Here is a 144,179-nt window from a genome sequence, read left to right as displayed (position 1 = left end):
TGGACTTTATAAATGAAAGTTAGGAGAGCTTGTTTAAGGTATTTAAATTATCAGTTAAGAGACAATGAGCTTAGTTTTTGTTAGATTTGCTGCTGTGGGATCATTGGGCTCATTGTTGTGTTACATGACCCAGTTCTGGGCAAGCTTTATCTGCCAGACAGATGGCCTCACATTTGACTCTGATATACAGAGGAGCTCATGACAGTGGGTGCTCAGGTCACGTGACTGCAAAACAAGCCAAAATCAGCACTCCACTAGCTGCGGAAGTGCTGATAACATTAAAAGAATTAAGTATAACCAAAACTATACTCCTCAGTATGGGACAAAAGATAAATATATATTTCAATATGAGTAAGAAACATAAATTAAGAAAAATAAACAACCTGTTTGTCTTTTACTAATTAAATATTACAATGATTGCTCATGGGAGATTTTAGAGTGTGGGGGGTGGGCGGTATTGACATGCTTTACAGGGTTAATACAGTGTAGCTATATAGTGCAGTAGCAAATTTAGCCACTTGACGGGGATCTAAATCTGATTTGTGCCTTTAGGATTCTCCAGACAAGATCATTCCTGAAAAACTTTCATGGCAAGAGTAAAGCTGTACCATAAAACAGCAATTAAAAAATACACAGGTACAAAAAGAGCTTTAAGGATAAAATCCAAAAGAAATAAATAAAATAAAAATAAGTAATAATACCTGATGTATTGGAATGTATCTGAAATGTAGCCACGACACATGAGCAGAATTAAGATTTGTAGAGCATTTATGGAAAGACAAACCTAAAATAATTTTTTGGTTTAGCTGCCATTTAGATTTAACAGTAGCTTTGTACTTCTTACCTCTAATAAGGATTTTTCTTTTTCTTTTTTAGCATCCAGATCTAAATGTTAAAACAGAAGATCTGCAAGACCAAGTGCAGATTAGAAATTTGATTTAAAAGAAGAACTCTGTTTATTTAGCATATGGCTATATTGATGGTTTGTTGGTGACCTTGTGCTTATTAAAAGATACTGCTACAAAATTTAGATGCTGTTTCCTCCAAAATGTTATCACATCTGTATTTAAATTAAGATCAGGAAACACCTGTACCAATCAGATGATCAGAGGCCAACTGATACAGTGCGAGTGTGTCACTCTCCTGAACAGACCCACTGACATAGACAAAGACCTAACTGTCTCCAACTGTGGGGTGGAGCCAGTGCAGGTGAGGTGCCGACAAGCAGGTGGGTGAAAAATAAGCTGCAAAACTAACCTGAGTGACAAACCAGCGAAAGACAGTGTTTCCTGATGCTATTGCGACGACTCTCGTTCAGTTACATTTAACTTGGATCCTTTTTAAAAAAAAAAAATGTTTGTTATAATTTCATGCTGTGAAATTTTATTTCACTCTGAAGAGCCTAAAACTGTTGCCACTATCAGGAAAACATCTATCAGCATATCAAGATCCTAACAATACCTCTGTTCACTGTTGTCTTGCCTCTCAGCATCCAGATAAGTAAGTCATGTAAAATCATATTAGAGTGCATCATAGGTGAACTGTTGACCCTCACTGTAGCAGTCGGCCTCTCTGATCATCTGATTGGTGCTTTTTTTCATTGTTTCCCTGATCTTAATTTAAACCTAGATGTGACCACATTTTGGAGGAAGCAGCATCTAAATTTTGCAACAACTTTCATTATTTCATAATCTTTTAACATGCACCAAGTAACTGGCAAATCACCATTTTAGCCACATTCTAAATAAACAGAGTTTTAGAAACTAGCAGATGTCTTTCTTTAAATCAAGTTTCTAATCTACAGTTCTTCTGTTTTCACATTTCAATCTGTGTGGTAAAAAAAAAGAGAAATTTCCATATGATATGATGTTTTTAGGGAAAATGTGTGTTTGTGTATGAGTGTCATTTTTTAAGTAAGGTAATGGTCAGATACTCTGCTAGGCCTCAATCTAAGATGTGTAAATATGGAAGCCTCCTTTCTGTCCAGCGCATGATGCCTGGGCGCTGTACAGTGATGGTCCCACCCACTCACAGCAGCTGGAAAAAATGCAAATGTTGCTTATGCAATAAAAAGACACTGAAAAAAGAGAATTCATGGATGGGCAGCTTTGCTTAAATCCTCCAGTTTCGACAGAATGGGACTCATGAGGTGACATAATTTAGCAGGAAGTGCAAAGTCAATTCTAATGAATCAGGAGTGATTCCTGTAAAACTGAGTGGATTAATAATGCTTCTGATAAGAATCTTTTGATTGCTTTGTGTAGAACGCATGTTCTCCTTTTTGACAGACAAATGTTTTACTGCTCTGTCAAAACACCCTAAGAAACCATAACATTTGAGATAGCATGTGACAATCAGCATATTCCTGTAAACAACAATGCACAATCTGTCACATAATTTATGGTTAAGAAGTAAATTATGGACATGGTTTAAACAACTGATTTGCATGTTAGTTACACTTTCATTACATAACACTGTCTTTTGTGCTGACATTTGAAGGAATTGCTTTTAATTGTCCTGGATTTTGCACAGTAGATTTTTCCACAACATGACGATCTCCATATACATTCTGTTCTTCGAGAGGTGAGTCATGTAACTCGAGGCTGCTGAGAAGACAATTACAAAACAGAAATTTGACTCCAGTGCACAAACTGTACAAACTGACTCAGCTCAAGTCTCAATATTACTTCAACACTCCTACTGATGTATTCATCCGATAGAGCTGAACGTGTAAACAATTAAAAAAAAGAAGTAAAAATAAACTAAAAATACAGTAGAGTAAATCCTTCCATGACTAAATTATGCTTAAATATGCTAAATGCATGTCAAAAACCTCCTATCTCCATGTAAGTTCTCAGTTATCCAGTTGAGTCATAAGAGCTTGAAAAGAAGGAAGTGGCTTCACCACTGCTAGAACAGCTGGAGTAGAGTCCCTGCTCTATACTCTGCTTTATCAACGTGGACTAATAAAGCAGTGGGTACTAGCCCACTTTTAGAAACAGTGGCTGACTCCAGTGGATGCTGGTCGGGTGCTCCAACAGGAAAATGCCCCAAACCTCGGGACTGTGGAGCATGAATAACAAAAATGAAAGCATAAAACGGCTGGAAATGTTAGGATACGTTCTGTGGATGTTGCAGGTTTCGCAAGCTTCCTCGAGCACTTGGAGAAAACGAATTGGTGGAATTTTCCTCTCTGAACACAGACCTGTGGAGTCTTAATGGAAACGTACCAGAAGTAATCATCAGACATGGTGCAACCTGTGGGCGTAGCGTCAGTAGGTGGCAGTGAATGATATAAATACGAGGCACGATGCGGTAATTACACAGCATCACAGTACACCTGTATGAGAACAACATGGAAGGACACCACAAAGGTAAGACTTTAGGAAGTTATTCTTTATTTAGATTGAGAGCTAAATTTCACAACCAGGAAGAGTGTTAAATCACCAAGCACTCTAATAATAATAATGATGATGATGATAATAACAATGCTTTCAAATTACTGTATAAAACTCATAGCAGGGTTAATGGGTTGTGGTAGCTTTGTGTTAGTGGTGAGAATCCAGCTATTTGGTTCAAATAGGTGTGCAAAAGGCAATCATGCTTAACTAATGTCTTTCTTAATGAAATTTCATGTCAAATATCATGTTGCTACAGGCAGCTTCTTCAATGTGCTCTGTAGTGTTGGACTCTTTGAGTACTCTGAGGCCAGCTATTACAGTTCTGGGTCTTTGTTGGCATTACAGATAGTAAAATTAAAGTATCAAGCCAGTGCTTTCTGCTCTCTGCTTTCTGTCTCTGATAGTTAACCCTTTAACGCCTGAACTATGAAATAAGTGCCAGGAAAGTTACTTTTTTTGATACTGGATTTTTTATTCTGACAAATGAGAGAAAAAAAAGAAAATATATGAGTTTTAATTTGTGTCATATCCACTATAGTTAAGAGATATTCTGCCAATTACTAATCTCACTTTGAGGTGCAATAATGTTCTGATCTGTTTTGGCTTTTAGTTTCCTCTTTGCCGTGTTCCAGAGAGGCGGCTTTGATTCGTCTCCTACTGGTGTCAGGGAAACAGGGTTGTTGGGAAACAGGGTTGTTGGGAGACTGTTTAGGGTGTGTTTGAAAGCGGTCAGTCTCAGCACCAGCTGACGTAGGTGACTGTTTTCTGGGACCCTTTTTGGGCTTTGGAGGGCTTTGGAATGGGGCGTGGTTTAAGAACTGGATTTAAAACTTGACTAAAAAATGTGAACACAACTCTGGCTGACCAGCAATTGTTGGTGTTTTTCTGTGTTTGCGTAAAGTCTGTCGGCAGAGTTTCTGTTGGGTGTTTACCCCAACAGCCACAGCTGTGATGACTGGGTGGACCCCATACTTCACTACCCTGCAGAGCAGTGGGCATTGAACTCTAACTGGAATTTAGAAATGTAAAAATAAAAATGTTCTCTTAACTGGATTTAGAGCTTTTATAACCTTTCCTTTAGTGTATTCACCATGTTGATGTTATAATTATGCTATTATGGTTATACCAAGGTGTCATACTGTTTTAATGTGGGCTGATACCTGACTCCTCTTTTCTGTGTTTGAAAGATAAAACACTCTTATCCAAATTTCTCTCAGTAAGTCAGTGTTGAAAGTAAAGTGCAGAAGTGAAATCAGCTTTAAGAGAGAAAAAATCTTACAGCAAAGCAGATTACAGAAGAAGGTCTGTGTCAACTGAACGAGGAAGTGTTCCACACTAAGAATAAAAAAAAATGGGAAATTGGAAGAAAAAGATGAATTGCTAAATCATTCGTTAAGCACTTTCTTGCCAAACAATCTTTTACTTCAGCCAGCTTTGAGGAAAGCTTTGGAGAGCCTCCTTTATCTTTATCTTCTGTCATGTTTGAACGTAATTTGCATCGGCTGAGCTTTTCAAAATGTATCTAGTTTTTGAGAAAGCCACTGATGTCAGAACTCATATGATTTAATTTGTCTTTATTCAGAGGAGAAAACCAGTGATGTCCAAAGCCCGGCAGATCCAGGTCATCCAGTGAAATGTTCTCCAGTCATCATTGACAATATTCCTCTGAATGGACCCACTGTGAATGTACTCGCATCAGAGAACTTCATTCACCAGTCCATGTCCATCATTGTGGAAAATGCAATAAAAAAGGCCACAGACGTCAGAGAAAAGGTAAACAATGAATGTATGGATATGTAACTATACGACAGCAAATTCTGCTCTGTTTGACTTCGACAGTGACATGTTTGTTCCTGCTGATCAGGTTTGTGAGTGGCGCTCTCCCGAGCAGCTGAAAGAGCTGCTGGACCTCGAGCTGAGAGATGGGGGAGAGTCAGAGTCTGAGATCCTGCAGCGCTTCAAAGATGCCATCAGATACAGCGTCAAGACTAGTGAGTGTTTGAAATTTAATGAACTGAGATCCGAACACAGAGACACCACTTTAGGAAAGTGGCTTCCTGAGTGTTTCTGTAGCAGTGATGTGGAGGGACATTTAATGAACCCAGGCTACCAGATGCCAAATACCCTGCAGACAATCATCAGAACTATGGGTAGATCAGGAGATAATGGCATAAACAGGCACAAACAATATGTTCTCACTCCCAAAGCGTAATATTTGATGCTAGGTGACAAATCGTCAACATATTATACCTCTGGGCACCCAACACGTCCCTAAATGACGAGATCGGAAAAATAAGGAAACGTGAGTGCCGTTTCAATCTACACATGTTCGTTCATTTTACTTAAATTTAAACTTTCGAAAACACTATTTAACGTCATTAAAGTGCTGGTTAAAGTTAGGGAGAAGGTTATGGGTATAGGGTTAGGGATAAGGATAGAGTTATGGCTGGAATACATGGCTGGAACGTGTATTACTGGGGGACCATAATTCTACTGATGTCATCCATAACACTGCGCGTTGCATAAGAAAGCGGAAGGTCACCTTTCACGCTCCTCAGGAAATCCGCGGGACGTGACAAGTCGTCGGGATGTTACGCCTCAGGCATAAGAAGCTATATGTCGTTTAGTGGTCCGTCATGCCTTTAATGTAATTTAGCACCTCTTCTACTGTTGACACCTCTTTTCTTTTATATTTCTGACATCAGTCTGCTGGAGTTTTTAATGTCTCTGTAGCTGTTTTGTGTTGGGCGAGGTTTTTTATTTCACTGGATTTTTTTGTAGTTTCTTTGGTTGTCTTTGTAGTAATTTTGCTTGTTCTTTAGTCTCTTTAAAACTCATTTTTTTTGTAATTTTTTTTTTAACTCCCTTTGTGTCTCTTTATACTGTTATTCCATTTTTGAGTCAACTTAAAAAAGATGCAGAGTTGTGTTGAACTCTTGAAGATGTAAATTCTGAATGAAGAAATGACACTTTGATGTATTTTACTTACTTACTTCAGGATGTTTGATTAGCCCTCATCTGATTCTTACCTGGCCTGATTCAGCTTTTAATATTTTTTAGCTCATCCTCGTTTCTTCAACCAACTGTATGCTGGGATGGAGCCCTACTCTATGGTGGCAAGCTTCATTATTGAGGCTCTCAAGCCCAGTCTGTGAGTACTGCACTTATTTACAGCTAAATACTTTGTAGAGAAATCTTACAGGATCATTCAATATTCAGTACTGTTGTAAGATTTGGTTTGGTTTTTAATCAGGTACACATACGAGGTGGCTCCAGTCTTCACGCTGGCGGAGGAAGCTGTGTTGAAGAAGATGATGGAGTTGATTGGCTGGAAGGATGGCGGAGATGGAATCTTCAATGCAGGTATAATCGCCGACAGATAATAACAGCAGGTATACCAGAGTTGGAGAAAGAACGTCAACATATCAAGTCATGAAACTGAAAAAAAAATGAGACTATGACATCACCTCTTCTTTTAACAACACCTTGCACATTTTTTAGAAGATAGCCAATTATTGTAGTGATGAAAACCAAATGCTTATACTATACTGGCTGATACAGGAATTTAACTGCTCAACAGCTTAAAAGCTGCATGATAATGCATCCGGGGAGGGTGACAGGTTCGTATTACAGAAAAGCCAGTTTAGCAACTTCTTGTAATGAGTCAATCAGTTGTGTTATATTACGATTCTTTGAGAAATAAGGATAATCTTGGTGGTAGTATATGTCTCTGATTATGCTGCCTCTACAATTGTTAAGGTTGCCCATGCCGTGTACACAAAAGCTTCCACACCGCCACAGATTATGTGTTTTGAACTGTGTGCACCATATTTCAGTAAAATAAAGGCTTTGATTTGTGCATCATTGCACTTTGTCACAACCTTTTTGGACACACAGTAGAATGTTAATATCTTTTTCTTAAGAAAATAAACATCTCCTACGTTTTTCCCTTCCAGGCGGTTCAATGTCCAACATGTATGCTGTGAACTTAGCCAGGTACCGTTGCTGCCCTGACATAAAGGAGAACGGCCTCTCTGCAGCTCCACGCTTGGTCATGTTCACGTCACAGGAGGTACGTTTTCTAAAAGTCATTACAAAAAAAATTCTTTGACCGATTGTTTTTTTTGGCCACATTTTCTTACTTCCTAAAAGTAAATCCTAAATATAATTTGTCTCAGAAGAAGCTCTTCTCTGTCTTTTGTCTAACCCTCTTAATAAGCAAAACATTCTTTTCTGGCCTCTTTAACACAAATGAATGTTGGCATGAATGTTTTACTTGCTTGATTAAGCAGACAAATCTTGCATCTCTTGAGGGGATGCTCGCCTTGCAAATCTACCAGATTCTTTGAAGAACGGGTCGCGCGGTGAAATTAGATCTGCTTTGTACGACCGTAATTGTTGCATAATTCTTCCTTTATCTCTTTCAGTGTCATTACTCCATTTCCAAAGCAGCAGCTTTGCTGGGGATTGGCACAAAGAATGTTTACGCGATACCATCTGATGAGAGGTAAAGAGCCACTCGCACACTCCCGTCTGTTTACACCTACAGAGGGACCTGGCATTGCACGGTCCAGACTTGGTGTGGGAATACCTCATTGTGTTTCAGTGAAAATGACGCTTAGTCTGCTGGGGTAAAAATGAGTTAGTAAGCTGACTGAATGATGAGTTGCTGTGTGTGTTTTTCAGAGGGAAGATGATTCCTTCTGCTCTGGAGGAGCAAATACTGTCTGCCAAAAGTGAGGTGAGCGAGCAGTCGCTGGCTGTTGTGATGGGCTTTAATTAAAGTTACAGAATTATTGAACAAAATGTTCATGTGCGTGTGTTCAGGGTGCAGTTCCCTTCATGGTAAACGCCACCGCAGGAACCACAGTGCTCGGAGCGTTTGATCCCATCGATGTAATTGCCGACATCTGTGAGAAGCACAACCTGTGGCTGCATGTGGATGTGAGCCCTATGATTAATTAATCAATTTATTTATTTCCTGTAACCATGTCTGACAATCAGCTCTTCTTATTATAATATTCTCTTTTTTCCTCAGGCATGTTGGGGAGGAGCAGCTCTGGTGTCCAGCAAGCATAAACACCTGTTAAAGGGCATCCACAGGTAAACAGGCAGCTGTACGGATGAAGGCATCATTGCCTCTTAGTAAAGTGAAATGCTGATCGTTTCCTGTTGTAACCTCTCCTCCTGCTTTGTGGTTTTTCATCAGAGCCGACTCTGTTGCCTGGAACCCTCATAAGATGCTGATGGCATGTCTGCAGTGCTCGGCTTTCATGGTCAGAGACAAAACGGTAAGCATGAATAATCCTCATCAACAGACTCCTCATCTGTGGTCCAGAAACAGCACATGTGACTGTGGCTTCTTACATTTTCAGCCTCTTTACGGCTCCATATAGTCAGGCTAAATGTTTGACAGGAAAAAAGTTATAAATTATAACAAGCTTGTCACTACTTGTGTGTTAGCTACACAAGTTAGAAAGAAAACTTTAACATTCAACTACACAAAAGGTCAGTTGAATGTTAGGTTTGGCTCCCACTCACTTCTCTCAAGGCCTGCAAATTCACACCATTGTTAATCTCTCACTGGGCTCTTGTGCTCTTTCTGTTAACAGAAATTCAAACTGGAAATGTAGAGTTTACCATTCTAGACAATAATTGTACTCTTTATGTGTCCGGACCCATCTTCATTTTTACATAAGCCATACACCCTATATACATACATACGTATATATTGGTTGTTGTTGTTGTTGTTTTAACTGAGTTATGTTTGGACATTGCTTCATATATAATTATATCTATGTGACAAATACCTTAATGAATACTTTAAGGTTAACATAAAGGTGAGGCCTGTTTTATGTCGGTCCATCAGTGGTTGTTGAAATTCTTGCTGAAAAGTTTAGTGTTACAGTCCAGCTCACACAACTCAGCAGACATGACTGGAATATGAATGTACATCAGAGAAATATGACCAGCCACATGCGCTTAATTAACAAGTTGGGGCTAGGACAAGTTGTATTTTTGAGGAATAATTTTATTATTGAACAACAACAATGTTCTCAATGAACCCAAAAAACTCATTAATATCAAAGCTGAATGTTTTTGGAAGTAGTTTTTAGTTTGTTTTTAGTTTTAGCTATTTTAGGGGGATATCTGTGTGTGCAGGTGACTATTACTGTGCATAATTATTAGGCAACTTAACAAAAAACAAATATATACCCATTTCAATTATTTATTTTTACCAGTGAAACCAATATAACATCTCCACATTCACAAATATACATTTCTGACATTCAAAAACAAAACAAAAACAAATCAGCGACCAATATAGCCACCTTTCTTTGCAAGGACACTCAAAAGCCTGCCATCCATGGATTCTGTCAGTGTTTTGATCTGTTCACCATCAACATTGCGTGCAGCAGCAACCACAGCCTCCCAGACACTGTTCAGAGAGGTGTACTGTTTTCCCTCCTTGTAAATCTCACATTTGATGATGGACCACAGGTTCTCAATGGGGTTCAGATCAGGTGAACAAGGTGGCCATGTCATTAGTTTTTCTTCTTTTATACCCTTTCTTGCCAGCCACGCTGTGGAGTACTTGGATGCGTGTGATGGAGCATTGTCCTGCATGAAAATCATGTTTTTCTTGCAGGATGCAGACTTCTTCCTGTACCACTGCTTGAAGAAGGTGTCTTCCAGAAACTGGCAGTAGGACTGGGAGTTGAGCTTGACTCCATCCTCAACCCGAAAAGGCCCCACAAGCTCATCTTTGATGATTCCAGCCCAAACCAGTACTCCACCTCCACCTTGCTGGCGTCTGAGTCGGACTGGAGCTCTCTGCCCTTTACCAATCCAGCCACGGGCCCATCCATCTGGCCCATCAAGACTCACTCTCATTTCATCAGTCCATAAAACCTTAGAAAAACCAGTCTTGAGATATTTCTTGGCCCAGTCTTGACGTTTCAGCTTGTGTGTCTTGTTCAGTGGTGGTCGTCTTTCAGCCTTTCTTACCTTGGCCATGTCTCTGAGTATTGCACACCTTGTGCTTTTGGGCACTCCAGTGATGTTGCAGCTCTGAAATATGGCCAAACTGGTGGCAAGTGGCATCTTGGCAGCTGCACGCTTGACTTTTCTCAGTTCATGGGCAGTTATTTTGCGCCTTGGTTTTTCCACACGCTTCTTGTGACCCTGTTGACTGTTTTGAATGAAACGCTTGATTGTTCGATGATCACGCTTCAGAAGCTTTGCAATTTTGAGACTGCTGCATCCCTCTGCAAGATATCTCACTATTTTTGACTTTTCTGAGCCTGTCAAGTCCTTCTTTTGACCCATTTTGCCAAAGGAAAGGACGTTGCCTAATAATTATGCACACCTGATATAGGGTGTTGATGTCATTAGACCACACCCCTTCTCATTACAGAGATGCACATCACCTAATATGCTTAATTGGTAGTAGGCTTTCGAGCCTATACAGCTTGGAGTAAGACAACATGCATGAAGAGGATGATGTGGACAAAATACTCATTTGCCTAATAATTCTGCACTCCCTGTATATAAACAGTGGAGCATTAGACAGCTATGTGCTTCAGCACAGTCATTCAGCAGAGCTTTGGGCCTGGGGTGGACCTGCCAGTACAGTTCACTGCAGACTAGTTCTCTTGTAGTTCCACATTTTGGATTTATATATAATGCTAAATGCTCGCATAAAGGCCTAGTTGCATTATGGTGTCAACATGTGTAGGTTTACACTTTTTCCAAACTGATTAAGAATCACTGAAGGAAAAACAACTATAAACAGAGTAAAAGGTAACATTCAGTACAGTGCGAAATACCCATCATTATCTAGCCTTGTGCAGACTACAAGTCCTGGTTTCCTGTGTTTCTTGTGCTGACATAAATAAAAAAAGGTTCTCCGACTGATATACCAGAGTCTATTACCTCCTGTTAAAATATAAAATCACTCTATATAACTCATCTGTGTCCTTGTGCTCCCTCAGAGTCTCCTGCAGCACTGCCACTCTGCACGGGCCTCTTATCTCTTCCAGCAGGACAAGTTCTACGATGTCAGCTACGACACGGGGGACAAGTCGGTGCAGTGCAGCAGGAAGCCAGATGCTTTCAAAATCTGGCTCATGTGGAAGGCTTTGGGAAGCAAAGAGCTGGAGCAGAGGGTGGACAGAGCCCTCGCCATGGCAAGGTCAGTCTGAGGAACCATGGGCTGCAGATAAATATCACAGTGACCGCATGGCAATATTTACTAAATCAGAAATAGGAACCAAAAATTTATGTAGTGGTCCTTCACACCACAGAAGTATTGCTCATTCATGGAATACAGGCTTTGCAGCATAAATTACAGAAGAATAGACCCAGCAGTGCTTCATGCACAGAGACTGAGGACTGCTGTGAACTAACTGCTCTAACTTTAACTGACAATATGAAACTATGTGCACGACTGTGGGGACTAAGCTGGTGCACAGTGCACTCTAGTGGCCATTTCTGTGAATGACCTCAGTAATAAGCAAAAATGTGGAATGGCATTATTATCATTTATGTTTAATTTCAATAAAATAAAAATAATAAAAATGCAAAATATGCAGTAACATTATAATAAATTACTTAATTAATGAAAAATATTACTCTTTTTAAAATGATTGGCTAGCACACTATACAACCCCTAGGCTATATAGTGCATTCTCAATGCATTTTACAGATATATTTGCTTTAATAAATCAAAAATATCTAGTTAATTATCCATATGAAAGACTAATGATTGAATTAAAAAAACAGTTATTTTATTATTAACCCCAATTCTGAAAATATTGTGATAAATGCAAAGACTTTCCCTATGACAGCTGGGACGGGCTCCACTCCTAAGACTAAGTATTATTATGGCTTGTATGTTGAGCGGTGGAAATGATGATATAAATCTGTGCTGCGATCTGAAGCTAAATTTTCTTCATCACAGATATCTGGCAGAAGAGATCAAGAAAAGAGAAGGATTCCGTCTGCTGATGGAAGTAAGTTAATTCACACTAAACCACTAAATTTCATGTCATTACGAACTATGAAAAGAAGCATTTCATTCATGTTTTTATTTATTTATAGAAGTGCATACATCTCAATTTTATATCTCTACAGCCTGAATATGCAAATATTTGCTTCTGGTACATTCCACCCAGCTTGCAAACCCTTCCAGATGGCCCTGAGCTCTGGGAAAAGCTCCACAAAGTAAGTCGTTAACCACCTAAAAGTGACATTCTAAAATTTGACGATGACCAAATCCTCCCGTGTGTTTTGTGCCAGTCATTGCAGTGTTTCCTCCCTCCTCCTGCAGGTGGCACCTGTGATCAAAGAGCGCATGATGAAGAAGGGCAGCATGATGGTGGGCTACCAGCCACACGGAGAAAAGGCCAACTTCTTCAGGATGATCATCATCAGTCCTCAGATCAGCAGGCAGGACATGGACTTTGTCCTGGATGAGATCAACAATCTGGGAAAGGACTTGTGATGACTCCCCAGCTTTGCACATCAGGGGCAGGCTTGTTGAGAACAGGGCCGGTTTTACCACCACCATTATGGAGCCCCCTCCACCTTTCAGTTTTCACTTCCTTTTGTTGTTTACAATAAATTTATTTAATCTATTTAAATGTAAGTAAGGCAGGGAAGTGATGTAACGACAGGGGCAGAGATGTATGTTTGTTTGCCTGCTACCTGATTTCCTCTTGATTTATTTTTATGCCACAGTTTTTATATGTGAGAGTGACATGCTGTTTGTCTTTTTATTAAAGTCCCAAAACTGATTTCACTGATCAATTTGTGAATGGCTCATTAATCCGCTAGCTTGCACTAAGAGTGCTCACATAATCCAACAAAGATGTGTTAATGTTTTACCAGAACACAGCAGCTGGTCAGCAGAGGCCCCACACAATCACTGTGGCTTGACAGCCACAGCATGCATTCATGTTTATCTCGCTAAGTGAGCATATCTTTGTAGATGCCAGTGACCTAAAATCCTTTGTGACTCTGCAGAAGTTCATAATGGAAGCAGCAGCTGGCAGCAGGGTATTTAAGTCAACATCAGAGAAATACCCCAGCGAACTTGAAATAAAGTATCTTAGCTGGCTTCTTTTCACAAATAAATGAGGGCCCAGAATGAAAGGAAGACAAAAGCAAACAGAGATAGCAGACAAAATATATCTACACATATATGTATGTATTGTATGTAGAATTTATGACATGCTGGTGGTGGTGTGTGAAAAACATCCACAAACAAATGCAACCAAAGCCACAAAAACGACAGATAATAGAATAATTATTAAAAGAAAACTTCAGTCTCTGTGGTAATGTGCCACTAACAACTGGTCAAGTATCACATCCATGCCTTTTCCAGACTCTTACAGTAAATGCATCACACACATTGATGTAACCAGATTCTTACTGTGGATGGCATTACCTTGGCCTCCAGTAACACTGCGAGGAACCTTGGAGTCATTTTTGACCAGGATATCTCCTTCAATGCACAAGTTAAACAAATATGTAGGACTACTTTCTTCCATTTGTGCAACATCTCTAAAGTTAGAAATATTCTGTCTCAGAGTGACGCTGAAAAACTAGTTCATGCATTTATTACTTCCAGGCTGGACGACTGTAATTCATTATTATCAGGATGTCCTCAAAACTCCCTGAAGCCTTCAGTTGATCCAAAATGCTGCAGCAAGAGTCCTGACAGGGACTAGAATAGAGAGCATATTTCTCCTATACTGGCTTCCCTTCATTGGCTTCCTGTTAAATCCAGAATTGAATTCAAAATCTTGCTCCTCACATACAAGGTCTTGAATAATCAGGCCGCATCTTATCTTGATGGCCTTATAGTACCATATCACCCCATTAGAGCACTTCGCTCTCGCACTGCAGGCTTACTTGTTTCCCCCGTCCCCCCAGAGTATTTAAAAGTAGAATGGGAGGCAGAGCCTTCAGTTTTCAGGCCCCTCTTCTGTGGAACCAGCTTCCAGTTTGAATTCAGGAGACAGACACTATCTCTACTTTCAAGATTAGGCTTAAAACTTTCCTTTTCGCTAAAGCATATAGTTAGGGCTGGACCAGGTGACCCTGAATCCTCCCTTAGTTATGCTGCAATAGGTGTGAGCTGCTGGGGGATTCCCATGATGCACTGAGTGTTTCTTCTTCAGTCGCCTTTCTCACTCACTATGACCTCTCTGCAATGAATTACACTTGTTATTAATCTCCGGCTCTCTTCCACAGCCATGTCTTTTATTCTGTCTTCCTTTCTTTCTAACTTAACCCTAACCGGTCGCAGCAGATGGCCCCGCCCCTCCCTGAGCCTGGTTCTGCTGGAGGTTTCTTCCTGTTAAAAGGGAGTTTTTCCTTCCCACTGTTGCCAAAGTGCTTGTTCATAGGGGGTCATATAATTGTTGTTTTTTTCTCTGTATGCATTATTGTAGGGTCTACCTTACAATATAAAGCACCTTGAGGCAACTGCTGTTGTGATTTGGTGCCGTATAAATAAAATTGAATTGAATTAAATTCACATTGACTTTTCACCTTCTAAGAAATATCAGTGTTTCCTCATTTTATTCTACTAAATATTTGTGTGAATAATTACTACGTAGGTTGATCTTGTTTTATGACCAAAGCTGCACTTTGTGGGTTTACAGTGACCCTGATGTTTCATGCTAAAATTGAAGAAATTTCCCTCAAAGTATCTTTGACACCATGTCATGTTTACAAGAATGGGATGGAAAACATGAAGACCGGTTTGGCTGTTACTGGCCTGCATAACAATGCATAACATAATTATTCAGGGAGCGAAAACACATGGGCATTGCTGAAAGACAAATATATATTTAGATAAAACAAAACAAAACACAAATGTTATACAGCGTGTGGAATTCTGACATTTATTTTAGTTGTCTGGTTGGTATTTACAGATGAAATATTTACAGATAATCAGACATCTTTGTTATTAAGTTGCATCATTTGTCTGATAGTGCTGTGAAAATTCCTGACAGATCCATCTGTGTCATAGGAAGGCTCTTTGCATACGCCGATCATTAATCACAAGTCCTTTCCCAGATTATGGATCTCATCCAGGACAAAGTCCAGGTCCTGCCTGCTGACCTGAGGACTGATCACAACCATCCTGAAGAAGTTGGCTTTTTCTCCAAGAGGCTGGTAGCCTGTCATCATGCTGCCTGTCTTCATCATTCGCTGTTTCACCACTGGGGCCACCTAGAGGAGCAGGGTAGAAACTGCAGTGACTTTTTACTCCATATTAATGTACCAAAAGCCGGCAGCAGTGTGTGAGAGGGTCACACTTTTCTTGTTTATCATAATAGAATTCATGCATTTGCCAAACTAAAACTGAATAATCTCTTCATGTCAGCATTAGAATACATTAAAATAACCCTCTGCAGTGATGAACTCCTTACAGTGTGGATCTTCTTCCAGAGCTCAGGACTCTCGGGAAGGTTCCTCAGGCTTGGCGGAAGGTACCAGAAGCAAACGTTTGCAAATTCAGGCTGCAGAGAAAAACAGTTTAAATAATACTGCCTTAAAGATGGAAATGAAGGTTAGCTTTAGGGGTTTAGTTTCAAGTCATGTATGAATATGCAAGTACGTACTTCCAGCACAAGACGGAATCCTTCTCTTTTCTTGATCTCCTCTGCAAGATACCTACAATTGCATCACGTCAGGTTTCAGTGTTCAGTTTAAAAAAGAGACAGAAATCAAAATGTCTTCTTGATTGATCTGAAATTTTAATATTACAATGAAACGTGGTTGCACTGCCTTCTACATTAAGGAAACTGGGAAAACTGTACTTGTTATCAGCAGTCATGGCTGTGAGACAGTAAACGTAAAAGTTAAATATAACTTTACTGTGAAGGACAACTGATAATTTCTATTTGCCCACACTGACCTTGCCATGGCGAGGGCTCTGTCCACCCTCTGCTCCAGCTCTCTGCTTCCCAAAGCCTTCCACATGAGCCAGAACTTGAAGGCGTCTGGCTTCCTGCTGCACTGCACCGACTTGTCCCCCGTGTCGTAGCTGACATCGTAGAACTTGTCCTGCTGGAAGAGATAGGAGGCCCGAGCAGAGTGGCAGCGCTGCAGGAGACTCTGAGGGAGCAGAGTGAGGAAGACTTAACAAGAAAAAAGAAATTTAATCTCTTATGATTATACTGAAATGAAAACACAGGATAGAGGATGTAAAGGGCATCTGTCCCAGCTGAACACCTGACTCACATTCTGTTGATGTGGCACATCATTGTGGATCATTGTGACATTGCTGTCACTCTTGCTGGTTTTACTGGTGGTATTCGTTTTTTCATTCAGCAAATATGACTTATCAGACTTATCAGACTCACCGTTTTGTCTCTGACCAGGAAAGCAGAGCACTGCAGAGAGGCCATCAGCATCTTGTGAGGGTTCCAAGCAACAGAGTCAACTCTTTATCAAACAAATGAAAGATGACAGAGCGAGGTTACATTCCACCTCAGCAGGATGCAGTTCTACAAGTTTACGTTCTTCTTTGAAGCCCAAATTTACCAGTAACAGAAAAGTTGGTTTGCAGATGTATAGATAGTATGTCTTGATCTTTTGATAAAGAATGAAAATCACAAGATAAAATTATAGGGACTACAATAAAAATCTGCACGATTAAATGACAACGCTTACTTGTAGAAATTAAAATATATTTCTATGTATTATACAGAGAGTTGCAGTTGTGTGTCACGCTGAAAAAAATCAGCTACTACATTGTATGCTTAGGGGGATTTGTACGTAGTGTTTACCTGTGGATGCCCTTTAACAAGTGTTTATGCTTCTTAGACATGATAGCTGCTCCTCCCCAACATGCCTGAGCACAGACAGACAGAAGAGGAAAGTACTGATGAGCAACGCTGAGCGACAGGAGGGATTAAATGAACGACTTGATTAAATAATGAGCTCACATCCACATGTAGCCACAAGTTGTGCTTCTCACAGATGTCAGCAATTTCGTCGATGGGATCGAAGGCTCCGAGCACCGTGGTTCCTGCGGTGGCGTTTACCATGAAGGGAACTGCACCCTGTGCACACAGAATGAGATATTATCCTTTGGCTCATTTCCCATTTCAAGACTCTTTGTATGGTAGCTCAGGAAAATAAGATGGTTGACTAACCTCACTTTTTGCCAACTTTATTTTCTCCTCAAGGGCTGAGGGAATCATCCTTCCTCTGAAAAAGACACGAGACAACCTCAATTCAGTCACTCTACTCTGTCTCTCTGCATTCATAGATTATCAGGAATTTTAAAGAAAAAAGGAAAGTGCGTGAAACAGACAGTGCACCTCTCATCAGTTGGGACAGTATAAACATTCTTCGTGCCGATCCCCATTAAAGCTGCTCCTTTGGAAATGGAGTAATGACACTGAAAGAGATTAAGCAAGAGTTTGTCAGTAAATATGCATGCCTGTGCTGGTTGCCGGCTTCCACAACCACACCAAATACTTCCAGATAACTCATGGGTTTTATTTTAATGTTTCCTAATGAATTACTCTTTAATCTTGAATGAAGCAAGGAAACCGTTTACTTCAGTTAATATTTGTATGAAACAGGCTACAGTATCACTGCTTTCCAGCATTAAACTTGTGCATTCAGCTCAGTTCGTTTGTATTTCTAAAGGACCGAATCACAATAGTTGCTTCAAGGTGCTTTACATGTACATTCTAAGGTAAAGTCCCTACAATATTTCAGAGAAAACCCCAACAATCATATGACCCCCTATGAGCAAGGCAAAGAAAAACTCCCTTTTAACAGGAAGAAACCTCAGAAAGAACCAGGTTCAGGTTAAGGGAGGGGTGGTCATCTATGTGATCTATGTGTTGGAGGTAAGTTATACTGAGTATTATTATATTGCTTGTTTGTAGTGAATCTTATGCAGGCAGTGACATCTTTTCTGGAAAACCAGCTAATAACACTCTAGGCTTACCCTAATTCTTATCCACACTTACCTCCTGGGACGTTAATATGACCAGTCGCGGAGCAGAAAACATGCCAACCTCTTTGAAATCTGGGCAGTAGCGGTACCTGGCCAAGTTCACAGCATATATGTTGGACAATGAGCCACCTGAAAGGTAATTGTCCCAAGATGACTTTACTTGTTAAGATAAAGATCTTTCTTGATTTCAAACATCCCATTTATTGATGTCCAGTTGGACACACAAGTATAAAGTTGAGTGTACCTGGGTTAAAGATTCCATCACCTCCTTCTTCCCAGCCAATCACCTTGATCATCTTTCTGAGCACAGCATCCTCCATTAAGGTAAACACTGGAGCCACCTCATATGTGTACCTGACGGAAACCACATATGCGTATGATTTAATGTGTAGTGTAGTTCCTGACAGAGCAGTGGACAGCATAAATATCTCCATGTGTGACTTACAGGTTTACAGTAAGTTGTATGACTCACAGATTGGTTTTGACTGCTTCAGCAATGAAGCTTGCCACCATAGAGTAGGGCTCCATCCCTGCGTACAGCTGATTGAAGAAACGGGGATGACCTACAGAGATGGGACAGAAATACAGTACACAGCTAGGATCATATACTAACTATTAGTGTGGCTTTCCTTTTAATTTGATAACATTTGTGCTGAATCATACACTTCATATTGGTGCAATGCAAATTTGTGTCACAGTCACTCAGTATGCAAGCACATCGATGAACAATTATGTATCTGGCTGTCAGGAGACCTACTTAGAGGCTCCTCTGATCTTGAAATTTGGGAAGTCGTCAAATTTGTCAGATCTTAACACTTTCTCCTCTTAAATTTTAAATCCAAGAGCATTGCATATAGACAGCTTACATCAAATCTGTCTGTAGAGCCCAGAGATATTCATTTTGTCTTCAGTTACTGACTGATTGTGCTTTTTCATGTCCTGTAAACTGGGGCATTGAACAGATTGCTTCATTGAGCACTGATGCTTATTATTACACAATCAGGTATATATTGCATGGCATATGGCTTGTGGGAAACAGAAGAAGCACCAAAAGTGAAGCTGTCATCATTAGAAATCAGTATGACAAATTGTAAAGGCAAGAAAATGTTTAGTTCAAATTTATGTTCAGTTTAAGTTTACAATAAGAGTTCTGGTTTGTTTCTTTTTGGTTTGGGCACATCATGTTAGTTGTTTTTCCTCCAAAGCAGGTGCTTAAAAATGCACATAACATAAATACACACCGTTATATACTGTAGGCAGTCGCTGAAAGTTATGAACACTCACTGGTCTTGACACTATATCTGATGGCATCTCTGCATCTCTGCAAGATCTCAGACTCCGGCTCTCCTCTGTCTCTCAGCTCGAGGTCCAGCAGCTTCTTCAGCTGCTCGGGGGAGTGCCACTCACAAACCTGGAAAACAGGCACAGAGGTGTCACTGTCAAGGTCAACCAATAACCATACTTGAAGCATATTTTACACTATCCACCATCTAAAGAGACAAAACAAAAAAAAAGCATGTTAAATATAAATTAAATATAAATATATATACATATAATTTGATTACTTTAGACAGAAACAAACAATATAATTATAACTTTAAGATTCAGTTCTGTTGTTAATGTTTTTTAAATGCTGCTGATTTTAAATGCAACCACTAACCAGTGCTTTTCCTTATTGTTGGTCATTTACATACTGTTACAGTGATGGATGTTTATATTAAATATAACTACAGTGTCAGCTCACAGCTTTGTCTTTGTTCTGTATGACGGGTCGATGTCTTTAAAATGTGAGAACACCAACCTTTGTTAGGGAGGGCCAGCCAATCACAGGTAAGTTGGTCTATAATATATATGGTTTAACAAGTAAACAAAAACAAGCTAATACAGCTCAAACTTAAGGGCTGTGCCAAAGCACGGTGTAAGATAAAATAATCAAGGATTTTATAATCCCCTGCAATTAAATGGAATTTGAATGAATAATTAAAATGTAATTATATTTTCATGCAAATTCGCAAATACTTAAATGTAGGTACACTATAATAAATATGTCAGGTTGCTACACGAAACAAAGAATATTTAAACTGTAAGTAAGTGTATGTAGTCTTTAAATAGTCATAATTAATTTTAGGTGGTGCATGTGTAATTTTAAGTCTTGCATAACTTCAGGTGTGTTACAGCAAGTGTAACAAATTATTATAATCGTTTTAAGTACTGCCAAGCTAATTTCTTGGTAATTTTTTGGAATAACATCATGCATTGTAAGTGCGCTGCACTTTCCTGTAAACTCCTTTTGAAATTCAAATGTTTGCTGTGAGACAACAGTGCTAATCACCACACCACCGTGCTGCCATCTGTGTAAAATTACTTACACTATAACTGTTTCTTGTAAAAAACAAACTTGTTATCCCCTTATTCTAGAGTGCCAACTTTTAAATATTTATAGGTAAATATAATTGCACTGTACTTTCAAAGAAAGTAGTTGGAATTCCATGTTTTAAATCCATTTTAAATACCCTGGATTTCAAATAATAAATAAATACAACAATGCGTTACCTTCTCTTGGACGTTAGTGGCCTTCTTCACTGCCTCGTCCACAATGATTTCCATTGCTTGTCTGATAAAGGACTCTGCTATTTGTTCATCTGCAGTGGAGCTGCTCACATCAAAGCTGCCAGCTGGAGAACATTTTTCAGGTTGTGTCACAGGGGCCTGGCTTTCGCAGGACTTCACACCTTAAAAGAAAAAAGAAAAAAATGGGCCTTACTCTGTCTCATAAGTACAACATTTTTTTGTCCCCTTGTTGCATAAAATAAAAGAAAGGAACAACACATGTCACTTCATTACCCAGTCCTGCTTCTAGTTTCTTAATTTTCCCTCTGATTCCAACGATTTCTTGATTCACTTCAAATTCATTTCGAGGCATTAAGATCATGAATGAAAGAAACAGCTTTCATGTGATGGCAGCTTTATACATTTGTGATTTTACACAAATGTTACTTCCAGTTTAATGTTGCATAATTATCATAAAAAAATAAAGCAGCTGCATAAATGCACATATTTGGCAGGATCCATCTGCTCTGCCCTTCTAAATGCACATGTGGGGAACCAAAAAGGCAGAGAGAGCACAGAAAACATGAAAAGAAGGAACAGTGGAGGGAGGTGGGTTTGCAAAGCAGCATGTCGAGGCAGCAGCGACTCCATGCAGGTTGGAGCAGCATAAATAGCACACACCATATCTAATTTGCCAATAGGATGCACATAACATATCAGCCGAGTCATCAGATAATGTGGGCTGGCACTGAGATGAGCTGATAGGCTGATTGCAGCCCTTCCTGACTCTGCGGATTGCTTGAACTAACCCTGTGCTCAAGCGTCACCTGCCACTTAACTGTACTTTACGTTACCTTTTCCCTGTGTAAGTGTAACTTTAAAATCTCACTGTGCTATGCCCTCTCATGTCTTGTCATATCTTTCTTGCACTCTTTTGGCATGATTGTCCAAGTTGTCACCTGACCTCTGAGCTGACTGACCTCTGGCCTTGTCAGTTATGGCAACAGTCCAAATTGTAGGACTTAATGAACTCAGTCACCCTCAAAACAAACTGCTGCTTATCTTTTGAACTCCATTCCAGTAATTCAATTAAAGACAAATGTTACTTTTCAATTTGAAAAGAACAATTTCAAATTCAGTTTTTTTCCTTTTAGCGTTATCTCAAGGCCGGGCTATTTCCAGCAGATACAGAGCAGTGCAGAGAGATAACAAATAGAATATTTAAAGGTCTTTAAAGCGACAAGTTTAGATGTGTGGAAGGCTTTCTGAGGAACTGAGTTAAAGAATTCAAAATCCTTTTTTACTTTTTAAAATGTTTTTCCTTCCCTCTGAGTGTTGTTCCAAAATTTGATGAGGTTATCAAGCTCAAAACATCATTTTTAGTTGTTATTCTTGCAGGAATACTGATTGATTTCTACTGTGCATGAATAAAATATAAAGAATAAAAATACAAAATGACTTTAAACATATCAGAGCATTACATTTATGAAAGAATATAATTTATAGCGCCTAAAAAGATGCAGCATGTGCTAGTTTGTGCTAAGTGAAGTGCATATAACATAAGTGTTATAAGTGATCTTTTGCAAACTAAACTAAAAGTTCCACTGAAAAAGTCTTACCATTAATGTGTCTCTCCATATTTGATGAAATTTCCCAGCTGTGATGCTGCCTTATTTTGTGCCTCTTCTTTATTGCACATTACCACTAAGCCGTCCTATTTATACACAGAAGGACGGACTCTTCTGATGTCATGGAATTTCCCAGATCTGGGTTTGGATGTACAGTAATCAGTAACATCTGCACCACTACACAAACTTACCAGCTAATACCACTGATAGTTATGCTGACTTATGTTTTTACTGTACCTTACTGTTCTTTGATTGGAGGTTAAAAAAGAAACCCTGCACAATGCAGCTGTACAGTTATGGCCGTGAAACACAGAAATAGACGTGCAAAAGTGCATCAAAGAGAAGTGCAATTGATCTCAAGGTTGTGTAACAAACGTTTAGGTAGCTGCATGCAGCTGAGCACCACCAAACTGCTGGACTGAACATTGTCCTTTTACCCCTGTTGTGGAAAATTACTGAAACTGCCCTTACTGTGGAAAGTTACAGAATCTCTCAATTTCGGTTATGTGGTGTATTTTATTGATAGCTAAAAAAAAACCAAAAAACATAATTAAATGCATGAGCTTCAGCAATTAGCAACAGCAAAAAAAGCAAAATGATGTGCACAAAAAGTCCTAGACAGGACATGAGAAGGAGTATTTTTTGTGTGTGTTGGAAAAGGACTCCAAGTGGTTAATCTTTAGCTTAAAATATAATGAAAACACATTTCTGGCCAAGGTGGCGTGTGCATTACAAGGATGCTCAGAAGTGGCAGAAACAGCGATGATTATAACTAGGATGATAATGACAGTTACAGAATGCATTCGCTTCAACTGGGTTGACAAATGAAGCCAAAAACTGCACTTCCTCAAGCTGCCACTTGAGGATTGCTCCAATGAGTGTGGACTCACACAATGGCCAACTTTACAGCATTAAACAGCACGTTTACAGCGTGTATGGACAACCTCTCCTTCATAGAAACTGTAAGGCGGGTGAAAAGAAATCATCACAGAGTTATACTGATAAGGCCTTCAGTTAAGCCTGCGGCTCCTTTGATTGACAGGTGTTCCAGCACTGGCAGTTGTAACCCATGGTGTTTCACTCCTTCTAAATCAAGTCACTGATGTGGACGTCTCAACCATGTTTGTGGCGTTGGCGCCTTTTGGATAATTTTTAATGGGAGTTTTGGTGAGCAGCATTCTAGTATTTTATTAGTCTGTTACTTAGCATTATATCCTGCCGGGCATGCATTGAGTTGGATCCATGCATAGCAAAAGTCCAGTAGCAGTTTTTTTCCCTTTAACTTCTTGCCTTTATCAGACAGCTGATTTGGGGAAAAAAATCATTAAAGAATGATAAAGTTCATACAGTTTGTAACCCTTACCCATTATTGAACCTACATGCAACGTGGAGCAGTTGAGCAATAAAGCCCTGCAGCTTTAGTACAGCACTGTAACAGGTTTATGCTGCTGCAGACCCACAACCATCCTGAATCCTCTGCTACTGATTTATTGCCTTCCTAGAGAGAAGGAGGGGCTTCTTAGAAACTGGAGCCTTCATCTTAGAGATAAGATAAGAAATAAGCGGAATCAATATCCCTTAACGCAATCCAGAGACAAAGTTTTAAATGGAAAAGATTGATTTATCATTAACTATTAATTATAGTCCTGGGAGCTCATGCAAAAATGTAAAATGCCATTTACTTTTAACCCTCTCATGCACAACCAAGTCCTGCAGTGGTACTTCTGAGTAAAAAAACTCATAAAATATGTATGTGGGGTAGTCAGGTTGTTAGTTTTTAATTGTTGCAAATCTGCAACGCCTGCCTTGAGAGGGTTAAAAAATGTTTCCAAACACACTGATCCTGTTAAAAAAGTGTCCACAGCTGTTTTGCCACTTTGTTGGCTGCAGTCTCATCTATTTTTCATCTTTTTTCGTTTTGCACTTCTTTGTCTTCATGACTGTTAGGACCTCCAAGCCTGTAGTTATGTCTTTAAGTCTGACATCATTAGCCATGTCTGGGCCCAAACTCCGCTGCAGGTCCCTAAGTCAAATGATCATTGCAGCATTACTGAGAGTTGAAAAACTGTCTAAATTCTTTCATCTGTAACAAAATGATCAGTGTGGCTGCTCTACCAGGTGTAACAATCCGGTCGTAAAGTCTGACGTCACTAGCCGCGTCTGGGCCTAAACTCCGCTGCAGGTCCATATATCAAACGATCACTATGGCATTACTGAGAGTTGAAAAACTGTCTAAAGTCTTCCATCTTTAATAAAATGATCAGCGTTCTGCTCTACCAGGTGTAACAATTGAGTTTAACATCCAGGCATCCATGAAAACGGAATTTATGACATTTAACGGAGTTAGAAGTTAGCTCGCTAGCTTCTATCTAAATACAATATAGCATGTCCTGACTGCGGGGTTTTGGAAATTAAAACGTACAGCTCTGTTATCACTTCCAACATAAATGAAAACAGAAAGCTAAACAGCAGTGACGTTTGTAGGGTTACTGAAGTTTGGGTAGCTGATATATAATGATGTGCTACGTGACCGCTAGTGACACAGCTATGTTAGCATAATATAAACAAGCTAACTGTTTTTCCACTCGATAAAAGTTAACGTGAGTGTTCTCGGTGGTCAGGAACAAATGTAATCGCATGGCAGGATGCTGTAAAAGGACCAAACTTCAGCCAGGAGAACAACTGAGATAATCCATCCACAATACGAGGTTAGTCATTCATATACTGCTGCATGGGCTGGGCTGTAGTTACATCCTAAGGTTTTAAAAACTGAGCTTAAATAAATGATTAGCGGTAATAAAAGCCGAGGGAGGTCAACAGTGATCACTGACTGTTTTAGGAGCTTTTTGAGATCAAATAGAAGAAAATACAAAACATTAAACATGTTAACAACACAAAAGCCATATTAAACGCAGACTACTTTAGGCCCGGAAGTAGGATTCCTCACGTCATCACTTAACGACCGGATTAAATTTAACATCCAGGCATCCATGAAAACTGAATTTATGACATTTAACGGAGTTAGAAGTTAGCAGGGAGTTAGCTCGCTAGCTTCCATCTAAATATAATATACCATGTTCTGACTGAGGGATTCTGAAAAAATTTAAACGTACAGCTCTGCTATCACTTCCAACATAAATGAAGACAGGAAAGTAAACAGCAGCGACGTTTGTAGGGTTACTGAAGTTGGGCTAGCTGGTTTAAAATGATGTGCTACATGATCGCTAGCGTGACAAAGCTATGTTAGCATAACATAAACAGTAAAGCTGAAGGACAAACACTAATGAACGGAGGACTTTTTTCCACTCGTTAAAAGTTAATGTGAGGGTTCCCAATGGTTAGGGGCAAATGCAGGATGCTGTAAACAGACCAAATGTCAGTCAGGAGAACCACAGAGATAATCCATCCACAATACGAGGTTAGTCATTAATATACTGCTGCATGGGCTGGGTTGTAGTTACATATAAGGGTTTAAAAACTGAGCTTTAAAATGATTAGTGGTAATAAAAACCGAGAGAAGCCGACAGTGATCACTGACTGTTTTTAGGGGCTTGTTGAGATTAAATAGAACAAGATACAAAGCATTAAAACATGTTAAAAACACAACACACAACATGCAGACTACTTTGGGCCCGGAAGCAGGATTCATCAGGTCATCACTTAAAGACCGGATTCATTATCAGTTAGAGCTCCTCCTCATCTTTTTTTCTTCTTCTTCTTCTTCTTCTTCTTCTTCTTCGGTGCAACCATATAAATACAGTGTACCCCTTTGGCCCTTTTCTACAATTCCCCTGTAGGAGAGGTTGGTGTCATTTCTTTCCCAACACTGTAAAATGCTCATATAATGTATATTTATCCACCCTGTTTCTGATTGTGATTTTAGTTCAGTTATTGTCATCATTGTGCCTGTTTTTGTTAGATGCTAGAAATGTGCAGTATGTGTGTGCCACAAATGTGTTTTAGGGGCCATTAATGCTAGGATGAATATATAATTCTGGCTAGCTTGGAAGCTGTGATGGGTTGAGCTAACCCTCTTCCCCACTGTTTGTATTTGGTCGTAGGAGCTGGAGCGAGCAAGTTATTTATTTGGAGGTCTTTCTTTCTTTTACCTTTCTTTGTCAGGTATGTCGGATTTGTGTTGGTGTTTTTCTTTTAATCTTATGTCAAATATGTTCCATGTAAGTTCATCCTTTATGTTTAATGTAAAAATAAATGCAGCCCTTTTCCTGTGGGAGAGGAGCTGGAGCGGCAAGTTATTTACTTGGAGGTCTTTCTTTCTTTTACCTTTCTTTGTCAGACACAACGCAAGAACTGCTATGTTTATTGCTATTTTCTGTTATTACTTGCACATCATTAAGGTAATAATACTTCCTTGCTTTTACTTAGAATTATGACTGCAGGTCATATGTGCATATGGGCCAGTCGGGTAAACCAGCTTTCTCACCGAGACAGACTCATGAACTAGCCACTGTGAAGCCACTCTCTAGAATACCACTTTCACAGGGACTCAAGTAAGCTAGGGGCTAAGGCGTCCCCCAAAGTTCACATTTAAACGTTGTCATTTTTTGTCTAGATGCTAGTGTTAATAATTATTTTAGTTGTTTTTCTCAGCTTACTCCTACAGGATTATCCTGTGAGCAACCTCTGTGCCGTGCAATGGTATAAATAGGAATTTGAACGTGTCTCCTTTAATTGACTCTGGTGGAACGCATTTTAAGGTTTCAGTGTTTGATCACTGCCATGTTGGTATTTAGAGCCACAGGTGACAAGCTTTGACAAAGAGGGTGGAGTTTCATTGGCAATCTTGGATAACGAGGTGTATCCACAGATCTGGGTACATCCCAAAAGCACAGCTAGTTGCTAGTTATGCTGAGCAATAGACAGATTAAAGGGCAGAATTTTACTCACTAAAACTGGAGCACAAACCTTTCTATCTGTCACACAATCCATTTGCATCACCATCATCATAAGTGTCTCAAAATAATATAGTTAAAGCCTAGAAGACAACTGCTGGCTATAGCAGGCATCCACCTGTATATCAGCGTGCTTATGTTCCTAAAATTAAGCCTTAATGAAGTTTAAGTAAGTCATTAGATTTCACCCACTGTAAATTTGTTTAAAGAGGAAAATAGCTATTTTTGTATGAGGCTGCAAATACTCTTGGTTCTGCTGGATATTTAAAGTGTGGGAATCCATGGAGATGACTCTTTCAGAGGTAATGCAGTTCTTGCATTTCTGCTGCAGAGGATGCAGCTTGGATAAACTGTAGCTGCAGGTTTGACTGTTGCAGTGGGATGAAACTATCTATCAAATTGTTGCTTGCGGATCTGCAAGATTTCAACCCATTACGGTGTAGTGTGTTAGCAATGGTGTTCCTACTGACTGTGGCCCCAGATACCTTGATATTAATAACATGCTCCTCCCATTTTGAGCTGACCCACCAGCTTTCTTGTGACCGTTTGCACCTCATCGCTGTAGCGGTGGTTTGATCCCTGTGTGCTCCAGTCTCCATTCCAAACATCCTTGGGCGAGATACTAACCCTAAGTTGCTCTCCAATGGATTAATTGAAATATGAATGTGTGTGACAGAAAGCTGTTTGAGTGCTCCGGAAGTGTAGTAAAGTGCTGTATAAGAACCAGTTCTTTCATCATTTACCCATGAGGCATGGAGTTCTAGACAGACAACGACTGATATTTCTTCCATTTCTGAATAACTGCCCCAACAGTTGTCACCTTCTCACCAAGCTTCTTGCTGATGCAGCCTTGTGCAGGTCTACAGTCTTGTCCCAGACATGCCACCTTTGTCATGTTTCGGCTGTGTGGCAGGCAGGGATTGGACCCAAACGCAAACTCACGGGGACAGAACTTGAACTCAAAAGCACAGCTTTATTGCTGGAAAATAGAACACAAGCAATACAAAACTAAACTGGGAAAAGCTAATTATAACACATACAAGAAGACACGGGGAGAATCTCACACACAGCATGAGGGACGACACAACACTGACTCAGAGAAACACAGGGTTTAAATACACTGGGGAGTAACGAGGGGAATGAGACACAGAAGGAGGGCACAGCTGGGAGAAATCAGGACTGACGAGACAAGCAAAGCAGGACACATTCACATAAGACACGGACCTTCAAAGTAAAACAGGAAGGATCACACAGAGACGCGAACTTGACACAGTGGAGACAGCAACTAAGAAACAGAGACATAAACCATAAGGCAGAGGACTCTAAGAACCGAGAGACACAGAGGGGAACTCAAACATGCAGACACAGACTTACACAGAACAGAGGGGACACAGAGAAACATGAAGGGCAAGGGATCGAAACTAGAATCCATAGAATAACTCACACAAGTACAATAATACAAACATCACAAAGAACTAAAAACGCTGGGTCAGGAGACCCAGGACCGTGACAACCTTAGGACACAGCCAATCTGTCTGAGCCAGAATTCTGGCTGGGTTGTAAGGGATCAAATACTCAATTCATAACTTTGAGTTTTTTTGTGGAATTTTGGTTTATCTCCTCCCATTAAAATGAACACTGAGAGAGACTGTTCTTTTCTTTGTAACTAAGCAGACTTACAAATTCAACATACTTATTTCTCCAACTGTATGTATCTGTAAATGATGAGTTCTGTTGTGCACATTCATGCCATACACACATGTATACAGCATAAACTCCAACTGCACAATCTGACTACAGTTGGTATTATGATGACACTTAATGCATGTTTGGCTCTTTATTCTCTTTATATCCTCTTGATATATCTCATTAATCCCACTTTCTGTAGATGAGTTGGCATTTCGACATTTAAGCCCAAAGCTTAGAGATGCAGTGTGACAGAAGTTAATGGATGATGTTTGGATCAGACTCAAAGAGTCGTGATTATGTTCAGGCTGATTACAGGGTCATGCATTAGTCACCCAAACGGTGGACCATTGAGAGGAGAGAGAGGGAGGAAAAGATAAACAGATGGATCATCTGGGACGGCTTTGTTCATTCTGGGTTTGAGCTTCTCTTACACTTGAGACGTGTAAGAATTAATGACAAATTTCCCTGCAGTAATTGGACATTACTTTTTATGAAATTCAGTGCTAAATGTTTCACACACAGCAGCAATATTTGGAATATTTAGAGGCATTTTGAACGGACTGGTATCACAACACAGATTTAAGGTAAGTTTCGTATCCTATCATGACTAAAGTGGTGGATTTACCAGAAAACGTGTTGTGCTTTTGCTAAGAGATGTTGGTTAAGCAAATTGTAGTTATGTGAGAAAAAAACCCAAGTGTTTGAATGATATTTAAGTAGGGAAAATAACTGCAGGCACAGAGCCAAAGAGAGGCCAATAGTGGCCATCCTACATACACCCTTCTTAGAACTGGTTATACCCAGTAAAAGCTATTTTTCTAGCAGATTTTCTAAAAATAATTTCTTTATTATTTAAACAACACAACCACCTGTTGGAATTTGTATGGGCTACAACAAAAACTGTCCACATAATTAAATTTGACAGTAGTGTATGATCTGAAACACCTTCCTTGTAGCAGACTTCTATAAGGGACGGTTTTCAAGATGTAAAGTTTAAGTGAGTAATGGAAAAAAAAAATGTCTGACTTGGCTACTTAATGTCTGTCACCATTGTTGTGCGTCTGATGTTAGAATGATTACCAGCTACATCAATAGCTACATCAAACTCAAAGTCAAAAAGAGAAAGAAAATAACAGAAATAAATAGATTTTAAATCTGCATGCATTTATTATTATTATTATTATTATTATTATTAAAAACAGAATAAAAATAAGCCTATACAAAATAACAGCAGATTAACCTGGTTAACCGGAAAAGATTTAAACAGTTTTTTTTCCAACAACTCCACAGATTCAGCTAAAAGGAGCTAAACTGTTCCAAAACATTGGAGCCACAGACTGAAAAGCTCCCCTGTCTCCCCTGGTCTTCAGTCTTATGAGGGACAGCTAATAGATTTTGAGCTTGTGAGCGAAGACAGTAAACAGCATTGTGTTTAACAAGAAGTTGAGTCATGTAGTCTGGAGGTTGTCCATGCAAGGGTGAGAATATTAAAATTAATTCTAAAATAAACTGGGAGTCAATAAAGAGAATAAAATGTCAGCTTGCTTGCTAGAGTCTGTTAAGAGTCTGACCGTAGCATTTTGTGTTGCTTGGAGACATGGCTGAGATTTATCTGCTATAATCTAGGTGCAGTGACACAAAAGCCTTAACATTTCAGAAGAGTAGACTATAATTCACAATTTTGAAATATTCCTTAAATAAAAGAAACAGAAAAGTGAAAACTCACTGGTTCGGGATAAACAGTCAACTAGGGTGTATAGCCTATGCAGCTGGTGAGGCTTAAAAGACACATACAGTTGAATGTCATTAGCATAGAAATGCTAAAAAACGGCAGGCACAAAGATTAAATGATACCTACTTAAGGAAGCATGTAAAATCAGAATAACGGTGGACCCAGGATTGAACCTTGTGGAGGTTAAACAAGCAATCTAAGAGGAGAAGGTGTACGCGCGAACAAAATGTCCTTCTAGAGCAGGGGTGGGGAACTCCAGGCCTAAAGGGCCGATGTCCTGCAGGTTTTAGATGTGTCCTTGATCCACCACAGCTGATTTAAATAGCTAAATTACCTCCTCAACATGTGTTGAAGTTCTCCAGAGCCCTGTCATTTAATTCAGATGTGTTGACCCAGGGTGATATCTAAAACCTGCAGGACACCAACCCTTGAGGCCTGGAGTTCCCCATCCCTGATCTAGAAGAAAAGGAGGATGATGAATCTACTGATTATTCAGAGATAGAAGCCAAAATCTTGAATAGTAATCAATAGTATCAAAGACAGCACTAAATTCAAGCGGTATGAGTACAGAACAATTTCCTACATTAGGCGCCATTAGAAGATCATTGTAGACCTTTAAAAGAGCAGTTTCAGTTACATACTGGCATTGAAGTGTATGATGGTTAATATACAGCTAATATAAGAGGGTAGGCCACTCATCGATCACCATGTATGAATTTTTAATGTAATCAATCTTTTCAGACTTTACCATAACTACAGTCCAGCTCTTCAGCCAAATACCCACGTACCACCATGGCTATCATCGGCGCTGGCTTTGATGACCATTCCTTTAGCAGTGATGAGAGTTACAACCACCTCTTCATAGATACAGAGAACACTGAAGTCAAAGGCTTGTACTTCCAGCGTGGTCAGCTGCTCCGTGGACGTGATGCCTCTTGGTTTGTGGATCCTTCCTTGCGGGCCCTCATCAATGTGGGAGGTATCCGGTATGCTTTTCCCTGGAGTACTTTGGAAGATTTCCCCCAGAGTCGCCTGAGTCACCTCCACTCCTGCACCACCCTGAGAGAGATAGCAGAGTTTTGTGATGACTACGACCCCTTGTGTCATGAATTCTTCTTTGATCGAGACCCTTTAGCCTTTCAGATGATCTTCAACTTCCTGGGCCGTGGGAAGCTCCGCGTGCTGCAGGATGTCTGCAATGTAGCTCTGCATACTGAGCTGCTGTACTGGGGCATTGATGTAGGACAGATGGCACCCTGCTGCCACCACCGCATGATGTGCTCAGTGGATGAGGTGGTGCAGCACCAGCGCAAGGAGGAAGAGTGGAGGGAGAGGAGAAGAGTGATGAGAGCAAATGCAGAGCAGGGAAGCTTCTTCCACAAGCTGGGAGAAGCAGTGGAGAACCCCCACTCTGGTTTTGCAGGCAAAGTGTTTGCCTTCATGTCTGTCATGATGGTTGTGGTCACTGTAGTCAGCCTGTGCATCAGCACCATGCCAGACCAGCAGCAGCAAGAATCTATGGTATGTACCAACCAAAGCAATGGTGTGCACGACCATGTTTTTTTTTAACTCCAAATATGAAATGAGAGTTTGCACTGTGGCACAGTTTATGATAAATAAGGGTCATTTTGAACTGTGAATCATGCAAAGCTACTCTTTAAAGTCCCATTTAAAGCTCACAGTACGTATTGGTATTATCTGCATTTTACCAGCCCTGGTACACTAGATATTAAGTTTGAACTGCAATATTCTAGTGTATTGCTTGTATTGCAATACTATAGCTTAATGCTTCAGTCGGAGTGGAAGCATATTTTTTTGTTAGTATTGGCCACTTTGGCCAGTGGGGTCATTTTAAGGGAAAATGTCTTAATGTGCAGCTGTGACTCAGGACGTAGTTTGAATTGTCTACAAATTGGGATGTTGGTAGTGGTGTGCAGATCGATATTGAAATATCGATTCTTCTGATACTAGTAATTTATGTTCTAGAATTGATTCTCATATTAAAATATCAATATTTTAGTACTTTCTGGTAAATTTGTAGTTTATCATTAACAGGAACACAGTGTAGTGCCATATCACCCTATTAGAGCACTTCGCTCTCGCTCTGCAGGCTTACTTGTTGTTCCTAGAGTATTTAAAAGTAGAATGGGAGGCAGAGCCTTCAATTTTCAGGCCCCTCTTCTGTGGAACCAGCTTCCAGTTTGGATTAATCTCTGGCTCTCTTCCACAGCATGTCTTTCTGCCGGAGGTTTCTTCCTGTTAAAAGGGAGTTTTTCCTTCCCACTGTCACCAAAGTGCTTGCTCATAGGGGGTCATATGATTGTTGGGTTTTTCTCTGTATCTATGAAGCGCCTCGAGGCGACTTTTGTTGTGATTTGGCGCTATATAAATAAAATTGAATTGAATTGAATTGGAAAGAAACTATATCATTCAGGTCGTCTAAATTGGATGGAACTACTTCCGCTTACGCCTTTCATGGTCATATGCGAAATATGCCTGTATAAATGTGTCGCGGCCCCTGGCGTGCACACTCACAACAATGGCTGAGTGTAAACGGAGTCATGTGTGGACGTATTTTACCTCCACATAAAGCCAAGACACAGTTTGCCATACATGTGGCAAGACAGTGAGGTGTTGTTAAACACCTCAGGGTAAATCCTATCACAGAATATGATGAGCTTATGTTGAGGCGAACTGAAGAGGAGGAGAGGGACAGGTGCAGCTGGGGCAAGACAGACATCTCTCGCAGAGTCCTTTAGTGCTGCAGGCAGGCAACGTGTTCAAATAGCGCACAACTTCAGTTTTTTTTATTTCTATATGATAATTCTGCATTATTAAGCAATAAAAACAAGTAGTCTGATGTCCTGTAATCATTATGAAGCTATATTATTACAATTACATAATACAATTATATATTGTATTATGAAATACTGTACAATGAAACATTAAGTTTTTGTACACAGCATCAGTATCATCGATACCATGAATTTTACTTGGTATCTGATCAGAAAGCAAATCAGTGGTATCGCACATCACTAGATGTTGGTGGTTTACTCTGTCTTCTCCAGCCAGAATGTCAAAGTATCCAAGAGCAAAATACTGAACCTACCGCCCCCGGTGCATCCATCAGACTGCGATGGTGCTTAGGTATAAAAAAAATCGCTTACATGAATAGATGTATGATTGTGTGAATGAGGCTTTGAGTAAAAAGTGCTTTGATTGATCAGTCAGAGTAGAAAAGTGCTATTTAACCACCAGTCAATTTAATGTGACTTTAAAATTTGGAACAACCTTTAGAGAGTTGGTAAATAAATTCAGTTAGACCTCTTTGATCAGTCAGTACTTACTGTACTTTCGTTATGTTTCTAAGTTGAACCATGTGTGGAACTTCAAATTTGACCCAATGAATTAGATTCTGTAGTTTCTGACAGTATTTATAAGTTTTTAGTTTTATCCTTGTTTAGTTGCTCATGTATTTATTTGTTGCTACTAGGTAGATATAAAAAGAATTTATAGCTGCAATCTGCCACGTGCATGGCACCACAAAATTGCTCGGCTCACAGTTGGAACCACTGGCATCAGCAATTTTGTGGCAATTTTTTACAGATGGAAATTACCTTGACCAACACTATGTAACAATTAGCTCTCAAACCGGTCAAAATGTGGTCTGGTTTTCAAAGGGAAAACAGGCTACATATTAGCACAACCATCATCATAACCTTGGTGGAAGAAAGGTACTAAACTAGTGTTTTGCACCAATGCTGGTTATCAGCCTACAAGATAATTATTAAATTGTGTACATTTAGATCAATTAAATTTACCAATGGATTTCTGTCTTTTGTTACTCTTGCAGGGTGAATGCTCTCAGAAGTGCCGAAACATGTTCTTGGTAGAGTCGATTTGCGTGGCTTGGTTCACTTTGGAGTTTCTGGTGCGATTTTTCCATGCACAGAGCAAGCTGGAGTTCATTCAGGGACCACTCAACATCACTGATATAGCCGCCATCTTGCCCTACTATGTTTCCCTGTTTCTTGAGTTTAAGGACGAAACAGTGCACGATATTGTTGCTGGTGCAGGGAAGAGCACTCTAGATAAACTGGGTCTAATCCTGCGTGTGATGAGGGCCTTGCGTATCATGTATGTCATGAAGCTGGCCCGTCACTCTATGGGTCTGCAGACTCTGGGGCTGACCATGCAGCGAAGCGTGACTGACTTTGGCCTGCTGCTGCTCTTCATCTGTGTCGCCGTGGCCCTCTTTTCTCCACTTGTCCACCTTGCTGAAAGTGAGCTGGCTCCAAATGCTGCTAGAACCCCCCAGCTAATGTTCAGCAGCATCCCAGCATCATACTGGTGGTCCATCATCTCCGTGACCACCGTGGGGTATGGAGACATGGTGCCACGCAGCATTCCTGGCCAAGTGGGGGCGCTAATCATCATCTTAGCAGGGATCCTCATCCTGTCCTTCCCTTCCACATCTATCTTCCACACTTTTAACCGCACTTACAATGAACTTAACTTAAAGAAGAGCACAAGAGGCTGTGGAAGGAAGAGAGGGGTGCTGAGCTTGCCACTGGGGCTGAAGAAAGCATGAAAGAAAGAGAAACATGGCCTGATAATTGGCCTGAAACTGATTTTCTGCCTGATCTAGATGATCATTATTACCTCTCCATGAAAGACATTCAAATGCTGGATAAGAACACAAGCCATCAACCACTTATTGCTCCTGCTACATTTTGATTATATGAAAATACATTCCTGATGGGACTTGGTGTACACTCAGAAAAGCTGTAGGAGGTAGAAAATATGGATATGTATTTTTATTTTTATTCCTATTTATTCTATTTATCCCCTTCGTATATTTTATTTATATTGTCTCTGTATTTATATATATGTGTGTGTGTATAACTCTGTAACTTCTGTCGGTGCTGTGCTTTTTTGGAAATCGAATTTCCCAGAGGAACCCACCCGAGGGATTAATAAAGTTCTATCTTATCTTATTATTTTTGTGATGATTGTGATAGCAAACTGGAAACTGCACCTAGAACAGAAACAGCTGCATTATACTGATAACAAAACTTCCGTTCTCAGGAAGCATCTGCACAGACAGATGCTAACACAAAGCTAGCCAAGAACCGAAACTAATGTTAAGGCAGTGATGAGCAGTAAGGGTTGTTGCAATGCAGCCTTTATTTTTTTCTCTTCAAGTTCCTACAGTAGTGTTCATATGTAAATGGTACAAAAAAAATCATGTGTCCTAAGTAGGACAGGGATTTGTGTTGGTGTGTGGGACTGTAGCTTAAGGTTTATATTAACAGTGTGTAATACATTACTTTTTGAGTAATCATCCCAACATTGTTCACCTACCTTTGTCGCATCTGCTTAAATGTAAATGTAGTGTATAACTGATTTATTATTTGAGTACTGTGAACATTTACTGTAATATACATTACCTAAACTTATATAGACTTTGGGTATGCATATTTATATGTGCTGTGAAACATGTCACGGTCCGGGGAAGTGTTATGTTAAACCTTGAATTTCTGTGAAACTTCCTATCTGTTCAATCTGTGTTTGGGTGCGCCTTTTCGCTTCGGCCTTTCAGCCTTCTGACAAAACGATCCACAAATTCATTAGTTTCTTGGTCAAAAAGGGGATAGACCTACATTTGATAGTGGGAAGTAGAGGCAGACAACTCCTTTAACAATAGTTACTGACAAAATGCTGATGCAACACTGTTTGTTGAAAATCAGTGTGTTTTAATGCTTTAATGCTATTAACCAGAAACCACTTTTTGTCCAACAAAGGGCAGACATGTTCATTAAACAAGCCCTGAAGAAAACTACAGCATGTCACTGTGGAAAGGATTTTCTCTGCTGCAGACTGCAGTACAATAATTACATAGTAATTGTTTCAGTGATTATACCCTGAAGGGAGACATATAAATCTAAGATATGCCCACATTACTTTATAGTCTTAATACAAGGTGGACTCTTGAAGCTGTTATCACTAAAGTCTGTGCCACGCAGGTGCATCACGCCTGGAAATGATCTGACAGCGACTGATCCGGTCTGGTGATTTGAGTGCAACAGGAAGGCAGAGTTGGGCTTCTGGGATATGCACAAAACCCTGGATTACTACAGAGGCCTGTAAAAGAATGGAAAAAAGTTAATTCTGGATGCAGAATGTTTGCCTCTGATGAGAGACAGGGATGCCAGGAGTTCACCAACAAAGAGTGGCATGAGGTTTAAGATGGAGAGAACAGGAGTGAGCCAGGGAGAAGGAGGGGAAACAGAGGCGGAGGAGGGAATGAAGGCCAGTTGGATTTAAAAGTTTGGCCAACCTTGAACAAATAAAACTAACTTTGCTTTTTTTTTTTTCTTTCAGAATAGTTTGGCCTGCAGAGTATCATTGCATTGAAACAGACAATGAATGGCTACCAAGGACTCTTGATCATTGGGAATGGTTCTGGGGCAGCTGTCTAGTCATAGTACTTCCAGGTCAACATTCGCACCGACTAAAATGTCAGTAATAAATGTCATTAAAAAAAAATCATGATCAAAAAGCTTGAAGATCAAACTGCATGTCTGCAAGGTGGAAAAGCATGGCAACCTAACCTGACTGCAGAGGAGCTGCAGGAAGTAGTTGCTGACACTTGAGTAGTTGTCCACTCCAATGAGCAGCAGTTTTGCACAAACAGAAACCACATCTCATTACCAAAAGAGATCAAAAGGACCTTTTTTAATCACAAAGGCCTAAAGTCTGTGGAGCAACATTTGGATGACTCAGATTGCTTTAAAATAAGCCATAATCAGTAACGGTATGTTGGGTTTAAAATGGGGGTAAAAAAAACAAAAAACAATTAATAACACCTCACCAGCTGTTAAACATGGAAGTTGACCTATTGTCTTCTCAGGTTTCTCAGGTTGTGTATCAATGAGTAGCTTGGAAGCTGTCCAGACAGATATTATATAGTGAGGCAAAAATACACTAAAGCTTCTCGGCTGAGCCACTGGAACGTGAATGAAAACCCAAACTTTTTCCTTCATAAAGGTGACATTTGACGATCTCCCCTGTATACTTAATGATGAGATCTGACACCTCAGTATATATCAGTAGAGATCACCTCCACTAATGTCTGATGCAAATACATGCTTCAAGAGGCAAAGAGTTAAAGATATAGGAACCTGTAAGACAGATTAATGCCATTATTTTATGCAAGTTATAATTTTAAAATATTTAATAACCCCAGGTTACCCGAATTTTTGTAGGCATGTACATGTGTTTCTTTGTACACTTGTCGCCTCAACATGAATCTGTTTACATAGCATTATATTGAGGGCAAAAAGAAAATCGTAAATGACGTAATCTTTGGGGGCTTAGAAGATTTATGTTTAGGTTGGGGTGACGTTTTGGTTAGGTCCTTTGGAGGGACAGAAACATGTAAGCACGTGTGTTTATATGACTACTTGTGATGTGGTACCCTCTGTTCTCTGGTTCATGGGAATCGCAAGCCTGTCATTACTTTTTTTCCTGATATAAAATAACCAGAGGAATGTCTGCACCACACTTAAACACTTTGTGTCTGACATCCCACTAAAACCATTTCCACACTGCCCCCAAAAGCCTCTTGCACTAAAAACAGCTTGTCTGCTCAACTGACCCTCAACCCTCGGCTGCTTGGAAGCTGCTGACTGCTCTCAGTCACTGTAACTGTATATTTAAAGGTAAAGCAGGGCTTGCACTACAAAAAACAAAGTTCCAGTAACAGCAACAGCAGCTGTGCTCCAAATCAGAGTGTGCTATTTAAAATAATCACAAAATAGATCTTAAGCTACAGCTCTGGGGCCTGAATTCAAGTCAAACGTAAAAAAACAGAACCTGAACCACTACTTATTCTAATTTTATAATAAAAATGGATCAAATGAGTAGTTTAAATGTAAATAGGAAAAGGAAATGATCACACAGCTCTTTAGTTTGAATTAAGTTTGCAGAACTTGATAGCATCTTTCAGTTCATTCATTTTGTGTTCTGGGAAGTATATTTTGCTGTTTTTCCATCCAAAATTCTTTGATTCTTTCACCTGTTTTCAGTGAAAGCCTCTAATAAGCAAACATACAGACATAGTTAGATTCTACTAGATGGATCTAGTGGAGCATTTAGAAGTTAAAGAGTCAAATAAGACGGGGTGAAGATCAAAACTAGAGCTAAAAGTGGATTAACACTGGACCTACTCTGCATTTGCATGTGAAAACTGCTTTTTTCTCAGCTCCTGACACCTTGTCAGGAGCAGTAACCACAGCAGCATTACAGCACAAAAAAATGAAATGTAGTACAGCTACGAATAGTCTGGAAAGGGACATTATAAAGTCTTATGAAGTGAATGGAAAAGAATTCTTAGCATGCAATTTTAAATGATGCTTGATTTCTTTTCACACAAATTTCTCTCAAGAATAGAAAACAGAGTGACACAAAAACAAGATGTGACTAAGTGACAAAGACAGATTAGGTGATGAAAACTTCTATACAAGTCACAATAATTTCTACTGTGAGCTCCAGGATGTTTTCTTTGTATACAAGGCTGACCAGTGTGCTGCTGCTCTTTGTGGATTTAGCAAACCAAATTCAATCGATGTTACAAGAGCTATCGTGGCGATTCTCCAAGCCCTACAGATGACAAAGTGTATATAAAGGTGGAATTTAATGACTCTGTGACACTGACATGAACACCGCTGCTGCTCAGCACTAGTCCAATATATTACATCACTGTTAACGTTACCACAGTAATACAAACTAAACACTTTAGCGGTACACTTCCTGGTAATTTGATGTAACCTTTGAATAACACAAAATTGTAAGACATCTGTTTGTTCTGCAGGTTGTTTCACTAAATTAAAAAACACAACTTCAGAACAATATCATATGTAGGCCCATTGTGTGATTAAAAATCCTGAAATAAATGAGGAAATTTAATATAGCCTGTTAAATTCCTATGGAATTTTTCCCAACAGTGTTTCTATCCTATTCAATTCAATTCAATGTTATTTTTACAGTGCCACATCACAACAACAGTCGCCTCAAAGTGCTTTATATCAGCTAGACCCTACAATAATACAGTACATACAGAGAAAAACCCAACAATCATATGACCCCCTACGAGCAAACACTTTGGCGACAGTGGGAAGGAAAAACTCCCTTTTAACAGGATGAAACCTCTGGCAGAACCAGGCTCAGGGAGGGGCGGGGCCATCTGCCAGGACCAGCTGGGGAGAGAGAAGGAAGACTGGATAAAATACTTATGCATCATGGGAATCTGTTGCTCCAACGGAACTTATTGTTTCGGACGAAAACACGAACACAGCGTACAGTCGAGTCTTAATAGCTTACTTACAACTGGACTCGTCAGGCACTCTTTTTGGCTGCAGTGGTTATTATTTACATGCTTCCAGCTCCCGTTTCTGCTTGATGACAGCTCGTACTTTTCCTTTTTCTCCCTCCCTCGCTCACAGACACATAACAGGTATGGCAGTCCATTCTCCCTGCAGCACGGACTACACTGCCCATCAGGCTACATTTTTTAGCGCTATGCCTGTAGCATTCTGCCTATTAGCTTAGCACAACAACAACAACAACAACAACAAAAAGGCGCTCTCTCACCCAGGAAACACACAGTAGCGCGCGTCATCCTGTAACCATGGTAACCGTAACGCTGCTGCCTGGAACAACAGAACATAGCTGTCAAACAAAACCCAAACAGTCCTGACCTGCGACAATGTGAAACAGGAAAATACCGCCGTGTAATCCATTTATTTCAACAAAGTAACTGTATTCTAAATACCACCTTTTTAAATGGTAACTGTAACGGAATACAGTTTTTGTATTTTAAATACGTAACGTCAGTACATGTATTCCGTTACTCCCCAACACTGACCACTGTTAATCCATTTGTTTATACTGATGCATCTGCAGTGGATTAGATTTCTTTATAGTATATGAAAGGGAATCCTTGTATTGTCAATTGCAGAAAACCTCAACATCTCGGCATTGCATGCATATATAAATGATAAAGCTTTGCAGCCTTTGCAGTTAGCAACTAAAGAGCAGATATTTCCTCAGTTGTGGAGGACAAAGTCAAGCTGAAAGTGAAACAAACAGATAAGTAGCTCTGCATCTAAATAGGTCAGCTGATAACTAATGTAGTTACCATAACTTTGTGAGGTGGGGATTGCTCTGCTGCCTCTAACTGGTCAAACATGAATAAATCCAGCTTTCACTTTTAAATCATTTTAGTTTCACTTACCTGATCCAAATATATTAAAGCCTAAACCACTAAAATTACATTTATTGTACTTCTGACCCCAAAAAATTTAACATAAATTTACATATTTGATTTATAGTTTTTTGCTACATCTGGCATGTTTTGTGTAGTTTATTGCTTACAGCTTTTGATCTTAAGCAAACAAAAACATATAAGTGTGTTATGGCCAGAGAAAGGACACTGATGATGTAGAAGTCTCATAAACTAATGATACAGTTGGAGTTAGATGTGAACAAAACAGTCATAAAAAGGAAACATGACACAGTTTTAATTAACAGTTTTGAAAAAAAAAAATCAGTGTCAACAGAATCAGCATACAGATATATTTAATTCTTAAAAGATTTACAATATCTTACATATGGTACATATTGAAAAGCGGGATAAACGATCTTTGGCACACTCAGTTTCCTGGTGATACAGACAGAAAACATACACAGTTGTAAAAAATGCATCTTTATATAGTCTTTTGATCTCTGCATAAGCGCTGTAGAAGGAAGACTTTCCCTTTTAGCTTTGATTTGTCATCTGTATTACAGTTTATGTCTCTGTGTACAACGTGCTTGCTTATCTGGAAAACAAAGTTAAGGCATAGCTTGGTAGAAAGAAAAAGAACACACACATACATTCACACACCCACAGACACGTATTCCTTTAATTTCCTGCTGGTGAGGATGGAATCTGTAGCATCATTAGTGTTAAGGCGCTGCTGACAGTTTGGCTCAAAGTTGAACACACAAAGGCACTTTCAGGCAAAAGGCACGTTAGAGTACATAAAAACATCTGTAATAAGTAGTAGGTGGTAAAGTGCACACTGAATATCTTTGGTATAGGATGTATTGCCCAGTTTGTTTCTCGTGGAGAGACCTTGAAGAGAAGCCCGTCAGACTCGCCACGCTCAGCGTATCTCGAGAAGCTTCCAGTTATCTTTTTTGGTACTGTAGCTACCAGCTGATTATGTCGAGCCACATCTTAAATGTGGCGAAGACCAAAAGCATCCAAAAGTTGATCTTTGCTGGGCTACAATGACAGATGACGCTGCGACTCACACTCGGCTTGGCTCAAAGTCCTACAAGAGCTGAGCTCCAGGACACTATTCAGAGTTTAGTCCTCAGTCCCATCCCAGGAAGTGGCATTTTTCTCACTTCTTGTCGCTAATGGAGCAGTCCACAGCTATGATGTTTTGTATTTCTGTAATTTTCACTTCCTCCTCTGGGATCTCCACCTCTACTGGGATCTTTAGTTCCTCTACAATCTTCTCCGCCGAGGAGCTCCGGCTGGACAGCTTGCCCATCTCGTCTTCCAGCTCAGAGATGCGTTCGGCAATGCAGTGTGCAGTGAGGCGGGCCTCGGGATCGTGGTCCCAGCATTCCTTAATGGTGGCGCACATCACTGCCATGCCCTGTAGAGGGAGGCAGAGAGCATGTGTTATCAGATAGAAACTTTTTAAAAGAGAGAGAGTGCTAGGAGAATTCTACAAAAGCAAAGATGAGTGCAGAAATAAAACTATTCTATATATGTAGTTTTTATATCCCAGTGACCACTGAAATAAAAGTCAGATAATTCCAAGATAGTCACGGAATGCTGAGACTTGGTTAGTTTAGTTAAAACTTCTTACATATGAAATCAAACCGGTTATAGTGGTTCTAAGAGAAGTTATAAATGTACAAGCACTGAAGTTAAAAAGCAAATTAAAAGCAACACTTTCATTATTTGGAAGCAGTGAACTCAGTCGGTTTTAGATGTTACAAATGCATAAGGCAGCTTTCACCTCATTAAACCAAAGTTTAGCTAATTGCCATTTTACAGTGAGCAGAGTAAAGTTGGAGGCACCTCTACTGAGACTAAACTGTTATTAAAACCAAACCTGTCTCCGTATTTAGAAGGTGGCTGACTGTAGCACAGTCAGCAAAGAGGCTGCCTGGAACCGCTGTGACTAAAAAGGTTGTAGTATTTATTGTACTTCAACTTTAATGCATCACATTTGTTAGAGAGCAATGCTCTTTTTTTCCTTCTCTCACCCCAACCGGTCACAGCAGATGGCCCCGCCCCTCCCTGCGCCTGATTCTGCCGGAGGTTTCTTCCTGTTAAAAGGGAGTTTTTCCTTCCAACTGTCGCCAAAGTGTTTGCTCACAGGGGTCATATGATTGTTGGATTTTTCCCTGTATGTATTATTGTAGGGTCTACCTTACAATATAAAGATCCTGTGGCAACTGTTATTGTGATTTGGCGCTGAATTGAATCTTCCACTTATGTGACTGGCATTTATGTCAGCATTAACATGTCTCTCTGTCTCTGCTGTCTTCACACAAACAAGCAAAGCAATTTATGATTAGGATTTACCAAAAAGATTGATTGAATATAGGGAAAGTGTTAAATGCAAAACTGTTTAAAGAGCAAAGAGACGAGCCACAGCCTATGCTGAAAAATGTTTTCAAGTGTCAAAGGCCGGCTTTTACTCTTTTACTGCAAAAATTAGTTATTTAAACTTGTTCTCACTCCATTGTGCTTATTAGCTATGAGTCCATCACACAGGTAAACTAACTAAACTAAACCAAAGAAAAATAATAATAAGCATAGAAAAATAAATAAACTACAACAAGTACAATGTACAAAAGGGGATACATTATCGTATAAATTAGTTAAACATACTATTACATTCAAAATGTACACTTGTATTATATAAAATTATGTGTGCAAAAAATCGTGACAATAGATACATATTTACTAATGTAAAATATGAAACTTATTTGAGTGTTCACACTCAATTGATTGATTGTGTTATTTTAATTTTCATCCTAACTTTTGTTCTACATTGTAGAAAGCTGCATCTACAATTTTGATTAGTACTGCAGTCTAATGCACTCACCTGGTGCCTGAGCCAGCTGTCGGGGATCTCAGGCCTCCCTCTGTCTCTCAGCACATTATCCTTCATGCTCTCCACACAGGGGTGCTCTCGCACTTTAGAGCCGTACGCCGGCTCGTAATCCTTTACTTCTGCAAAACACAAGCACAACTCACAGATCAGACATGGACTGCAGACCCTAAACTGAGCTGCAAGTAAACCACATCCTTCTTTACAGCCACTTGTATGTACCAGTATTTGTCATTTTCAAAATCTTGAAAGGTGCGTATGATGATATGTGAAAATTTTAAGATAAAGAAGAAAAGGAAAGAGAGGGAGAGGGAGACTGAGTGTGACAGGTGGCTGAGTTAACCTTACTAGAAAGTGCAAAAGCATCCTGGTATGAGGTCATTACACCCCAAAACCACTGAGCTTGAATTTCCACCCGAGCTTTGAGCCTTGTACGCTGGCAACAATAATGCTGACAGTGGGAAAGAATTGCTTTTATGAAGCCTTGGCGGGAGGAAAAATGCCCACTTTGGCACTCAAATGACGATCGTGTCTAAAAACAAACAAATCAGCTTCCGCTAACAAGCCATTATTTGCAACCTCAGAGCAAAGAACACCAAAATAACAATCGGTTATTTTTTTTACTCTTTTATGCTCAAAAAATAGCTGGGGTGCAGGGGGTGGAAGGGCATCATGTTGAAACCATGAAAAATGAAAAACAAGGCTCTGGGATTGGGTCCAAACCTCATGAAACCGAACTCACAACAGCTGCAGTCTGCCTCCAACCCCGGAAAGGAAGGCTCCCAGGATCTCACAGTTGCTGTGTAATGAGATACTAATCACTGCAAACTCATTTCTGTTTGCCCATCTGACACCGGAAATGATGCACAAATAATTAGCAAATAATCTATCCCTGGACGTCAGTGTTCTTATGCTTAATAACAAAGTGTTCTTCCCAACCTGTCAAACACTGGGTATTATTCTCTAATAAACTGTCATTTGTGCTACATTTTGCTGCAGTTTGCTTTTCTCTGTTCTGCTGCCTCCAAACCAATGGTCTTTGGAAGTCCATTTGATTCTAAAGGGAACTAAATCCTGACCTGGTGAGTCACACAGGTCACACTCAGTCCAGTGTCTGGGTGGATCTCTGGGTGTTTTAGTCAGTTGAGGCTGACCACATTTTAGACCAGGTCTAAATATCCTTGACTCTATTTGGGCTAAGTACTCGGTTTCCCTTTACATTCGGTCTCTCGTTTTCCAAAATATTAGTCATGTTTGGTTAAGTTTCACTAGTTTGGTTTGCAATTCTTAAACGCCTGCTGCTCAATGTTCGTTCGTGAACTTTCAACAGCCTCACAACCATTTAACTGGCACCTCTGAACCTTCAAATCATCTCACATTGTCTGCAACAGCACTTTAAGAACTTGGAAATTTTTCTAAACTTAAAGTGTATTTACCACCTTTGACCAAAGATGCAGTCATTGGTATGTCACTACCTATAGTAAAATCCTAAATTTCCAAACTCAATATCCTTTATGAGATACAGAAGTCATTTCTCAATATTTACCATCTACATACATTTTTCTATATTTTCACTACCTAAACATTTTTGGTACAGTATAAATTATGCTATACTATAATTTGCTATTACCGTTAAAACTACAGCTACAAATGTTACTCCCTTGTTTGTTTAAAATGACACTAGAAATGATGGGAGATTACATTGGAAGTCAAGGGCTGCATTATGAAGCACTACCAGAGCAAGCTAGGCTAACACACAGCTGTCACTCAAGCTAACCAGTGTTTTTTTCTGCATGTATCTTTAATAAAGGACCTATTATCTGAATAAGCTTTAGGTGATGAGTGTCAATTCCCCATTTTAAATTTATTTATGTACAGTGAGAGAGTGGAAACACGAATTCAGAAAGACCAGAGTTGAAGAAAGCGGCACTTGTAGCTGTTCAAATTCCCATTTAATCTCAAAGCACTTAGTAAATGTCTACATAGCTATGTATATTTCCATATCAACTAGATGCTTTGATGTAGTGGTTAGCAGAATGATGCGGTGAAATATATGATAAGTGATGCAGTCTCATATAACCACGTGCAGCCCTGCTGCTTATCCTCAAATACAGGAAGTTAGGAGGTTGGGGTAAAATCCCGCAGACAGGAAACTGGAGGGCTAGGATTGGGACTATGTGCAGAAACGCTGACTCTACAGACCCACACTTCCTGTTTTGACATGTGGAAGTTCCCTCAGTTTTAGTATTTTAAAACAGGACCCAGCCGGGCATGGCCCATTCCCTGCAGGGCTATTTATGCCAGGCCTGGTATTGTCCTCAGCTTTCTGCTGTTTAGATCTCCTGCTGTGGAGCTGGTATAAATACCACACATTTTCCTGGACTGCATACAGCTGAAGCACAGAGTTGAAAACAGAAATAAAAAGAGGTGGAGTACCTTCTAAACATCAAGACATCACAGAGTGGAAAAGGTCCTATTTCATGCTCCATTACTGATTTGGCTCTTGTACACTTGTCCTTTTTCTGTGAATGATACATGGGGACTACACATGCGGTCTACATGAGGCGGGGCCTGTTTTCCTTCTCTGGACCTTTGAAAAGCTATGAGAAGAATTTCATCTGAGAGGAGATTTCAAAAGAGACTGCAACCAGAGCTTCAGTCTCACTTTCCTCTATATATTCAATCTAAGTGCTGGAAAGTGGTTTACGACAGTTTCCTTTTCAGATTATCTGTCTGAAACCTTTGTGGCCTGAAGGTTAGCAGAAACCCCGTGGCTGGCTACGCTGTCTGGGATCTGCTATCTCCAGACAAACATCTCCATGTTTGGCGTTTGAGAGATTTCAGACTCTCGAGAGAAGTATAACATGAAACTGATCCCACACTGATGCAAAACAAACTACATTGCAAGAAATGAACCTGCGTAAACTCTAATGAACCACACTGTCATCGAAACAAAATCTCCTCTCCACAGAAACAAAGAATCCGCCCATCTCTAGAGAAAGTTGTGGGCTGAATTCCTGTGGCAGGTTTGTGGCTAGCACTTGGGGTGCTGTGAAGTTTAATGTCAGTGCTGTTAGTAGTACTTTGATTGGGGGGGGGGGGGGGGGGGTTACAAGTTGAAATAGCAGATTCCCTCCAAATGAATACCTGAAACTTAAAAGAAAGAAGCAGTCAGTCCTATCTTCATGTCTGTTCTCATTTGATTGGTTTGTTTGGAATTACTGTATTCTTCAGCTCTTTGTCTGTTTAGTCTTATTTGACTTGTCTTTTACTGTTATTGCTCTTTATCTGCGTTATTTTTATTTTAATGGGTAATTTAGTATCTGACCGGAGATGACACACTTAGTTATCTTGAAATGTTTACACTCAGCTGCCAGTTTATGTAAGATACACTTAGCTAAAAATAACTAAAAGCTATTTAGAGAATTTAGAGAAAAACAAAAGAAAAAAAGCCACCAACAGAGATGTTATAGTAATATAAAATAGTATATTGCACAGCTATGACATCAAAATTATGTGGCGCATGGACCTGGGTCCTTTGAGGGTGTCCTGTGGGAGTCTGTTGGTTGTAAGACTTAAGTGGGTCAAGCTCATTCTCCTGCACCTGGTGCATTTATTGTTCACCCAACCATCCATTTCCTACTGATTATACATCCGTTTAAAATGAGATTCCAATGCAAGGATGCTTCATTGAATTAAACACCTGTTGCTTCAACTCTTCTCTTCTTGTGTGTCTCTCTCCCCCTCCTTACTTTGCATCTCTGATAAGAGGGAGTAAGACATGAGAAGAGGATGAGAGGAAAGGGAGGACGTGCAAACTAAGAAATGAGAAAAGGGGTATATCTTAAGAGTTCCACTTCCTGTGGAAATGTTGAAGAAAATATCCTGCTAGGGAACATGGCGTACCCCTGTTGTTGCCAGAGGTACAGCAACAGTTAGAGGGGTGTTAACTGTTAAAGAAAGCAGCACACATGTACCCAAGATTTCCCAGTAGAAAATTGCATTGTAATAAAATTGTAAATATTCTTCACCGTACATGTAATAATAATTTTAAAATTAGTCACAAACTAAGTCCTACACACTCAGTGTCGAGAAATTCTTCAATCTAAACATCATCAGGGCAGGATTGTTCTTAAGGGCTAACCACGTTACTTTTAGCTAAACGGGTCGAATGAACTGGCAACTGAGATTACAATAACCCTACAGTAATTACAGAGAGTGGTCTCAGTCTTGTCTAAGGTAAAAAGTGAGCGTATTTCCAAAATGTTGATCATTAACTTCTGTGTTCTTTTAGCTTTTTATCAACCCCTCACCAGCTGCTGCTAATGGCAGTGTCCCTACATGGCCCACAAGGCTTTTGCTTGGCATGGTGCAAACCTTTCTCCCTGCTCCATTTACTCTGCATAACCCTCAGCTCAGACTGAACATGCGGGCCCTGCTGCGCCCTGCAGGCTAATTCAGGATAAGTAAATAAAATGCTCAGAGACCCACGGAGAATGTACTATAAGTGACCACAACAACAATGCCAGAGCAGGGTAGTATTTCGATCCACCATTCTGACCCCTGTTGTTGCGGTGGAGACAGAGGAAATACACACACACACACACACACACACACACACACGCTCACACACACACTCCCAGATTGAGACATGGAAACAGGATGAGATGAGGGCATCTGTCTAAGACCTCCATTTCTGTTCCACTGTCTCCAGGTGACTCTCTTTACTCTGAAGAAACACACACACTCTGTGTAGACAGAGGAAATAAACACACACACACACACACACACATACACACACTCTGTGTAGACAGAGGAAATAAACACACACACACACACTGGAATGTGACTGTCTCATTCTAAATATCTCAGACTGTCTAGAAAAGCCCAAGAGACAGAGGGAACAACATAAACCACAGAGAGTCCCTCTCTACTCTAAGGAGACTGGAATAAAACACACAAAAACAAATTTGTGTGAGCTGTACTTCATTAAAAGGTCCTCTCTAAGATTTAAAGTCTATAGTACAATCTAATTTTGCAAGGTGAGAATTACTGATAGAAAGATTTTTGATCAAAGTGGCATTAATACCGGACTCACACACCCTCATGTGCATAAGAGCGAAATGATTCCCTTCCAGCACTGAAACAAAACTGGTGGTATCAAAACTCCCTTTCCTAATTGTGTGCGTGTTTAGCTACTGTAAGGTAGTAGTGTGTTGTTGTGTTGTTGCCCTACAGATTGTTCCTTGTCCTCGATTCTCGTGATCTTCCACTGACATTTGAATTGGTGGCTTAAGAATTGCCTTTCTGTTCTTTACTGATGATTTGGTACTATTCATTATACAGCATGCAGCCAAATGTGAAACAGCTCGGTTGTGTGTCACCGGTTCCCTGTTTAGGCCACGAATATCTGATTGCTTGGACTGCAGTTCATTGCTTGGTGGATTAGGAGTTTCTATTTCTATTTTTTTCAACTGGCAGAAAAAGCAAGACAAGACCAGAACAAGTTTCAGGGATCTAACTGTAACCCTTACACTAAAACCAATAAAAACACACACACACACACACACACACACACACACACACACACACACACACACACACACAGCTGAAGCAGGTACAGTAACCACTCCAGCTCTCTCCCCCTGATTTCCTGCCCAAAGAAGGGCAACCGCACGGTTCAGATTGTCTCCCTCACACATCAGACATTCCTCAAATTTCTGCTGCTAAAGCTGAAGGTTGAGGTGCAGTGCAACAGATGAGGCCATCAGCCTCCTTGCTGCCTCCATCAAAAACAAAAGCCTAACAGTAAACAGTAGTCCTGAAACTACTGTCTACACTATGTAGGTCTCACACACACACGGTAGCAGTTTCAAGCAGCTTTCAACACATTGGCCTTCAAACGTATTGCGTGAAGTCAGCTGATTAAAGTGACCTTTTCCTTTTCTTTTAGTAATTGTGACGTATAGGAAATAGCCAAATACTTCCAGTTGTTTCATGACTGAAGGGACATGACCGGAAAGAAAGGAAGGTAGAAGATAAGCAGTCATTTTTATGACATTGCATTACACATGGCACAAACTGAGTTAGACCTCACACACACCTTCATTATGTGACATGTTAACATCATTCTGCCCAACTGCTTCTCCTGCTGAGCTTGATCTGACAGGCCAAAACTCACAGAGCATGCTGTCACTGTAGAGTCATCTCAGTTGCTGAGACACTTCACCTGAGCAGATTTGTTTTATTCTGAGAGTGAGTGTGCGCTTATGTGTTACATTACATCATACTTCCCACAGCTTGGTAATTACTGAACACGTTTGTGTGTTTACATGTGTGTGCAGTGTGCACTGTGTGCACTGACCTCCAATAGCTTCACACCTTGACGTCATCTCCCACAGGACCAGAGCCATGGAGTAAATGTCAGTCTGCTTGAAAGACTCGATGTTCTCCAGATTTAGTCGGGCCTCCAGCACCTCTGGTGCCATATAGCGCGCAGTGCCCACCTGCCGAACAGAGGCAGCAAACAGGGGTTAACACACAAAAGGCACACCCAAGCATTAAACAGATTATCACCTTATCACTACACTGTCTCTCAAAGCCTGATTAATGGTGCTGGTGCAATAAATCAAAGCACTGGCTCAGTGGCAGAAGACCTGACTCACTCCTCGCTTCATTCAGAAACAGGTAAGAAAAAGAAATGACATTTGACATCATAAAACAGAGAGATTCTAGTCTAGCCATTCATCTGTTTGATGTGCGCTGTTAAATTACACATAGTAGCTACTGCACTGTTTGCTCCAGACAACTTTCAATGTTGCTGTTATGCTGCAGTGTTTCTGTATACTCCAGATGCATTTCTTCACAGCCAGACATGGAACAATATATATTTTTTGCAAGTCTGCAGAGTCCTACATTTAATAGTCAACCTCCAAGCCAAGATCAACAAGTTGTCAAAGTTTTAACTAAAAGCAGATATAGAAAATTAAGTCTCAGCTGAAGACAAACTCAATTCAAGGTCACGTCCAAAATAAAGATCTTTAGCCTCACGTTAAATCACAAGTCAAGACAATCAATGACTTCCAAGTCAAAATCACAAATTCCTGTCAGGAGAAATCAGTTTGAGTTCAAACCAAACAAGATTAAAGTCCAATGTTGAATTATTTAAGTATTATTTCAAGTCTCAGCTTAAACTCAGTGGCTTAGGTGAATATTTAGAACATACTCTCTCCCAGTTTTTACTGAAAGTAGAGGGATACCATTCTCATCAAGTCGCTGCACGTCAAATCTAATAGTTTGCACGTCTTTGCAACTGTATGCTTGCAAATCTTGGGACTCTTTTGATTTTGTAAAGTAGAGTTTGGAGTCATCATGGACTGTAATGGAAACGTATAAGCTGAAAGTGAAAGTGGAACAGTTTTCTGCCTTTAAAAGTGACGTTTGTGCGTCAATCAAAGTCAATTAGCATAACCGTTTTGCATTCCATCTACTTTCCCACGAGTAAAACGGTGGCTTGTACTGTTCCACAGTAACCCAAGCAGTAATCCAAATGGCTTTGAGTTTAGATGTGCAAACTGGTCAAATAAGCTAGCTGACTGTATATGCAAATTCATTCTTGCAATGCTAATGCAAGACTTATGTCCTTTCCACCACAGGTACTCTGTCAGTTCAACAGCTTTGTAGTGCATTTACATGCATTTGTTCCATTAGTGCTTACCATGAGCATTTTCCAAATCTGTCTTTTCACTGCTGCTTTAATAACCATAAAACATCTGAGATTTACATAACATCAAATTTCCCATGTGCTGTATATGCAAAAATACTGCTGACATGGTTTTGCGAGTGGTTGCACGAGTTGCATTTTTATGCAAAGAAAAGTTCGACCACACGCGCACACATGATTGAAAAGAATTTACACCGAAACCTAAGCTCAGGATAATATCTGACAGAGACACACACACACAGTCACGGAAGTTATAATTACAACCTACTAGCTGGGAATTTCCAACTTTTAATTGTGAGTGGAACCAATAGTGACATTGAACAATCATACTTCGGCCTACGCATGAGCTGAGGTTAAAACCCCCCCAAAAAGGAAGAAAAGATTGAACAGCCAGGATTTTGTTGTGGTTGCACTCACTGCACCTCTTCCTTCATCACTTGATTACTGATCAGTCTGTCAGTTTTCTTTTGTCAGCAAACAATCAAACACATTCTCAGGAGAAGTAGGAGGAAGGCAAAACAAACACAACCCGCTCATATCTCATCAGATATGGTGAGATATGACAGCTACAAATCTATTACCGCAGATATTTGCAGGTTATGCTTTTGATATCTCTTGGCAGTTGTGTTTAAAGACCATTTGTTAAAAAGAGGAATCCATAATGATATTTAACCTGTCCACTGTTGGCAAGTTCATCCACTGACAGGCTGCTGTCCAGACAGAGTCCCAGGCCAAAGTCACAAACACAGCACGTCCCGTCGTTTTTCACCAGGATGTTGGAGCTCTTCAGGTCTCGGTGGACTATCGGCACCTAGGAGAATAACAGACACTTGATCGTCCAAATGAATAAAAATAATAAGCATGAAAGCAGAGATCAAAATGGTAAAGAGATAATACGATGTATGTAGCCTGAGTTACAGGATGTTGATCTGTTGACTTTTCCCCTAGTGTCACCAGGCATTAAGCATTGTGTCCTGTGTCTTTTAGAAAACCTTAATCTAGCTGTAATTTGATGCTGAGAAAGTCCCTCTTGGCTTTACATTTGACATTTTTACTTAATTCTAAGAGTGCTACAGGTTTGGGCTGCTGTGAGGACCTCCCTTCATCTCACTCCCTGCATGTTATTCACTGTTATTTGCTCCCTCCTGTACTTTGTATTTTTTTTCTGTTTGTTTAAAGGGAGTTCTTCCTGTCAGAGATTATGAGTTTTTTTTGTACCGTGTAGGATCTGTACTTTCTACACTGCATAAACTAAATTTAACTGAACTGAATTAATGCCATCGTCTCACTATAACAATTCGATGTATCCAGTTAATATTTGCTAAAAACTTGATGGACAGCAGTACTCATAACAGGTGAAGAAAGGCTGAAGTGTTTTTATTGGAACAAGTGTCATCTGAATGCTGCTAACGTGGCTAATAGCAGTCACATGGATGGATTGCTGCCCTACTGCTAAATATGACTTGTGATCTTTAACCTTAGGGCTTCCACAGGGGAGGCGATCACTGTGGAGGTGGGCAACACCCCGTGCCAGAGAGCTGCTGAACACCTGCAGCTCCTGCCAGCTGATCACGTGATGTGTCAGGTACTCCTAGAAGACAGAGATGTGACAGTGTATTAGCATTTTGAGAAGTTACAAACTAAAGTAATACCACTTTCATATTCCGGACACTTGTGCACTCACCTGTAGGTTTCCTTTGGGGTGGAAGGCCGTGATCAGCCAGTACTGTTTCTCCACCTTCCGCTCCTCAGCTGTCAGGAAGTGGAGGATATTCTCATGTCGGAGGTCTGTGTTGGAGAAAATGTCCTTCTCGTTCTTCCAGGAGGCGTACTCTTCGTAGGGGAAGATCTTTACAGCTACTGTTTCAAACTGATTCCACGTAGTCTGCTTCAATTTAGCCTTGTATACCTGAGCAAAGCGACCCTTTCCCACCTGGGACACAAGCAAAAGTTAAGATTAGAGTTTGAAGCAGCACAGCTCCACATATGTATCAAATATGTTTGCATACCAGCAGATCCAGCTCTATAGGCAGCGGCTCTGTGTTGTGGTTCAGACTGTTGGCATGAGTCGAGCTGCTGTCGGACTTATCGTCATCTGTCATGATGGCGCAGGCGTCACTGCAGTCCAGCCCACCGGCTATTGGCTTACGCTTAAAGTTAAAGCTGCTCTCCCATTGGCGGTTGGGACGCCTCTGCCGATGGATTCTGCACCAGTAGAACATTCCAAAAAACGCGATCACCATCACCAGCAGGGGCAGCATGCTCACCAGAACTGCAGATATCAAAGAGTGGTTGGACTCCAGTGGATCTGGAGTTGGATCCACAGCTGGGGAGAGAAGATGAAAAACATGAAAAAAGTGTGAGCATGAGATGCGTAAGCTAATGAGTCCCAACTGAGAAAGAAGACGCACAACGATAACATAAGGTTGTGTGACATCAGAAATGGAAATGTATCGAGATAGTAGCAGAACGCAAAAATTCCCCATGTAAGAGCTAAACTGCTCGTGGGTGGACTTTGAACTGAATCATGAAAGTCAGCTATGAGGATACGTTAAGAATATTGTTAAAAAATGACTCACCATCATTTGCTGTCATGTTATTAAAACAAAAAAAAATTCTCCCTGCTGCACAAAACGCCTTCAGGTTTGCTCAGAGTTTTCCTTAGCTATCTGAAGCTAAGGTGGGAAGATGTAGATATTTTTGAAACCGCCAACGTGAGTCAGAGCTCTGTTAAAGAATGAGCATAATAGTCTTCTCGGGACTGTCATGAAGCTATTAATGCAAAGTCAGTTTTTCAGTAGACTGTTTTATGATGCTGATGTGATTCTAGTTGGTATTGTTGATTTGGTGAGATGCATTAACAACCTACAGTGATCAGTGGATTCTGGAAAAGTAACTTTTGCATTTGAACAGCTTGTACTTACAGCTCGTGTTAGTTTCACACAACTTTTTCGGCACCTATTACTAATTAGTAGATCTTTCTTTAAAATGAAGCCGGGGTCGACCTTTGCTGAAAAGGACACGCAGGCTAGTTTCTGTGCTCTGTGCGGTGGATGCAACAGCAGCACACGTCAGTTTCCTCCCACTGCCACCACACTGAGGACACCACAGGGAAATCATTCTTAAACCCTGCACTATAAAAACATCATTGTGTTCCCCACTCCACAGACAGCTTGAAATCTTTTACTGTCCATCATAACAAGAAGTGCAAGTTTTAACCTTTTGGTTTCTGATCTTTTCAGGGACCTAACTGTGCAGTCAGAAGGTTCACAGTTTGAGCAGGCTTTATAGCTTTGTGAGCTATAACATTAACTCCATCCACTGACTCTGACTGCCAGCTGGGACAGAATGGCAGCCAAGCCTCGGAGCTCCAGCGGCAGTGAAAGAACAGTCAAACGCTTGTCTGTCTTGCGTTGGCCTGGCCTGGACTGATCTGCTCTAGCCGGGCACCTTTTCAAAGAGTGTCTCACTCATAGTCCCAAGGGAACATTACCCTCCTGAGCAAAGCTGCCACATTGGCGAGCTGAAGGAGGTCAGGCCAAGGACTGACCATTGAAGAAAATGCTCCACCCTACATCTACTTTGCAGTAAGATTTTCCACTTACAGTACATGTATTAGTGAGCACTATAGAGGCTCAAAGTATACAAAGCAAACATCAGCATATAGAGCAAAAATAAAAACTTCGAGCTTTGATACTCTGTGAATTCTTCTGTATATCATAGACTGAATGTAATCACTGACTATGTATAAAATGTAGACTCAGCCACACATGACTGAATCTAACTGTTGTGAAGTCTGCTCAGTGTTTTGTCTGACAACCAAGATTTCGAAGATACTGCATGTCCATCTAAGCATAAACTTTATTGCCCTTTTAGGCTCTACTGGGGACCATCATTTACACACAGAACGCACTGTTGTGTTCAGTAATACTTGAAACTGGGTAATAAACTTATCAGGAAAGTATGTACTGAGGTCATAGAACAAGGGAGCTGAAACTTCTGTTAAACCAGACACTAACTGACTACCCCTACTGGCCATGAATAAGAATGGTTCCACATCTGGAAAGCAGAGAACTGTTGTCCATTTAAATACAGTTAAATGCACTATGCAATGGCCTTTTTAGCAAGCTACCTAGCTACAACTATTGTTTATTACAATCCAAATTCCAAAAAAGTTGGGATGCTGTATAAATGTAAATAGAAAGAAAATGCAATTATTTGAAAACATTTATTCACATATCAAATGTTCAAAATGAGAAAATTAACCATTTTTTTTTACTAATGTCTCAAAAAAGTTAGGAATTGCCCATGTTGACCACTCTGTAGCATCCCGTCTTGTTTGGCTGCACCTCACTGAGCCTGGTTCTGCTGGAAGTTTCTTCAAAGTATGTTTTTTTTCCCTCACTGTCGCCATGTTGTCTGATTCTTGGGGTTTCCTCTATCTCTATAAAGTGCCCTGAAGTGACTGGCATTGTGATTTTGTGACATATAAATAGAAATGTATTGAATTGAACCAGTTGCTGGACTTTTGAGCATTTAGTGATGTCTATGGGTTCTAGACTTTAGGCTCCAAACATTTTCCATTCAAGTTTCTTTAAATTTATGTTATGAATGTTGAAACTCTAAAAATGCTAGCCTTAAGGAGTTTATGTAATTTTTTGTAATTAACTGAATTAAAGCCAAGTGCACAAAGCCACTTCAATCACACATTAATAGTTTGACCTAAGAGCCACTGTGGTGGTGCACAAAGGCAAAACTACACTGTTCCAAAAAATAGTAATGTCAAAGTACTTTACTGTGTAGTTTACAGTTGTGTACTGTTTTTCTAGAATATCATTACATTTACATAAGTAGACTGTGATCTGACACGTCAAATGTAAAATAACATAACATCACTGTAAATGTAATAAAACACAATTTACTTGTTTGTTAAATATATTTTGTTGTACATATGCATATTTAGATCGTAAAAATACATCCAGGAATGTCTCCCATCATGCCTTGGGACATGTGCTGCTGTTTAGATGTTCTTGTTCTATTGTTTATGGTTACGTTACTTTTAACTGTTATCTTGAATGTTGTGTTTACGTCGTGGTGCAGCGTCACTGACAGTTGTTGTTTTGTAGAGAGAGTGCTGTACCATGAGTGACTTCTGTTGTGCTGTTGTTGATCCTTGAGGCACATTGTAGCACAGCAAGTGTTTTAATAAGGAGCTCCCCCTACCAGCTTGGGGTTAAATAACAAGCTCAATCTCTCTCTGTGAGCTTCTTTGTTAAGATTTCTCTGCATACCACAATGTAAAACATTGCACGGACACGCTGTGCTAATTATATATTTTGAAAAAGAAATGTAGAGGTAGGAATTGCAATTAATATAAATAACATGACGCTAAGCATCGGCCAATGAATGTGAACTAACAAGGTCGCGGGTAACGCTGCGACCAGAGGAAAAAACCCTAATATGAAGGTATTTTACTGCATTTTACAGTAATGTTCTGTTCTTCTAGAATATCATTAAAGTTACGTAAATAGACTTTGACTTCACATTTTGAATGTAAAATGTTAAATCACTGTAATGTAATACAACATGATTGTCATGATTATTAAATGTATCTGTCTGTACATATGCATATTTAGATTGTTAAAATACATTCACAAATGTATCATGATCTCACAAATATCTGTCCGTTATTTGAAAGATTGAACTGTTGAATTCAAATGTAATGCTATGGAAAAGTATATAACATGAGCCCTATAAGCTTGTGTTACATCACATAAGTATTATTATCGCTGCTAGTTAGGCCGTTCGTGGCTCAAGAGTTGGCAGTTCTCCTTCTGATCAGAAGGTTGCCGGTTCGCGCCCCGGCTCGGACACTCTCCGTCGTTGTGTCCGTGGTCAAGACTCTTCACCTACCGCCTACTAGTGATGGCCAAAGGGGCCGATGGTGCGATATGGCAGCCTCGCCTCTGTCCCAGGGCATGCAATCAATTATTATTTAAACCAACTGTTAACTGTATATTTCTGTACATTTACGTATTATGATTCATATTTCCACATTCATTCACCTTGTTTATAGGTAATTTCATCGTTTGATCGCGTAAAAATGTTCCTAATCTAATGTCTAAAAGCACTTGGAAAAGGCAGAATCCCATGTCAAATTAGCTCAACAAACTCTATTTTCATTACTGAAAATAACCGTATTTTTATGGGACAGTTATTTTCTGTTATTTTACGGTCATATTTTGGCGCCCCAGCTGCCGGAATATTACCGTTTTTTTTAAGATGTTTTTTTTTCCTATTTATAGATGATTTCATTGTTTAATCACATTAACATGTTCCTGATTTAATGTTTAGCGGCACTTGAAAAAGGCGAGATCCCATGTCAAATTAGCGCAACTAATTGTATTTTCATTACTGGAAATAACCGTATTTTTATGGGACAGTTATTTTCTGTTATTTCACGGTCATATTTTGGCGCCCCAGCTGCCGGAAGATTACTGTTGTTTTACGATGTTTTTTGTAACAGTGTATAAAACACTTGTCTTTGTCCCAAGCATTGAAGAGGGAACTTGCCAAAGAAGACAAAGACAATAATAATGCTACAAAAATGCAAGCTTGCCATCTGTGAACCTGTAGTTAGTCTTAACGAGCTCACTTTGTTAGCTACAGATAGTAGATTTAGGACTGGCTACAGCTGTCTGCTGGAATGTCTGGTTTGGTTTCAGTTCAGTTCAGACAGACACTGATCTGATAGCCTACACTTCTGTATTTTGTCAGCTTTAGAGCTGCATAAACACACATATTATTTGTGATGTCGCCTAGCAAAAATGAAACCATTACATTAGATAAAAATGTAAGACTGTATTTGTCATGTCAACGCTCACTCTGATCTTTGTGACTTACGAACTGCTGGGCCCACATCACAGAGCGTCATTAACTGTCCGATTTAAACTGCCTGATGTGCTTTCTCTTCAGCAAAGTAAAAGAGGAACGAGTATTGTGTTCATTTTTGTGGTTGTGAGCATGTAGGTGTGTATTTGTGTATGTGGGCATACAGCACTAAAACTTTTTGAGATCACTTCGGGCAAAACCGCAGATGCAGTGAATCAAAAATACCCAACACAAGCTCATGCAGTGGTTTTTTTTTAGGCTTGAGACAACTTCAAAAGACCAGTAGTAAAGTTAGTTGCAAAATAAGCCAACCAGCCAGTCAGACATGGCATTTCTACTCAAATTCCTAGTGTCTGTACATGTGTGTATGCTTTAAGGGTTTTAAGACTGCTTAGAGGTTTTTGGGGTTTTAAGTTTATTTCCTTGTTGTCTTGCAGCCATGTTTGGAGTGTGTAAGGGTGTGTGTTTCAGGTAGAAACAGCCAATCACGCAGTGCCAAGACAAACTGGCAATTACAATCATGTTGCCTTTTCCAATCAGGATGCCAAAGTGTTCTCAGGCGGCGTTTAAAGAGGTTTGACACATAATTTGGCCAAATGCAGGCATCCCTGCCTCCGGCCTGTAATTACTCACATCATCAGTGTGTATTCATGTGTCAGGAAGTGAATTCTGGGATTACTGAACCTGCCATCTCTGAATCACACTTTTAATGCTTTGACCAATTGCTAATTACTTACTTGCTTACTACGCTTAGTGAAGTTACGAGCTGGATTTTAAAGAGGAACTATTTTCACTGGAAAAAAGACAGAGCCAGACATGATTTCATGTTTAAAACAGGTGATGGGTGGATAGATGGCAGCCATTATAAACAGAGTGTAAGCAGAAGCACACTTCCAACAGGGCTTCCACTGTGCCAGATTGTTTACTGTGCCAGCAAAACACTTTAAATATCAGTATTCATCCTGATTTGTTTGAACATTTCCATTCATAGCCCCTGATTTTGGTAATTATCTGGTCACGTAATGGAAAGCTGAGGGTTCAGATTTAAAAGTAAATGTGGTGTAAATTCTCCTCACCGCTCTCTGAAAGAAAGCTCCCAGCTTTGCCTGTTCCTAATGCATTTGCTGAACCAAGCATAACACAGGTATGGAGCCTATAACAGGTATCGAGTGAGGGATGATGTAATGTTTAACAAGTGATAGCTTTATGATGTCTAGACAAGGGAGTTTTGGCCGGAAACTGATAAGAGAGTGCTCCAGTAGGTTTATGATTGATACTGTAGCACCAGTGTTGGGGAGTAACTGAATACATGTACCGGTGTGACGTATTTAAAATACAAAATATGAGTAACCGTATAATAATAATGAACACTTTTATTGATCCCCGTGGGGAAATTCTTCGCTGCATTTAACCCATTCACTCAGTGAAGCAGTGGGCAGCCACCAGTGCAGCGCCCGGGGAGCAGCGTGTGGGGATGGTACCTTGCTCAAGGGTACCTCAGGGTAGCCGTTCAGGGGATTCGAACCCCTGACCTTCCTAACATGGGGCAACCGCTTTACCTACTGAGCTATCCCTGCCCGCTGTATACCATTACAGTTAATGCTTAAATAGGTGATAATTAGAATACAGTTGCTTTGTTGAAATTAATGGATTACATGGTGGTTTTTTCATATGTTAGGCTATCCCCTCTCTCATGTTGGCATTTCCACTCATTGCTGGAAACCGTAACAAAACACGAAATAAGAGGCTCTAATGTAAGCGTCCTGTCAAATGTTGGTGGAGTCAGCTACACAATGGACCCGGAGCCAGCACAACAGAACCACCAGTGCACGGAAAGGAATACATTTCTTACTTGGAAATTCTGACACTACTTCTTATTTAAAGAAGTAAGGGATGGACGAAATCTGACCGTGCAATGCAAACCAAGCTGCTCTCAGCGTCAAACAATTCCACCTCCAACTGAAAGAAACATAAGGAAGTAAGTTCTTTTTTAAAATCTAGCGTTAGCCTACTGCAACTACCTTGTTTTAGGTAGTTACCCACTTAACTGCCAACCATTTTCGCATCTTTTAATTCCAGGACTAGGTTTACAATGCTCAGCGTTGCTGTTTTGCTCTACCTCATTAGGCAGAGTTTGTCTGGGTCAGCATTAAGCCACAATATCTGTGTTATGTCATTATATCATACGAAAATCTATTTTCATTATTGTTTGGTTGAGTGCTTTGTAACATTAAGTTTTTTGTTATTATTAAAGAGTTGATGCTATTATGTGAATAATGAGTATATATATATATATATATGTTGTGTTAAAATGTCAAAAGGTAAGATGCTAGTTACAAATCCTTATGAAATGCTTATTAACAAAGTATTATTCTGTCTTATTTAACCCTTGTGTGGTGTTCGTATTTTTGTTACTCAGCCAGTGTTCATGGGTCTGGTGGACCCGCTAGAGTTTTGGCTTTCCAAATTAACACTATCAAACAATTTTATGTTAAATTACTCAACAGATGTTTACTTCATCCCAATTACAAGCCATATGAACAGCAAACATGATTATTTTTTTCCCTTTACCTTTGTTAGATCACATTTATGAATTAATGTGCTTCTCGTTTTTTTTTTTTTTTTTTAAATAAAATGTTATAAAAAAAATAAATCAGTTATAATCAAGTGGAGTGAGTGGAAAGACACAACACATTTACACGTGAAGCAATATGTTTCACAACTAAATGGGATCAGCCGCTCATCAATGGTGATATTAGGCCCAGGGTTGTAAAACGGGGAGGTGGTGCACACACTTATCCCACACTGTCTTGATGGCAGCTAGCTTGTCTCTCTGCCGTTGAGCTGGTCTGTTGTCTCGGTTATCAAAACGAATAATCCTGGAAATTTTGTGGAAGTTTTCCAGAGACATTGATGCATGGAAAGGTTCGTGCCGGTTTCTGCATCCCACAGGGATTCTGTGGATTCCCCTTTGGACCTGAAAACTCCTGCAAGGATGAGAACCCCAAAGTAGGCCTTTGGGGTTCTTAGATGAATTTGGTCCATCTCCTTCCACCTCTCTCCAAAAACACACCTTCCTTCTAGATTACTGCAATCCAGAATAATTTTCTGGATGGAATCTGGGATGAAAAGCTCAAATGAAGACTTGATGTCCTGCACATGAGTAACTGTCAGCCGTGTTGGCCCTGGCTTATCACAGTAACAGCTCTGCAGGGTGGCTCATTTCTTGGGCAAGAAGACCATTCAATTTCACCAGTTATTGACATCCATATTTCTTCACTTGCTGTCTGGTGGGCTTTTTTTGGTCCTGGAGCTGTCTGCTGATGGGGTACTCGTCTTCGTTTTGTTACTAAATGATGCTCAACCTCCTCTTCTTCAAAGTCACTGTCAGACTCTGAATTTTCAGAAATGTGAAATATTCTGAAACCTCTTTGTCAACATCATCATCCGAAGCCCCTCTCTCTTCCAAAATCAATTGGATGGCCCTCGCAGCAGATAATCTTTTGCCATCTTGATCAGTTGTGATAAAGAACCACACTGGCAAAGTCTTATTTATAGTATTATGCCCCTAATTTGCAGGTGGGACAGGGTATGAGAAAATAAAATTTGGATCCCTCAAGAAAGAGGGTAAAATGTGCGGGAATGTAAGAGCAGACGGTGTTGATAGTTGAATTTTCAACAATGTTGCAACTTTGTGCGGGAGCAGGAGGGGAAGAAAACACTATCAGCAGCACCAGAAAGGAGGAAGACAGAGTGTGGGAACACAGGACCTACACTTTCAACACTTTTATTAGACCTGGGTCCAGTGGACCCGAACACCTTGTATGTAATGTAAATGCGTGGGGGGGAGGTACAGTATGAGGTCATTGAAAATTAGTTCGGATTTATGTTCTTCACAGAAAATAAGCCAAAGCCAATGAATTTCAGGTTGAAAAAATAATTAATTGTTTAATTTTTCTTTTGAAAAAAACTGAAAACAGGTCTCACAGACCCGAACACCATACAAGGGTTAAAGGGTTAACTTTAAAGCCAGTGGGAGCAGGGACGCTCCGTTTTGCGTAACTATTTTTAAATCCCGGTAGCACTGCAACCACATGAGCTAGCGCAATAATTTTTTTGCATATGAAACCAAGCCATTAGCTTGTCCTAGGTCATGGTTTCCTTCCACATATAGCTTTGCAAAAATTGCATAAAAAGCGCTTGCAGCAACAAAAACATAATATTCCAGAAACACACTTTGCCGATCTGATCAGCTGTTCATAACACTTCCTACGTTGGAATCCGGTCGTTAAGTCTGACGTCACTAGCCGTGTCTGGGCCTAAACTCCGCTGCAGGTCCATATATCAAACGATCACTATGGCATTACTGAGAGTAATGAGAACGCTGATCATTTTATTATCATCTTTAATAAAATGATCAGCGTTCTGCTCTACCAGGTGTAACAATTGAGTTTAACATCCAGGCATCCATGAAAAGGGAATTTATGACATTTAACAGAGTTAGAAGTTAGCAGGAAGTTAGGTCGCTAGCTTCTATCTAAATACAATATAGCATGTCCTGACTGCGGGGTTTTGGAAACAAATTAAAATGTACAGCTCTGTTATCACTTCCGACATAAATGAAGACAGAAAACTAAACAGCAGTGACGTTTGTAGGGTTACTGAAGTTTGGCTAGCTGGTATATAATGATGTGCTACATGACTGCTAGTGACACAGCTAAGTTAGCATAATATAAACAAGCTAACTTTTTTTCCACTCGATAAAAGTTAACGTGAATGTTCTCGGTGGTCAGGAACAAATGTAATCGCATGGCAGGATGCTGTAAAAGGACCAAACTTCAGCCAGGAGAACAACTGAGATAATCCATCCACAATACGAGGTTAGTCATTCATATACTGCTGCATGGGCTGGGCTGTAGTTACATTCTAAGGTTTTAAAAACTGAGCTTATATAAATGATTAGCGGTAATAAAAGCCGAGGGAGGTCAACAGTGATCACCGACTGTTTTAGGAGCTTTTTGAGATTAAATAGAAAATACAAAACATTAAACATGTTAACAACACAAAAGCCATATTAAACGCAGACTACTTTAGGACCGGAAGTAGGATTCGTCACGTCATCACTTAACAACCGGATAGGGCTTTGGAGTTGACGTCACGCCGCAATGCATTGTTGGAGCGCGGCACCATTTTCGGGGTCTACGAATCAAAACAAACACACTGTGTTGGAACGACGATTACAAGATGCTTAAAAGCAACTCAGAAGAGAATGGACTGTATAGAGACCGATTTCGTTCAGAGGTGAAGCAGCAGTACTTGCAAAAAATAGTGTGCATTGGAAATGTGGACCCGTATGAAATACGGCCGTGGAGTAGAAACCCTGAAGACCAACCGCTATTGACGTAGCCTGACATATTTTCGTACCTTATCTGTGGAATCAGCGCGTACAAGTCGTCATTTAAACAAAGGTAAGTCAGCTCGAGTACTGCGTGTGAAATGCGTTTGATTTCCCTGCAAACATTCACATTAGTGCAGCATAAATTCATTCATGAGGGGAAATTACAGTGAGAACATGTGGAGACTGTTAGGTGGATAACATAGTGAGTTCAGTGCATTGATGTGACATTGTCCTGAAGGATTTAGTTATTCTTTATGTTAAAGAAATTGCAATGATTTATTCATATTTATTATAAATAATTCTAATTATACATCTTGCTTCCATATTTGTATCTTGTGTCACTAAAAATACATTTTATTTTAGTTTTATACATTGATTAATGACCTGCAGAATCTCCTTATCATATTAAGTGATTCATAATTGTCACTTTATTTTCGTCAGCGCTACGTCAGCGCGAACTATCACATGTCCGCCATTACCCGTCCGAAACCGGAAGTGACGTCATTTTCACGGAAATGTAGTTCTTTTGTTTTTTTTTTACCTCCAGGGCCGATACAAGCATATACTAGTGTTATTTACTAGTAGTGTTACTACTAGTGTTTTTAAAGGTTGTGTTTGACTTTATGACTTTCTGTGTCGTTTCTGGGATGCTTAGAAGTCAAATTGCACTGCTGGAAGTAGTTTATTTTGATGCAAATGCTGTTTTTTGCAAATTTGCATTATAATATTTATTTTCGTTTTTTCTGCAGTATATAAAAATTGGTGTATTTCAAAAATAAAACTATGAAGGCACTCAAAATAAATTTCCTGTGGTGGGAAACTATTTTGTGCAACTTTTTTGTATTTACAGTTTTGAGGGATAAGCCTCTTAAATTTCTCTAACTAGAAATATATGTTAAAAAGACAAAACTATTTTCAATTTTTTTGTAGTTTATTTCACTTTTTTGCAATTTATGTAATTACTATGCACTTAATGCATACATATTATTAAAATTTGGGCTATAGTGGTTGTATTGATGTATAGCAATTTGAAATGCTCCCAAAAATGGCACTACAACATGTAAAAATATAATATAAGCTCTGGCGGACTTGGTTCTATGGTAGGTCTTAAAGGGTTAAAAAGAAAATATGGTTGATATCCTGAAATGATACAATGTCATTAGTCAAATATTTATAACACATTATAATATAGTTGAAGGCAGATAAAGGCCAAAAGAGAACAACATTTCCAGCTGTATGCAATATTTATCAGATTAAAAATACTCAATATTACAATACACTTGCATTGTGTTATAAGGGTGGGCCATTTATATGGATACACCGCAATAAAATGGGAATGGTTGGTGATATTAAAGTCCTGTTTGTGGCACATTAGTATATGTGAGGGGGCAAACTCCTCAAGATTGGTGGTGACCATGGTGGCCATTTAGAAGTCGGCCATCTTGGATACAACTTTTGTTTTTTCAATAGGAAGAGGACCATGTGACACATCAAACTTATTGGTAATGTCACAAGAAAAACAATGGTGTGCTTGGTTTCAACGTAACTTTATTCTTTCATGAGTTATTTACAAGTTTCTGACCACTTATAAAATGTGTTTATTGTGCTGCCCATTGTGTTGGATTGTCAGTGCAACCCTCTTCTCCCACTCTTCACACAGGAGAAATGCCAGCACAGGCATCCAGTATCCGTAGTTTCAGGTGCTGCACATTTCGTATCTTCACACCATAGACAATTGCCTTCAGATGATCTCAAAGATAAAAGTCTAAGGGGGTCAGATTGGGAGACCTTGTGGGCCATTCAACTGGCCGACGAAGACCAATCCACTTTCCAGGAAACTGTTTATCTAGGAATGCTCGGACCTGGCATCCATAATGTGGCGGTGCACCATCTTGCTGGAAAAACTCAGGGAATGTGCCAGCTTCAGTGCATAAAGAGGGAAACACATCATCATGTAGCAATTTCAAATATCCAGTGGCCTTGAGGTTTCCATTGATGAAGAATGGACCCACTATCGTTGTACCGATAGTGGGTCCATTAGTTGTACCGACTAATGCCACTCTCCAGTGACATGCAGCGAGTTCTACGCTGTGGGCTCTTGCTGAATGAAGCTAGGACAGCCACTGATGTTTCTTAATTAGTGACAGTTTTCTTGCGTCCACATTTTGGCAAATCCAAAACTGAACCAGTTTCACGAAACTTAGCAAGCAGTTTGCTAACTGTAGCATGGGAGATGGGTGGTCTCGTAGGGTGTCTTGCATTGAAATCTGCTGCAATGACCCGGTTACTGCGTTCACCAGATATCAACACAATTTCGATCCGCTCCTCACGTGTTAACCTCTTCGACATGCCAATGGCTGTGAACAAAGAGAAACTTGTAAATAACTCATGAAAGAATAAAGTTACGTTGAAACCACACCATTGTTTTTCTTGTGACATTACCAATAAGTTTGATGTGTCACATGGCCCTCTTCCTATTGAAAAAACAAAAGTTGTATCCAAGATGGCCGACTTCTAAATGCCCACCATGGTCATCACCCATCTTGAGGAGTTTGCCCCCTCACATATATTAATGTGCCACAAACAGGACTTTAATATCAACAACCATTCCCATTTTATTACGGTGTATCCATATAAATGGCTCAGCCTGTACAGTGATAATTTGTCTTTTGATATGGACGTCTGCTTCCTCAACAGAATAAAACAAACAAACCAAAAAAAGAAGTAACTGTAGCTTTGGCGTTAGAGTCACATGTCCATTTAATAAATAAATATTCACGTCAGAATATTTGATTTGAGACTTAAACTGTTGGTGGAGTCTGAATCCTCCCAAATGTGTAAAAATAACCTGGCTTTATCCAGGCTGGTATCATATTATGTGTGTGTGTGATTGTGGCCATGCTTCACCAGCCGCAGACAGGCTGGTAACACCAACTAAAACCGAGTATCATACTTACTATTTACTTGTTATGGTAACAGCAGGCTCCAAAGCTCAGACTACACCATAAACATGGTTCATATCTCTTTAGCTCCAACATCCCCTTCCTCCAACTTGCTCTGTTTCCATCTCATCTTCCCATCTCAGTGTCTGTTCTGGCTACCATTCTTTTAGTCTCACACTGTCCTTCCCATTTCCTTCTTTTTATGGGTCTAAGAGTTGGCCTGCTTGAGTCATTTCTCTATAAAGCGCTCTGCTGTGTAACTGAATGACTGATGTACTCACTGATGACAAGCCAAGATTCCATAGTTAAGGAGGAAGGATTTAAAAAAGTACATCTTGGAAAAAAGGTCAGTTTTATATGTCGTCTTCTCTTTCCTTTTTTTTTCAAGCTGGATAAAGAAGCCGTTGTAATTATCATTATTTTTTCCATTTCCCACTGTTATCTATTGTTATTCGTTGTCATCAAAATAGAGACCTCACTGGCACCAAAAATCCCCTCTCCATGTCATGAGGAAATAGCGTTTATCATGAGCGATGCCAAAATAAAGGAAGAGATTACTTGGAAGAGACCAGGCGACATCTGTGCAAAAATATACCGTAAGTAAAAAAATCAATTGATTGTAGCTTCACAAGAACACAGCTGTGAATACAGCATAAAAAATAGCACGTTATTATGGCAAGGCAGTATTTACTATCCTCGCCTCTCACTCAAAAGAATCCACAAGCGTCAAAACACATGTGCAGCTGATACTGACTGGAGGGCGGCGTTAGTCCGTGCCGAATCGTTTTTACAAGGCTCCTAATTAAAAGCAACTGTCACTTCAGATAAAGAAGTTCAGCCTTGTCAGGGTGCAAGGGATCATCTCTGACCACTTTTTATGCTCTTGACACAGTGACTGAGAAAATGCAGGGAGTCAAAATGAGGATTCAAAAGTGAGATTTGGTACGATTTGCAATAGCTTTGGGCCAATTCCTGAAACAACTGATGCGTTTTTTTTGTTGTTGTTGTTGTTGTTTTTTTACCAGACTACTACAGGTCAATAAAATGCACCAGACATAAGGCTATTGTTTTCTGGAAGCCAGTCTTTAATATACACTTATTAATAACCAATTAAACTGAGTTGGTTTTAAATAGGCTTTCTCTCTGGGCTTTGTTAAAAACAGTCAGACTTATTGGATGGTAGAGTGTGATCAGTCATGCTCAAACCACTGTTGCTGTAACACTGAATCTGAGGAGACACTGTCATTTAAATCTGTTTGAAAATTGTGACATCTACCCCACACGTAAATGTTAAAAATGGTGTAATGTGGCTGATTTATTTAAAAAAAAATGAGTGGGTGAAATTATTACAGAAATGTTAATGCGAAGAATAGAAAAGTTGTAAACGTGCTTTAAGATTTACCAAAGAGGACAGTTACCTACTATGTGTCTTTTTTCCCAAGTGCTATTGAATCATAGAAATCAAAGAGGGTGGTGGTGTGGTGGTTAGCACTACTGCTTTACAGGAAGAAGAACCTGGATTCAAATCCACCGTCCAGCCAGGGATTTTGTGTGTGTCGTTTGCATGGTCTCCTCTCTCTCACACACATATATATATATACACACATTATATATATATGTATATGTATGTGTGTGTGAGAGAGAGGAGACCATGAATCCTCCCTTAGTTATGCTGCAATAGGTGTGAGCTGCTGGGAGATTTCCGTGATGCATTGAGTGTTTCTTTTTCAGTCACCTTTCTCACTCACTCAGCACTGAATCATATCTGTTATTAATCTCTGTCTCTCTTCCACAGCATGTCTTTATCCTGTTTTCCTTCTCTCACCCCAACCGGTCGCAGCAGATGGCCCCGCCCCTCCCTGAGCCTAGTTCTGCCGGAGGTTTCTTCCTGTTAAAAGCGAGTTTTTCCTTCCCACTGTCGCCACAGTGCTTGCTCATAAGGGGTTATATTATTGTTCGGTTTTTCTTTGTTGTATTATTGTAGGGTCTACCTTACAATATAAAGCACCTTGAGGCGACTGTTGTTGTGATTTGGCGCTGTATAAATAAAATTGAGTTGAATTGAATTGAATATGTCATGTTTTGTATTTATACTTATAGCTGCCTTAAGGCACTTTATATTGTGAGGTAAATACCCTACAATAATACAGTGTTATGGTTGCATAATGACAATAAGAAGTCTTGAATCTTAAATCCTGTTTGGTGTCCGACCAAAGTGCTACATTTCTGTTTGGTTTGTTGGTTGTACAGTGGGTGGCCAATGACACAGGACACAGGATATGTCCATTTATCTATATTAGGACTTGTGTCTGGTTTGTTTGAACTTAGGTACTCTAATATCTGCTCTCCTTTTAGTGTTTTGATTCAAGGATTTAAGGGGCTTTATTGTTAGAGCAGAGCGATGTGACCAAAAGTATTTATCACAATATACATTTGAAAATTTGCAATAACGATATAACTGACGATATAATTGACACTAGACAAAATACTTTACAACTCCACAACTTTATTAGTGCAAAAAACCCCATCAATGTATTTTCACTTAAACAAGCAGCTGTTTTTCATGTGCATTAAAGTTCTATAAAAATGTAACAGTGCAAATTCCTTGCTGACAGTTTAACCAAAAGGTATTTCCAGCGGAAATTGGCCGACATATCCTCAGCATAACCATGTATAATATCCACAAAACTTAAAAAGAGGTTATACACACACAATACGGTAATATTATGTTGAAGCACAGTACGTATCACTCCGCGAGGCTCCTGCCTACGATGCCGTAATGCTCCGACAATCCATCAAGCGGTGCGGCTTCGTAGCTTAGCAAAGTCGCACTAAAACATTTGACAGATTGCTGAGCGCCGTGTACCACATAAAATCGTTTCGAGGTCAGTAAACACAACCAGAGTTCATACATAAGGCACACGGGATTATAAGGGGCGCTGTCGATTTTCAGAAAATCAAAGGATTGATTTTAAGTGTGCCGTATTTTCCAAAAAACACGGTAATAACGACGGCCCGCTAGCATGCTCTACCAAAAATAGTGCTTTGTTGTGCATCTGACGGACAAAAGCTAAACCAGTCCCACTGAAGTTGCAGCATTTTTACAAACCAATTCTGGTTCATCCGTTTCATTTAACGATCCACTTTCGCTCTTCTCATTCTGCGTCGCCGCCATGTGCGTATGTAAACAAAGGCACTGCGCATGCGCGTTTTACCCATATTCTATCGCGATATGTCATTTTCCTATCGTTGCCCAAAATTACACCGGTATTATCGTGAATGGTATGATATAGCCCAGCCCTATTTATTGTCATTTGCATCACGTTTACATGAAGTGGAAGGAAATGACAATAAAGCTCCTTGAATCCTCACCATCAGCAGCAAAATATCTGCCTCTAAATGCTTCCCTTTGTCAGTGTTGGGTAGATTTTGGCATTCGCATACATCTTTATGCTGTTTCAGCTGGGTGTTGAATGTGGACACAAGGTTAGCGAGAATGCAGAGAAGTGTAAAAATATGAGCCCTCCAAAAAAATACAATCATGAGGAATATAAAATTCTGCAGAATCGAGAAATTAAGTAACCTTAGGTGATAATTTTCTGTGGCTTCCTTATTATAGGCAATACCTCTCAGTATAGCTATGTGAGCCATTATTATTATAAAAATAATGATTAGTGGAGCGTTAAAGCTTTATTTAGCCAACATGAAAGAGTAGCAGGGCTAATACCCCGTGGCTAAATCTCTAAAGTGGACACAGCTGTGGATCTCGCTGTAAGTGGCTTTGATGAACAGCAGCACTGATCTATTTTGTCATCTTACCACACTGTGTCAGTGACAACACAGCAAACACTTCCCCATCTGATTTATTCCTAACAGGCCTCTCGCTGAACACAATGGGCCCTGTTTGCGTTCGCTGCTGTGGGATCACAATGTTCACTCCCTCACTGTGACACAAATACGCTCACTCTCACTCGGGAGAATCCACATGTGTTGCTCTCAAGCAATAAACCAGATGCACAAATGCTGTTGCAAGCATGTCACAAGAATGTAACGCAGGGGCAGAACAATGTGAGGTATTTGGAGGGGAGGAAGCCATGGCAGCGGTCCAGCAAACAAACAAGGACTTCCTGCTGCATGCATCCTCAATGGGAGGAAGGAACCACAACCCTTACCCTATGGGAACTCAGTGTGTGTGTGTGTATGTGTGCGGGTGTGTTTCAGAAAGATTGATTACGATTTACACAAAGTGCTGTATACATCCTTGACAGAACACTTGAACTTGCCAAAATCAGAAGGAGGAGCTGATGAATTCAGATATCAGACTTCAGACAGCTTTATAACCCACACAGACCGCACACAAGAAGAAAACATTCTCACTTACTAAAGAGAAAATGAGGATCTCAGCATGTTTATGAAACGTGTGCAGTGAGTGAAAAATGAGAGCTCATTTTGTCCCCGGGGAATTGCTGTTTGTTGAGGAGGCCGTGAACGTCATGTTTTGCTCGAGTAGAAACAAAAACCCACTAAATCATGGCAACAAGTATGTTTTTGCTGGATTTGTGAAGCTCATCATCACAGGCCCAGGTAGAAGGTACTTATGGTTGATGTACTGTAAGGGACCAAAACATAAACTTGCATGTTTTACTGAAATTATCTAAGCATGAGAAAATTCCAGCATAACACTTCCCAGAGTCATTTCTTTTCCTATCATGAGCCAATCCACCAGGACATTTAATAAACTTTAGTAGAAAGTCTACTTTACCTAGCTGTAGACTGTAGCTAGGTTTACTTTCAAATGCAGCACACATTTTAACTTCTTTTTTCCCCTGTTTTTATCCACTTGTGTTGTTTAAAAATCAATAAATGGTCTAACATGGTTATATAACTAACAGTATACCTGCCAAACCTCAAATGTTGAGATGAAAGTAAAAAACATGGATTGATCAAAGTATCATTGGGCACAAGTTGGTCTCCAACCTTTTCATGAGAGTGTGAATCTCAGATCGAAAGCACTTAGGTACAGATGTTGTACAGCACTTTTCAAGTCTTACCTAATGAAGATGGCATGTGTAGCCTGTCTAAGCTGTGATTTTGAAAGTGACTAGATACAGACACAATGCAACAAAGGTAGACAACTGAATGTCAGGAGGCTGAGACTTGTCAAAGCTCATGAATCCAAAAGCCTCTGCATGGTATTGCTACATGTTAGGGACACAAATGAAGCGAGAATTTAAAGGAAACAAAGCAGCAGCTCAGGCTTAGCAAATGCAGCTCGCAGGTGTTTTGATGTGTTTCAGTTTGTAACCATCCTGCCCACATTAGCTGAAGCATGTGCACAAAGCAACTTAAAGATACGGTTTAGTCAATAAGGTGGGAAGAAGAAGACTGACGCAGGAGAACAGTAAACAGCTGTACTTCATCACAGAGGTGCTGCAAGTCTACGCAGCCTTTCACCATGTGCAAGAGATGTTTCTGATTCGAGTTAAACACAGACAGGAAACCATATGTCTGAGCTCTACAGTGCGGCTGGCCTACACGACAATGCGCGCGCGCACACACACACTGAGAAAGACCCACTTTTTCCTCTCAGCACTGTGAGAGGCACACAGAACCCAGCTGTGTTTCTATGACCACACTGAGGATTCCCCAAACATCATTACGTGTGAGTACTGCGTTTCCACTTCCTGTTTGCGGTGACGGTGGACTCTCAAATCATTCCACAAGACAGTAGCAACCGTAATGAGACCCTAAAAAAAGTAGGCCCACAACATTTTGAACTTCGCAAGCAGCTTTACTGTACATGCCAAGGTACGCACAGCAGTTTCCTTGTCAGTGGTTGGAAACAAGCTTAGCGTAGGAGGAGAAGAAGGTGGGGGTGATAAGATGACAGAATGAACGGGTATCAATAAATGAAAGTACCAGGGATGGGCGAATGACTGAACAAATAATGTGGAGAATCAAAGAGCTACTGACACACTTGACAAAGGAATACAGATGTGCTGTTCTAACAGCCGGTCTATTTTAGAACTGGCCAAGCATGTCAGCAGGAAGGGCTGTGCAGCCACTATAAAATAATCTATCTGCTAAATGCGTCTTTTTCTCTTAACTGTGTCACACTTAACTGCATTTGGTTAGCTGAAAGCTGGTGTTTTTTCCTGTGTAGTCAAATACTGAGACCAGAATATAAAACACCGCATTTTTCAAAGAATGTACTTTTGTACTTTGTACTTTTTTGCTGTCCAAAAAAAGAAGTCCAAGAGAAGGAACCAAACTTTTTTGTGACAGCACTACACAACAGTTTCCAACAAGTTACGAATTGACGGATGATGATGTTATCGAAGGAAACAGAATAAATGAATGAATGAATGAATTGGCAGTGAACAAGACATTGCCATAAGCCAATGAGTGATGAAAACAGGACCAGAGGAGACGGTCAGCAGAAAATACCTGAGCCCTACTTACCCTCTCCATCCTCAATGATCCTATCACCTGTTGAGCAACCAGGTAAATAAGGTGAAACCACACCCATTGTAGCAACTACTAGAAACTGATATCACCATCGTGACAAATGTGAGTCAGAACAATAATGAAAAAATACATTTTGGTCCCTACAGCTGCTGAGCCTGCATGTCTGTAAACAGTTTTTGGTGATCTTTTTGCAGGTATAACTGCGCGCGGGGATAAGTGTCACAGACCAGGTAAGGAAGGCATTGCAGGGTTGGATCATTAAGAAGTAGTATCAGACTTGAAAGCAGCAGTAATTAGGTTTTGGGCCTCAGGAAAGAGCTGAGGTAGCTGTAAACACTGTCACACACAGAGTTCAGTCCCAATTCTCAACAACAACTGTCTCAAGGCACATGTTGTGAAATTAATGGTGTTAGCAAACAGTTACCGGAAGCTACAGTCCTTTGGAATTTTCTGATAAATGGAAGTGCAAACCACTACTTTTAACAGTTACTGGCTAGCATTTTGCAAGAAGTAGATGTGAGCACTGAAGCTGGAGTTTGTGAAACCAAAGCAAAGAGCTGAAACATTCTAAACTGTGGAACTCCAGGAATTATTCTCCTTGGCTTCAGGAAAATCTAATTACAGCTTTAAGCTTCTTCAAAATTTTAGGTACTCACTTTGGGAGAATATTAGCTCTTCGTTGCACTCTGCTCCTTTACAGGAGCAGAAATGAGCCAACCCCGTTGTTGTGTTCTTTTCCTTCATCACACAGGTGGTGCTGTTGTAGTCATCCAGGGTAATGCCGTACAATGGCTCTGCTGGGTTGTGGCAGAGAGTTTCGATGGACAAGTTTGTCTCGTTTCTTCTCCTTAAACACACATTGAGGTATAATGTTTAACAGTGTATACCTTAAGAACTATCAGGATACCATCCACTTAGTTAATCACATCTAAGAGATGAAGATTGCTTACTTCTCTTGGATACCTACCAGATAGAAACACAGACCTCAGTTGGTTTTTCACATATGGATGAGATGCTGCAGTTGGTCTTGCAGATACCTGTGCCATTGCAGGAGGTAAGCTCCACATCACAGAACTTACAAAGTTCATGTAGTTGAAAAACAAGACCTGCAAATAACACACACAACAACACGCATTAGTTTCATGTTTCATCAAGTGCTGCTGTCCCATACAGCAAGTCACAATTTTTTTTGCCTGTACAAGAAACACAAGCACTATCACAAATTTGATATATTGTTTTATATATATTACAACAAAATCACATTGTGGGCTTTATGTTCAGAGCATTGACATTGTTATGACTGCTGGAGCAAATTCCTGGAATTGTACTCTCCAAACATTACCAAAGTTCTGCCTAAAGACCTAAAGTTTCAGCCAAACTTTTTTGAAAAATCGATTCACAAAAAAAAATGTTTGATGTGCTGTAAGCACAGTGTAAGGACAATAATGATATACTGAAACAAAATGCACCACATAACCAAGCTACACGTGAACCAAAACTAAACAAGAGCTCATGATTAACAAATGAGAAAAGTAGGTATAGAATAAGACTGCAGTTTAAAAAGTCAAGACAAAACAAATTAATATATTAGTAACAAGAAGCACTGAGAGAGTGCAAACCTCTGCCAAGGCAGCTCATTGTCTGAGCAGTACTGAAAAGTACTTTAAGGAGTTTGTAGTTCAGTAAAAACAATCGCAGAGTGCAGGTTTTTGTTATTTGACCTGTTGAAACCAATTTTGATAAAACTAATATGTATATATTGTACATGTGCAGTTTATCCTGTCTTCCAAAAAATTAATACTCATTTATTAACATTGTACACGTATTCTAATTAGAGTAACAGGTTATAACCTGTTACTCTAATTTACACAGCAAGGTCTTAAAATAAGGTGGTATTGAGAATTCCCCATATCATTCCCCTTATATGCCTGTATGTTGTAATTACAAACAATGGTAGTAAGACACATTGTTTTAAATAGCTCTTTCTAGGATTATTATCACTTTGACCAGATATATCTATTGACATTGAAGTAGAGGTCACAGGTCAAACGTGACACGATTTTAAATCTTTATACAGTACTTTCTATACGTTCACAATACACATGACACACAAGTCTTTTTGTCAGTTTTTGACCAATAATTCATTAAGTCAACCTTGAAGACCTTGGTAGCAAAGTTTACTGTGTTGTTAACAAAGTTTTATGAGAATTCATTCAAAACTTTTTAAGCTATCGTGTTTTTACTAACACCTACGCATACATGAAAGCAAATGCTACGACAAAAATGGAGGTAATGAGAGTATATTCACTCTCTATCATGGTTGAAATAAGGTGGTTTTGAAGGCAAAGGGGGACCAGTGTGTTCTTAGTAAAGTTGAGTGCATTCCCTAGGTTAGCAGGTCTGAGTATAAAGGAAAAACAATATACATAAATGGCACACAGAAGATGTGCTCAGAATCTTTGATACAATCTAAATCAGGGGTAGGGGAACTCCAGGCCTCAAGGCTGATGTCCTGCAGGTTTTAGATATCACCCTGGGTCAACACGCCTGAGTGATTAGTTCATTACCAGGCCTCTGGAGAACTTCAACACATGTTGAGGATGTAATTTAGCCATTTAAATCAGCTGTATTGGATCAAGGACACATCGAAAGCCTGTAGGACACCGGCCCTTGAGGCCTGGGGTTCCCCCACCCCTGATCTAAATGAATAACTACAGCTGAAAATTTTTAAATATCATGAGTACTGAAACAGAATTCGGTAATATTGTTCTTTAGTAGTATTTGACTGGTAATTTTTTGTCTCAGGCATAAAAAAAGAATAGTTCACATTAGGGAAATGTTAGCAAGCTATTTCATATTATTATTTTTCCTGCTACTTAAACTATTCACTCCTCTTTCATGTTTGTAATGGTCTCTGCACTGCTAATATTGTGGGTTCCTCAATGGAGCTTTTCACATATCAGAGGCTGGTGAATAAACACCTTTACACACTGAATGTTTGTGAAAAAACGACACGCATTTCCAAATTTTTTGAGCACGAACTTGGCATGTAATATATTTACACACTGGTGACTGACCCGGAGCAGCAACTAGTAGTAGTATAGTTTGACAACTTCAGTAGTGGTGGACGTTTTTATTTACATTTGTCCTGTGACACTAGTACTACATTAAGAATAGGTGAGTCTGAAAAACATTTGTAACGCATAAAATAATTGCACAGATTTTATGCATCTGGTATGTAAGGTCTTTATTCTTTTTTTTTTTTAAAGTTTAGTTACACAAACAGTAGGGCGGAGCAACATGAAAGCATCATCTGCCTGACCTAAATGAGGTTTGAACCATGAAGTGTCAACATAGACAGCCACTAGCAGGGAAACATCTCCGTCTCACAGCCACACTCTGTACCTGGATCAGCCACCACAAATGAGCTAAATGAGTCCTACAGAAACCAGGAAGCTATACAGAAACAGGTCAAAACCACACTTAAGCACCAATACAGACAACCACAACTAAATGAAAAGTCAGCCTTTATCAAGCGACAGCATTTTCTTTCCTCTAGATGCTTCAGATACATAACCATAAACTTGCATGTGAGCATTTTTGTTGCCAGGTACATGTGACACTGTACACTAAAAGAAAGGCACTCAAAAGTGATAAATCAAAGTCTTTTTTAAATTATAATCCATGAATGAAAAACAGTTTGTACTTTTATGTTGTAAACGGTTAAGTTTTATAGGAAGTTAGAGATAAAAGAATCAATTTGTGACTAAAAACTGTGCAAGTGACTCACGAGGTTTTCAAAGAATCTGACGCATGATGTAGCGACATTAGAAACAGGGCCACAGACTTAGAAGTGGTAATGATGTCACGTGATGTCGTTTGTCATTTAATAGATGTGTTTTTCATGTTTACAAAGTTTGAGCTGAGATCGGTTTTCATGTTCCGTCTTGACAAACGTCCACAGCAGCCTCTTCTGTCTTCATTTCTTCTTCACAAAAAAACCCAATCAGCTTTCAGATATTGTTTGATCTAATCTCTGTATGATTGTTATCTGAGAAGTATTGCATGTGGTACGGTGGCTCGTGTAATCAGCACAGTCTGCCGTTCTCCTTTGCGTGGCTCGACCCGCCTACGCCTCTCTGATCTTTCCCTGCTTCGTGACATGAACAGACCTGTCTGCTCCAAGCTGCCAAACTGCTGGCCTAGGAGAAAATGTAAAAAACAAAGCTAAGCCACGATGTCATATGACAGTTCCTGAGACGACATAGGGCTTTTTAGGCTTTATGGCTGTATTTTGAAATCTGGGAAGGGCAGGAAGAGTTCTCTGTGTGGCTTCGTGTTCAAATAATCTTTAGATTCTGGGTGGGACAGAAGCTCTGTGTATAGTGTGCAGGTGTTGTGGTACACATGGATGGTTTTAGTGTTGTTGAAAGCCTTCCTCTGCTGGGAGGTCTGCTCCTAAGGCTGTCATGGTTCAGCTTCACTGAGCAGAACTTTGAACTTTTAATCTTTTCCTACACCTCAGGTTAAAACCAAGATTTGGGGCTGAAAAATGAACTCATGAGCAGAAGTACCAAAAACTGCAGTGGAGCCGCTTGAATCTGACTCGTAATAAAATACCCAATACCCATTATTTATTTTCTAAAATTCAAAAAAACCCAAGTTACTGCAGCCTGGACCCTTTCTGATGTTTCTAATTTGAATATGTTTTCTTTATCACTAAAAACTTTGTGGGCAATGTAGCTAGTATTGATCATAGTGAAACTAGACTTCAAACTACAGACACGTCAAAGGCATTTTGCCTTTGGCAAAAGTCTTATGGATTCTCAAAAAAGCTTTATCATAGTAAACAAACAGTGTGCAGAAAATCCAGATCATGCCTCAGCATGGGGGAATGTAGCAATCGTCAAAAACTGATAATATTTCAAACCTCAGAGGATTCAGCACAAGATACTTGGTATGCTCCTTGGTAAGCTTTTAGTGGCTCTCCTACACTTGTCCTTATTTTGCCATTTAAACTTATAATGAATCCACAGCTCTTTGGGTTATCTCAGGTACACACTGCTGCTGAGATTGGCTGCTAATGAGGGGCAACTAATCGGCTTTGAACAAAGGTGCCCTTCTTTTGAATTATCAGTCAATTTTCAATTCAATTCAGTTTTATTTGGGTTTTTTTTTTAATTGGGGGGGGGGGTTCTTCCCTCTTTTTTCTACCTTTTTTGCTTTATACTCTAACCTCCTAAGACCCGAACTCTTCCACGGCATGCATTTTTAATTTCTCTTTGATATTTGGGCTGATTGGGGCCCGATGAATGTAAAAACAAAGAATTACCAGATTTTTTTTTTACCTAATTTTTGTTTCTAAGAAAAATGAGAGCCACATATGAGGATATTCGTTTAAAATTTCGAGAGAACAGTAGCAGTATAATGTCCTCGTAAGTGGATATCGGGGCGCTTGTAGAGTAAAATTGAGTATTTTGTGATGTCCACATATGTGGACGCCAGGTCCTAGGAGGCTAAGGTAAAGACCCTATAATAATGCAAAGAAAACAGAGAAAGTCCTAACAATCATATGACCTCCAATGAGCAAGTGCTTTGGTAACAGTGAGAAAGAAAAACTCTTATGGGAGTGATGCTGAAAAACTAGTTCATGCATTCATTACTTCTAGGCTGGACTAATGTAATTCATTAATATCAGGATCAAGCCTGCAGTTGATCCAAAATGCTGCAGCAAGAGTACTGACAGGGACTAGAAAGAGAGAGCATATTTCTCCTATATTGGCTTCCCTTCACTGGGTCCCTGTTAAATTCAGAATTGAATTCAAAATCCTGCTCCTCACATACAAGGTCTTAAATAATCAGGCCCCATCTTATCTTGATGACCTTATAGTACCATATAACCCCATTAGAGCACTTCACTCTTAGACTGCGGGCTTACTTGTTGAGTATTTGATTAGACATAAATTATCTGAATTTCAGGAGTGGGACCACACCTCCAAACATTCCCCTTCTGGTTCTTGTCTATATATGACACCTGTTCTCGTTTTCGTGCCGCGCCGTCCTGAGGTTGTGAGCCCAGCTAGTGAAAAGGGTGGCTGTGGCTCATGTGGTAGAGCAGATCAGCTACTGACTGGAAGGTTGATGGTTTGATCCTTGGCTTCCCCAGTCTGTATGCCAAGTATCCTTGGGCAAGATACTAACCCCAAGTTGCTCTCTGATGCGTCCATTGGAGTTTGACTGTGTGTGAATGCATAGATTGCACTTAAGTATAGAAGAAAGTGCTTGTATGAGTGGGTATGAATGGGTGGCATGTTGTATACAGCGCTTTGAGTACTCCGGGAGAGTAGAAAAGCGCTATATAAGAATGAGTCCAATGACCAAAAGTAGAATGGGAGGCAGAGTCTTCATCTTTCAGGTGCTCAGCTTGAGTTTTTCTTCTTCAATCACCTTTGTAACTCACTATGTCTTTAAACACCTCTCTGCATTTAATTATTTGTTATTATTAATCTCTGGCTCTCTTCCACAGCATGTCTTTGTCCTGTCTTCATCAATTCACCTCCAACTGGTCGCAGCAGATGGCTACACCTCCCTCAGTCTGGTTCGGCTGGAGGTTTCTTCCTGTTAAAAGGGAGTTTTTCTTTCCCACTGTTGCCAAAGAGCTTGCTTATATGATTGTTGGGGTTTTCTCTCTATTATTGTAGGGTCTGCCTTACAATATAAAGGACCTTGAGGCAACTGTTGTTGTGATTTGGTGCTGTATAAATAAAATTGAATTGAAAATGTAATTGAATTACTGGTGGAAATGGGTTGCTCTCCAGCAGGTCAAAGATGTAAAATATATATCTCAATAGCAGGTTTCAGGGAGGAAGAGCTCGAAAATCTGACCACCAGATGAGGTAGTCAGTCTTCTGAACTCAGTGCAGTCTGCTTACCGAGAAACAGACTAAAAGCAGATGGATGCTACAACAGGATGGCACGAGAGTGGTCGCAGCGGGAGAGCATCATGATTTACTTTGACATCATGTGTATTTGTCCAATTACTTCTGAGTCAATCATTCACAATCACTGACTCAGAAGTGCAAATAAAGCAGTTTATGCCGGTCATGAGATTCCACTTAAGCTCTCTACCTGAGCTAATGATCCACACTGCTGTAAAGAATTCCTAGATTACTTCCTTTACTTACTTTTCAGATAAACACATCCTTAAAAGACTCCTTCACAGAGTGAGTAAAGAAAGATGACGACTGATATGATAGATAACCAATTCCATCTGATGAAAGGGGCCCCCAGCTCCAAACAACAACAGCCCTCACAGGCCTGAAATCTCAGGTACAGACAAAACAACTGCAGTCTGCACTATCGTCAGATCAACTCTGCAAAGTCAAAGTGTAAAACCCGACCAGACCAGAGTAGGGATTTGGCTTCCAGATGCACAGATGCTCGCTACCTTCCCTATGCAGTACCAACTGCAAGGCCTCAACTCGCAGTGTGTGTTCACATGGGTGGGTGACACTCGATCATAGTCTGCACAGACTGGGTTATTCATTTAACAGGAAGCACAGTTAATATATTTTCAAGGCACATTCCATCACACTGAGCCTAGTTTGGAACAGGACAGAGAGCGTGAAATAGCAGAGCGCTCACACCCACACACAACCTCAGAGACAAATAAAAGTGGCTGATTTAGTGCAGCAAAGTGCCACCGAGACTACATCAATCCGAATAAGTAACACAGCTAGAGTTACACGCTGAGCACAAATATTTTACGATGGTGATGGATCTTTATTGTGCTCTTGTGCAATACTGACTACACATCAAGAGCTCATTAACAGTGACTTTAGGTCTATTTTTGCACAGGGTATAACAGAATCCTTAACAAAGATTAGGAAAGAAAAATCACTTTAAATTCTGAATTTAGGTTACCAGCACTTCTGATCTTCGATGGGTGGTGTTGGCAGCCTTAGAGCTTTAACTTTGAAGTTTCAGCAGACTGGTGCAGCAAGTTAAAGGGTAACTGTGCATGAAGGTCTGCATTGTGATTTGGGTCATTGTTCCAGCTGCTAAAGCTCTTCTAAAGCGTCTTTTTTTAATTACTGCTGCACTCTTTCCCTGCTGCGAGTCCTTGTGCAAGGATTATAGTATGAAAACACAAGTGACCTCAGTGCGTCTCGAGAAAGTGGAGGGGAAAAGTGTGGGCTGTCATTAACTATGCTCTTGATGGCTTCTGAAGGAGCGGTAATTGAAATGTAATATCTCTCTGTGCTGCAGGAGGGAAATCATGCTACTGTGACTGACTTCCATCTGGCAGTCAGACCAATGAATAACCACAATAAATACCTACTCGTTAGTGGCAGAGAAAGTAAAGACTGAGAAGTATCTACTATCCAGATGGAGTATGCTTAAGTACACATTTTTTAATAAGAGTGTTATAAAATTCTGGATGCTAAACAGTTTTTCTAGCAGCAACTGTGCTTAATGATTTAGAAGGGCATAAATGATATGGTGTTTAAAATCCATTTCAATCAGCCAACACAATGCGGCCACTAACTGACCTGAGCAACTTCAATGGCCTAATGGCAGGACTGGCGTACTACGTACTGAGACGAGCTAACCATCAATTGGTGGCGGAAGGCTCCACCTATAATCTTAGACTGCATTTCCAAAAATGCACTGTCCCTGTCAGTGCCTGCACTGGTGCTAGTGAGGAGCCACTTCATCACTGTTCACTTTTGGCAAACAATTTGACATGTTAAAGATTTGCATGTTAAATAGTGTTATGTTGCAGAAGAAAATGTTAGCACTAAGAATCAATGAGCTTCATCTGTAAAATTGTTAGTGGCTGAGTCAGTGGTTATTAACTTCTGTTAATAATTGCTATTTGTGTGATGATGTTCGTGTAAGGTTTCATCCAGACTGGCATATACAGGATATGTCTTCTTGTGAGCCTTGGCAGGAATACTAACAAGTCATGAACATTTTTAAACATATTTGTACACTGGTGTGATGGACGTAAATCATTTTAACTACTTTATAGTACTGATATTTCTTCTTTGCTTAGAGCAAGAACATCCAGCATCCCATAACATCCAGTGGTCTCTAACATTATCTGGACAACAGTAAATCTGTGTATGGAGGCTGTGTCATCACACAGAGTAAAACAGAAACTCCTTTAAGAAGTACCACCATGTTCAAGTCCTTGTTCATAGGGGATGGTCTGATTGTTGGGGGGTTTTCTCCATATCATTCTAGGGTCTTTACCCTTAAAGTGACTGTTGATGCAATTCGGCACTATATAAATAAAACTGAAATAATTTGAATTGAATATATATAGAAACAGAAATGCTAACTTAAAGGGTATAGAGCACATTATCACATCAGCTAAACTGTTTCCTCCCTGCTTCTCTTCCTCTTTCCCCATTTTTCCAAAGCACTGAGGACGTTAGTGTGGATAGGAGGACAGGCAGGAAACCTGACTGCAGTTCATCACCGTTATACAGGAAGGACTGCTGGAAAAAGGGAAAAATCTGCAAACCAGGCAAACATTTAATAGGTTTGTATCACTTCAAGGCTCTGAATTAATTTGTTCCAAATTAAATGCATTCTTACTGTGAGTAGAAGTGAAAGATTTCTGTGCTCAAACACTCACTCATGAATGTTTCATGTGTAAAAAATTGTAAAATAATTAATAAAAAACAACATTTTAAGACATTTAGTATAATGACATTAGAACTATGCTTTCAGGTATGACAGCATTGCTTGGCCTAATGAGCTCACATTTCAATGTGAAGCTACAGCGCTTTCAGAAGTAATCCTATAAAAAAAACCCTGAAAGAGATTTTACTGCTGACACTTTTCTGGAGCAACACAGGAAATAAAAATGTGAAATAATCTGAGTTGAAACAAGAACCCTTCTTCTTTTCCCTGCAGCGCTGTCACTGAAATGTGCAAAGACAACTGGCAGAAGGCAGCTCGGGGCCACATAACTGCCACAGCAGGCGGCTGGGCTCTCCCCCTTTGCTCCTGAAAGTTATCCTCCCACCTCTTTTAATCCACCCCTCACTCCACTTTGGCCCTAATCCTCTCATTCCTCCCTGTCTTTATCTTCCTCCTGTTTAACTCCCTCTCTCGGCCTCCCCTCTTCCTCCATCCCTCCTTCGTCTCTAAGAATCCGAACGCTCCAGTGAAGCGTATTGAGAATGAAGACTTGACAAATATGGTTAAAAGGAATCAAAGGAGCATAACTCAGGCAGCTTAAAGTTATATTTTCCATGCTTAAACGTAGTACTGTGCACAAGAAATAGGAAATGCACAGCGACATTTGCCTCAACACAATGAAGATTCCCTGGAAATGAAGGAAAACGAAACCTTGTGAAATCCTGCTGAGCGGATTGTTATTGACATCAGTCGGAAGCAAAAAAAAGTAGGAGAAGATAAAAAACAGTCCAGCTCTGCTGTTTGGATAACCAAAAATGTCAAGCTGGTCCAGTAGTGGAAGAGCAGCGAGGAGCTTCCTGCAGCTTAAGGAGCTCTGGAGGAATGGCATGGAATAAGTTTATGTGTGAGCTTGTGTCTTCATGTGGGTACAAGTTTGTATGTCTTCTTGCTCTTGTGTGCATGTGTGTCTATTTGTGACACGTAATGCAGCAGGACCACACAGTCCTTGTGGTATGCGGGATTTCCAGGTTCAAAATAGGCTCCTGCTGTGGGAGGAGGGCAGGAACAAACAGGAGAGAGGGGGAGAAGGGAAGGAGAAGTGTAATGAGGACAACAAAATACACGACTCCAGTTTTCATCTTCTTGTCAACATTGTTACAGTTGAGCTAACCGCTTGTCAACAAGGGGAAGTTTCTGTGGTTTACTAACATGACAACTGTCATGGTGTCACAGATGGAAAGTGGCCAGATCTATTTAATTGGCATGTTGGGAGGGAAAGAAGCACTACTGCATTGCAAACAGCTAAAGAGAAAAGTCAAACTCCTAATGGATGAAAACATTTCTTCACTCTGATCAAAGCGAGGAACCGGAACACCTCAGAAGATGCACACATTTTTTTGCCTTTTAGCACTAACAGGTCTCCAGCTGACAGATTCCATAATGCTATTATAACTATTTAGTGCGTTTTACAAGAAACGTTAAACCTGTTCAGGCTGTATGCAAGCCTAAAATAGGTGGAGTGACCCTTTTAAGTAAAAGTCTTGACGTTATGGATGCGCAAGAGGCAGAAATGTGATTCTGTACAACGCAGCTTACTTTTGCACCATTATTTTCACACAGACACACACACACACACACACCTTTTATCATTGTTCCTAATCCTGTTTAAAATAATCGTTCGGTCTGCTAAAACCTGTGATCCTCAGCAGTGAAAGGTCTGACAGCGAGAGGGAAAGTTTTCTGAGGCGCTCTGTGGGTACGCTTCAGGCTGCACGGGCAGCAGAGCTGAGAAGCGTCTCTGCCCGCTCTGAGTCACCTGTTACACCTCGCTGTTCGCGGCTCTGCGGAGAGCCACGCGAACAGCGCCAGAGAGAAAGCTTTCCCCCGGCCCCCTTCAGCTCCAGAACTCCGAGTTCGCGTTAAATACGTTATATAGTGACACCAGAGCGCGTGACAGCGAACAAGCAGAAAGTTTGTTAAACTTCGGTGTTTGTGTAACTCACCGGCAGCCCCGGGCTCCAGCAGCACAGATATGAGAAAGGCTGATACAACTCCGCGGAAAGTTAGAGAGCAGCGCCGTGCCTTCATGATTCTGTGTCCCCCTGCCCGAGATTCTCAGTCACACGAGCCGCGGAGTACGAGAGAGTCCAGGGAGTTGGCTTTGTGCGTCCGCTACGCTGTGCGCTCCACTCCGCTCAGCAGCTGGAGAGTCACTGCTGAACCATCCACACACACATACACACACTCTCTCTCTCACACCGTTTATAAGCAAGCACACTCACTTTGCTCTGACAGGAAACCGGAGGAGGCAGGAGGGGCTCTCTCTCTCTCTTTCTCTCTCTCTCTCTGTGTGTGTGTGTGTGTGTGTGTGTGTGTGTGTGTGTGTGTGCGTGTAACCGCCTACCCAAATACTGGAAATCGGAACAGTAAACAAGTCATTATATATTTAAATAGTGTGTGATCTGTGAAACTTCGCCAGGAAATGTTCTGGAATTATACAGAACTGCCAGAAAGTTTACATTTAAAGATTGCAGGACACAGTAAATTACATATTTTACATTCACAAATAAATGTTTTTATTCTTTCTTACAACATACAAAAAATACAGACCTCTCTTTTTGGATCGCTATTTTGTAAGGGACACCATTTATATTATATGAGCATATGAGAATATTTAAATCAGTCACTCTTTATGCCACCTTATGATAAGACTAAAGGAACATATTTCATTTTAAAGTAAGTTACAGGGCTTTCCCTGCCTTTCTAGATGGGTTCTATTTTACTAAAAACTATCTAATATCCACATAGTTACAGATTTGCATAATTACAATATTAAAAAATACACACACTGTATTTTAAAAGAAAATACATTAAGAAACAGATTATAGTAATTTATATTTCAAAAATGACAAAAATGCTCATTTAACAGCAGCAAAAAGGTCGGTGGTTCGATCCCAGGCTGCATGTCAAATATCCTTGGGCAAGATACTAACCCCATGTTGCCTACTGGTGGTGGTCAGAGGGCCCGGTGGCGCCAGTGTCCAGCAGCCTCGCCTCTGTCAGTGCGCCCCAGGGCAGCTGTGGCTACAATATAGCTTGCCACTGCCAGTGTGTGGGTGAATGACTGAATGTAGTGTAAAGTGCTATACAAATGCAGGCCATTTTACCTTTTTTTTTTTTTTACATGGTGGAGGCTGTGTCATCACACAGAGTAAAACAGAAACTCCTTTAAGAAGTACCACCATGTTCATCGGGAAAGGTCAACACTGCACCAGGAAGGTACATCAGCTATCACATTATCTACACCACTCGTATGTATGCTGTCTAGATTGTATTCTTGCAGAAAGAGTGGTCTTTTTTTTTAGCTAGAAAGTTGTGTTTTGTTTGTTGTTTTGGCTTCAGAGACTCTGACGCTTCCCTGTGTTTTATTTGTATCCTAATTGGTTGGTTTGCCTTAATCTTAAAATAAATGGCGTTTTACTGACGTTAACTATGCGGTGATTAATAGGGTTTTTTTTTCACTTTGTGTTACACCCCATCCCAGATTACACCTTTGCATTAGTGGTGTTGAAAATCTTGGAATTATGAATACAGAATAGTATTTCTTATCAGTGTCTGATTTTGATCACCTGGAAATAATCTGATTAGCATTTTTTTTGCAAGGGATTCAGTAAGAAATTCTATAATATACATAACAATTCTGTGTCTTCTGAAGTGAAAAGTGTACCTTACCTTAGATATTTCCTGTCGGCTGAGGTTTTTCACTTCAATCAGCATTTCAGTGCATTTTTTATGCAGCTATTAAAAGGGACAGCATTGACACTGTTGTGCACTGACTGTTATAAAAAGACTAAACCGGCTGTAAGACCCACAGTAGGAGGTAATAGTTACTAAACAGAGACTTCCTGTTGTAATCTCTGTTGCAGATGTTTATGTTGTCCATTCTCATCAGGGCTGGAGTGTGTATGCATAAGTTCAATAAAAAAATAAGTTTTTGGAGTCTCTATCTTCTGCTATGGAGCTTCAACAGAATCTAGTCATCAAATAGTGTATCACTCAAACTCTGTATTTCATGTCATCCCATAAATCGTGTTCAGTTACTTCAAATGATCTCACCTTTTTGAAACAAGTGACTGTGTAGTTGCCATTTCCAGTAAAGAATGAGATTCTCTTTTGGTGGTTAGGTTTACACTTTGCCTTTCGACCCTTCACTCTAGCCTGTGGAGGAGGTGGTAACACCTTGCATGGTTTCAGAGCACCAGGTTCTGAAACCATTGCTGAGAGCTAAAACAACTTGTTTCAGACAGTGTTTATCAGCTGAGCAGCTGCAACAAGGCCCAGCATAATACAAACAAGGAGTATTTGGTACTGTGAGTCATGCAGACCTTTTCTAGAGTCCATAAGCAAAACTATGGAACTGGAAACGAGCATTTTAAACTCATTATAAGCACAATAATTGAGAAGATGTTCTGAGATTATTTCACAACTGCATGTCTGTATGTCCAACTCATGCTATTAGATGAAAGATTAACACACACACACACACACACACACACACACACACACACACACACACACACACACACACACACACACACACACACACACACACACACACACACGCACGCGCGCTCACACGCACACACTTCACAATTTTTCAGTTAAGTAACCAAAAGTGACTGACTATGAAACTTTAAAATGAATGTATTCATATGGCAATACCGGAACACTGAGCTGTCTGTGCGTGTGTGTTTGTGTGTGTGTGTGTGAGACTGATGAGCTTGCTGACAGACGTGTGGCACTGTTTGCAGCACAAACACTGAGCCCAGTGACAGAGAGGTAATGAAGCTGAGCCCATCTGTCTGCTCAATTGATGCTGCAAGTCTGAACATGCTGCTCTCTACCAACATTGGAACCGAGCCTTACAGTCTCCAGAGTCTCACAGCCCGCCTCTCGACCCCTCTTCTCTACCAGTGCTCCAGAGTCTTGCTCCTAAAGCCACAGGTCAGGGCCCAGCGAGCCTTTGGTTTTGAGATCCCACGAGACAGCAATAGTAGAATATGTTTTATAGGCAGAAGGTACAAATACAGTGAGTTTCCCTTAATGTCTAAAAATAGATTTTTTTCCTCTCTTTTTTTTAGTTAGTGGGAATTTTCTGGGTTTTTAACCAGAATCCTATTTTGGTATGATAATTCTGGCCAGCAGTCTTTTCTCTTGTATTGCTGTTTATTACACTATACTATTGTTTCATGTGTTTTAGACATTGGTATCTACTCCAAAACTGCAGTTGTTTGTGTTTTACGCATTCCTTTGTAAAAAGTCCGAAAATATGTTATATGACCTTTGGACTCAATTTTTCTTTATGACCTCGTTCCAAAAATATCAATATTTTCCATAGTTTAAGTAATCATAGAAAGGCTTGATGCAGACCCAAACAATATTAAGCAAACTTTCTCGATTGGGGGGGAATCTTTTGATTTATACTAACTCTGTATATATTCTAGACAAATATCAATTAGGATATCTGATTTTTCATTCTAAAGAATCTACAACAAACACTGAGAACACATAAAGTGCATGTGCAAGTACATGTTTGTCCTGAGCAGAGTCCCAACAGGCCACTGACAACCACACCGGACATCCCATTCCATTATGCATAAACTGGTAAAGGATTGATGGTGGTGAATTTTATTGATCATTAATTGCTGGCAAGTAGGTGGGCATTATTATGCCACTTTAAATTAATTCACTTCAGCTTCACAACATTTACCTCAAGGTGCTTTACATTGTAAGGTTAAGACTCAATAATATTAGAAAGAGACCATCACTTTCTAGACTTTTAAATGGAAAATCTAGAATAACAATAGTCTAGACTAGAAAGAATAAATGCATGAACTAGCTTTTTAGCATCACTCTGAGACAGGATGTTTTCTAATTTTAGAGATACTGCACAAATACATGAAGATGGTCCTACATTTGTAGGACCTGTACACTGAAGGACATATCCTGGTCAAAAACAACACCAAAATTCCTCTGTGTTTACTGGAGGCTAAGGTAGTGCTATCTAAAGTAAATACCTGTTTAGACACACTATTCTTAAGATTTTTAGGACCAATTGCAATAACCTAAGTTTGGTCTGAATTTAGAAACAGGACATTAGAGATCATCCAAGCCTTTATGTCTTTGGGGCAAGCTTTTTATTTATACTAACTCTGTATCCTCCTGAGAACCAGACTATTCATTTATGTCCTGTGTAATGGACATTTGTTCTTATTTTAGCTACCCTAAATCCTGATGTGCTAAATGGAGGACATCCTGAGCTTTCCATTAATATCTCATGTGTTTGGGTGGCCTCTTTTATCTCAGAAGAGGCAGGAAATCACAAAAAGTTAAATGGGAAGATTCTTTTTTTCCTCTGTTCTCAGCAAGGTGTGTATTCTAGATGCAAATCAATCAATAACCTGACTTTTCATTCTAAAAGATCTACAACTAACACTAAGAACACAAGAGTGGACAAAAGTCTGATTATGTGCAGACACCTCTTTAAGACATGCCTATAGTTTAACTAGTTGATGTATATCATCTGGTTTCATGGATAAATAAAGCTGAGTGTCGTCTACATAGCAATTAAAATGTATCCAGTGTTTGGTAATAATACTGTCCAAGGTATTGATCCTAGCATGGATGCCTGTAGGCCTCTGATTAACCTTTGTCTGCAGGGAAGACTCCCCATTTACATGCACAAATTCAAGTATATTAAGTAGATATGCTTCCAGTTATTGTAGAGCAATTCCTTTAACAACAATGATGTTTACTAATATCTGTAATAAAATCAGTGCTATCCAGTCCTTCACTGGGATCTAGCAGAGCAAGAACAGAAATGAGCCCACTGTCAGAGCCAGATCATTTGTAGCTTGCAAAAAAAATCCTAAAACCTGACTGAAATACTTGAAATGAACCATTCCTCTGCAAATGATTAGTTAACTGTTTTAAAAACTACCCCCATGTTGTAGACAACGGCAAATTGATGGTTTAGAGGAAAACCTTATTAAAGTTAACTCAGAAAGATTGAAAGAATAAAAGAGTTTAATTTTTTCTCCAGTGGTTAAAATTTCATCTGTCAAGAAATTCATGAAGTCAATGCTAGTTAACGTTAAATGAATACTCTGCTCGACACAGCTCTGAAGAGAAACTTGGGGCTGTTCCTGTTTTTCCTGATTAATGAGAAATAGTCCTAGCTTTACAGGGGGCTTAAAAAGACGTAACACACTACTTTTCCAGATCAAACAAATATTTTTTAAATGAGTCTAAATTACACGTTATCTGCTTTGCCCTCTTTTTTTTAGAGGAACCACAGTAAGACTATTAATGTGATAATTGACATCTGTGGGAGTAGCGTTGAGTTAGCTGTTCTGCATTGTGTTGGCACATGGCATTGAGAAATCACTTTCTTAAACCTGGTTACAGCACTTCCAGAAATGCATCTTGTTCTGACCACCACAAGAGAAAGACCCAAATCCAGATGCCAATGTGCAAATAGCGATCAGATTCACAATTCTTTATTCTACACACTATTTTAAACAAAGAATACCACACAATTTTGCGAGGGAAATCACTGGGGTGACATTTGGCTAATCACCGTTTTTACAAAGCAGTGTGGGGAACACTGGGGCTACAGGTGAACACAGGTGACTGGCTTGTCACAGTGCTGGGGCAGAGAGTCACTGAAGCAGTGGGTTTGCACCACAGGAGAATTTCATTGATAATGACCATGAAGAAAAGAATTTGTAACTGCTGGACCAAATTTAGCAGGAACAATCACTGATCCTGGGAAAGCAGAGGAAAGACTGGATACCTCAATAGACAGAAATCCTTATTTAGTGTTCCTCACAGCTGTTGATGAAAATAGAAGCTTTTGAAATTGTTAAACAAAAAATAAATGTAAAAGTGAGAAATCCTTGGATTGTAAAGATGTTGATATGATAGTGGTTAAAAACATCATTGAGGCTATTTAAAACCATCTATAATCCATATCATTTCAAACTGTTCTATTTCCAGACAGAATGAAAATAGCAAACGTTGTACCTCCATACAAGTCTGGCAACAAACACCATTTCACAAACTACAGGCCTGCTTCTTTGCGACCTCAGTTCTCAAAAATTCTTGAAAAACTGTTTAAGAACCGACTGGAAAAATGTACAGATAAACATAAACCACTCACAGAGAGTCAGTACGGGTTCATATCAAGCAGATCAACATCACTGGCACTACTAGATTCAATACGATATATCACAAATTCCATAGACAAGCATATCACGGGAAAACATAGCTGCCCCAGAGATACGGCCTCCGCTCACTCGGATCATGACACTAGTATAATATCTAAAATTCAGTTATCAGTCAGAGAGTCTGAAAACAAGGAAAAATGTATTTCCATGGAAACTAACTGTAGATAAGGCAAACCTGTCCTCTGAGATCACAGGAGTGCATTCAGGCGAAGAGGTTATTTGTGGTAAATTGATTCCCAAGAACTACAGTGATGTGTAGGATGAGTCAGTATGTGTAGGTGTTGGTGTGTTTAATCTCTTCAGTATTAATTCCAACTGTCATGTACAACAGGCCCAAAAAGCTCAATACCAAGCTGTACGTGATACTAAATGACAACACATTAAAACCTTATGTGGTTTCCAACAGAACAGATTCATCATGTTTTCCCGGTTTTCTGGACTGGGGAATTTTTGCAACAATGGAAACTTGGATGCAGATGGGACAGACTTTTTGGAGCGCTATTAAAAGAATATTTTGATTCATGTGGTATCTGTTTAGTTTCTTTTGCCGCAGGAGACTTATAAGCAGATACGCTATGTTTAAGGACCTGGCACTGGGACAAAATCTAGCCCTGTAGTTCATTTGGATCCAGATCTGAATGCTAATTTTGCTTTACTCAGTAAAATTACACAAAAGCAATCAAAATGTTGAACTCCACACAGTCCGGTATGTACTGTACTGTTTTCTGAAGATCTATATATTTATATGAGTTGACTGGCATAATTACACTATTAATGAAAATATCAGAAACACAGTCTTCCCATGTTTTTGTAATACAGCCATGTTTTAACACGTTCCCTGTTCGAGTTCATGTTTTGACAACCCCGTTCTAATAAAACAAATAAGAAAGACTCTGGTCTTACAGTCAAATACAATCAAAATACATAGAAAGGGGTTTAAGCGGGCACAAAGAGCAAGGAACTATCAAGAAATTGGTATGTTCCTATGAGCAGGCAAGTACCTTTCAACTTTCACCTTTGGCCATGCTGGAACTGGATTGACTCATGGTGGTACATCTGGTAAGAGGAGTAGAAACCACATCCCAGTAGTCAAGGTGAAAACAGACAACCTCTTATCAAAGCGTGAAATACACATGCTGGTCCATCGTGTCCATTTGATGCTTTGCCTCTCGAAAGCGTGCATGCAGGACATGTATGCAGAAGTAGTGTTAAGTTGGAGTAATCTGCTGTAACAGCAGAGGGAGATTAAGGACTCAGTTTAATTATTTGGTAGCAGTAATTAAATTGTTTCTGATGATTAAGCACTCTGGAATGCAATTCATGTAATTTTTGCTCACTACCAACTTCATGGCTTTAAATATATAATTTCCCCTTGCTGGTGATGCAACTTCTGCATATGTATCCAGTTCGTGTTTTGGAGAGACAAAGCATGAAATGGACACAGTTGACCATCGTGTCTATTACATATTTGGTTGTAACACTGAGTTGAAATAAATCTGGCCTACTCTGTTTCTCTGTATCAGAAACTAAAATGTTTGAAATATCACACCATAATGTGACAGCTTGGTAATCAACAGATTTCAGGAACAAATTGTAAGTTTACCAAAGTTTGGATAACATAATATACACTAGTAGTAGAATGGGCAAAACAAAAATTGGAACAGGATCCTCAGTTCACGCAGAAGATTTTGTTCAGTGATGAAGCAAACTATATTGTGAATGGTGAAGTTAACAAACAAAACCACCGCTATTGGTCTGACACTAACCCACATTGGATGGATCCCTCCAAGACTGTTGGAACAACAAAAGTGATGGTTTGGTGTGGTATATGGGGTACAACGATAGTGGGTCCATTCTTCATCAATGGAAACCTCAAGGCCACTGGATATTTGATGATGATGTGTTTCCGTCTTTGTGCACTGAAGCTGGCACGTTCCCTGAGTTTTTCCAGCAAGATGGTGCACCACCACATTATGGGTGCCAGGTCCGAGCATTCCTAGATGAACAGTTTCCTGGAAAGTGGATTGGTCGTCATGGGCCAGTTGAATGGCCCCCAAGGTCTCCCGATCTGACCCCCTTAGACTTTTATCTTTGGGGTCATCTGAAGGCAATTGTCTATGGTGTGAAGATACGAGATGTGCAGCACAGGGTTGCATTGACAATCCAACACAACGGGCAGCACATTGAACACATTTTATAAGTGGTCAGAAACTTGTAAATAACTCATGAAAGAATAAAGTTACATTGAAACCAAGCACACCATTGTTTTTCTTGTGACATTACCAATAAGTCTGATGTGTCACATGACCCTCTTCCTATTGAAAAAACAAAAGTTGTATCCAAAATGGCCAACTTCTAAATGGCCACCATGGTCACCACCCATCTTGAGGAGTTTGCCCCCTCACATATACTAATGTGCCACAAACAGGACTTTAATATCACCAACCATTCCCATGTTATTACGGTGTATCCATATAAATGGCCCACCCTGTACAGTGTAATAGAGGCCAGAATTGTTGGTCCCAGCTACTCTCCCTTATCAGACTGTTGAGCAACCATAAGTGCATGCTTGCCAAGCAAGCTTTCAGAACAATTTTGAGCACACTTTTTTATTTATACTAAATGTCAACATTGATTTAGATCCTTGTAACCCAATCCAGCCATTCTTTGCTCACATATGAATGTGTTCGAAATGCTTTCATGGTGACATTATGAGAGGAGGCCTTTTTCTTAAATATGGATTAGGTGAAATCGACCGGGAAAGGGATTTCCCAGTGAAGGCAGAATAGAAAAAACATTGTGTATGTATGTTTCAGCTTATCTGAAAGATTCGGGCTTACATATTTATATTTTTAGGATCTGGTTTGTTTCTGCTTTGTTTTATGCTACATGTTCTGTTGTAGTGCAGACCTTGCAGGAAGTATTCACCCCCTACCTCTCTGCCTGTGTGGGAGTTTGGTTTCTTACCACAGTGAGGGCATGCAGTGTGTACTTTCACAGGAGAGAATGTGAATATTAAAAGGTTCTTTCCTGGTTAATTAAAATTTGTCTTCTTGTGTTTTCTAGACCTTTGCATATTTGGGAGAGTTTTTCCTTAAACTAGTCAAATCTCTAAGGATAGGGATTGTTACTTGCACTTCAAATTGCACTACATTTTAGCAACTTACATTAAAATATATAATATTTTACTTGATTTGAAATGTACTTAAATCCAGGATTTCCATGCTTTCACAACCAGCTGCTGCCACTTTGAGGCCTCCAATCATGTAAATAAGTGCAAGTTTGACATTTTAACACTGAGCTTTCTTCCAAGCAGTGTCCAATTTCACTGGCACAAGACTTGAAAGTACTCCTGACATTTGGTTTTGAATGAAGGAGAAAACAATATTGTTGCTTTTCTAGGTTGGTTCCAGTTTGGATTATCAAGAATTTGAAACTTGACCATTTATTAAACAGCTTTTGTGGATGTCATCCTATTTGAGCAGCACATCATCAAGACCTGTAATTTGTGAGTACAAGAAAACAATTATTAGAATACAATGTGTTAAATTTGCTTAGAGAAGAGGGTCCAGCAGTAGATGAGAGGAATAGGGAAGGATTTGTCTGCGTGTTTTAGTTTGGCGTGTGTGTGTAATTGTTTAGAGGGAAAGGAATTTTATGGACACTGGGGGTCTGCCTGTCATAAAAGGACACAGGAAGCTACAGTTGGGGATTGCTGATGCTGATGCTTGTACCTTTAATAAAAGCTCATAATTGTTATAAACTTAGAAGTAGGTTTGCAGGAGACTTTCCACCTTAAATGTAAATGTAAGACAACAAGAGGCCCAGTGGATGCAGAGTGGGGGTCTCAGTGTTTGTAATATGTTAACTCTGTTGTGTAAAGGAATTTGGTGTAGATTGAGTACACAGAGACACACACACAGTGCTTTGACTGTTACGACGCACCCACACGTACATGCACACTCACTCACGTGCACTCACACATACACACAGGCACACGCATACAGTCACTCACGTGTACTCACATAGACATACGGGTACGCGCACATACAGGCACTCACGTGCTCGTGCATACACACACAGACACAGAGTTTGCAGCACACCATGGGGGTTTAATGATAGGGTCGCTCGACAAAACTGTGTTTCACAGACAAAGGAGTGAAGATCTGCAGAGGAACACCGGCCTTGCACGTCTCCCCTTCTAGAAGATGCATGCGTAAATGAAGATGAATAAAGATGAATAAAGGTTTTGTGAAAATGACTACTGAGTCCGGTCCGTTTCTGGATGCCAGAGGAATAAAAAGAACCAGGGTGAAACTGATTTCGTAACAATTTCTAGAAGCTGAAACCAGGTTGTGCATTATTGATTTAGGTCCAAGTTTGGACAGATGGCAATGGACCCAGAGTAGGCAAGAGCCAAGTATGCTCACCTATAACATAGCATTCTGAAGTTTGTCCGTAATGCATCATCAGCCCCTCCAAGTCGCACAGTTGTAGCCTAGAGTCACTCCCCAGCAGAGACACCACCAGCAAGCCAAGCACATCGTTCACTCTGTTGTTACAAACACAAATCTATCTTTGTATCTTTGGTAGCATTTGCATCATTCTTTCATTCTAAATAAAATAGCTTGAAAAGTTCAGAATGAATTCTCATAAAAAGTTGCCGGGGTCTAGAGTGGGGTTATGTTAACAATCCATTAAAATCTGGCTTACATCCACAAAGGTCTTCAAGGTCGAAAACTTACACAAAGCCTTGTAACTTAGAAACTCTGATTCTTACAGGTGTGGTGTGTATTGTCAACATATTGAAAGGAGAGTATAACGAAATATGTTATTTTGGACCTCTGACCTCTTTTTCAAGGTAAAATATTTGTAGCAAGCATGTACTTGCATTTTTTCTGCAGTGTTGTCACACCACAAGCATATGATCTGTTTCCACTCTCTTACCAGACACTTACAGAAAATCTAAAAACATTTTTGTTCTCTCTGGTGGAGATCTAGTGATCTTAAACAGGGCAGGTTTCTCTCGGAAGAAATGTTTGGTTCGCTCCATTTACCCAGCCTCTGCTGACAGATGATGTACTCGGGCCGAAGACTGGCAGCATCTGTGGTTCAGCTGAAGCCAAAACAGGTAGCTTTTCTAACAGACTTTAGTGACAGTTCTTTGTTTTTCTGTAGGTGGTGTTTGTGGTTTGCTTTGCACAAAAAAGTGATCGAATGATCAGATAACCTAACATGCATGTCTTTGGACTGTGGGAGGAAGCTGGAGTATCTGGAGGCACAAACAGAAAATTTGGACTCTCTTTACTTGTATATGGTAATATAGTAAGCAGCTGTCATTGTCAAATGTCAAATTCCACAGTTTATCTGTACTTGCTTCATGGCATACCAGTTTGCCTTGGAACACCATTTGCAAACCAGTGATATGACACTATACTATATAATAGATACCTATGGTGATTAACTTGTTTTCAGAGAAGCCAAAAGAGTTTGTAGAGTTGAGCAACATTTCAAAGAAAAACCCGCCCACAGGAAACTGCAGCTTATGTATTCATGTTGCCTGAAATGTGCTACAAAAGCGTTTTTTAATCTCATACTAAATGTGAGGTGTGATGTGGGTGCCTTCAAATTGATTTGTAAAGTCCCTATTTGTGCTACTCATTATGCTACAACCATCACACTTGCACTCACTGACAGTTTCACAGCTACAATCCAATACTCACACACATTTGTTGCTCATTACAGAAGCGACTGTAAATGAGTCAGATCCACCAGCCCCCCCTTTGTGTTAGTCTCTATCAACACACTTACATTCCTTGAGGTCGTTATCGTTTGTCACCTAGGCAACCTACTCAACAAGTAGTGCCTTACTGACCCCTGGTTTTGAATAATGTCCTGTATGTGCTAGCTGTGGCTGTAATCCCTCAGAGCATAGGCGCTCAGTGTTTCACTGCTCGCTCAAAAGGCAGCACACACTTACAATAATTCATAGCATTAACACTACTTTAACTAAAGCTATCAAAGAACACAGATGACCTTTGTTCACAGTAGCATGATGCAGAAATGTGTTTGTGTGTATGTGCATGTGAGCTCCAGGAAGTCCACCAGACTCTAGTTTGGAATGTTGAGAACAGCTGTGGACATGATCGAAAGAATTTACATAGAAACCTAAGCTCACAACGGTATCTGACACACACACACACACACACACACACACACACACACACACACACACACACACACACACACACACACACACACACACACACACACACACACACACATAGACAGACAGACTGAAAACAACTGTTTAAATATTTAAAAGGAACAACCATCTGTCTATTTGTTGCTTATCTACGTCTAACATGAAGCAGAAAATTATCTGTCTATAAACTGATGTTGCACCCTGTGCCCTAGAGAGGGAAGAATTATGGACCGAAATACAGACACAATGAGGCAATTCAATTCATTTTAATTCACTGAGAACTATATCTAAAGGAAGCAGATGAATGATCTTAACATGGGGAGTTGGGAACGCAGGAGGACTCCTCGAAGTCCTAGGTTGGTTCTCAAACTCATTTTACATGATGATCCAAATATATAAATATGAAATCTATGCACTCCTTCAAATTTTCGAAAGTTTCCAGTGGGCCAAATTTTAATCTTTGCTGCTCTAATTCTGGTGCCTGGGCCTTATATTTGACAAACCTTATGAAGGTAAATAATTTTTGCAAATGATTACTTTGCTGCGTTTCACTCATTTTGTGTTTTGTGTGTTTAGCTGACCATTTTCAGATGAATAGTTTGTTATTTTTCAAACCACTTAACATCGACCTATGAATAGGGATGGGTACTGGTATCCGGTGCCATTCTGATATAAACGGTAGAAACCAGACCGAAAAGCAGCGCACATTTCAGTGCTTTATTTTGGGGTTTTTTTCTTGAGATGTCATACACTTCTATGTCATTGGATTCTAGCCAATCATTTTACCTTTCCAAGGATAGTAGGCGGGCCCAGGTACGTACGTTCTGTTAGAGCAGAGCTACAGATTAAAAATGCCCAAAGCGAAGCGGTCAAAAGTCTGGCTGTACTTCATAGCAAAAGATGCAAACTCAGCAGCCTGCAACTGCTGAGTGGGATAATCACATGTTCATCCCAAATATTGACTTTCAGTCTTATTATAATCAGTGCTGCTATTTCACATTTTACTAGCAAAGAGTGGTGGATTGAGATTGTGTTTTACTTTGCAACAACCTCTTTATCTCAGATTGTTTTATTATCTAAATTATTATCGAAACAACATATGTAGAATGTGCAATGGAAAAAATGCATTTGTCTGATTATTGGATTCAATATGTTCACACAAAGAGATTCATCATTTCTAATTACTTTGGGGGCTACTAGCAAATTACCAAAAGCTTCACAGGAAACAGAAATAAAAATACCAAAACAACTTAAAGCACAGCTCTTTCTTACCTAGTTTGACTCTTTGACATGTACATACATGCCATTGTGTCTTGCAGTGCAGTGTCCCATCTCACTCTGAACTGGATTTAGGATAGTTTTGAAGGAATTTAACTATCAGCTTAAAGACATAGAAAATCTCATTACCAGTGTTGGGTAAGTTACTTTAAATTAGTAACTTAGTTACATTACTAGTTACTTCCATCAAAAGTAACTCAGTTACTTCAAGTTACTCGTTACTTTCAAAGTAACTAGTTACTAGGGAAAGTAACTTTGGTTTTACTCAGACTTCTCTTGTTAATGTGTTGCTAAATGGACACCCAGCAAGAGTGCCAGTCTTCTAACTTGCTTACTTGCCACAAGTGCACTGTGCCACCTACCAAAGGAAAACATAATGTGCATATTTCCACGAGAGAAATCCCACGCCTGGACCGTCGTTGACCGCCGCCATGATTCTAGCCTACGTTACAGCGTCATGTGCGCTTTTTACATCCGACACAAAAACTGCAGTCGTGGTGCTTTCGATTGTACTCAGAACTCAGAAATTCTGCCTTCTGAATAGGAAGATGTGGGTAACACCAGACTGCAGATGAGCTGCATACAGGGCTGGACTGGGACAAAAAATCAGCCCGGGCATTTTGACTAGAGACCGGCCCACCATTATAGCTAATATCATAAAGCCTTTGAATGAAAACAAACGCTGTTGTGACAGTGATGTACACTGTCTTGATGGTATATATGTATCAATCTATCAATCGTTTGTTGTAAGACTCAGATAATTATTTATTAAAAGTTAGACATTTGAAATGAGAATAAGAAAGTATTTCTTTGTGCCCCCCTTTCCCTGTTAATGCCCTACCTGGCCCCCTGGCAAAACTTTGCTAGATCCACCCCTGCACAGTTACCAGCTGTCAGCTACATAGAAAAGGATCCAGGTGTTATTTATCTCTCAGAAACAGTTCATAACTTCCCTTCAACTCATTCATGTCACCTAAAAGGTAAACCTGTTTCTCCATCACCTGTTCAGCTCTGATGATTCAGTAAGGACATCTCCTGGTTTCATCTTCATGTTTCCCTCTCACCACATATCCAAACCCACATCATGACCAGCAGGTTTACAGCTGTGGCTCCAGCAAACATCAGCTGATACTAGAAAGTGATATTAAATAAATTCTAACAACAGCTGATCAAGCTTAAAAGTGCTGCTGTTGTTTACTGTGACATCCGGTGGTTTCCTCTTTCTGGCGCAAAGTGGACGATAAATAAACAAGAGGGAAAAGCCGATCAGCTGATCATTGATCAGTTTCATGATTAAAGTAGCAACAGGAGAGGGAGGGTGAGAGAATGAAAGGAGAAGATGCAGAATAACTCCAGCTTTGTGTCTTTTTTATTGTAGCTGAAGTCCGGGACAAACTGTTCCTTTTCACCTAAATACGAAACACGTAATAATTTCTCTGAATACGAGACGATTCCGTTTTTTAGGGAATGGTTGGCAACTCTAATAATTAACCGTATGAACAAAATAAAGTTCAACATCAGTAACATAGCACCCACCCAGCTGTATAGAAACCCCGTCATGCTAGCTAGCACGCAGTACGAAAAAGTCAGCACAACGAAAATAAACTCCACCTAAACTTGGTTCATATCTGACCCAGATAGACTGCAGGTCATAACTTCTTACCTGAAGTTCAGTTCACCTGACACTCAGACGGGCGGCCGCTTCGGGTCTCTCCTCTTGCCTCCCCTTTCTCTCATCCACCTGCTGGCCTCCACCACTTGCTAATGTTACTGAATCTGTGGAAGCTCCGCGATAGCCACCACAAGAAGTAACGAATAACGACCCTATCTAAATCCCAGTAACGAGTAACGCGTTCCTGATTTTGGCATAATAACTAGTTACCGTGCTCGTTACCACAATAATAACGTAGTTACCACAATAATAACGTAGTTACTGTAACGCGTTAGTCCCAACACTACTCATTACCAAACAGTGAAAAGTGAACACGCTCAGGTTCATTCATGAACGTTCTCCTAACTCAGTGGGATCGTGTAAAAAGACTCTAGAGCTCTGTTTCCACCAGAATTTCCTACCGCGGCTCCATTACTCATCCAGACACATACACACAAAAACACTCACACACCAATATCCACTACACACACACACACACACACACACGCACACACACACACACTTCTGTCACTCTTTGACGTTTACATCCCGAGCTGATTATTTTGACACGAGATTATGAAAATAGGAGTGTACACAAGTCCTGGTCTGCGTTCGCTTATGCACGCACGCATGCACCCACCAACACAACCACACACACACATGCATAATACTAATTGAAAACAGCTCTTTGCAGATAAACGTGCATGTGTGCATGTACACCTGTTCTCCTCTGGACTGAGAGGGAGCTAATGTTTCAGCATATGGCTCTGTGCTGAGATGTTCATTAAATTAACCACAACACAAGGTGCTAAGAAAAGAATGAATGACTGATAAAGATGTAGACACAGCTCATCCACAGACATATTTTCAACCTTTTAACCCTTTCTGCTGACTTTAAGGAACGATGTTATGAAGGAGAACACCATAATCGAAGGTCATTATCATCCAATTACATTCAGCTGACACTGGCCATCACAGGCTTGCTGCTCTGTTCCCCCATGTTTTGCTTCTCTATCCATTGTTTATACCAGTGCTTTCAGTCCAGAAAGGAGTCATTCTCCATAAGGATATAGAGGTCATTCACTTCACATTGGCCTCAGTGGAAACTCAAGACCCTTTCATTATACCCTCATTCAGCAGCTCTTAGAGCTTTGGGAAGTACCCTTCACCCCCACACCTAAATCCTCTCCTATCCAGCAGTATTCTCCAGCCAGCAGGGTTGAGGACGAAGCATTGTACAAGTTAAATGACTCTTCTCATAAGGCACCCCACACCCCACAAGAGCTGCAGTTTGGAAGATGCTCTGACCCAGTCATCTAGCCATCACAGTTTGGCCTGTTTTCAAACTTGCTTAAATCCTTACACTTGCCCATTTGAGGACAAAATGTTCTTTATTTCTTTATTAATTTATTGTTATTAACATGATGAATGCAGGTAGATGATCTGTCTGTGGCAGTAACATGACAAATCATGTTGGTCTAATCTCATGGAGCGAATTAAGGTCAGTCATAACACTAAGTCTTCTTTGGGGAGGTGGTGCTTGGACAAAGGCCAGGAGAGCAAGCACATGTCAATACACAACGTTTCAGAATGAGAAAATGGCATAGGTCAAAGGTCAAGGATGTCCCCTCTGACTTTACCTCTTTCAATTCAGAAAAACTACAAGCTAGCTATGCTATTCCTACCATCATGTTTTGGTACAATTCCATGTTCACACACATTCTCTTGCTTTATTTCCATTCAGAGGGGAAAACAGATTTTTGTTTGTAATCTGACCCCATTTTGCTGGAAGTGTTTGTTCAGGGAAGAAAGTTGTTTCTCTTCACAAAAACCATAATATGCAGGAGGAATACTCAGTATGAAATTCTGCTGGGAAGGGCAAGACCTAGAGCAAAGAAACAAAAGACTGAAGAGGAAGAAGGTAAAGAGGAAAAGAAATAAGGAAAATATTAACAGTCAGAGAATACTTTCTCTGATTTAGTTTGTTTATAGAAAAACTTATCTACAACTTATTTAGTCCCGTAAAGGAAAAAAGATGGTTTAATCCCATTTTCTAGTTCTGGGTAAAACATGGTGAACTGTTACACTGCAGCTGTCTCCACAGAAGCCCTGAAAAGTAATCCAGGGATCGTCTTTCCTTCCTCTGTTGCTTTTTTGATGGGATTAGAGCACCATAGTAATTACCAGAAAACAGGAACTCGTGAGCATTTGTCAGGATGTGTTTTTGTGCTTTCTGAGACACACAGACAAACCTGCAGTTCTGTTAATCAACCAAAAAAATAATACTTGCTCGAAGGACCATTCCTAGGATTGCATGTGTTTAAGCCAAATAATTGCCATGGCCTTGCATAATTTCCCAAAACATGCAGCAATAGTTTGGCTTTTTTACTTGATGCATCCACTTTCAAATATGTTAAGAACATATATAAAAATTGCAGTAATTTAAATTAAACTTATAAAACTGCATTTTGGTCTGGGCCTTCCTCAGCCTCTTCCTGTTGTGCTGTTCAGTGTTGGATCAGTAAGATGGGCAGATGTCCAGGCCACCCTCCAGAGACAGAATAAAAATAGTTCTTTTAGCGTACTGAGTCACTAAAATTGGTCTAGTTCAATATATATTTCATGTCACAAAAAGTGTAGAAAAAGTGGGGAAATGTCACCATGGCAACCAGAAAAGCAAAGTTTTAAAAGAGTAGCCCCTAATATATTTCTCCAAACCTAATCAAGAAGTTTTTCATGGCCAAATAATGACTTTAACTCACCACTTGACTTTGTGGTGTGAAAGTCAACATCAGTTACTCCTCCACCACACACAAGGTGCAGACACACTGGTGGTCCTGTGCTGGCCCATGTGTGGACTACGTCTGACAAACCTGATCTCGGCCACCAAAGGGCCGTCATTCTTTGTGGTATGTGGGCCGTGTGTAATTTGTGTGCAGCCACGGACCAGTTGTAGACACACTGCTGGTCCTGTGCTGGCCCAGAACAGTTTCAGCTCTGGCCCCAGATGTCAGCCTAATGTGTACCTTAATCAAGCTATGTAATAACAACATGTGCCAGAACATCAAAAGTAACATGACGACACTCTATTCAGACAGTGAAAAGACTGACTCTTACATAATGCTTTTCTAGTCTCCCGGATTATTCAAAGTGCTCTATAGAACATGCCACATTCACCCAATCACAGACTTTCTCTAAACTGAGTGCTTCCTAGCAACATTCATACTTTTGACGTGCAGACTGGAGGAGCCAGGGATCAAACCACTAAACTTCCGATCAGTAAGTGACCTGCTCTACCTCCTGAGCTACAGCCACTCACTGGCAAAGACGAGTAAACCGTCTTTAGGTTTTGGATAAAGTGTGCACTCACAAACCTGTCAAACCTGCCTTTGAAACGTTGGCTACCATAGCAGTATAGTATTGCAACATTGCATTTGGGTCTTCTAACTAAAATAGGAAAATAGGAACATAAATAGTGCCATCATTGCCAGACCTGGCCCACATCTGGTTGACATGCACCCTGCCATGACAGTGGTCAGTCAGAAGTACCAGCTTGATGCTAGATCCGGACTAGACCTGTTTTCTATGGGCTTGGGCCACATAAACCAAACCACAATCGAGCCAGATATGGCATGCCATCACATCTATGCCAGGTCCGGCCCAAATCTGGATGACATACATCTTATCATGCCAGAAGTCAGCCAGCAGTGCCGGCTTGATACCAGATCCGGGCCAGACCTGCTTGCTATGTGGGTATGAGAGCGTACTGTTGACAACTCATTTTCAGGGACACAAAACAATGTTGGGAAATTTGTATTGAGGAACATAAAAAAGAACGGGTAAATATTTGTGTCTGTCCGTGTGAATCAATAACTTAAAGGTCATGACTATTTCACAAACTGCTTCGAGACTGGGTTGGTAAATCATGTCTAATGAGTCTAGACTGTCACAGCCATCGCGTCTCTGCCTTGTAATATCATCATTATAAACTGTGATGTGTAATCATCAGTCCAGTATGTTTAGAAATATGCTCCAAAACCCTCAACTATATTACTCCATTGCATCATGCTATGTTTTTTCTTTGATGTTCCTAGTGTTCAGAGTATTTTGCTTAATTTATTTAGAATATGACAGAAAATATAAGATAACAGTTCTTGAATTCAAACCTTCTCTTGCTAGGAAGTCAAACAAACATGCATGCAAGCATCCAAGCATGGTTTAAGTATATTAAACAATTCTAAACTCAACAGCTCGTGAGCAGGAATTTAGCTCATGCTCATGTGGCTTTCTAACTACAAGGGGTAAAAGGGTGATTTGGAAGGTGAAGGAACCCTAAGACTGGGTGTAGGCGTAGGGAAAATAACCACTTAGAAAGAAATTGCTCAATAATTTGTACTGTGAGCTCCAATGAGATGTAAGTGGATATTTCACAAGCTATAATAGCTTATTTCCAACAGCCAGACATTAGTAAGAAAGATAGTAAGAAAATGAAAGTGAATCTAATCAGCATCATCTCTTTAAGTTGTCTGTTAACCTTAATGCAACCTTACACCAGTCTGCTCTGTACCAGCCCAACATGCATTATGTTAGACTTCCCCACAATAGTGCAAACTACTTCTTCTAGCAAACTGCAAACTACTTCTTCTAGAAAACTGCACAAAATTGCCTAGCTGTTCATTTAATCTGTGAATAACACAAAGTTATTACACTTCAGTTTGTTTCAAAATATGAAGAAAACAAAAAAACATGACTGCCAGGATATGATTTCAAAATAAAAGCTCTAAAATAAAATAGAACATTACAAGTAAGCTTTAAATTTCCAGTCCTTGGCTTTGAAAACACTGTCTTATCTTCCTCTGTTTCTTACAATGTTCTCCTTCTCTGAGAGCTTATTAATACACTATGATTTTTTTCTTCGTGAGAAATACACCATGTGTTGGTTTAGCTTCCGAGACATGTGTGGCATTCCCACATATGTTTATGCAAACATGTTTTTCTTTTGTGCTTTCAATCTAAAATTCATAGTCCAATGACAACAACTTGGTATCTTGCCCAAAAATTCATAGGCATACAGACTGGAGCAGCCAGGGATTGAACCAGCAACCAGCAATTTTCTGATTAGTTGATAATCTATTGCCACCCCTGAAGGACAAAGGAGTGTATTGAGGGAGCAGGATGTGATGTCATAATTTTATACTTGCTGGAAGCAACACTAATTCACTCAACAGTACTAATGAAGTAATCTGCCTATCAGATTTAATTACTTATTTACTGAAGATGCAATTTTTAAATCCTCCCTGGTAGTGCTGTTCTGACCATATGTAAGTGCACATCAGCTTTGCATGCAGGCTGAGCCATCCTCTGCTGAGCCAAAATAGTGTCTCACAGAAGCTTTTGATCCCATCTTTTTTGTCAGCAAAGATAGTTTGGTCTTGGTGATATGTGATGACTTTTAAAGAAAGGCAAGCAGAGGAGATTGCCCTGACTCGGTACCAGTGTTTGGTACATGTTACACTGTCATCAACAGCTATTCTCAGACCCCCATGTTGTGGTTGATCTATCAGGATAGCATCAGTGTCTCCGTCAGGGTGCAAAAGCATACATCAAACCCCAGTTAAGTATTCGCATACGCAAAAAAAATTTAATTCAAATGATTATTGGATCATAAATGATGATAATTTATTTTTACTAAATTTACTTTCCAAATATTGACAGCCTAAAAACAATATTATGTATACAAAACACATAAATGAGTCAAACTGTATTAAATGTAATTATTGCCAAAAATCAGATATAGGCCTTGGCTTTTTACACCATGCCATAAAAAACGTCCTTAGCTTTAATAATTGGATTATAAAAACTACTAAGAAATAACTTAATAATTAGATAGATAGACATGATTTTATGTATATTTCCATGCTGTCTTGATGCTTGCTCAGTCATCCAGGTAAGTAAATCCCAAAAGGTTGAAAATGGAAATGCTACATGGTCCGGAAAACCTGTGGTCAGCTGACACTGAAGAAGTCACTTGAATGAGTGACGAAACGTATCTCTCATTGAAAATGCTACATCCAGGTGGACAGCATCAACCTTTTGGTACTTGCATGCATGTTACTTAGTCCAGGTTAAAGATACAGAGGATGCCATTGGAGTTTCTTATGGGTCTTTTGGGTCAAACTAATTAGTTTTCAGCAGTTTCTTTCTAAATATGTGTGGACTTGCCTGATCAAGCAAGCTTTATTTTAGTGTGTGTGATTGCCAAGACCGTGCAGCAGACTCTGTCATTTTACTGATGTCCATTGCAAAATCTTTCCCAAACTAAATCATGAATCCCGCCTTTCATCTGTGCCAACAATGCTGTAAAATGAGCTTTTCTCTGGAACTCATATGAGAAGTAAAGGCCTTTTCTCTTTATTGACCAGTTTACAGTAAAGACAGTGTCATGGTCCTGGGCCATGTGGGCCCAGTATTCTTAGTTTTCGTGTATTTTTGTATTTTGTCCTTTATTTAGGCCATGCTTCCTGGGTTGATCTGTTACGTTGTTCCTTATGTGTTTTCCCTTCGTGACTCTTACCCCCTGTGTGCCCCTCTGTGTATTTATGAGCCCTCGTCTCTCTTTGTGCTTTATTCTATGTTTTCCCCAGCCCGTTATGTCTGCGTTCTCCCCGTGCTCTCTCTCCTCCTGTTTGAACCTCTGTGTACTTCCTGCTTTACTTTGCCCATCTCCCATCAGTGTTACGTTCACTCCTGCCGTGTCTTGTTATGATTATCAGTGTCACCTGTGTTCCCCGTGTGCATCCACTTCCCCTGATCATCCCTCATGTGTATTTAGTCTCTGTGTTTCGTACAGTCTGTGTCGCGTCGTCTGTGTTCTCACCTCCATGTTTTCACGGTCAGTCCTTGCAGTGATCATCATAGTCTGAGTTTTCTTAGTTTGTCGCAGTATTAGTTTTCCCAGTTTAGTTATAGTCTAGTCACGCCATCCCTGCTTTGTTTGTGCACTTTGCCTTCAGCCATAATAAAGGCTCGCTTTCTGTTAAGTCCACTCCCGTCTACTAACTTGTGTATGCACCTGGGTCCATCACACACACCACCGCACGGCCTGTCTCTGCAGACCGTGACAGTACGACGCGACCATGTCGGACCCAGCGACACAAGAGAGGGAGATCCTCCAGACGGTGGAGTCGCTATGTGGTAGATGGCTGCGGTGCTCCGGAGAGGAGGAACGGGAGGAGTTGGCCCGCCAAGTGGGAGTATGCGTGTCTGTGTTTCCCTGGCTATGGGAGGCACTACACCCGCTGATCACCGACCTTCTCGTCACCGCTCTCCAACTCCGTCCGCAGCCACGGCTGCCTAGTGTGCAGGCTATGCCGCCAGAGCCCTGCTGTTGTCCCGTTTCCCCGCTGCTTCGCGAGCCAGAAGCAGTTGCAGTTGGAACGGTGAGGCTCGCCACCGACACACCTTCCGCTCGCGCCCCGTCGGCTTCCGCGTCTTCACCGCGGTCTGGCCGCACGGCGTGGCGCACGGAGACGACGGAGGCCATGGACTTTGGCGAGGAAGAGCGGCAGCAGGTGTTACGGGCTTATCGGGAGGACGAGCTCCGGTGGAAGCCCTGGCTCATCTCGGAGCAGGACCTCTCACCTGCTGCACAGCCTACCAGCCGCTCGCCGTCTCCAATCCGCTTAGACTTTACTTCGCCTGCCTCATTTCTGGCAAGGATGTGGGCGGACGACCGGGAGATCGCCGCTACATCACCCCCTGCATTGGTGCCATCAGCGCCCATCGCGCCAGCTACCAGAAGGGGGCGGCGCCGGCGCCGCCGTGGCACCGCATTAACTCCGGTGAGTGACTGCGTTTTCGTGCCTCACGTCCCCTCTATGAAGCAGAGTGAGATGAGCATTGATTTGCCGGGGCCGGACACTATGACTGAATCGTGTTCGGAGACTGACAGTACAGTGTTTAGTTGTTTAGAAAGACCTACTAAGGAAATCATGGAGCCCGGTCTCTGTGAGCAGCAGCAAGCAGCTTGCACCCACGTAGAGGAGGAGCTCCGGGGAAAGCCGTGGCCTACCCCCGATTGTCAGCACATCTTTCGGGGAACACGCCTGGCTCTCGGGGGCCCTCGGAGCCGCCAGGGTCTGCAGCCTCTCACAACTCAGTTAGCTCCCTCGCAGCCACCCTCAGTTCAGTTAGCTCCCTCGCAGCCACCCTCAGTTCAGTTAGCTCCCTCGCAGCCACCCTCAGTTCAGTTAGCTCCCTCGCAGCCACCCTCAGTTCAGTTAGCTCCCTCGCAGCCACCCTCAGTTCAGTTAGCTCCCTCGCAGCCACCCTCAGTTCAGTCTCCAGTGCCGCCTGTAGCGCAGGCCCCAGTAGCTCCAGTGCCGCCTGTAGCGCAGGCCCCAGTAGCTCCAGTGCCGCCTGTAGCGCAGGCCCCAGTAGCTCCTGTAGCCCAGTCCCCGATAGCAGTACGGTCCGCTGGTCAGCTTAACATTCAGCCAGGGGTCTCAAATCTCTCTGGCTCTGCATCAGCTCCTGCTGGGAGCTCGGATGAGCTCATCCAGGACTCCGCGGCTCCCACGCCGCCACCTACCTCGTCAGCTGGAGGGTCCGAGGGGCCCGTTCAGCCTCCTGTCTCCGCTGGAGGGTCCGAGGGGCCCGTTCAGCAACCTTCCTCGTCAGCTGGGGGTTCTGGAGAACCGCACCAGCCTCATGCCACGTCAGCTGGAGGGTCCGAGGGGCCCGTTCAGCCTTCTGTCTCCGCTGGAGGGTCCAAGGGGCCCGTTCAGCCTCCTGTCTCAGCTGGAGGGCCCGAGGAGCCCGTCCGGCCTCACGCCTCGTCTGCTGGAGGGCCCGAGGAGCCCGTCCAGCACCATGCCACATCAGCTGGAGGGCCCGAGGAGCCCATCCAGCCACCTTCTGCTACGCCTGGTCCAGCCTGTGCTTCGTCTGCTGCAGCTCCGGCCTGTGCTTCGTCTGCTGCAGCTCCGGCCTGTGCTTCGTCAGCTGCAGCTCCGGCCTGTGCTTCGTCAGCTGCAGCTCCGGCCTGTGCTTCGTCAGCTGCAGCCTCAGAGCCGTCATCCTCGCCTGGTCCGGCTCCGGCTTCAGCCTCAGAGTCTTCGTCTTCGTCTGCTGCAGCCTCAGAGTCTTCGTCTGCTGCAGCCTCAGAGTCTTCGTCTGCTGCAGCCTCAGCCTGTGCTTCGCCTGGTCCCGCTTTGACTGGTCCCGCCTCGACTGGTCCCGTGCCCACCGGGCCTCGGCCAGTACGCCTGACACTGGAGAGCCGCCGCTGCCTTGCGCACTGCCGGCCCCCTGAACTGCTTCGCCGCCGCCGCTGCCTTGCGCACTGCCGGCCCCCTGAACTGCTTCGCCTCCGCCGCTGCCTTCCGCGCGGCCGGCCCCCTGAACTGCTTCGCCGCCGCCGCTGCCTTCCGCGCGGCCGGCCCCCTGAACTGCTTCGCCGCCGGATCTGTTCTGTCACCGTGGCCACCTTTCCCGTGGCCGGCCTCCGGAACGGTTGGACTGGACTTTTGTGTTGTCGCCTCTCGGGTTGGCCTTCGGGCCTCTTTGGACATTTGCCTTCCTGTTCTGGACTCTTTTGTGTATTTGTGGACTCAGTTTTGTTCTCGTGCTCCTTGTTTTTGGTTCGTTTTGTTCCCTCCGTCCTGGTCCCCCGCCTCCCGCCCTGGGTGGGGTGTTTTCTGTTTCGCTTGTGTTTTGTTTCTCGGGTTTGGGCTGTCGGGAGCCAGCCCTTTAGGGGGGGGTGGTGTCATGGTCCTGGGCCATGTGGGCCCAGTATTCTTAGTTTTCGTGTATTTTTGTATTTTGTCCTTTATTTAGGCCATGCTTCCTGGGTTGATCTGTTACGTTGTTCCTTATGTGTTTTCCCTTCGTGACTCTTACCCCCTGTGTGCCCCTCTGTGTATTTATGAGCCCTCGTCTCTCTTTGTGCTTTATTCTATGTTTTCCCCAGCCCGTTATGTCTGCGTTCTCCCCGTGCTCTCTCTCCTCCTGTTTGAACCTCTGTGTACTTCCTGCTTTACTTTGCCCATCTCCCATCAGTGTTACGTTCACTCCTGCCGTGTCTTGTTATGATTATCAGTGTCACCTGTGTTCCCCGTGTGCATCCACTTCCCCTGATCATCCCTCATGTGTATTTAGTCTCTGTGTTTCGTACAGTCTGTGTCGCGTCGTCTGTGTTCTCACCTCCATGTTTTCACGGTCAGTCCTTGCAGTGATCATCATAGTCTGAGTTTTCTTAGTTTGTCGCAGTATTAGTTTTCCCAGTTTAGTTATAGTCTAGTCACGCCATCCCTGCTTTGTTTGTGCACTTTGCCTTCAGCCATAATAAAGGCTCGCTTTCTGTTAAGTCCACTCCCGTCTACTAACTTGTGTATGCACCTGGGTCCATCACACACACCACCGCACGGCCTGTCTCTGCAGACCGTGACAGACAGAAAAGAAAGAAGGAAGTCTGATATGAATAGAATAGAATAGCCCTTTATTGTCATTGTACATGCACAACAGAATTATGGCACCAACTGGGCCAAAATGAAAAATAAATAGTACACAGCAGGAATAAATAACAAACAAGATAAAAAAAATATACAATCAAGATGGCTATATACACAAGCAGAGAAATACATGCAAAACTAAGAGGAAGGCACACAATAGAGAGCAAGTTGCAAAGTGCTTGGAAGTAGTGCAAACAAAAAGACTGAATACAGTCGGTGTGTGAGTGGCCTGAGTGGTTAAGATTATTCAGACCATGGCTCAGATTGGTGAGGTGAATGGACAAGGGTGGGGTGTAGGGCAATAGTGTTTGTTAAGAGTCTGAATGGCCTGGTGGAAGAAGCTGTTTGTCAGTCTGACCTGAGGTGCTGACCAGAGGGCAGCAGGTCAAACAGGTGGGTAGGGTTCAATGGGTCACCCGCCTGGATTTCCTGAGACAGGAGAATCTGTCCATGGCCTCCAGGGGTGGCAGAGGGCAGCTAATGATTTTTTTGGGCGCTGTCAATTACCACCTGTGCACTTCTTGTTCTGAGTTGTGGCCCCTGTATACCAAGCACCCAGGCAGTGGAAGAGCACCCTCTCCACTGAGGAGCAGTAGAAGGCCAGCAGCAGCTTCTGGTCCAGATTATTCTTCCTCAGGGTACGGTCAGTGCAGCTGCTGCTAGGTCAGTGGGTCCACTGTAAGGTGGAGACAGATTCTAAGAGTTCTCCATTTATAATGAGAGGGGTGTTGACCAGAGATGGGCAACGCGTTACTTGTAATGCGTTACTGTAATCCGATTACTTTTTTCAAGTAATGAGTAAAGTAAGGGATTACTATTGCAAAAAAGGTAATTAGATTACTGTTACTTTCCTGCAAGCACACTGTGTTACTGCATTACTAAAACCGTGATTTTTTTTGTGAGAATGTCTCATGACAATGATGTAAGCGAGTGCGACGTTCGTGGCAACAGCTGTGTGCAGATCAACAATGGATCACATATCGAGTGCGGCAGAGAGTATGACCGTGCAGCGTTTAAAGCGTGGAAGTACTGACCTTTGAGTTTGATTCCGTAAAAAGTGACAAAAACATTAGCGTCTGCTGTACTGTGCGTGGGAAGAAAACTTCTTTTTACAGCGAAAAAACCCCCCTAAACCTCTGAGCAAGCACCGAGTACGCTTCCACGGAATGAGAAATTCACAGAGAAACTCGCGGATTCTTCCACTGACCGCTGCAGCACACCTGCACCAGGGCAAACATCCGCCTGCACCACTCCTGCTATACAGGTGAAAATAGAGCAACAGGACCGCTGAGTCTTTGGTTTTATTTATTTTCTGCTGTGTTTTACTTGCATTTATTTGAAAGACTTTGTGTAAACACAAAACCTATTTTATTTTATGTGCCGGAATGTTCAGAAAATAAGTTTAAATGTTAAACAAATTTCTTCCAGTCAGAGAATGTTGCATATAATTTAATTTTTGCTTGATGCATAAAGTTAAAAGATTAAAACTAATAAAACAAGTTTTAAAAAGAGACTTTTCCATTTGATTACATTTTGTATGATGGATTATGCAGAAAAAGTAGAATTGGGCTGAAAAATGTATTGCTTTATTACCTATTCAGGTTGTAAATCATGTTTTTAAAAAGTAACTAATTACTTTTGAAAATAAGTTATCAGTAAAGTAACAGGATTACTTTTTGGGGAAGTAATCAGTAATTAGTTACTGACTACTTTTTTCAAGTAACTTGACCAACACTGGTGTTGACCTGTCTGTGCCTCCTGAAGTCCACAATAAGTTCTTTGGTTTTAAGGGTTAGGGATGAGAACCTCTCAGTATCTGGTGCTGAGAGACTGTGGAGGGGAGAGGTGGGGGCTGAGTCAGACTGTTCAACGTCAGTTGGTTAGGAAATCTTAGCAATGGATGCACCAAAAAAAAAAAAAAAATGTAATAAAAAATCCACACAGTCCTTTATTTTCTCTTAGTTTATCAAACTTGTGATCCCATGTTGTGATTCCGTGGCCAGCATATATGGTGTGTGTCAAACTGTTTTATCTCAGTAACAGATGTGGGAGGCCAGGAGAAATCTGAGTAAGGGAACAAATAACAGCTGATAAGAGTGGGTGGAGGAGCATGTGGTGTGTGTGTGTGTGTGTGTGTGTGTGTGTGTGTGTGTGTGTGTGTACGTGTTTGCGCGCGCGTGTGTGTGTGTGTGTGTGTGTCAGTTTAACCCTTTAGAGCCGATCGGAGCGGGACGCCCTGTTTTGCGTAACTATTTTTAAATCCCGGTAGCTCTGCAACCACGTAAGCTAGCACAATAATTTTTTTTGCATATGAAACCGGAGGAGTTGTACTTACATCTCATGCCATCAGCTTGTCCTAGGTCACAGTTTCCTTCCATATATAGCTTTGCAAAAACTGCATAAAAAGCACTTGCAGCAACAAAAACAAAATATTTCAGAAACACGCTTTGCCGATCCGATCAGCTGTTCATAACACTTCCTACGTTGGAATAGACGTCAGCGTGAACTTTTGCATGTCCGCTATTACCTGCTCGAAACCGGAAGTGACGTCATTTTCGCGGAAATGTTTTTTACCATCAGGGCCTCAGGGCCTATACTGGTGTTTTTAAAAGTTATGTTTGACTTTATGACTTTCTGTGTCTTTTCTGGGATGCTTAGGACTCATATTGCACTGCTGGAAATAGTTTATTTTGATGCAGATGCTGCTTTTTTGCAAATTTGCAGTATAATATTTATTTTCGTTTTTCCTGCAGTATATAAAAAATTGGTGTATGTCAAAAATAAAACTATGAAGACACTCAAAATAAATTTCCTGTGGTGGGAAACTATTTTGTGCAACTTTTTTGTATTTACAGTTTTGAGGGATAAGCCTCTTAAATTTCTCTAACTAGAAATATATGTTATATGCTGATTCACTGATTACTTTTAAAAAACAGCTAAAAACACATCTTTTTAAAATTGCATTTTGTTAACTTTTGATTGTACTTCGTCTTTTTAATCTGTGTCTATACCTTGTAAAGCACTTTGTGATCCCTTATCTAGAAATGTGCTATATAAATAAAATTTTACTTACTTACTTACTTAAAAAAGCAAAAACGATTTTAAATTTTTTTGTGGTTTATTGCACTTTTTTGCAATTTATGTAATTACTATGCACTTAATGCATACATATTATTAAAATCTGGGCTATAATTGTTTTATTGATGTATAGCAACTTGAAATGCTCCCAAAAATGGCACTACAGCATGTAAAAATATAATATAAGCTCTGGCGGACATGGTTCTATGGTAGGTCTTAAAGGGTTAAAGGGCAACCACTTGTTCTTGCAGGAATTATCAAGAATGCACTTCCATGTCCTGCAATGCACGTACCATAAACTTACATTAATAAACACACACACATTTTTTCTAACCCATTAGAAGGTGTCACAGTTCTGGGTCAGTTTGACCCAGTATTTTGAGTTGTTATGTTTTGGTGTGTTTTTGCATTTTGGATTATTTTCTTATGATGATGATGATTATGAATCTATGTTTCAGTTATTCTTGTTTAGGGATTAGTTCGTAGGTTTTGTGTTCTCATGTTTATTGCAGGTTTAGTTCTAGTTCCATGTGTCATTTTCTGTCTGTCTCTCAGTGTTGTGTTTGCGTCCTTGTGTAGTGTTTTCTTGTTTCCTGTTTTATTGTGAAGGTCTGCGTCTCATTTGAGTGTGTTCAGTTTTACCGCCCTTGTCTCGTCTTGTTAATTACTCCCAGCTGTGTCCACCACCTGTGTTTCTATGTGTGTATTTAAGTTGCGTCTTCTGTCATTGTAGTTGCTGGTCTGTCTGTGTATCCACCGTGCTCCTTCTGTGGGTTATCCCTGCTGTCATCCGTCGTCATTCTCCGCTGCTCATCCTCCTTCATGTTCATGTCCTGGTTTGTGTTCACTAGTTTAGTTGTTCTCAGTTTAGATAACCTTCTGTTCCTTTTTGCCGTTTGCCCATTTTTATTTTGTGTTTAATAAACCTCCCTCACACCTTTACAAGTACCTGTGTTTGGATCCTCCTTTTCTTTCTTCCACATGGCTCACTCAACTCGCCGTGACAGAAGGAGCCTGAGTTAGTGCTTGAGGGTGAGAGGTACCAACTAGATATAGTCGGGCTCGCCTCAAAGCACCACTTGGGCTCCAGAACCAGTCTCCTGGAGAGGGTCTGGACAAATGTTCCCTCTAAGCTGCGTAACGTAATTGCGCACTGCTGGCATGGTCTCTGCGCACAGAAAATCTGAGTTGCACACAAAAAAAAAATCTAACCTGAATTGAAATTAAAATAAATACTTTAAGATGGCGCCGCCATTGCATGCAATAGGTCGGCAGCCTTATGAAATTTCCCCTTGTGGGACTAATAAAGGTATATCAAAAATAATTCTGTTTTGCAGTGTTAGTCAGTAAGTGACTGGCTGCTCCCGTATGGGATTAGAACAATGCCACCTTATCCCTTAGTCCAGCCAATGATGGGATTCACATTTGTATATACGCAGCTAATCAACGTCGTTGACAGGCTATGACAGCGTCCTTATGTGCCGACACCGGTGTTTTAGCTAGCAAAGTGGCGTGGCTGATGTGGAGTGAAGCCAACCATTGGAGATGTGAGCAGGACAGACGGAACAATTGATGGGAAAAGTGTGGACTTTATACCAGTTTTTAAATTGTGTTGATAGGCCACGTAAAACCAGAGTTGTGATAAAAATATCTGCAGTGTTTGTTTTTCTTCCTGAATCCTATCGTTGTTTATATTTACTGCGGGAAGAAACGGTAAAAACAGCGTTTTATAAGGAAAACGCTCCAAAACACTCTCCGCCTGTGAGCAAAACCAAAACCAAAAAACCCCAGCCTTTCCTATTGGTCGAAAAATGTACCATGTCGACCAATCAATACTTCCAATAGTGTTAACATACTACACAGGTCATGAACAAGATTTTTTTTTTAATTTTCGTTGTAAGTGGTCTGGACTCTGTCTCAGTCTGGAGTTGCCCTTAGCGGCGGACTGGGGTGGGTATCTTAGTATCCCCTCGGGTTTCTACCTATATGTTGAGGTTTTCCCCTTGGACTAGAGGGTTTTTGTCCATTACATGGAATTTCAAACAGATTCATCTGAAATTACTAGAAAATTAAATGCACCTACAGACACATTGGGACACTAGAATAAGAGGATAACAAGTCAGGTTTTTTTAAAGGAAACAAAAATAAATATAGTGTAAGGACATTTAATTACTTAATTAAGTACCAATTACCTATGTATCTAGTGAGTAATTACTTAATCAGTTACTTTCCAAATAAGTAACAGAGTAAAGGAATTTTGCAAAAAAAAAATGAAACAAGCAATATTTCCCCATCATGAATACACTGTACTTTTCAATGTGTGGCTGTATTATGGAGTTGTCCTGAATATATGTGATAGAGATTGTTCTCCCTGAGCAACTTACAATAAACTATTCTATACTATTAATATTTCCATCCCTATGCGACCCTATAATGATGAAGCCAGGTTTAACTTAACTTTACTTTTTCTTTCACAATTACTGTTAAGACCAAACTTTCAAGAGGAGTGTACAGAAAGTACCCAGAGGTTAGGCAAGGTTAAGCCACTCCATAATATGACCCACAACCCCAAAAATACAGCATACTTACAATGTAAGATGGAGAAATATTGTTTTTCCAGAAAATGACCAAGAAATCTTTTAAAAGCGCAGCACTTATTATGGAGTGCCCAAAATTACTTACAGTATAATTTGTGTCTCCTTTCCTGTAAAATACCTGGAATTTACAGCACTACTTAAAATTAGTTATGTATCACCTACTTTCCTGTAAAAGCCTGACTTATTAGACCCTTATTTAACTGTACCAACCTTTAAGTATTTATTGATAAAAATGATTACATTTTAATGAACAAAAACAGGATATTATAGCACAAATACCATTAAGGACAACAACAGTCTGACAAAAGGTTGTCGAAAATGGCCAAGAGCCAAGAGGCCCAGCATTATTGGTGAGAAGTGTGCACAGTGTAGTTAGTACATCATCTGGGTTCTCATGGTGCACTGGAGCCATATTCCTCAATGTGAGTGCTCTTAAAATAGCAAGTTTAAATACAGGCATATTAAAATTGATGCAATGACACAGCAAAGTCTTTGTTATTGTTGGTTAAAGGTTGTTGTTGGTTGTAGTGTTTTCTTTTAATACTGGAGGTTTGAAGCATGAGAACCAGTACATCTGTAGATGAAGAAGTAGCTGAAGCTATGATTGATGAAGAAAATTCAAAGTTATTCATTATTCTTTAAGATCATATAAATACTACTGCAATAAGACACCCAGCAAACATTGTGATGCTGAATGACCATCACATGACTTTCTTTTATGGACATCAAGTCTTGTTTGAAAAATACTTTCAAAATAAAGGTATTGTGGACAATGGAAACGCAACCTGGAACCTTCTGCTGGATGTCTTCCGTGATCATTGGACTTTCTACCAAAAGGGAAGTTTGTGTACAATTCTTTCTTTTATGATTTAGGAAAAAGAAGAAACAAAACATTATTGCATGCCATGAAATACCAACATGTAACTAGTTCCCATAAGCTGATGTGGTCACATCTAGAACACAGCAGCATCACATCTTACAAACGTTTTTTTTAATTGTTTGTTCATATTCAGAACCACTTTAGTTTTAAATCTGTTACAAAAATTCCAGAGATTCCTAAACTGTCCATCAGCACTCAACCACAAAGCAGTGGAGTGGAGTGCACTGTGCAATAACCACAAACACATGACTGTGATTAGTGGTCACTGTGGGGACTCACTGAGAATTTACAGCTAATGTGATAAGACAGTATAAACATATATAACTCTAAAAAGGAAGAAAAGGACTCATTTGTCTGACATGCACAAATGATTGGAAAACTACATATGATATTCTGAAAATGCCAAAGCTATTCTGAAGCTATTATGACAGATAATTAATAGAAGTGGAAGGATGGAATCAAGCCCTAAATCATTAGAATATTTAATTTCAAGTTTGAATAAATAATATTGCAAAAGCAGGTAGCTCTTGGTCTCATTCTGTCAGGGCTCTGTGTGCGGGCAGGCGGAGAGGAGGATCCAAACGCAGGACTCAGACACTAACGTGAAACTCAAAAACCTCAGCTTTATTGCTGGCAAGAAAACAAAACATGAAGTGACCACTGAAACCGGCGAACAGGAACACACAGGCATAATTTGAGGGTACAACGCAACACCAAGCATGGGAAAACACAGGGCTTATATACACAGGGTAGTAACGGGGGAATCGGCAACAGGAGGGAGACACAGCTGGGAGAGATCAGGGTAACACCACCTGGGTCTGGGTGCAATTCCCCCCTCCAGGGGCAAGGGTACCTAGACCCGGTTTGTAGAGTACGCTTGGGGAGTGTGATTGTGTGTACAGCGTCTCTTTATGTCTGTCTCCACGTTGGTTGAGTGTGGAGTGAGTGCATATGAGAGTATGAGGGTGGGAATGGATGTTTGTGTCTGTGTGTGCCCGTATGTCTGTGTCTATATGTCAGGTTGGGTATCAGACGCCACCTCTCTGGGGACACCTCAGGCCCTCCAAGGTTTGGAGGCCTATCTCCACCCACCACCACTTCCCCTGCCGGTGGCGGACTCCCTCAGGTGTCGGTGTGTTGGTGGTTCTTTGTGTCTGGGGGTGGGCGTCCGGGTACACACCGGCTCACTCCTTGGCGGCCGCTTGTCGGGGCCTGGGGCCTGGGGCTCGCTCGGGCCCCTTTGGAGGTGGGGTGCCCCCGGCCTCTCGGCCTGGGGCTCGGTCACTCAGGCACAGCTGGGGGCCGGCGGAGCTCACGGGCGCGTCACTGCAACTCCCCCTGACTTCTGCTCCGCGGCTGCTGGGCGAGCCCTCATCTGGGACTCTCCTCAGCTCTTACTGGAACAGTGGCGCGGCTGCCCCTCTGTTGGTCTTCCATGGTCTCTTGTGTTCTGGGGGCCTCTGGATGTCTGGAGTTTTGATCTCCTCCATACCCACTTCACACCCTGGAGGACGGGGCTGTGGCCCCCCCACACTCCCTAGCAGATCATTACATGGAGAAACCTTTGGAATGCAAGCATGCTGATCCACACAGGTATGCACACATGGGTATTCACAGACGCGGACTAAAGCTTTCTTGGCTGCTGCCTCAAAGCACACTGTGCGCTGTCTATCTTGCGTGCTGCACAATATCGTTTATTATTTAGTAAATATTGATATCTATGACTAGCTAGTTTATTGTGATGGTGCTTTGTTTTCTCTATTATTATGTTGCTCTTTGTTGTTTGCTGTCTCCTCTGTTTGTTTTTTTTGTTTGTTTGTTTTTTTTCTCCATACAGGTGACCCAGGAGTTCTTTTTTTTTTCCTCTCTCTTCCCCCCCCTTCTCACCGTCTCTTCTCCCCTTTGGTTTTCTTTCTTTCTCTCCCCCTCTTTCTCTCATTCATTCCCCCTGTCCTATTTATTAAAAAAAAAAAAAAAAAAAAAAAAAAAAAATTTAGAATAACAGTAAAAAGTTCACTATTATGTCTGCACTTAGTTGAGTAACTGAACAGTGGCTTGGAACGCCCTCTGGTACCAACACTAACTGTGTCCCTACCTACCTACCGTTAAGATTGTTCTATTTAAAGTCTTCACAGCCATGTAACAATGTAAACCTCTTCTATAAAATGAACATTTGTCATCAATGAATAACTGCCTTGATGACATCACATAATAACATATTCTTACAAAATGTAACTTATTTTTAACATTGGATGTCTTATTTATACTATTATTAGTTAGTCTGCATTTTATATTTTTGCATTATATATTTTTCTTTTTCACATTTCCAACTATTTGCAGGAACAGGATTGTACTTTTGATGTACCATCACTTTCCTTCAAACTTAGTCACTGAAAATACATTTGACTGAAAATAAAAACATAATAAGTTTAAAAAAAAAAAAAAAGAAACTCAAAAACCTCAGCTTTATTGCTGGCAAGAAAACAAAACATGAAGTGACCACTGAAACCGGCGAACAGGAACACACAGGCATAATCTAAGGGTACAACACAACACCAAGCATGGGAAAACACAGGGCTTATATACACAGGGTAGTAACGGGGGAATCGGCAACAGGAGGGAGACACAGCTGGGAGAGATCAGGGCTAACGAGACAGGGGGAACAAAGCTGCACACACTAACATAAGACAGACTTTCACAATAAAACAGGAAACATGAATCACAACTCAGAGACACGGACTCAACACAGAGACAGAAAATGACACATGGAACTGAACTATACATGATACCACAATTCCTAAAACATGGATAACAGAAACATGAAACTCTAATAATAATCATCATCACAACCACAAGAAAACAAGAAAACAATCCATGATGCAAAATTACACCAAAACATAATAAACTCAAAATACTGGGTCCAACGGACTCAGAACCGTGACACATTCAGTACATGTAATCACAATTAAAGAGAAGCCCATTGCACTCACAGTTGACCAGATGACAACTGTTGACATTCTCCACAAGCAAGGTAAGTCACAGAAGGTGGTCGCTGTTCACACAGTGCTGTATCAAAGCCCGTTAAAGAAAACTTGACTGGAAGCGAAGTGTGGTAAGGTGCAGATGCAGGAGGAATGACCACAGCCTGAGAAGATTGTCAAGGCAAGTTTGCTCAAGAACTCGTGAGACCTTCACAAGGAGTGGATTTAGGATAGTGAGAGTACAACATGGCCCATCATGCACAGATGTCTTCGGGGCTACAGGCTTTTGGATTTCGTAAAATCAAACCGTTCCTGAACCAGAAACAGCTGAAACATCTTACCTGAGCTAAGGATGAAAAAAACTGGACTCAGATTCTCACTTGATGGTTCAAAGTCCTCTTTTCAGATGAAAGTAAATTTTGCATTTCATTTGGTAATCGTGGTCCTAGGTGGAAGAGCAGAGAGGGCATTGTGTTTTACGAAGTCCAAAGTCAGGATAGCAGTTTGTTGATCAATCTGCAGACAAGTTTTATGGAGATGCTGCTTTCCTTTTCCTTCTATAATGGTTGGTTAAACACTGACCATTAAATTATTAAAGATCCAATCTAAAAACTAAAGAATGTTGTTTCATTCAATAAAGGAAGCTGAAATGTACAGCATGAGTCAGGTAATGGAAGTACAACCACACAACTTGTAAAATGCTTCGTCTCATCACTCAAGATGGCAGAACGGGAGTTCACTGTGCTCCTCTGGCAAAGCCATCTCTCTCTCTCTCTCTCTGACACACACACACGCGCACAAACACACACACACACACACACACACACACACACATCTGCTGAAACATTCACCCCCATCATGGTGGTAAGTGAAAATCAAGAAAGATGTTTTGATCTGAGAGAAATACTACTGGAGGAGAGCATGAAATTCAGACTTTTTAAGTGAAGATCTGAAGAAAGAAGGATTAAGACGGAGATTTAAGAGTCCAAAAATGAGGGTAGAGCATAACAAGGAACACAGTAACAAGGTTCCAAAGTGTCATACTCTACACAGAAAGAAGCACATGCCACATGTTGCTTTCATGCAGTTGGGAGTGACCGGAGGAGCTGCAGGAAAGCAGGGGCTCATCAGTCAGCAGAACATGATATGTTCGCAGTGTCGCCTTGTGATTTCCCCACTGCTGTTGTTAATCTGCTTCCTAACCTCTCCATTTCTTTTTCTGCAGCCAGAACAAAACCCTGGAGATGGGTGGGGAGCAGGGGAGTGTTCTCCTGTCTTCAGCTTTATATAATTTGGATTTTATTTTCCTAAAATGTACAACGTTTCAGTTTGTTTTTAATTACTATTATTCTTGGTTGGATTTTCTTGAAGGATTTTGCTACAGCGGATCAGAGAAAGTAGTAAAACTTGTAACAGATCATCTGCTCAGGCAGTCCATTAACATGCCTTCACAAGCAACATTTAATTGGCAATTATTATAGGACAGAAGGAGTCACGCTAAAAGAGAGATGCTTATTTTCTTCAAAAGAGAAGAGTCCCCATGAAAGACAAAACAGATAATTGATGGTTTGTTTGTTTTTTTCACATTTTCTTTGCTTAAATTATTCGTGACAGTCTTCTGTTCACAATGTGTGTTCCTATTTTTATTGGTATTACTATAATTAAAGAGTGTCTGCATTTCTTTCTTCTTTTGAGGTTGGAGTGAAGAAAAAATAACATACCATGTTGATCTGTTAGACAAACTGCATATGAAAGGATAAAGCTGAAGTTTCTCTCTATTTTTCTTGTTGTTTACAAATCCTTTGAAATAATTCTGTTGCCAGACAAAGAATAGTCACATTAGATGTTTCTGCAAAACCCCAAATTACAGAGTACATTGTTGAAATTCTTTCTTTCTGCAACATCTGCACACAACAGTCACATCACTATAAAGGTTATAGGGAAATATAATAATAATGGAAAGTGACAGGCATACATTGACTTTATTCCTTCTGAAAATTTACTTGCTAACCTAAAATGCAAATGATTTCTAAGACAGAGCCATATGGGAAGTTAACCTTGGAAATTCTTTCAAGGACGACTTCCTACCAACAAAAGGCTTCAGTGCATCTCTTTGATATTCTATTAATGAAGAAGAATCATGTATTTCTTATATAAATAATGCCGTAGAACCATCCTATCATCGCCTTGTTTTCCGTTATCGTCACACCTGAATTATAGTTGCCATAGTTGCAGTACAGGAAATTGACTTGTGTAAGATTTAAGGAACTTTACAAGATGAGTTGTCTGAAAAGACCACACTAACTATGCCAGGTTAGGCCCAAGCTTAATTTTTTTCAGATTACACATACATTATTGCTGAAAAACGTCTTCTTCTTCTTTCTTTCTTTTTTATCGTTATTGTCATTGTAAATACTTGAAGAAATACATGGAGGTGGCTTCCTTATGGTGACAGTCATGCACACAATACACATTGCACTTAACACGTGGCACTATTGCATGAGAACACCATCACATGTGTGGCATTATTGCACATCTTTTACAGTAATGGCTAGCGGACAGAAGTTAATCTTGGGGCCAGGGTGTGAGGAGTCTTTTAAAATGTTCTTGGCTTTCCTAAGGCAGCAGGATCTATGGAGTTCTTCAAAAGAGGGTAGAGGATAGCTGATGGTCTTCTGGGAAGTCTTAATGATTCTCTGGAGTGTTTTCCTCTGTGCTGCTGTGCAGCATGATAACCACACACAGAGGTACTAGAAAAAAGGATGCTCTTAATAGAGCATCTATAGAAGGACACCAGCTTTTTTTGAGAGATGCTGAGGACTCTTTTGCTGGGCCTTCTTTGTCAGCTCTCCCACCTTCGCATCTCAGCTCAAGTAGGAAGGTGGGAACCAGTGTTGGCTATGCTAAACATGCTAAACATATTACTAACGAGTAATCTGAGTATTTTAATGTTTTACTTTATTACACATTGTGCCAAACACAGGTCACAACTGCTAAACATATTGTGTCTTGTGTGTGTGACACACTACAAGCCACATCCGCTAGCAGTTACAATGCACAACATTAAACACAGACAGACTTATTTTTGATCCACTGAGTGATGTTCCATTCTGTTTACTCTGCTGTTGTAGAGCAAACACGAGTTTTGGCTCTCTTTGAAACACTGATATGTCATATATCACTACAAAGTCCAAGAGCAGCAGATTTACAGATGAATAACTGCGTGACTCAAAGTTTTCAACAGCAAAGTTAACATCTGCACATTTCAGAATGCATTCAGACCCGTTTACTTTCAATACATGTCATTTAGTTGTCGATTTGTTTTGAATGGATGAAACTAAATGTTTTCTCTTCAGTCAGTACTCCATAGCAAACACAAAGTGAAAACGTCAAAACCTGAAGTGTCTTATTACACACTTTAATACTTTATGAAACATAGACTTTATAGAAGTTACAGTTTCAAGTCTCTACAAGTGTCCACATCTGGATTTGAGCAATTTATTCCATTCTTTCTGGCAGATCCCATCCAGTGCTGTCAGACTAGATGGAAAGCGTATGTGAACAGGTCTCTCCACAGATATCCTGTGGGGCTTAAGGCTGGGCTTTGACTGAGCCCCTCAAAGACAGTCAGAGACTTTTGCTGAGATTTCCTAAGTGCTGTTTTGGCTGTATTCTTCCAGTGCTGTGTTGTGGCTGAATCATGGACCCAGTCTTAGTTTGCTGTGCTGTAAAATGTTTTCTTTTAGGACCTTTTTTGCTTTTAGCTGCACTCATCCTGCCTTCATTTCTGACCTGTCTCTTTTTCTGTTGCTGAGAAGCACTCACAAAGCATGAAGCATGATGCTGCCACCACCATGCTTCACTGCAGGGAGGGAGGACTAGATGGAAAGTTCGTACTTGTCATCTAACCATGTCGCAGCCCGGAGGATCAGCAGGTAGCTGATCAGTAGCATTACAGTTTCTCTCTCGCTCTCTCTTTCTCTTGCTCTCTCTCGCCAGGGTGGAACTCATTGTGGGTTCACGCCCTCGACCTACGCACCTGTGAAGTGGAAACACCTGGGCCTCATTATTGCTGTCAGCATTTAAGCCGAGGGATGGCAGCTACTCATCGCTGGATTGTTGTGTGACTAGCGTCAGTGTAGCCAAGCTCTCAAAGATTTCTGTATAGCTCTTGTTACTTCTTTGCCTTCGTGCATGTCCTGTTTATAGATTCCCTGCACCCGTCGCTGTGTTCCCTGAGAGGATTCCTTGTCGTGAGTGATTGGAGAGTGGCTGGCAGCGAGCAGTGAGTGACCGAAGAGGAGCAAGTGTTTTCTCCTGTCCTCCCCACCTTGGATTCCCTGGAGCCCATACCCCTGTCACCTTGGTATGAAGCACTCTTCCCTGCACTGTCTGTTGGAGATTCCTGCGTGTCCTCAGTGAACCGTGACAAGCCAGGAATGGATTTTATTTCCATTTGGTGATCACACAATTATAGTATCTGTTGTATCATCTTTGAGAACAAACTGCAGCTAAACTGAATAAGGAAGATGTGTTCAAGGCTTCTTCACTGATTTAAAGAAACCCTGTTAATAATAAGGGTTTTGTTACCAAGTTATCAGAGTTCAGTTTCTCACAATTCACTGGATGAACTCATATCTTAAAGATAGAAAAAATGTATTTGAGTGAATAATAAAACTTTGACTTCGTGAATAACAGTTTATTCGAGCATGTTAATTAATGTGTGTTATCTGTCTTAAAAACAGAAACAATATAACTTTAAATCTCCCTGAGGGGCATATTATAAGGTTTAAGTTCAACAAAGCCATGCTTCTTTTGTATTAGCTGACAAAACTTGAACAAAAAACCCTCCGATTTCAAGTTCTGTCGCAAAACAGCGACACGTTAACTGTGACTGCAGAAGTTCCTGTATGAACCGAACAACTCTGAAAATCCAAGGAAAAGCTGAGTGTATCTTCTTTAGACCTCATCTGGAATTTGATGGATTACTATGCTGCATTCAGGACTTTATCACAATGGTATATGAAGAGTGGTACCACTAGAAAGTGTACACACAGTGTCTCACTTCATGCTTGCTCTTCACCAACCTCTGGTGTCACTTTGTAGTCACTTGTGTTGTAATTGTCTTATTTGTTGCAGAGGTTTTTGCTCGGGAAGTAACCGTGACCTCTTTATCAGAGGCTTTTCTAACATTTAATGCTTGTGAAAAATGTTTTTCTCCTTTACTTTAACAGCTAACAGCATTTTGAGCACAGTATAGACAACGGGTTGCACTGAGGATTTTGAACTATGGTCTGTTGTCACTGCTGAGGATTCGTGTACACAGATCCTTTTTCACTGAGCTGCTGTTTACAGTTTCAAAGTCTTCATCAGAACAAGCACTTCTAATTGTACTTTGCTCCTCACTGTCTTTGAAAAGCAAGAGCTGATAAAACAAATCCAGTAAATGCATTTTTATCTTGACGTTTGGTTTAGTAATCTGTCTTAATATATTTTGTGTTTTATTTATTATATGGGGAACAGGCTGTGGTCCTGTTCTAATAAACCCGAATTTCAGGAACACCTTTAGATCTGTTCAGTTTTATTCATATAGCACCAGTTAACAGTCAACAAATCTTGTCTTGGGTCATATTGTAAGGTAAAGACCCTACTGTGTTAACCAAAGTCAAATGTTCACTCTGATTCATTGATGAAGTGAATGCAAGTCAGTAATCAAAGGTGAGTTTTTGGCCATAACTCACTATAGTATATCATGAGTGGACAGACATGGATGTAAACCACACCTTAACGGTTTGGCTGAGCCAAAACAACCGCAGCAGTGATTCTAGCTACATTCTTTGTTTGTCAGGTGTCCTGTTTGGAGAAAACACTTTGAAGCCACTTGAATGTATAGGAACACAATTACATGAGGACAAACTGACTTCAAGAAAAATAAAAATGCTCAAATTGTAAAGTTTGTGAGTTATGCTGTCTTTATATTTTAGTATAGTTTTTGAGTTGAGGCAATAAAAGAATATTTAACATTAAATGCACCAATGTGCTTGTGTACTACTTGTGCACAGATCATTTTAAGAAGTTTTCATTTAGAAGCAAATAGTGTGTAAGCTTGTAAATGCATAGAAATGTGTGGTTAAGGATATAAAAAAGTATATTTAATGGGTTAAAGTTAAAAGAAGTGACAGTAAATAAGAATAGAAACAGAATTTTCAGTTTTTCTATTAATGGAAAATATCCACTAATGATACAGAAACTATACCGTGAATATCTGTAAATAGTACAGAGAATATACTGTAAATCTACAGAATTTTACTGCTTATGGAAAAGTCTGTCAACTTCCATAAATAAAACAGAAAATGTACTGGCAAAAAACAATACCAGGACATTTTCTGTTTCTTTACGGAATTGGTTTTTACAGTAAAGGAGCAATTAGAGGAAGTACTTCAGTCTTGTCATCATGGGTACTGATAGAGGTTTTTGTGGTTAATGAACACTCCACGAAGCCTGTGTGCAACACGAGACAATAAAGAAATGCTGACAGAGTAGGGCAGGTTATTGTCAGTCCTCTTGTCTCTCTGTGGCACAGTTGCTACATTCTGTTACGGAAGGGCCCTCCCTACAGGAAAGAATAAATGTATTTCCCTGGCTGACCAGTGAGTGGCTTTGGGCAGTATTTGTGTTGGGTGGATCATCTCTTCCTAATGAAACTCAGCAGGCTGGAAATCCACAGAGAGGCAGAGGTGGTGTCAGCAATGATCCGTTTGGGTGGATTTCCTTAAAAATACCAAAAAAGGAAATGGTGCTATTAAATCACTGGAACAAGGACTACTTTTTGCAGTTTGACCCAAATCTAACACAGCGAGTGATCTAACAATCACCTGCTATGTTAGATTTGTTTGTTTCCTTTACACGCTCGTAATGACAAGCATGCAAGACTGTATTGTAAGGAAATGGAAAATAATTCAGCTGCTAGGTTTCTCTTAGTATATTCTGTCCAATATCACGCCTTGCTGGGAGTTCGTGTGCATATTAGTCCTCACGAAATACCCTTTTCTCCACATACTTCTACATGTTCTTCCAATCAGTGCTCAAGATTTTATTCCCATCCTCCCTCTGTGAGCGACTGTAGTTGCTGCGGAACAAACGGCATGTGCGTTTCATTGTGCAGCCCCTTTATATGTGCGTGTGTTTGTGTGTATCTTTTCTGGGGCAGTTATATGTCACTTTTGGTCAAGTGTTTTATGGAATTGACATGTGTTGCAAATTGTCTGCCAATGCAGTCACTGGAGTGTCTGCGAGCTCGAAAGAAAGACTGAGACAGTGAGCACACATGGGCATAATTCTTCAGAATGACGATGGGAGTGGACTTACGGAAAGTTGCCTCAGTATCATTTATCCTGCACGGCTAATGTGTTTTGTAGTCTGTGGTCTAGACAGTGCGAACACGCATTTCACAGAAATGAACGTGGTCATAATTATGAACAAATGTACTCGTTAATCACATGTTCTGCAAAAGAGAGAAAATAAACACATTTGGTACAAGCTGTGCTTTTTGGTCTGACAGTACAAATAACACATAAAAATCAAAGGATGTGAGCCAACATATGAAAGACACACAGATGTCATGGCATTCCAAAAATTGTCAGAAGTGATAGTAGTATCATCTGATCACTAATCACACTCCAACACTTGCTTACCATTCAGCTTACAGTTCAGGCCTTGTCCATAAACCCTTTGATGCAATGACAGGAGATGCTGGTGATTGAAATGCCAAGCAGGAATAAGTAAGTTTTCTCACTACAAACTTCCTGGTATAATAGTCTTAACTGGTTCTTGCCTTTCCACCAGATGTGTATAAGTGGTTGCCAGGATTTCCCCCTAAACAATAACAAGAGCTGCAGTGAGAGCCAACACTATTGCTGGGTAAGAACTGGCTCATTTCAAAGGTGTTTAATAGGAGGTTAAAACCAGTGTTCTTTGCAACTGGCTTTCATTACAATTAGAGGAGTTTCAGACCTTGATTATATTGTGGATATGTTGACATGTACAGTGTTATGAAGAAATATTTGCCCCCTTCCTGATTTGTGATTTTGGTTTTGCATATTTGTCACACTACACCTACAGCTACAGGATGACTGTAGGTTAGCAAGTGACTGCTTAATCAGAAATGTGATGATTTGATCCTTTGGCGAGGTGCTGAACCACATGAATATGAATGTGTGTCAAAGTTAGACAGAAAGCACTCTCACTACACTACCGGTGTAGAAAAAAGTGCTTGGGTGAATGAAGCGCTTTGAAACCTCAAGTAGAATACAAAAGTGCTATATAAGAACCAGAGGCTTTTTCATGACTTATATATTATGGCATCAAGCACATTTCAGTATTATACAAAGCTGACCCGAGTCAATGCAAAATGCAGAGACATTAGAGGGTTTTCAAGCATGAGCAGCCTTTTAAGGTCATGCCAACATATCTCAATCTGATCTAAGTCTGGATTTTGAATATGGCTGCTCTGAAACTTTTTCATGATTCAGAAGCTCTGGCAGTAATCAGGTCTGTTTGTGGATACTGAAATTTAACTCAGCTTTTACTTGCCAAGAAGGTTTGGATAACCATGTTATATTTTGTATTTAATCTTGTTATTTTGTTTAATATGAACATTTGTTTGATGATGTGAAACATGTAAGTGTGAGAAATGTGCAAAAATGGGGCAAATACTTGTTTATAGCGCTGTTTGTGGACAGCTGTGGACATCACAGACAAGTAGTTGTTTCTTTTTGACTTGGTGGTATGGCTCTGTCTTGGACCTCCTCTTCTTTTTACTTGCCTACACAGAATTGAAAAGCCAGGCAGCATAGCAGCATGACCAATGTACAGAAGAAAGCAGGCATCAGTGAAAACAGGTATAACAGGGAGCAAGTCAAACAGAACATGAAAGGAAGAGCTGAGGTGGAGCTGGATATAAAACAGCTTGTAGCTTTGCAGCTTTGCAACAGTTAGGGGCAGGCTAAAGGAGCTTGAATAATATGGTTTATGTGATATTTGTCAATTGGATTTGAAGAAGGATATTAACTGAGTCATTAGATGATTTGAGCCGGAAATGAGATCATCTCTTCCAGGATTGTTGCTAAGTATATCTTCCTGGCCTGCCTGAATTGGCTCATTGTTTTTCAACTCCATTGGGAGTCAACCTGGAGGATGGTCTAAGGAGCTTGGAAAGAAAAGCATCTGGACTTCTTTAAGTTGCTTGAAGACGTTTCACCTCTCATCCGAGAAGCTTCTTCAGTTCTAGGGTCAAAATGGTGGAGAGTCCCAGATTTAAACCCCGTGGGTGTATCCCCCCAAACAGGGACAAAAGGACCCCCTGAGTATCCTCTGCTTTTTTAAAGAGACAAGCAGCTGATCGGTCAGTCTATGATGACAAAATTTATCACACAGACTCAACTGGTCCACCGTGATTATGGAACTCTATAACAGTGGCGTCACATTAAAACAGCAGGACAAGCACAGGTCCAAAGAAGCATCCTGAGAATAAAATCTGAACAGATCTTCAAGTAAGGAACACTTTCAGTACCATGATGATCCAACAATCATTGATGAGCCACAGTCAGAATGTTTTCTGCATTTTATACTTAAGTCTTTCGACCGTGGGGAGTATAATTCAATATGTGATACAGAATCTTATCAAAAAGGTCCATAAGAGGGCCTAAAAAAATCTAAAGCTTTTCCTGATATTAAATAATTGAATCTCCCATTTGAAGATGATCCTGTGATGATGATCTGTTCAGCCAATAATATGAGCTAAGCAGCTGTAGTGCAGCAGTAATCCTACTGTGTAGTGACCAGAGAAAATCAAGTACCATGCATATACATGTCTGTCTTTGTCTTGTTCTTCTGTATCTTTACCTAAATATGTCATACTGTGCATATGGATTAGGAACATTAGAGGTTTAGATTCATATTGGAGAACTCAACCTGCCAAGGAGTAACCAAGGAGGCCAGGTACAGTTTAAAGGCAAATGTAGATTCATTTTTTGTCTTTACTGCACTCTATTATTTGTTAATGGATATAATAAGAAGATAAGATAAGATAAGATAAGATAACCTTTATTTGTCCCACACGTGGGAAATTTGTTTTGTCACAGCAGGAAGTGGACAGTGCAAAAGTTATGAGGCAAAAATTAGAATACAATAAGAATAAATACAGTACACAACTGTACAGAATAGAATAAAATAAAATACTATATACAGTAGAATAAAATAAAATAAATATACAATAAGATAAAAATAGAATACAAATACAAATACTATATACAACTGAGTAAAAATACAACGATGACAGAAAGGATTATTGCACTTGGTATTATTGCATATGTATGGATGTGTGTGCTTGATCAGTTAAAGTCTTTATTATGGAGTCTGACAGCAGTGGGGAGGAAAGACCTGCGAAATCTCTCCGTCCCACACCGTGGGTGCCGCAGTCTCCCACTGAAGGAGCTGCTCAGTGCTGTCACAGTCTGCTGCATGGGGTGGGAGATGTTGTCCATCAGGGATGACAGCTTAGCCGCCGTTCTCCTGTCACTCACCACCTCCACTGGGTCCAGAGGGCATCCTAGAACAGAGCTGGCCCTTATATTACTTATATTATAGACGTATTATACTTAGTTAATCTTTGTATAGTGCTACAGCCAATCTGCAGCTCTAAATATCTTCAGTCTTACACAAACACAAGCAGCACAGTTACTATTCTAAAAACAACCCCCCCCCCCCCCCAAAAAAACAACAATTAACACTATTTTAATTCTTCTCTCTATATATGTAAATTAATCATGCCTATAAGCTCAGCTTAGGCATCACCTCAGGTTCATCTGACCCAGAGCCTCTATCCTATTTGGCAGTGAGCTGTGACAGTGGTCAAAGGATTAATGGAGATCAAACACTCGCTTTAACATGAAAAGACAAACCAAAGCTCAATTAGCTGCGTGTACATAACCATCAGCTGACTCCAATCACGGCACAGGGCACTCTGAGCAGAGGAAGAGAGGTGAGACTAAGTCTTCTCTTCTCATTGTTGTAAATTGGGGATACTGTGAAATAGATCTGATTGATTGCCTGAAAGATTTTTTGTGTTATAAAAAGTTGGCAAACAGATCAGTACAATTTGTTTTGCTAACAAAACAAAGCCACGTGCTCCTGTCACTGCCCAGCTGTTTTAGGTACACAGAGGTTTTAATTAGTTATAAATATCAAAACAGAGATACTCTTGAGAACTCTTCATATCCAGTTTCATAGACGATGCTTGTAAAAACCACAATGACTGAGGCTTCATGGAGCCCACAAATGCACATTTCTTGAGGTAAGCAAAGAGGGGTGAGATAATATTGTTCAATTTGTTTATTATTAAGGGCGTTGATTATAGGAAAATACTTTCCTGTTTATTTTATGGATTTTTTGCCGCAACAAGACTCTAAATTTCTAGCAGCAGTCTCCTCTAAACCACTGCAACCAGCTGCTTCTTCTACAGACATGGAAGCTTTTGTTGTGGTTTAACTTTCAACTTTAGTTATAATCTGGAAACAGATTCCATTGTTTTGCAATGTATTACGTATCATCCAATTCAATTTTATTCATAGAGCGCCAAATCACAACATCAGTCGCCTCAAGGTGTTTTATATTGTCAGGCAGACCCTACAATAATATATACAAAGAAAAACCCAACAATCATATGACCCCCTATGAACAAGCACTTTGGCGACAGTAGGAAGGAAAAACTCCCTTTTAACAGGAAGAAACCTCCAGCAGAACCAGGCTCAGGGAGGGGCGGGGCCATCTGCTGCGACCGGTTGGGGTGAGAGAAGGAAGACAGGATAAAGACATGCTGTGGAAGAGAGACAGAGGTTAATAACAAGTAGCATGCAGTGCAGAGAGGTCTATTAACACACAGTGAGTGAGAAAAGGTGACTGAAAAAGAAAAACTCAATGCATCATAGGAATCTCCCAGCAGCCTACCTCTATTGCAGCATAACTAAGGGAGGATTCAGGGTTACCTGATCCAGTCCTAACTATATGTTTTAGCAAAAAGGAAAGTTTGAAGCTTAATCTTAAAAGCAGAAACAGTGTCTGTCTCCTGAATCCAAACTGGAAGCTGGTTCCACAGAAGAGGGGCCTGAAAACTGAAGGCTCTGCCTCCCATTCTACTTTTAAATACTCTACCAACAACAAGTAGGCCTGCAGTGTGAGAGCGAAGTGCTCTAATAGGGTGTTGTTAGAGCACTTCGCGCTCGCACTGCATCGTAAGCCCTCAACTGACCGATCAGCATGCAGTAGCAGTATTGTTTAGATAGTATAACAAAAAAGGAAAAAGAAGGACATTAGTGTTTTATTTTAAAATGGACATATTATCAATACTGTGTGTGAAATGAAATGAAAATGAAATGAGAATTTATTTATTTATTTTTGCTTTGTTTCATTTTGTTTTGCCTGAAAGCTATTGGAAATGATTCGGACACCACTGAATCCTGTAGATTGAGGACTTTTTAGCACCTTCTGCTGTGCCCCTGGCTGAATTGCTGACAATTTCTCTATAATGGGAGTAAAGGGAAGATGAATGGCTCGCCTAAATTGGTTCTGTTCTTTGTGCTGATGTGTCTTCCCCCAGGGCATGAGATCCAGCACGCTACTGTACAAAAACAGGGTGAGAGTAATACTTAAAGGCAACACAATACACCTGTGTCAATCACATCCGCTCCCTGGCTCCATTCCCTAAACCACTTGTGCTATCTCTTCCTCCTGCAGCTTCTCTAACCAGAAGCACTACAACAACATTGTCAAGTTACCGTAACGTTTGACTTAAAGCCAGCTGTTCATGAACCAAGCCTCTGAGGTATTTAGTCTGTGTTTGTAATAGAAAACTATATAAAAAATGTATTTTATATATTAGTTTTATGTAAAAATATAAAAAATTATTAAGGGACATAATTAAATGGCAATTTTCACCAAGTCAAATTAAGTTATTCTACTGTTTTAATTATATTTTGGAAATGTAAAACTTCTTGCTAATGCCTTGTTCACATTTGAACTAATAAGTTGGCTTTTTTTGGTCTATGGAGCAGCCACTATGTTGTTATTATACAGGGAGTGCAGAATTATTAGGCAAGTTGTATTTTTGAGGAATAATTTTATTATTGAACAACAACCATGTTCTCAATGAAATCAAAAAACTCATTAATATCAAAGCTGAATGTTTTTGGAAGTAGTTTTTAGTTTGTTTTTAGTTTTAGCTATTTTAGGGGGATATCTGTGTGTGCAGGTGACTATTACTGTGCATAATTATTAGGCAACTTAACAAAAAACAAATATATACCCATTTCAATTATTTATTTTTACCAGTGAAACCAATATAACATCTCCACATTCACAAATATACATTTCTGACATTCAAAAACAAAACAAAAACAAATCAGCGACCAATATAGCCACCTTTCTTTGCAAGGACACTCAAAAGCCTGCCATCCATGGATTCTGTCAGTGTTTTGATCTGTTCACCATCAACATTGCGTGCAGCAGCAACCACAGCCTCCCAGACACTGTTCAGAGAGGTGTACTGTTTTCCCTCCTTGTAAATCTCACATTTGATGATGGACCACAGGTTCTCAATGGGGTTCAGATCAGGTGAACAAGGTGGCCATGTCATTAGTTTTTCTTCTTTTATACCCTTTCTTGCCAGCCACGCTGTGGAGTACTTGGACGCGTGTGATGGAGCATTGTCCTGCATGAAAATCATGTTTTTCTTGCAGGATGCAGACTTCTTCCTGTACCACTGCTTGAAGAAGGTGTCTTCCAGAAACTGGCAGTAGGACTGGGAGTTGAGCTTGACTCCATCCTCAACCCGAAAAGGCCCCACAAGCTCATCTTTGATGATTCCAGCCCAAACCAGTACTCCACCTCCACCTTGCTGGCGTCTGAGTCGGACTGGAGCTCTCTGCCCTTTACCAATCCAGCCACGGGCCCATCCATCTGGCCCATCAAGACTCACTCTCATTTCATCAGTCCATAAAACCTTAGAAAAACCAGTCTTGAGATATTTCTTGGCCCAGTCTTGACGTTTCAGCTTGTGTGTCTTGTTCAGTGGTGGTCGTCTTTCAGCCTTTCTTACCTTGGCCATGTCTCTGAGTATTGCACACCTTGTGCTTTTGGGCACTCCGGTGATGTTGCAGCTCTGAAATATGGCCAAACTGGTGGCAAGTGGCATCTTGGCAGCTGCACGCTTGACTTTTCTCAGTTCATGGGCAGTTATTTGGCGCCTTGGTTTTTCCACACGCTTCTTGCGACCCTGTTGACTGTTTTGAATGAAACGCTTGATTGTTCGATGATCACGCTTCAGAAGCTTTGCAATTTTGAGACTGCTGCATCCCTCTGCAAGATATCTCACTATTTTTGACTTTTCTGAGCCTGTCAAGTCCTTCTTTTGACCCATTTTGCCAAAGGAAAGGACGTTGCCTAATAATTATGCACACCTGATATAGGGTGTTGATGTCATTAGACCACACCCCTTCTCATTACAGAGATGCACATCACCTAATATGCTTAATTGGTAGTAGGCTTTCGAGCCTATACAGCTTGGAGTAAGACAACATGCATGAAGAGGATGATGTGGACAAAATACTCATTTGCCTAATAATTCTGCACTCCCTGTAGTAGAGGCTGAATGGATCAGTGGGAAATGTGGGATTGCTGGGGCTAATCAACCTGATCGCCCTGTGTTGGAAATGTGGGAGCAATTTCAGCTCCCAGCATAGACCATTTAAACTGTATTGTCCACCAGCTGAGGCACTTTCGCTCCCTCCTATGTCACAATTCTAGAAATTCAACTTTACCAATTATAAGTTGGATTTCAGAGTATTTAAAATGAAGTTATCATAAAATATTTTTGATTATTTTAGTAAACTTATTTTAGAGCCTACTAAAAAAACAAAGGGTGCAAGAAATACCACAATATTTAATGTAACTAAGTCATTTGGTTAATGTTGAAGCATAGAAAAGTTAAAAATGAACTTATTCTAAGATAAAGAAGAACAGAGCAGTAACTGTGAAGGACTGAATCAATCACCGCCTGCATATTAAAACTGACCTCACCGCTGGCTACAACAAAACATGAAACAGATTTTAATAAATTAATGTAAAAGTAGAAAAGTTCAAATTAGCTAATTTTTTCTGCATCAGCTGAAGAGGGCGAAAAAGGCAGGATAATTATTGTAATTTTATATTATTTTTGTCATCATTTTATGTTGAGTTGTTGGTTAGTTGTGTTTACTTCCACTTCCTCTTCCTGATCATTTTTTGCTAACGGTTTAAAATAACCCGGATTTTTCACTGACTGTGAATGTTGTTGTTTTGTTATCTTTTATTTTTACTTCAGTCATGAGCATGATACCATTAACATGGAGATTCCCAGTATTCATTTCCACAAATTTGGCAGCAGTTCGTCTGAGGACTGCTGTTGTACTGTCCTGAGTTTCTGTTGGCACTCACACTGGATGCTTTTTTTTTAAGACAAGGGTTCCTCTCCCTTTGAGATACAGTGCACTCATACTGTACTGTAACTCTTGTGTAATGTAAATATACTTTTTTTTTTCATTTACACAGGACACATAGATATTTTATATTGTCTAAATACTCCTAATCTGTTCCATGTTTGAGCTGTGTTTGCCACACACTAATGAATTCCAGTGTTCTTTGGATGGTAAAACTTAGTCACTGCAACAGAGACTCTGTGTTATGCTGAAAACTTCCCAAACCAATGCATTTTTTTCTCAACACAGAATGCTAGGGAAAAATAGCAGGAAACAAAACAAGATGAAAATGTGTTTCCTGCTGTGCAAAACACTGTGAAATTGTCCCTTCATGTCATGATCACACCATGATTTATTAATTAGTGGCTGGGTGGTCAGCCATGAGGACCGTGTGATGTAACTGAACAATAATAGGCGGGATACTTCATTTAAATTTAAATTTTAATTGAATGAATGATCAGCGAATTCATCATCATCACTCTGGGACTGGGCAGAGGCATCTGGACGCAGACATGGAGACAGACGTTGGATGTCTTTCCATGGATCCAGTTGGGTGGGGTGGGTGGTACTGTATGCCATGGTTAAGAACTGGCAAAAAGGACAATGCACCAACCGACCCTGAGGAATGATGCATATTATTTATGCACCATTTGACAAAAAAATAGTTGTGACTCACGATAAGCATAACACACTTCATATGTTGCTATGTGTTTTTGGTTTGTTGTCTTTTGTTTAGTACATATTATACTGGATTACAATTTCAGCATAACTTTTTCCAACAAGCATTTCTCTCAACATCTGAAATAGATGAGAGAAAGAGTTACTGGGCACATAAACTGGTAGGTGGGAGATGTTTACCTTCTGGTATGTGTTTAGAGTTGTAAAAGGGTATATTTGAAACCAAATAACCCAAATCCCAAAATTTCAGGACTCAGCTTTGTTGCCTAAAAATAACCACATATTTCCTAAAGGCCAAGGCCTAACCTAAATAGTAACAAAAAGAGTAAAGTCACTCACACAAGTAAAATATAATTGGAAAAAGAAAGTCACCCAGTTAGACTTAAATGCTTGTCTCATATTTAGATTCATACCAGCCAACAAGAACTTTTCCCCCTCAATGTTTTTAAATTATACTAAAATGATGGTAAGGGGGAGACCCCTTTCATTAAAAGATGATGAAAAAAGGTTCCTCTTAAGTGTACCAACAAAATATTGCAAAATATAACTGAACTCCTAGTTTAATCACAGGTAGTGAACTACTAAACAACACCGCTCATTTAATTGTAGGAGACCTCTAACAGCTGTAATGAGTACATATTTTCTGCAATTTTGTCTTGAAGGTACAAATCTTGAACATTCACAAAATTAGAGGAGAGTCAGAGGACATATATAACTTCAGAGGCCTGTATCAAATAGGTTAACACATATTTGACCAGTTTTACTCAAATTCATTAATCAACTGATTGATTGATTCATATATTAAGCGCAGTACCCATCTTTTAGAAAGAATATATAAAGTAAGCAAGAATCAAATAGTCCACCTTATCAACTCTGACCTGACTGAGTGAGTTCCATGCTTTTCATTTAAAACCCTCATTGCGGAGCATGTTTTTGTAGCTGTCTGAAGTGTTGAACTATGCCTATAAACATATTGCAGTACTGTAATGATGAAAGAGAAGAGTTCTTCAGAATTGCTCTGTCAGAATTTTACAAAGTGCAATATACATCCACTGTGAGTCATGATTCATTAGAGGGTAGGGACAAGCCTTGTTGTCTTGGCAAATTCAGCTCGGGAATCCAAACTCCCAAGCATGGGTAGATACAATACATTCCTCTAATCTGCAACCCACACAGCAGACCTCCAGTTAATATTACTACTGTTCATCCACCCATCCATCAATCCTTGTGGCCAACATAGATCAACTCGTAAGCTACCTCCACAGTCAGCGCTCTCCAATACGATGTCTGTGCCACTTCTGTCATTGAGGAATACATAAAACAGAGACTCTCAAAGAGATCAAGTGTGCTTGTGCAGATTAAATTATTACCAAATGTGCCTACGATTAATGATTACAATGCAAAAAAAAAAAAAAAAAAAAAAGCACATTCACACACACTGATTCCAGGGAAAAGAATTCCTGGAGGACCAATGCTTTATTCCAAGAGATGATTTAAATTCTCAGGTTTTCTCAGAATACAGAGTCCCTGAGTGGGTGAAAGAGATCAGAGGTATTTATATAAGTATAAAAGTATTTTAATCCGTATAATATTGATAGACTTGGTAGTAATGAGCACTAAAGATGGGTGTTCTTAATCAGACTCATACGTCACACTTGTTGTTTTAACTTTTACAGGCTTGAGTCTGTGGGCGTCCTAGTTCAGATTAGTAACTAATGACCACAGTCAGCAAACCCACATGGCAACGTACGCCCACATGGCTTGGCTGCATTAGTCCTACGTGCCTCATTCTTTAAGCCAACACAGCTGTTGTATAGACTGTAGAATAAACTGTGGCTTTACTCACTGCCTTTGTCATCACTCTGTGCTTCAAGTGTATCTCCGACCAGAACCCTTTCAGTGCACGCACAGCTCACAATTCAAGGCTTCGTACCGATGCATTACTTATTTCCAGGTTTGCTCATCGTTCAGGGAGTGGCACTAATATGATACACTTGTGTTACACTCCATATGCTGTATATGAAGATGGGCAGCCTGACAGCTCCTTGCAAGGATTCCAAAATAAAGGGATCATTCTCTGATGGCTCGCTGCAATATAGGCTCTCAGCGTTAGAGGTAATGTACCTAAACTAAATTTATTTGATGCTATAAAATCATAATCAGTGACAGCTGAGATTGACAGCTTCTTTGAATGAAATAGTTGGAGCGACACTGCAGACTTCTGTTCAGGGGCTGTACTGATGAATGTGGAGAAATCAGTGTTTTGTTGCATTGTTTATGGTTCGTTGAAGGCATCACTATAATACAAAACATTGTAAGCATGCTAATTTTGTACCCTGCAGACCCTTTAGATAGCTATTTCTACAGATTCAGTTTTTTCCTTGTTAAGAATAGAAAAGGCAGTTCAACATCAGCCTTTTTCATGCAACTAAACACGCTTCCCTTTTTATTGGTTCTGTCTCTAACGATGTCATTGTTCTGACAAGTAGCCCACTGGACTAATCTATGTTGCTCTTTCTATGTTGCACCCTCCCCCAACCCCCCGACCCTGTTGCCCCTCAGGCCTAACCATATGCCCTTTCACCTCTGCTATCCTCCAGTCCCCCATGTACTTCGTCATTACCCTGCTCACACGTCTGTTTACTTCTGTTGTTAGGGCTGTTCACATGGTGACCAATCTGGACTCTCAAACCAACGTCTGGGCTTGTGAACAAGTCTGGAGAGAAAGAGTGGAAAGGAAGAGGAGTGAGAGAATGAGAGAGGAAGCCAAAGAGAGAAAAAGAGACTCGATCTAAAACACTCTCCAGACATGGCAGAGGAAAGTACATCTATCTGGGAAAGCAAGTCCAGCGCTCCAGCTTTAATTATCTTTTAAGATGCACATGGGGCAGGGCAAACGATTCCAGAATGTAGCGACGAGTACAGAGGCCGGGCAGATTCATGCTGCAGATTCCTCTTTTTCCTCACAGCAGACAAACAAATGTAAATAGAAACCAAAAGTCGACAAGGAAGAAAACATTCACGGGGATGTAATGAGGGAGATAACTTATTATTTCAGCATTATTCTCTACCGGTTAAAGCTTCTAGAGGCCTTAAATGAACCTGCTGTGCAGAGCAGCATCTGTTTGCCAGAGAGCAAGCGAAGCCTCCACCCCGGACCAGACCAACACTGAGATCATTGTTGTTCCACAGCCCTCGCCGGGCTCTAGCAGTGGGGCTCTACTGTGGTAGGTCTTCCATAGACATTTAAAGTGTTTTCCAAACTCATTTCTGCTCTATTAGATAATGCACCTAAGAGAATGGCAGTTAGGCAGCAGGAAGATGTAACTGATGTATGAGGAACTAGGAAATCCAGAGGTCACGAGACAAAATCCTATGATGCTGCTCAATCACCTCACCATTTGCTCAAGGAGGAAAACCCTGACTGCAAACATTTTGTCTTTTTGTGGTGTTTTTTTTCCTTCTGGTTTAGTTTTTGCTGATCTTTTGTGGCTTATGTATGTCCCATTTTAGCTGTTTCTGTTTCTTTCATATTTTATAGGCATATAGCATATAAGCACACACTATATTGAATATACACACACCAGCCATTCCATTAGTTGTACCTGTTCAACTGCTCATTAATGCAAATGTTGAACTATCCAGTAGCATCAAGACAATATATATATATATATATATATATATATATATATATATATATATATATATATATATTTGTGTGTCTGTGTGTGTCCATGGAGGGAAAAAAAAGCTTTTTAATGCCATAAAGTTGGGATTCTATGGGGATTCACTTTAACTTTCACTAAGCCCCCTTCCCACCTCTTGCACTGAAAGCAGAGGTGGGGGAGCTGACGTGCTCTCAGTTCAGATAGACGCGATGCATGGTTAATTCCATTTTAACCTTCACTAGGGAGTCTCACGTATGTTTGCTGTCTTTAACTTCAAATTATTTTCCTTTATTTATTTATATTTCTCCAAGCACCTTTTAGATGATTTCCTTAGCTGCTTTGCTGCTATATACACTGAACAAAAATATAAACGCAACACTTTTGTTTTTGCTCCCATTCCCCATGGGATGGACGTAGAGACCTAAAATTCATTCCAGATACACAATATAACCATCCCTCCCAAACAGTGGTCACAAATCAGTCCAAATGTGTGGTAGTGGGCACATCTGCTATATTGAGATAATCCATCCCACCTCACAGGTGTGCCACATCAGGATGCTGATCTGACATCATGGGTAGTGCACAGGTGTACCTCAGACTGCCCACAACAAAAGGCCACCCTGGAATGTGCAGTTTTTTGCGCTATTGGGGGTCTGGGGACCCAGAACCGGTCAGTATCTGGTGTGACCACCATTTGCCTCATGCAGTGCAACACATCGTCGCATGGAGTCTATCAGATTGTCAATTGTGGCCTGTGGAATGTTGGTCCACTCCACTTCAATGGCTGTGCAAGGTTGTTGGATATTCGTGGGAACTGGTACACGCTGTCGTATACGCCGGTCAAGCACATTCCGAACATGCTCAATGGGTGACATGTCCGGTGAGTATGCTGGCCATGCAAGAACTGGGACATTCTCAGCTGCCATCTGCCCTGAACAATGTGAACCATGATTCATCCGTGAAGCGCACACCTCTCCAACGTGCCAGACGCCATCGAATGTGAGCATTTGCCCACACAAGTCTGTTACGGCGACGAGCTGGAGTCAGGTCAAGACCCCGATGAGGACGACGGGCATGCAGTTGAGCGTCCCTGAGACGGTTTCTGACAGTTTGTGCAGAAATTGTTTGGTTGTGCAAACCAATTGTTCCAGCAGCTGTCTGGGTGGCTGGTCTCAGACGATCTTGGAGGTGAACCTGCTGGATGTGGAGGTCCTGGGCTGGTGTGGTTACACGAGGTCTGCGGTTGTGAGGCCGGTTGGATGTGCTGCCATATTCTCGGAAACGCCTGTGGAGACGGCTTATGGTTGAGAAATGAACATTCAATGCACGGGTGACAGATCTGGTTGACATTCCTGCTGTCAGCATGCCAATTGCACGCTCCCTCATTGCTTGTGGCATCTGTGGCATTTTGCTGTGAGACAAAACTGCACATTCCAGGGTGGCCTTTTGTTGTGGGCAGTCTGAGGTACACCTGTGCACTACTCATGATGTCAGATCAGCATCCTGATGTGGCACACCTGTGAGGTGGGATGGATTATTTCAATATAGCAGATGTGCCCACTACCACACATTTGGACTGATTTGTGACCACTGTTTGGGAGGGATGGTTATATTGTGTATCTGGAATGAATTTTAGGTCTCTACGTCCATCCCATGGGGAATGGGAGCAAAAACAAAAGTGTTGCGTTTATATTTTTGTTCAGTGTATGATATAACAGGGAACTGTGCTGTCCCCTCTTCTCTTCACCCTGTACACCTCTGACTTCTGCTACAACTCTGAATTATGCCACATTCAGAAGTTTGCAGATGACACAGCCATCATGGGGTGTATCTGGGATGATCAGGAAGAGGAGTACAGAAGTCTGGTGAGGAACTTTGTCGCATGGAGTCACACAAACCACCTGCAACTCAACACGTCAAAGACTAAGGAACTGGTTGTGGACTTCGGGAGGTCCAGAGAAGGTCCACTGCCAGTTCAGATAGAGGGGGAGGAGGTGGAGGTGGTCAACAAGTACAAGTACCTTGGGCTGTGGGTGGACAATAAACTGGACTGGTCATGCAACACAGAGCACCTGTATAAAAAAAGCCCAAAGCCGACTGTACTTCCTCAGGAGGCTGAGGTCTTTTAACGTCTGCAGGAAGCTCCTGAGGATGTTTTACCAGTCAGTGGTTGCTGGAGTACTTTTCTATGCTGTGGTGTGCTGGGGGAGCAGCACAGCAAAGGAGGACTCATCCAGGCTGGAGAAACTGATCAGGAAGGCTAGCTCTGTGGTCGGCATGAAGCTGGACGCTCTGGTGACAGTGGCAGAGAAAAGGACACTAAAAAAAACTGCTGGACATTATGAACAATGCTGGGCATCCTCTGCACACGGCCATAAACAACCAGAAGAGTCTGTTCAGTGACAGGTTGCTTCTCACAAAGACAAGAACCAACAGACTTAAAAACTCCTTTGTCCCACACGCCATCAGACTGTTTAACTCCTCTCTGGAGGGGAGAGTGTAACAGTTGCTATCGTAATGCAGTGTATCACCACATGGCGGCGCCTCCTGTCTCACGACTGGTGTCACCCCCTTTTTGTTCTTCTTCGCACTCCTCCTGTAATGGATGCTCCCGTGTGTACGCGGACTAGTGTGCTCTTCAGTAATGTGTGGTAGAGGTAGCACTTATTTTTGATATTGTAAATAAATGAGTACTTTTTGGAAAGTCAGAAGCTGTTGCTCATTCGCTATCCACCTGCACACCTCCGCGGCTGGCTTCATCTCCACCGCACGTTACAACTGGCGCCCGAACTTTTTCCCCTTGGACTTCAGACGATTTTTGCATCCCGCCGAGGATTCTTCTCTTCTAGCACGTGAACTGTCTCGGAAATCCCCCAAGTTTTGCGGACGCTCGGACGTTTTCTCCAGCCATGGCCGCAGCCTCAGCTCAGGTGGGACCCGACTAATTTCTGGATACCGCGGTGTGCCGCTGCTCTGCTTGGGAGAAAGAAAAAGAGAGAAGCTGACTCCGCGACGCGAATGGACTCCGTGGATTTGTTATTTGGACGTGCTGTTGGTTTCGTCTTCTAAGGATTAATTCTTCTGTGGAGAGCCTGGACATGAACATTTCTGCTGGCTTTCCATTCCCCTTTCCCTCTGCTGAGACTGACTGTAGCACATGTAAGTGAGAACTTGGCCGACTACAACCGTTGGTGCTGGTCTTCGGCTCAGTATAACGAAACGATTTAAAATTAATCTTTGCATTTTTGTCTTTCTAGTCTGATCTGACTCTTTTACTACTATATCAATAACTACACTGTGCCCTGGAGCGGCTTAATTTTTTTGAAATCACAATGGCACACTGCCCAGACGACTCTGACTCAGACATGGAACTTACCTCGTTACCTATGTGCCAGATAGTTGAAAATGTGACTCCTAGCCTTAGCCAACAAGTGGTGGAGTTAAGAACTGAGGTGAATAAGCTTAGTGATTGTTTACGTGACTCACTGAACATACAGCAGAGTTTACTAAGGCAGTGGGACCAACTCACAATGGGGAGCTCTCCCCCTCCTGCAGTCCCACAGTCTCCTGTTTTCCCAATGGCCACATCGACACCTCATGTTCCTGCGAGAGACAAAACTGAAC

At 40.6% G+C, this 144,179-nt stretch overlaps 4 protein-coding genes and 1 pseudogene across 5 annotated transcripts in view; 3 read left to right on the top strand and 2 right to left on the bottom strand.

Moving 5' to 3' along the window:
- The first annotated feature begins 3,355 nt into the window (after positions 1-3,355).
- On the top strand, positions 3,356-12,906 carry LOC146622248 (acidic amino acid decarboxylase GADL1-like). Its single transcript, XM_085365003.1, has 15 exons — positions 3,356-3,374; positions 4,984-5,174; positions 5,266-5,392; positions 6,462-6,552; positions 6,655-6,764; positions 7,358-7,473; positions 7,829-7,908; positions 8,088-8,142; positions 8,229-8,345; positions 8,440-8,504; positions 8,611-8,692; positions 11,396-11,595; positions 12,364-12,415; positions 12,537-12,626; positions 12,733-12,906. Exons 1-15 carry the CDS (start codon positions 3,356-3,358, stop codon positions 12,904-12,906), a joined length of 1,569 nt encoding a protein of 522 aa, XP_085221129.1.
- Positions 12,907-15,302: 2,396 nt separating this feature from the next.
- On the bottom strand, positions 15,303-22,621 carry LOC146622247 (acidic amino acid decarboxylase GADL1-like). The gene is made up of 15 exons (XM_085365002.1): positions 22,566-22,621; positions 20,950-21,128; positions 19,681-19,807; positions 18,869-18,959; positions 18,641-18,750; positions 18,410-18,525; positions 17,747-17,826; positions 17,579-17,633; positions 17,369-17,485; positions 17,210-17,274; positions 16,784-16,865; positions 16,336-16,535; positions 16,040-16,091; positions 15,848-15,937; positions 15,303-15,647 (listed from the first exon to the last, which is right to left on the bottom strand). Exons 1-15 carry the CDS (start codon positions 22,582-22,584, stop codon positions 15,474-15,476), a joined length of 1,557 nt encoding a protein of 518 aa, XP_085221128.1. The 5' UTR covers positions 22,585-22,621; the 3' UTR covers positions 15,303-15,473.
- A 9,079-nt stretch (positions 22,622-31,700) lies between these two features.
- On the top strand, positions 31,701-35,645 carry LOC146622246 (voltage-gated potassium channel regulatory subunit KCNG2-like; annotated as a pseudogene).
- A 5,896-nt stretch (positions 35,646-41,541) lies between these two features.
- Positions 41,542-85,418, bottom strand: tgfbr2b (transforming growth factor beta receptor 2b). 2 transcript variants are annotated; one of them, XM_085366117.1, is made up of 11 exons: positions 85,175-85,418; positions 74,485-74,623; positions 74,174-74,364; positions 73,512-73,538; positions 53,828-54,144; positions 53,503-53,751; positions 53,296-53,409; positions 52,492-52,629; positions 50,460-50,601; positions 44,090-44,217; positions 41,542-42,622 (listed from the first exon to the last, which is right to left on the bottom strand). In XM_085366117.1, the coding sequence occupies exons 1-11, from the start codon at positions 85,257-85,259 to the stop codon at positions 42,362-42,364; spliced, it is 1,791 nt and encodes a 596-aa protein (XP_085222243.1). In that variant the 5' UTR covers positions 85,260-85,418; the 3' UTR covers positions 41,542-42,361. The 2 variants fall into 2 exon arrangements, with proteins under 2 accessions (XP_085222243.1, XP_085222244.1); XM_085366118.1 differs by lacking the exon at positions 73,512-73,538.
- A 58,157-nt stretch (positions 85,419-143,575) lies between these two features.
- The window catches only part of LOC146622244 (uncharacterized), a 1,521-nt gene continuing 917 nt past the window's right edge, over positions 143,576-144,179 (top strand). Inside the window, exon 1 of the mRNA XM_085366115.1 lies at positions 143,576-144,179. This exon is cut by the window's right edge and continues 917 nt beyond it. Coding sequence (XP_085222241.1) covers positions 143,888-144,179 — 292 coding nt within the window. The 5' untranslated portion in view covers positions 143,576-143,887.

This window comes from Diplotaxodon limnothrissa, linkage group LG11, assembly GCF_057381915.1.
Source record: "Diplotaxodon limnothrissa isolate DT_005_m linkage group LG11, D_limnothrissa_male_GT1.1, whole genome shotgun sequence".
NCBI lineage: Eukaryota > Metazoa > Chordata > Actinopteri > Cichliformes > Cichlidae > Diplotaxodon > Diplotaxodon limnothrissa.
The sequence above is the reverse complement of the archived record's forward strand: the minus strand, read 5'-3'. Positions and strand labels throughout refer to the sequence as shown.

Bases quoted from the DNA above. Each gene is read 5' to 3' on its own strand.
- LOC146622248 (XM_085365003.1), top strand. The intron at 8,693-11,395 runs GTAAGCATGAAT...GTGCTCCCTCAG, and splicing joins TCATGGTCAGAGACAAAACG to AGTCTCCTGCAGCACTGCCA. The intron at 12,627-12,732 runs GTAAGTCGTTAA...CTCCTCCTGCAG, and splicing joins TCTGGGAAAAGCTCCACAAA to GTGGCACCTGTGATCAAAGA.
- LOC146622247 (XM_085365002.1), bottom strand. The intron at 19,808-20,949 runs GTAACGCATTGT...CCTGTTTTCCAG, and splicing joins CCACTAACGTCCAAGAGAAG to GTTTGTGAGTGGCACTCCCC. The intron at 16,536-16,783 runs GTGAGTCTGATA...CTGCTCCCTCAG, and splicing joins TCCTGGTCAGAGACAAAACG to AGTCTCCTGCAGCGCTGCCA.
- tgfbr2b (XM_085366117.1), bottom strand. From the start codon at position 85,259: ATGAAGGCACGGCGCTGCTCTCTAACTTTCCGCGGAGTTGTATCAGCC. The intron at 74,624-85,174 runs GTGAGTTACACA...TGTTATTTGCAG, and splicing joins GCTGGAGCCCGGGGCTGCCG to GTCTTGTTTTTCAACTACAT. The intron at 50,602-52,491 runs GTTAAATATCAT...TCTGTTCGGCAG, and splicing joins AACTTGCCAACAGTGGACAG to GTGGGCACTGCGCGCTATAT.